The 136,434-nt window shown below is 35.1% G+C and overlaps 5 protein-coding genes across 10 annotated transcripts; 3 read left to right on the top strand and 2 right to left on the bottom strand.

Annotated features, from left to right (window-relative positions):
* The first annotated feature begins 16,704 nt into the window (after positions 1-16,704).
* On the top strand, positions 16,705-21,881 carry LOC123549795 (uncharacterized). The gene is made up of 5 exons (XM_045338195.2): positions 16,705-16,803; positions 17,496-17,610; positions 18,226-18,581; positions 19,188-20,038; positions 20,593-21,881. The coding sequence occupies exons 1-5, from the start codon at positions 16,720-16,722 to the stop codon at positions 21,491-21,493; spliced, it is 2,307 nt and encodes a 768-aa protein (XP_045194130.2). The 5' UTR covers positions 16,705-16,719; the 3' UTR covers positions 21,494-21,881.
* A 3,942-nt stretch (positions 21,882-25,823) lies between these two features.
* Positions 25,824-32,860, top strand: LOC123549793 (CCN family member 5-like). The gene is made up of 5 exons (XM_045338194.2): positions 25,824-25,983; positions 26,321-26,431; positions 30,564-30,620; positions 31,288-31,399; positions 32,674-32,860. The coding sequence occupies exons 1-5, from the start codon at positions 25,884-25,886 to the stop codon at positions 32,798-32,800; spliced, it is 507 nt and encodes a 168-aa protein (XP_045194129.2). The 5' UTR covers positions 25,824-25,883; the 3' UTR covers positions 32,801-32,860.
* Positions 32,861-34,058: 1,198 nt separating this feature from the next.
* LOC123549792 (phospholipase A2 group XV-like) lies at positions 34,059-43,783 on the bottom strand. Its single transcript, XM_045338193.2, has 7 exons — positions 43,633-43,783; positions 40,691-40,847; positions 39,138-39,256; positions 37,081-37,179; positions 36,177-36,404; positions 35,199-35,390; positions 34,059-34,835 (listed from the first exon to the last, which is right to left on the bottom strand). Exons 1-7 carry the CDS (start codon positions 43,724-43,726, stop codon positions 34,435-34,437), a joined length of 1,290 nt encoding a protein of 429 aa, XP_045194128.2. The 5' UTR covers positions 43,727-43,783; the 3' UTR covers positions 34,059-34,434.
* Positions 43,784-49,912: 6,129 nt separating this feature from the next.
* On the top strand, positions 49,913-76,495 carry LOC123549791 (phospholipase A2 group XV-like). Its single transcript, XM_045338192.2, has 7 exons — positions 49,913-50,073; positions 59,609-59,765; positions 61,579-61,697; positions 67,292-67,390; positions 69,025-69,252; positions 70,434-70,625; positions 72,419-76,495. Exons 1-7 carry the CDS (start codon positions 49,974-49,976, stop codon positions 72,745-72,747), a joined length of 1,224 nt encoding a protein of 407 aa, XP_045194127.2. The 5' UTR covers positions 49,913-49,973; the 3' UTR covers positions 72,748-76,495.
* A 1,091-nt stretch (positions 76,496-77,586) lies between these two features.
* LOC123549789 (AKT-interacting protein-like) lies at positions 77,587-120,639 on the bottom strand. Of its 6 annotated transcripts, none has more exons than XM_045338189.2 (11): positions 120,503-120,639; positions 94,604-94,737; positions 85,795-85,950; positions 85,133-85,269; positions 84,612-84,676; positions 83,674-83,774; positions 83,134-83,222; positions 82,444-82,542; positions 81,820-81,927; positions 81,131-81,191; positions 77,587-80,544 (listed from the first exon to the last, which is right to left on the bottom strand). In XM_045338189.2, exons 2-11 carry the CDS (start codon positions 94,631-94,633, stop codon positions 80,434-80,436), a joined length of 957 nt encoding a protein of 318 aa, XP_045194124.2. In that variant the 5' UTR covers positions 94,634-94,737; positions 120,503-120,639; the 3' UTR covers positions 77,587-80,433. The 6 variants fall into 6 exon arrangements, with proteins under 6 accessions (XP_045194124.2, XP_045194123.2, XP_045194125.2 ...); XM_045338188.2 differs by lacking the exon at positions 120,503-120,639 and adding an exon at positions 106,052-106,201; XM_045338190.2 differs by lacking the exon at positions 120,503-120,639 and adding an exon at positions 98,626-98,734.
* Positions 120,640-136,434: the final 15,795 nt, after the last annotated feature.

The raw sequence follows: 136,434 nt of genomic DNA, 5'->3' as shown, positions 1-136,434 counted from the left end.
AAACAAACAAATATCCTCTATATATCGGGTACATGATGTCATTTGTGGAGTAAGTTTCTTGTTTTTCGTCCAGTTAAAAAATCTGTTAACGACGAAATATTCATTTTTACTCAGGTTTTTTTAAAAGAGCAAACTGGTATCATTTATTCATTTATATCATATATTTAAAACTAGGGTTTTTTTCCGGAAAATTTTAATTCTGACAATATGTTATTTTGTGGTGGTATGTTTAGGACATGCATTCATTTCTTTATGATTAAATTATCTCGTGCGCACGACATCTTACCTCGAGCGCACTTCATCTTATCTCGTGCGATGGACTTCTTATCGCACGACATCTTATTTCGAGCGCGCGAAATGTTATCTAGATTACAAGAACACTCAAATACATGCACAACCATTAAAATGTAAAAGGAATATTATACATCTCGTAAACTAATTAACGAAAACATTGTGACGTCATTGCATATCGCGCGACGTTACGCATGACGTGTGTCACTGCTGAGATAAATTTATTTTAACTTTACAAGACAAAAAATAATACAAAATATTAAGCTCTGAATGAGCTTTTGAAACCAATAATATGAAGACTTTGTTCAAAACAATTTGAACGACAATAATTGAAAAAGAACATGTAATACCGAATTGTCTTTCACTCAGGTATAACAGATATATGTTCACTCGGTGAAAGACATTTCGATCTTATACTGAAACGAACAAATGTCGTCAACATCTTTTTACAGTAGATTATTTTGAAGAAAAACGGGCAAAAAATAAGTTGATACAAACTAGAACAGAAATGACTGAAAGAGTCCCTCATTATTTAGAAATGACAATCAAAATTTCATTATCAGTATAACTGTTGTTAGATATTTTCTGTTCTGTAAAAGAGTGTGTGTTTTTTTTTTCACAACATTTGTTTCATTTGAAATTAACTTTTTCCCCTCTTATCTGTCAATCATGTCTATCTTACAGATTTATTAATATATATACATTAATATATAATTATTAATAATATACATTTTTACTTTGTATTATAGTAATGAATACTTTTCTTAATGACAGCCGGAACTTTAGATATATTCCTAAGCTTACCATTTCTTCTTAAGAAGTTTGGCGGATGAATTCCGTGAATATTTTTTTTTTATATTTAGAGATTTAGCTTTTTAATTTACTTTTTAAAACGTAATTTGTGACATTTTTTAATTACTGCTCCTTGAAAAGTGAATAAAATGCCATATAGTTACGTTAATTAGCTTTTAAAATGCCATACAATTGAATTCATTGTAGATGCTTTGGAAAGTTGCTTTCCTATTCTTCCTTGTCGCGATTTGCAAAATAAAGGAGAGATTACACTTATCACATAGAGGTTCTATTTAATTCCCATGTAGCCGCCTACCTATCAAGCAATTGATATTTAAATATTTATTCCCCAGTTATAACTGGAATATTGCGGGAAGAACTTATTTCAATGCAAAAAAAGATGTCAGATACATGCAAATTTTATGACAAAAGAAAATATTTCAAGTCTAATAAAATTAATTCAGATCCGCTATTTAAGCTGAAATTTAGAATTAAAGTAATTTGTACAATATCACACAATATATATAAAAACAAGAAAAAATTCTTCAGAATTTACCATGAAAATTGACAGTTATCACTTAGTTTTCAATCATACTGTGGAACGCCGGAACTGTCTTATGTTAAATGGACACGAGGTATCTTCTTATTCAGAGTAGTATCTTCTCAAGATCTTGTTAATTACTGTTTTATCATGTTGACTTGCAATGCTTTCATGTCTAACGTATGTACTATTTTGTCTGAGTGACTTATTATTTTGTTAAACGACCATTCTATTTTCTCAAAGGAACATAATAATAATAATAATAATAATATAACAATAATAATAATTATAATAACTTTATTTAAAGAAGGTAACACATAAAGATATATAACAGTGTTAGAACATATTAAACATCTTAAATTTCAATGTGGCCTTCTGTAATATTAATAAAAACAGTTCAACACACAAAAATAGATTAAATCTGATTATCTAATTATAATATGAGACAGAATTAGAATGATAAACATTTAAATACAGCATTCACTCTTGACAAACACTCCATTTAATTAGAAGAAAAATATGTATACAATCATAAAAAGTAAAATCACTCAGATATGCATTCACCCATTAAAAGAAAATAAATAAATAGCAATTGCAGAAAAAAAGTTGTAGCTTATTCAGATCCTAATAAGTATCTTTTGTATTTGCTTTTGAAAGAAGTAAGTGAATCCACACAACGAATATTTTGTGGAATGATATTCCATACTTTAGCACTATTATAGCCAAATGATCTTTTCATATAATTCGTGCGACATTTAGGTATTAAAATATCATTATGTACAATTGATCTAAGGCCATAAATTTCATTGCTGGAAAATGTTACAATATCAGATATGTAAGATGGTACCAGATTTTTTTATAGTTTTAAATATCATTACTCCAGTATGGTATTTGCACCGATCAGAAAATTTCATCCATCCGAGTTCTTTTAACATTTCGATCAGATTTATTTGTCTGCAGTTCTTTATTTAAAACAATCCCAGCAACTCTTCATTGAAGTGCAAAAATCTTATTTAATGAGACTTTACTGCATGTAGACCAAATTGTACAGCAGTAATCTAAAACAGACAAAATATATACATTGTAGAATAATTTTTTCATATCCTCTGTTAAAAAATATACAATCCTCTTCAATAGTGCATTTTTTGAGTTAACTTTCAAACATATTTTATCTATTTGTATATTCCACGAAAGTGTATTGTCGATATAGATTCCTAAAACTTTTTGAACTGTTACATTTTCTAAGATAGATCCACCAATAGTTAAATTCAAATTGCTGCAACTGCGCTTCTTGTGTTTTGTACATATTAGCATACATTTTGTTTTTGATGGGTGTAACAGCATGTTGTTTGAAAAACACCATTTTTCGATTTTATCTAAATTTTCTTGGAGTTTACTTTCAACAATTTTCATATCATAATCAGATTCATATATTGTCGAGTCATCAGCGTATAGATCAATATTACCTTCGTTTGTTGATAATGCTATGTCATTGATATAAAGTAAAAATAACAGGGGACCGAGAATTGACCCTTGTGGAACGCCGGAACTAACTGTCATTTGTTCGGATCTGAAGTTACCAACTTTAATCAACTGTTTCCTGTCGGATAAATACGACTGGAATAATTTAATTGTACTATCTGTAAATTTATATAATCTTAGTTTATGTAGTAAAATAGAGTGATCAACAAGATCAAATGCTTTCTTTAAGTCAAGAAATACAGCACCTACATATTTTCCAGAATCTACGTCTTTTAACCAGGCATCTATTAATCGCGTAAGAGCTGTATGGCATGAATGATTGGGTCTAAATCCTGACTGAGTTTCGTGAATGATGTTAAATGTTTTGAAAAAAGATTGCATTTGAATCGCTATATGTCTTTCAAATATTTTAGATATTGTCGGTAAAATTGAGATAGGGCGATAGTTGTTTGGATCTTCTTTGTTTCCTTGTTTAAATACTGGAACAACAAATGCATCTTTTAAAGAATCTGGGAACGTACATGTGTCGATACTTTTGTTTATCAAAAATGCAGTTGCAGACGTGATACAGTCACCACAATATTTAAGTATATTAGGACCAATGCCGTCTAATCCCGTTGATTTATTAGTATCTAATTTATCTATATTTTTTTAAACATCAAATGCCGATATTGGTTCAATATTAAATATGTTAAACTTCAATTTGTTGTCTAGACACTTTTCCAAAATTGAGAAATTATTTGTTACAAATTATGTCTTCTTAACGATATTTGATATATTAATGAAATGATTGTTCAGTGCATTCAATATATTTGAAGGCTCATCGATAATGTTTTCATTGATAACCAGTTTTGATGGCAATGATATGAACCACGCTATTATGTCTAGTGTGTATAGTCAGTAACCTCCCCTATATTTTAAACTATCCCTGTCCAGTTTAAAAACAATTATTATAAAGGAGTAAAATTCTGAGACGCTTTTGAAATAAAAAACCAAATCAGTATTCTATGTTGATTCTTAAAAATATTGGCTGCTCCTGATTTTTTATTTGTCAAAGTCAAATGTGCATTTTGTGTTCATAAAAATATTTTTTCAATGAAGTAACCCGACAAAAAAAAGATACATAGTTTCATGACCGATAAGAAACGAAGCTAGAAATATTCGATTTTAACAAAAACTAATTGATACAATTAATTAAGCAAATGTTACACATTTAGGCCGCTTAAACATGATCAAATAGAGTTATCCTTGATGGCGATTAATACTCTGAAGTGCCGCTTTAATAAAGTAAAATGTTGTATGACTTTTGACCTTCAAATGTGACCTTGCCGTTGGAGCTAGTGATCTGGGTTGTGCTCGCACGACTCTTTGAAAATATTAGCCAATATGACACTTTTATATCTATAAGTAAGCTCGAGAGATGTAAAAAGGGATTTTTTATGGGATGGATGGTCGCGGGGAGTGGGTTTAGGTGGAGGGAAGTGAGGTAATCGTACGTTAGTGTGAGAAATGTTAGAAAAAGATATTCTGGAAGTGGCTAGAGGTAGCAGTGTGTGTGGGAGGTGAGCGGTAACGGTTATGGAGATACTTGATTCCACATGAGATACAAACTAAGGGAAAGATGTATAAATTATAAAAGAAAGTTGGGGCGGGGCTGTAGAAGAGGGGATGGGGTAATTGAAATGCGGCGTGTGAGATGTGTAAAAAAATGAATTAAAAAAAATATGAAGTTGGTGGGGGTGGGGGCAGAAGTGAGTGAATAAGGGATACTTAAACATCGCCTAAACATATGCAATACAAGATATAAAATGTAATTAAGTGTAAGGAAAATGTAAAATAAATCTTTTCTACTGGGAGTGAAGTGGTGAAATGGGGTGGGGAGGTATGTGAAGCCATGGGGTAGGGGAGATGAGGGAATCTAAGAATAAAATGAGATATAAGGTTGTGTAAGGAATGCATTTTAGGTAAGTGTGGGCTTGGGGGTACAGGAAGTGTGGGTATGTCTTAAAAATGTGGGGTATGAGGGATAGCAGTGCCAAGAAACATTATGAGTTATAAGTTACATTGAGAAGTGTGCAATATAACTTAAACCAACACACTAACAAAAATCTGACCCAAGTGACCTCTCGGCTAACTGACCCTAAACCAAAAGATTTCTGCCCCTTTGCAAGATCAATTCTTATGTAAGGTTTCAGGATTACAGAGCAGTAGTTAAGAAGATACAACGAAATTGAGAAGCTTGTCATAAAACTTTAACTTGCACTATTACAATATTTGAGCCCAGTGACCTTGACCTTTAGGACGCCTGGCCCTAAATATAAGGATGTCTGCCCCTTTTCAAGATTAACTTGTATCTTAAGTTTGATGTTAATAGTGGCAGTAGTTAAGAAGATACAGTGACACTTATATGAAATTTTAACTTTAATGCAACGGTGTCAGTGACGCCGACGTCAGGGCGAGTACAATTACCCTGCTTATTCTTCGAATAGTCGGTCTAAATATCTTCAAAGCCGTTTAGACAATATGGAGCAGACATGAAGTTAAGCTATTTTACCTTCGATCTCCAACAGTAATCTTGACTTTGGACCTAGTGACCTGGGTTGTGAACTGTGCTTATCGTCTTGAGATTAATAATAATTGATGCCAGTTTTATGAAAATCTTCCCAGCAGACACGATGGGTGGATAGCCGGACGGACGAACGGACCGGCGAACATGCGTGACTCCAATATAGCCCAATATACTTTGTACATGGGGGTATAATTATATACATGTCAGCTTATGTCTAGTTTGTTTTAACTATGCTGTGCTAGGGCGACTGTGGTGGTGTCATGCTTATAGGCTTGTGTCAGGTCTGTCGTGGATTCGTCATATTTGGTTCTTCCTTCTGCAGATATGTCTCACTTGTGTGTTTGAAATCAGTCTGAAAATGAGGATAAATAATTAAGACACGAAATACTCCAAGATGTAAGGCCAAATCAGATTAAAGTAAATCTGTCAGAGTTTTTTTTTCTTTCCCTTTCCTCTGCAGACGAAAAAATAATAAATGGGAATGGAAATATTTGACAAAAAGGCAGCATAATAACAACTGGAATGTGTCTGTAGGACACAGGGTGTGCCCCCAATGGTACATTTGTCACAAATAAGGGGCAATAATTCAAATGTTTGCAGTCTTAAGCGGGTATAGCCTCAACAAACATTTTATAAAAGGATTCATTTTTCTAGGCCATATACTTTTTGAGCTATGAGCAAACAAAAAATCCACTATTTTGGCTATTTCAAGGGCCATAACTCTGTAATAAGCGCTAAGATTCTCAAGAAGAATGCCAAGTGTACAATGTCACATCATGATAAAGACTCATGCAAGGTTTCATGAATTTACATCAAATACTTTTTGAGCTAGGCACGTCATTAGGTGAAAATGTGCATTTTTTACTATTTCAGGGGCCATAACAGTAATTCAAGGGTCATAATTCTGAAGTGCCTGGGCCGATTTAGCTAGTTATCGAACTTGGCCGATGACTTATTGGCAAACACATTTTGTTCAAGTTTGGTGAATATCGAATTAGAAATGTTCGACTTACAGTGCGGACAAGATTTGTGACAGACAGACAGACAGACAGGCAGACACACAGACAGGAGTAAATCAATATGTCTCCCACCACAGTGGTGTGGGATACATAATAAACAAGAAATACCAATCTTCTAAGTTAAACAGGGCCATAATTCTGACAAAATGCTAGAAAAAATATGATTCTTAACCTACTTACTAGTCTAATAATGATACAAACAAGAGTGTAAAGTTTCAAAGCTGTAGCTGTTATAGCTGACCTAAACAATTTATGTAAAATAAAATGGAAAGTTTACTTTTTATCTTACATAAATTAACTCATAGACTTCATAGAAGGTATACATGCATAACTACAGCACGCATAAATGGTATTTTGACAAGTGCTCGTTCTTTAAGGTAGTACGGTATTTATATGGTCATGAAGTGTGTGAAGTTTCTTTTCGTTGCTATTTGTAGTTACTCAGAAAACTAACTCGCCGACAATCGCAATTAGAATTTTCTTGAAAAATAAATGTCTAAGCATAATTGCTTACAGAAAGAGTCAATATCAAAAACAAATTGAAAGGTATTACCTGGAATGCATCGGACTGTCAACTGTCGGAAACAACAAACACAGAATGGCACGATATTTGTTTCCTGCAATCGATTCTTTTTCTGTGTCTTTCAATAATATCAAACACTGTCTTCTTGCCTTTTTAACCTGAAATAAATCATAATTTATAGACCTAATGCTACAATAGCCAGCGAAATCCATGGAATTCAATGAAAATGCGCTAAGTATTGCTTAATAATTGGCCATCGATTGTCAGACATGTTTTTAAAGTAATTCTTCAGACAACTTTTGACTAGAATTTATGTTGTTAAGGTCGTTGACTTCAAATCATTTACACATTCCTGCTGTGTGTGTGTTTGAGCCTCGCTCGAAGTAGCGGAATTCTTTCGTTCAAGGTTTTTGTTGAAGGTTTGTGGTCAATTAGTCTGTGTTCAGACCCTGTGTTTTGTTCGCAGGAGATAACTCCTGAGGCTATTCAAATTTTGTATAATTATGTCCCTGTTCTTCTCAAAACACTAGATAATCAGAGCCAAGACTGATGAAGTCAGAATATATAAACAGAATTATTTTTTCAAAAAAAATAATAAAAGATTAAATAGTCGGTAGCCAGACTAGTGGTCAATATCTAAACTTAATGAATTGAGCAATAATCAGGGAATTTAACTGATACAAAATGAAATGCTTACTTTTGAATGGCTTACTTGTATTCACATGTTGGGAATTCTAACTGACCAATCAGAGAACTGCATCTTCAAGCACTGCCATTTTCCACGTGAGGCGTTTTTAAAAATCCCAGTAATTTAGAAATCAAATTCAATTTTAAACTCACATGTCCCAGAGGATGCAAAAACTAAAACACTTCAAAGGTTCATTTGAATACTATATTGGTTTTAAACAGGGAGTCCGTGATAAAGTCCGAGTAAAGTTTCGGTCATATCAAAAGTATGACTTGCTAGTATTGGCGCCAAACCATGCCTTCTGCAAACAAGAGCTGTCACAGGAGACAGCGCGCTCGACTATCTCGATGCTGGATAGTGAAACTGGGCACATATGAGGAAGCTGGAGCTGTCACTGGAATGTTTAATGACTCCAATGGTGGATGAAGATATTGGACAATAGCTTGAGTCTGTGTCAAAATATTAAGTCGTAAGAGAGATAAAGTGTATCAAAACACTAAATAAGTATAATTCTAAGCAAAAAGGGGGCATAATTCATAAAATATTGGTGCAAGAGTTATGCACCTTTTGTCATATGATATGGGTGATGATGTGGAACAACTACTTCAAGTTTGAATCAAATCCGTTTAGTAATAACTGAGACGTAGTGAAAATGCATCAAAATTAACCTTAAATTTTAAGTAAAATAGGGCAATATTCATGAAAATTGGTGCCAGAGTTATGCACCTTGTGTCATATCATGTGGGTGATAAGGTGGAACAACTATTTTAATTAAGTTTGAATAAAATCCATTTAGTAATAACTGAGATAGAGTGAAAGTGCATCAAAACTTTAACCTGAAATTCTAAGTAAAAAGGGGGGATAATTCATGAAATATCGGTGCAACAATCATCAATGTCTTTAAAACCAGGTAAACATACCAAACAATGGAACTGTTTATGTATGTGAAGGTCATATTACAGTTGTAATCGATAGAAAGAACAAGAATGATGCCAAAGCTGTAAGAAAATTTATATCCTACATATATAACTTTTTATTGTAATATTAGAAACTAGAGCTGTCATAGGAGTGACGAATTATACCCCCACAATACGGCCTTGTCACGTGACCTTGACCTCAAAATCGATAAGGGTCATCCGCTGGTCATGATCAACCTTCATATCAACTTTCATGATCCTAGGTCCAAGCCTTCTCAAGTTATCGTCCGGAAACCGTTTAACTGTTCCAGGTCACTGTGACCTACTGACCTCAAAGTCATACTTGACCTGTATTTTATGATGTTACACCTGTGTACCAAAATTTATGATCCTAGGCCCAAGCATTCTCAAGTCATCATCCGGAGACCGTTTAACTGTTCCGAGTCATTTTGACCTTGACCTTTGACCTACTGACCTTAAAGAAACATGACCTGTATTTTATGATTATGTATGTGAAGGTGATATTACAGTTGTTATCGATAGAAAGAACAAGAATGATGCCAAAGCTGTAAGAAAATTTATATCCTACATATATAACATTTAATGGTAATATTAGAAACTAGAGCTGTCACAGGAGTGACGAATTAAACCCCACAATACGGCCTTGTCACGTGACCTTGACCTCAAAATCAATAGGGGTCATCCGCTGGTCATGATCAACCTTCATATCAACTTTCATGATCCTAGGTCCATGCCTTCTCAAGTTATCGTCCGGAAACCGTTTAACTGTTCCAGGTCACTGTGACCTACTGACCTCAAAGTCGGACTTGACCTGTATTTTATGATGTTACACCTGTGTACCAAAATTTATTATCCTAGGCCCAAGCGTTCTCAAGTTATCGCCCGGAAGCCGTTTAACTGTTCCGGGTCATTGTGACCTTGACATTTGACTTACTAACCTCAAAGTCGAACTTGACCTGTATTTTATGATGTTACACCTGTGTACCAAAAATTATCTAAATCTGTCAAGACTTTCATGAGTTATTGTCCGGAAAGCATGAAAACAAACGGACCGACCGATCGACAGACAGACAAACAGACAGACAAGCTCACTCCTAAATACCCACCCTTCCAAACTTCGTTTTGTGGATGTATAATGACAGTACACATGTATATGACATTAAATTATTTTTAAGTCAGTTAATCTTGTGAAGCAGTCGATCCATGTGTTGCTAAGTTGTGCACTCTAAAGCTACAGTCACACATACGGATATGTCCGTGCGTTGATTTACGGTGCGGATAGGATTAGTCTGTGGGTGTATAACTACGGAGCAGTACGTCTTAGTACGGGAAAAATGATGAGATACGGGAACAAACAAAACAATACAGGACGCAAATAAGTACGGATAAGTACGAGGTAATACGTTGAATTACGTTTTACTGCGCCTTGCAGCTTGCCCAGCGCACGGACGGGTCTGCGGTAAACTACGCTGAACTATGCTTAAGTACGAGCAGCCTCGGTACCTCCGGCGAGGTACGTAACAGCACGGATAACTACGTTTAAGTACGTTTAGCTACGGATGAATAAGTTTCAGCCAAGTTGGCCTAAAGTCACGCTCAAATGGTACGGTTCGCTCAAACTTTTGTGCATGTTCAAAAGTTGGAGAAACTTGCAAGTTTGGAATAAGTTTTGAATACGTTTTGACCACGTTTTGGTACGGATTAATACGAATGACTACTCTGAGGTACGGTTCAGGTACGGATCGATACGGATTACTACGTTTCTGTCCGTAGCTAGACGTAGCTATCCGCGCCGTATGTGTGACTGGGGTATAAGATTGAGCACACACTTCATTTTATGGTTGATATAATTGTTTTTATTTCCGAAACAAACGCCTAGTAAGTTCGCATCGCATTTTGGGTCAGCATGTGTCAGTATACATAATGATGAAAATTGAATTAAAATGTTTTATCAAAGTTTTATATTGGAAGGTAACTCCTGGCATAACTTCCGCCACTGGTGTCATCTGGTAGAAGCAACTGGTGCCGTCTGCTAGATATAATTTGCAACTAACTGTCAAGTTATAAATCATCTCATATCATACGGAGATTATCCTTAAGTTTACTTACCGAAATTATTATTTTGTAAACCAGTAAATATAACATAACTTGACAAATCTAAGTATGTTAAGGAAAAATTAAAAAAACAAAACTTATGTCAATAAGTCAATAATCTCAAGATAGTTGGAATTCAGTTCCTTAACCAGTAGAATACACTGCTATGTCAGAAACCGTATGTGTAATACAATTCAGGCTCGAACTCGCGCCGCGTAAATGACGATTCTTAAAGTGGAATTATGCGCATTTTTCAAGTAAAAACCCAGCTGAAATAGATGTGTGTAAACAAGGTGGAGTAAATTATAGATTTTAACCCAGTATATCAAACTCTTCCTGTTACCAGTACGAAATAATAAGTTTCCAAATATAACTTTTCTTATATTGACTAGGGCAGTCTTTTTAAGAAAAGTCAAACTGCACGCAGGATTTGCTTCCCTTCAAACCTATAGTTAAGGGAGATCACTTCGTAGAAGATTGAAGAAATTATTTTATTTTACAAAAGGTGAATGAATTGTGTAAGATTGTGTCAAACATGTTTTGTACGAGTTCAATACAGTTATAATAATAATAATAATAATAATAATAATAATAATAATAATAATAAAGCCTTTATTTAACGAGGAAAACTCATTTGACGAACAACATCAATCTTCCATGAGGCCCTCAAAACAATACATAACATATACATCTAAAATATTTACATGATACATTGTAACATATAGAAGACAGACAAGTGCATTTAATACCAGTATTTTGTTTATACTATAACTATACGAAGTGCAATATTAGAAATATTAAGTATTATGATTGTGTGTTGTGCCAAGCTATGTATAGTGATTTGAATTGCCCTACTGATGATGCTCTTTTTATATGACTTGGTAAGGAATTCCAGATAGTAGCACCAGAATAGGTAAAACTTTTTTTAAATAGTTCAGTTTTCGGTCGAGGAAGGTAAAGCTGCAAATTAGAATCTGACGTCAAAGTTCGAGCATGTATGTCATGTATATCACAGCTAAATGTAAATGAATTTCTGAGGTAAATAGGTGCTTGATCGTTTAGACTTTTGTACATTAAAACTGCTTTTTGAAATATTACCCGCTCCGGAAAAGTCATCCAGTTTAATTCTCGAAATAATTCAGCAGAAGGGGTATCGAAGTCTTTATCAAGAATTAGGCGAGCTGCTCTTTTTTGAAACTTAACAATTGTGTCTTCTAATGAATTAGAACAGCTTCCCCATATTACACAACAGTAATCGAAGTGAGGCAGTATGTAAGAGTTATATAGCATTTTCCTCATATGTACAGAAAGATATACTTTGATGCGAGACAACAGGTATAAAAGTGAATTGCATTTTTTCAAAATATTATCAACATGTGTATTCCAAGACAAATCATTTTCAATAGTAACGCCGAGTAACTTTTCTTTCGTACTGCAGTCTAGAGTTTCATCTCTGAAATGAATAACTGGGGGCTCGTCATATACTTGCTTGACCTTATGTTTTGATGCAACATACATTACTTTGGTTTTTGCAGAGTTTATCTCCATTGCATTAGTCTTACACCATGCATCAACATTTTTACTTATATTGGATAATGTTTCAGTCACATTTTCAAGATTTGAGTTCGATGTTGATATGGTTGTATCGTCTGCAAAAATATCTGTGACTGCCGATGAAACCGATAATGGAAGGTCATTTATGTATATTAAAAATAGCAAGGACCCTAGCACCGATCCTTGATGAACACCTGATGTTACTATGTTGGGATCTGAATATACACCAGAAATGAAGGTTTGCTGAGTCCTGTCATGAAGAAAAGATGAAAACCAAGAAACAGTGGAATCATGCAAACCATATGAATTTAATTTATGTACCAAGATGTCATGATTTAGTAAGTCAAATGCCTTAGACAAGTCAAGAAATATAGTCCCAACTATTTCATTGTTATCAATTGCTGTGATCCAGTCATCTAAGAGTTTCGCAAGGGCTGTTTGACAGGAGTGATTTACTCCGAATCCAGACTGACGACTATACAGCAAAACATTCGACTCAAGGTACTGTCTTAAATGCAGGGTAACATGACGTTCAAGTATCAAAGATATTGTTGGAAGAATGGAAATTGGCCTATAATTAAGTTTGTCATTTTTAGGACCTTTTTTTATGAATAGGGATAACCTTGGTTTTTTTGAATGCCTGTGGGAATGAGTTGGTAGCAATACTATTGTTATATATTTTAGTGAGCACTGGAGCAATGACAGAAGCAGCTGCTTTAAAAAATTGTGGGCTTATGTTATCACAACCTGTGGACTTCTTTATGTCTAGATTCTTTAGTTGGCTTTCGACAAATGACACATCTACAGATGGAAGTTTGAACAGTGTGTCAGGCGTATTAACCCTAATTTTGGAAGAAGTAAGGTTATTGCCTGCAGTGGAAGTTGGGGAGGGTTTACAAATAGAACTGAAATAAGCATTGACCGGGTCATTGCACCACACCGTTGTTCTGTATAGCAATTCATACATTCCTTAAAGATCAAGTTGATTTTTTTCATGTTACATCGTTTGTGGAGAAAGTTATTAAACTCCTTGACTGACAGACTTCGACCAGTAGTTGCACATCGGACTCAGTTGCTGTATCTCATATGGCGATACCTTTTACCTGTGCCGGCGGTGACTTGTCTCAGGTAGCGACACGCAGCCGAAGGTCACATGTACTATATCTGGATGGTATAGTAACTGGTAAACTTCTCCATTCTTCAGTCTTTTCTGTCACACCCCTGTAAGTTTGGGATTGGACCGCTTAGACGTTGTAGGCTTATAAGACCAACCTCGCTTCGTTCCACCTCGTTTCGCCTCACCTCGTGCGCCAAATTCTTTCCAGACAAGAATTTCTCCAGAAAGACACCCCGCCTTCCATGCCTGGTAGTGACAACTTCGGGACTGGCTAGAGCTTAGATCACCAGAACATACAATGAAAAATTCTGAAAACCGCTTCCGAACATCTTTATGACTCTCTCAAGAGTACACATGATCTTTTCCGCGGTATATGCTGGCCGATTTGTGTAATTTCATTCCGTTGCAGCGACACAACGACAAACGTCGTAATGGCCCCTACCGAACGTCGCCCTGACAAACGTCGCCTCGCTGAATGTCGCCCCGCCAAAAAGGCCGCCCCGCCGAACGTCATCCTGACAAACGTCGTTCCACCGAATGAGGCCCCGCCGAACATTGTTGAGTACTAGGAAAGGTATTATAAGATTGCTGCATTCTTGGAGCATGGTTATACTGTGGGATCTTTGACCTTGTTTTTTCCTACGTAACTTTTGCAATTTGACATTGTGGTAAAAAAGCTGTGTGAATGTTGTTATGGTGTAGGGAGAACGCATTTTTTTTTCATGCTATAACACCTGCAGAATCCCGAGGGATTGGTTGGTGCACGAGCCCGATAGGGCAAGGGTACCAATGTTCCCGAGGGATTCTGAAAATGTCAATACACGAAATGAACATGCGCTAACGTTATTCTAGTATAAAACGCGTAAAAAGTAATAAATTATTCTAACATGGCTCGATTTGATTTCCAGCTAAACAAAGAAGGAAACCAAGCTCTGTATATTCTGCGATAAACAACGGTTAACGCGCGGACCGGTAAGAGATCATTATGACGCCAATTATGACGTCAAATTTCTGCATGACGTCCGATACATTACTCCTCGGGTAAATGAAGTCCAACATAATATTATTAAAATATGTCAATGAGCATGTCAGAATGAAAACAATTAAGGCCTTCTTTTATTTATCGTCTAATTTACCACGGTTCATCGTTCAGATGTTTCAGTATTTAACCACTCGGGCGTTATCCAATTCCTACGCATCTGAACTCTGAACCGTGGTAAATTAGTAATAGTTATAGTATGTGTGAGAGTGTGTTACCAGGATATATCAGAGCTAGGGGTACATCGAGGGTATTTTTCTCTGCACATATTGTCGAGGCCGGTAGGCCGAGACAGATATGTGAAGAGAAAAATAACGAGATGTACCCCTAGCTCCGATATATCCTGGTAACACACGAGCACTACATATTATAACTGTTTTATCGCATAGTTTATCATTAAAATTTATATATCATTTTCATTTAAATTTGTTTATTATTATTTTTACTATTTTGATTCCCTTTCTGCGCCTCGCTGACTGAAACACTAAAACTTCTGTTTTAGAAAATGTGTTCCCCAGATAAAAGTACCCAACAAATTTCTGCATTGGTTTTAAATCTTTGCATTTCATTGGCCAGACATATTGTAAAACTTGTTGTTTTGTTTGTAAAAAAAAATCAAAGAAAAAGAAACATTTGAGAAATCTCAGAATTTCATATACTTCATGTATTTCTGAATTTGGCAATAACTATCAAGTTTTTGAAATATTCTAGTTTATTTATTCTTTTACTTTATAAATGTAGGTGTTTGTGACAATTCTTTCTCTGTGAACTGTAAATTGGAGCTAAAATCATCTTTTCTTTGAAAGGAAAAACTTATATTCCCTTTATAGGACCTCAATAGAGAAAAAGTGTTCCGATATATATCGGAACAGTTTTACTGTGCTGATATATATCGGAACACTTTTTTTCTTATGAAACTCCATAGAGATTTCCGTGTTGATATATATCGCAACAGTTTTGTAAGATATCAGCACAGTTTTGTAGTAATAATGTGTGTTACTATGTATAACATGCTGCAAAGATCAAAGGGAAATTGCCGCACTATGCGATAAGACGATAAACCACTCGAAGGCCTTGATTATTTGTTAAATATAATGTCCCACCACAACGTCATTAAATTTCCATGAAATGCGCGGGAGCGTCTGAGTTGTTTTTTCACGTTGACGTCATTTCCTTTTGAATTAATCGTTTTGGGGCCATAAAACGTTTACGCTTTACCACGGAACGCGCATATATAAAAAGGTGTTTTAAAAGCACGTAAGCGCGAGAGTCTCTCTGTTAACACACGTTTTCTCTCCTGTTAAAACACCCCCGAAAAGTGACAAGAACAGCAGTTTTATGCTAGAATATTGTTAATCAAACAAAATCTATATCTAAATCTAACGACATATTATCTCGTGCGCACGGCATCTTGTCTCGTGTGCACGACATCTTATCTCGTGCGCACGACATCTTATCTCGAGCGCTCGACATTATGTCCCGTGTGATACCAATTCAAATGCAAATTCAACTCGCACCATTTTTGTTTTTGTTTTGTTTATACGTATGTATCACCGTATGCAAGAAACAAATACCCAACCCAACCAGTTAAGGAATAAGAAAAAAGCACTAGGTCAGGTATGTTAAAGGCCGTGTAAAAATAGATCGAGTCCGAACTCTACGAGTGGGAGCATACTTAATGAGCATTGCTGTTCCCGCATATGGCTATATCCATTTCAAGTGGACTCAAAACCTATTGAGTTGATTTGGGCAAATATGAAAGAAAACATCTGACACGTGTCATAAATGAGAAAAAAAAAACCCATAAAGTATGCGCCTCAAAATCTCATGAATACCAGAAAATGTACCAACACTGCCACTCACCTTTTACTTCAAATCTAGATAATTTGAGTTGATGAATCTGCGAGTCACATTGGCATTTTTCTTGTTTTGATCCAGTTTTAATTATGGTTGTACTCTATATATACCGCGCAGCCTAATTACAGACATTATCCGATTGTTTTGGATGTGACTGAAAATGTGTGCATATCCGCACTATAACGAAATCATTTTTAAGATCTATAAATAGTTACATGGGAAAACCAATATTTCATGTAAACATTGTTTGCTTGATACCTGTGAAATATGCACCCAGTTATAACAGTTGTTACATAAGGGTAAGTATAAATTTCTTGTTTTAGAAGAAGCGGATCAAAGAACTCGGTAAACCTATAAATATAATTGATTTTTTTTGTATGTCTAACATCACAGGAGCCTGAAATTCTATCCAATACTACATGCACCAGTGTTTTTGTGTGTATGTGTGTAGTTTCTGTCAAAACATTTGGCAGTTAATTACACTTAAACAATTCCGGTTATACTGGCACTTTCCAGCCTATATAGTCGGTGTAGGAAGTAGGAAGACCCCAAGACCCCACCCTCACACTCCCACGTGGTGCTCAGAGCATTACTTTAGTACTTTATGCTCTTCAAGAATGGAGGAAATAAAAGAATCTTTCTATCTATCATGGTTTGTGTAACAGATTTCTTCTTAAGGTGATCCGATTTCAGCGACTCAATCGGTCACTAATCCATCCCGACCTCACCCACCCTTTCTAATTTATCAAAACGTTTTTACGATATAAATTATTTGTTTTGTCAATGTTTAAGTCTAAAATAGATCAACAAAACTATATTCACTCAATTCAACATCATGAACAACGCAAGTACAAAAATTAGGTCCACTTTGGAGACTGCCAAAAAGGACAATTTCCCAATATTCTAGTTTTAGCGGATTCTTGATATTCAAAACACACGTGCTATTAAAGGTATTGATGAGGCGCTATCATTTAATTTTTTATTATTTTAGATGAGTATTATACCTAAATACATACACATCATACCGTCATTGGAGGTATATCCTAGGGTGTGTTTTTTCAACAGACGCTACGGTGACCTTGTTGACAAGTTCAGGAAATTGACTGGTAAATATGAATGTTGTTTTTCGTGTGTGTATTTCAATTAATTACTGTTACATGTATTTGGAAAATTAATGATGTTCTGCTTCATGTACTAGTAATCCCAATAAATAGATATGTACTTTGTTTACAGAATTATAACAAATTTACATTTGCGTGAAGTATGAAGAAAACTTCATTTTGACTATACAATTGTAGGAGGTCATATATGGTGGCTTTCCAGCTTCTGATAGTGGAGGAAGCCGCAAGGTGCCCCTCCGTACATTATTTCATCACGGGAGGGCACCTGGGTAGAATCACCGTCCTTCCATAAACCGGCTGGATGGCTTCCTCACATGAAAAATCCTACGACCAAAGCGAAGCACGAACCCACATTGGCGAGGGGCAAGTGATTCCGACATAGTCAGTGACCTTAACCACTCGGCTATGGAGGTCCTTTATAATAGTTTGTACTTGGTCAGGAACTTACACTGTAACCGATATTTCAAAATTTTATACATTTATTTTCGGAAACTAGTAGCAAACTATCTGTTGAACCGTTGCTTTTTTGCCAAAGTTGCATATTTGTTTAGATAATCCTTACTTATATAATTATACTTAGTTAAATTCTATTCAATATAGGTAAATACGCAAAGATCTTTGCAAATGAAGAATTTGATGCCTTGAACAATATTTTCGAAAATGGCATTGAGGTGATAGTATTTGGCGAAAACGACCTTACCCCAGAAGACTATATACCTGTTGCGTCCCGTCTGTATAGGGTCCAGACGTCAAAACGGGAGGGAAAGGAAAACGAATGTCCTGTTGACTATATTGTTGCCGTCGATCCTTTCCAAAACAAAGCCAGGGTTTCTGGTGTGTTAGAAAAAGAAGCGGACAACGAAAATAGCGATGAGATTATTTCTGATGACTGCTCTTCTGTTACTGTTGTCGTCTGCTCTGTAAATGTTCAGCGTCTTGATATTCATGGTCTAGAGGTGAGGAAACAGTAAGAATTTCAGGAAAAAAATCAGTCAGATATTTATATTGTACATTCAAATGCTTGTTATACACTGTTGATAGAATTATACACTGGCGTAATACATGTACTTCTTTACAGCGTTCCTGCAGAATTTCAGTTTAATTAAATAAGGAAAGTTATCCTTCTGGAATTATTTCTTTCACTTTGAGTTTTCGTTGCTGTTTTAGCTTTTCATTGGTCTTATGAATTAAAAAAATAAACAACTAAAAGTTTTTGTCCGAATATTTTTTCACATATCCCTTTTAAAAATACAGTAATATCTTTCATATCCCTTTTAAAAATACAGTAATATCTTTCTGAAAGCTACAGTCTTAATTAACCATGTAATGTAAGACATGCTGATACAGCGCATGTGCTGTAAAATGCATATAGGTTTTAAAGTTATAACTTTGCATGTTCTTAAAATAATAGTTATAAAATTGCGTGTTCTTAAAGAAATAAGTAATAGTACGGTAAATACAACGTACGTAAATAAAAAGAACACTCGTGTTAAGCATGTTAATGAAGAAAACAGCATCTGCAAACATTAAAACATATTATTGACAAACAATTTCTTTTACAGAAAGTGACACATCTGTTGGAGGGAGTGTTTAATACAGCAGGTACTGAACTAAATCACTGTTTCCTACTATGTCGATCAGGTAACGAGTACACACAAGCGGAAGAAGATATATTTCGACGACGTATTTCGAACAGATTTGGAAATAGAATTCAAGATCACCAAATTATTATTGGAACGGAGAATGTTGGTATCAAAACTGAGATTTCTTTGTTCCTTGAAAGTAAATGTGTTCAGGGCTTTGTAAATATGAAATCTGTTCTCCAAGATTACACAAAAAGTCCGGGAAAACTGTATCCAACGAAACCAGTATTAGAAACAGAAACATTATCTCGCCAAATACAAGACTTTCTTCATAACGCCTGCGGACCAGCACATGAAGAATCCGACTTGGAACAGGAACTGGAACAAAGACTATCTGTTGTTCTGAAGTGCATTGGTGTTAATGCTTTATCAAAGAAATATAACTTGCCAGTCTGGCTTTGCAATGGCATTGTTGATGCTAACGAATTTCAACAGAAAGTAAACGACTCTTTTTCAAAGAATACGTTATATCGATTGAAAACACTCAAAACTATAGCTGAGGATCCTAAAAAGGACTACAAAGATCTCCCTTTCGAAACAATTCTGGCAATATTTTCCAACCGTATTGTGAACAATCTTCAGAGAGAAGTCAAAAATGTATTTGCTGATGTTGAAAAGCCGCTTAGTCAATTCTCGTCAGCGGTTCGGAAGATGCTTCTGGAAATTAGCAGCTGTCTGAAGAAATCTGCTGTAGATCCATCCCAAACTGGGGAACAAAAGGAACACGCCTCACGAACACTGGATGACCGGCTTCGAAAGAATATACTGAGGTAGATATTTCTTGCATTTTACTCTGCCTTTCAATTTTACCGTTTCTTCTCAGCTGCTGTGCACTATACTCGACTAGTATCACAAAAGGACTGGTATTGGTAAGGTAAGGACAACGTTAAGTTTAGGGTCAGACACTCGAAAGGTCAATGACACTGAGATAAGAAGAGTGAAATGTTATGTCTTTTATTATCACTTAACCTCACAGTGCGGGCTGGTCTTGGTGAAAGTAGGACAGCTTTTGGTTTAAGGACACCAAAGGTCAATGTCACTGAGGATAACTTCCTCTTTCAATTTCTTGTTTGTTTCTTACTACCCATCCCGTTACACCCTGAGTTGAAAATAAGTATTTTATAATGCATCTACTTTTTCTGCCAATTTTTGCTAACAGTTTCAAATAGTCGTGATTGTTATTTATTCAGACGCTGTTTTTGTTTTAACTTTGTGATGGGAAATAGTCGGTGTCTTCCCTTCTCAGAAGTATAGTGTACTGTGTGACGATCAATATATCTATGTACATTGTACTGTATGTAAATAAATTTTAAATATTATTCAGAATCAGTGGTGTGTATGGAGTTGGAACAATTTACGGTCAGTTAGAGGTTCATGTAAATCCCGGGGTCAACGTAACAGTAATAGAATCAGAGCTTCGGACGTTGCTGCGGAAGAACAATAGAACATGTCATTTTACATTGCGACCTATAGAAAGAAAACCAGAAATATTTGTGGATAGCCAGTATGAAAATGGTGAACCTATTGAGAGTTTGTGTCCGCTTCGCAGAGGTACACTTGGAGGATTTGTGGATGGAAGCGACAACCATTTATATGGATTAACATGTGCCCATGTCGTAAGGGGGCCTGATGGACAAGAACACAACGTTTTTATCAAAGACGGAAAGAACAAGCAATGTTTGTTTGCTAAAAGTATCCCAAACCTGACTGTTTCGACAGGAGAAAATACAAAGCCTCTTATTGACATTGCAGCGGTGAGGATCGTTGACAATATGCAAAATAAGTGCATCAAATTCTTGAAAGATGACAACAGTAAAATAAAACCAGCAGTATTAGCAGCCGACAGACCTTTAGACATGACCGGAACTTATGTATACAAACATGGAGCTGTGTCAAGTTTAACAAAAGGTTTGGTATGCTCTGATGACTATAGTGTACTGTGTGATGATGAAGGTGAGTTAGAGTACGTTATGCTCATTGACAACTATGGCGACGACGATGATGAATTATTTGCAATGCCAGGAGACAGTGGATCAACGATTTGTGCGCCAGACGAAAACGAAGTCAATATTATCAAAACTGTTGGAATTTTAAGTGCAGGACGGTATAAGCCAGCTGGACATGTCACACCATTATACTTTTCATTTCGTCTTTACGACGGTCTTAGAAAATTAACGACAAAAGCAGGAGGAATTGAGTTTAATTTTCCGCAAAACTGTATCTAAACTTTATTCGTCCATGTACATAGAACAGCATATTTTTAGTGCAATCTATATTGGTAGATTTTATCATAGTCTGTACACATAAGGAATAGACTTTTTTGGGGTTTTTTTTTTCCATTTACATCGTAGACTTGCTACAATGCCATAAGTTATGGCATAACTTGATGAATTCCCATCGAATGGCATATGGCATATCTTTATTGCTCTGAGACTGTATGAAATTCATTGTATGAATCTTTAAAAAAAATGAAATTTTTATGAAGGTGTACAGGAGAATTTTCATAGATTTTCTGAATGAATGGATTATAAGCATATCTAGCAGAATTAAATATGCATATATTCTAGACATGCGTTATCAGCTGAATTAAAGCTTGATTTCATAGACTGTGGACATGATTTCATTACTTGACTGCCTGCGATTCATATGGCTTTGGACGTCAGTATGTCATACTCGTATATGAATATCAAACTTCATAAGGTGATTGAATTTGGTCTGGATGTCACTCTTGTGTTGGGGTCAGCGCGTCAAAGGTTAAGGCCACAGTGATCTGGAGACTCAAAATGGTTTCCGATCAATGTTTGTTTGTATATAAGTTTATTTATAGTCGCCACCGGTAACCCATATGGGCGACCCCTCCAGAAGACTGTTAGTAATGTTAGTAGGAGGATAGTGCAAGATACAGAAGACGCTCCAATTCCAGAAGCTTCCCCGGCTCTTTAGCATGCCAGGTGTATAGCACCCATACACGGGACTCTTATCCCAATGTTAGTAACTTTTAGTTGGAGGAGCAGGGGCTTGAACACACGACCCCTGGTTTCGTAGTCAGACAGTGTTACCACTTGACCACTGCGTCCGCCCTTTACCGATCAATAACTGGAGTATGTCAAAACATACAGCTGTCAAATTTAACGGATTATTGCTTCTGACAATACATGAACACTATAGCCATTGGAGATAGTAAATCAAATGACATAGTAACGTACGGATTGAAAACTAACCCGTATCTATTATCATTATTTTGAATGGAGATAATTATGTACTTAGTAAATTCACAGGCACCAGTATCGGACCTGGGACAAAAATATGTTTGTTTTCATGCTAAATGAGTTCAAAATGAAAAATATGTAGTAAAATATGAGCCCCCTTCAAAATATACATCTGTCTACTGAAGGCCAGAATCTCGAGAATCGAGCCTGCGAGCAATGGGTTCACTTCCCGGGCCGTTGTGAAATAAATTCTCTAGACAATTAAACAAACTACCTATCACCATTTCACGTGTACATTTAGCTACAAAATGAGACCGACCCCAAGTCTCTAGCCCTTCCCTTTCATGAAATATCTATCAGAAAACGAGTGCCTTTCTGCTGCAAGTTCCAGGTAGATAGAAATGTGGCACAACGAAACGGTACGAAATCACGGACTAAAAGATGTTTGTCAGCCTAGCAAGGGTCAAATTCATTTGATATTAATAACAAGTATTACTTAATATGCAAATTATGGCCACTCACCACCGTCAGTAGCATCTGCTACACGCGATATTTACTTTTTTATTTTTCCGTCGGTCTTTCAATTGTATTATCCGCCATTGAAACCGATACGATAATATCAGAGTAATTTTGTGCGAAACGATGCGGTTCTGTCGGAGGTGTGTCGCTATTGGCCAATCAGAAATTGTGTTTAAAAATACCTTATGAATTCTGTTCAATGGCGTAGCATTCAATTGAAAGACCGTGGAAAAATTTGAAAACGCCAATATCGCGTGTTTGAGATGCTACTGACGATTGTGAGTGGCCCTAGTTTATGTATTTATTTATACTATTTAGTATTTTTTATTGAATTTGACCCTTGCTAGGCTGACAAGCATATTTTAGTCCGTGATTTCGTACTGTTTCGTTGTGCCACATTTCTGTCTACCTTGAACTTGCAACAGAAAGGCACTCATTTTCTGATCGATATTTCATGAATGGGAAGGGCTAGAGACTTCGGGTCGGTCTCATTTTGTAGCTAAATGTACACGTGAAATGGTGATAGGTAGTTTGTTTAATTGTCTAGAGAATTTATTTCACAACGGCCCGGGAAGTGAACCCATTGCTCGCAGGCTCGATTCTCGAGATTCTGGCCTTCAGTAGACATATGTATATTTTGAAGGGGGCTCGTATTTTACTACATATTTTTCATTTTGAACTTATTTAGAATAAAAACAAACATATTTTTGTCCCAGGTCCGATACTGGTGCCTGTGAGTAAATTGAGGGATACACATAGCTAAAGGAAAGAAATGTTTATGCCAGGCTGACATAAAGTCCAGAAGATTCATTCTCCTATGTGTCAGCTATCAGATATATATTTCAACAAAAACTGTCAACTTACCTTGTTTTTAGAAGAAGACAAAATTCCAGCAACTTTCGCTTCCCCGCAAAACTGTACCGGTGCACACATAAAAAATCTCAACTGTGATTTTCAAAATAATACAGTCAGACCACAATTATTTCCCTTTAAAATAAAATGCTCTAGGTAAATGCCTGTTTAATGCCATTTTCTGTGGTCAGTAATCGAACGCTATTGATGTGGTAAAGGCCAAGGTCCCAACGTCAGAAATGGTTTCCGATCAATAATTGGAGAAGGCTTGACCCTGGTCACTGGGCGTTTTATAAACAAGTATCAGTTGTCGACGTGCAGAGCGCTGAACATGGCCACAAGGTTTAAGGTCAATGTCACACTTTGAGGACAAAGGTCAAATAACTTTATTTCATGTCTGCTCAATGCCTTTACGGAGTTAACAAACTATCAAAACATCAGTCTTTAAGTGCCATGTCGTCCCCATATTTGGACACTGTTGATATGTTTTTGGTTATTCGGGACCAGTCTTTGTGTTTAATAGAGTTCCGCTTTTATCGGTTGCTCGGTGAGGCGTGAGAGGTGTTGCACATTTCATTACCTCAAATGAACAGACTCAGTCAGATCGAGTTTGTTATTACTTATAAATGATTTTCATAATTATATTGTCTACGGCATACAGAGGGTGCTTACCTTCCCTTTATTCAAACGTTGCCTGTGGTATATCAATCACCTTCAGGGACAGTTCAAGTTAATGGTTAATGTTAAGTACTTGAACTGAAAATTGTGTGCCCGCTTATCTCAGGCAGACTATCATGGGAGCCTTTATATGTTGTAAAAAGTGACATTAAGTTAAGGATGTACGAGCTTTTTTTTTCGCGATATCCACAATTTTGAAAAATATTTCTTCAAATACATGTATTTCTTTCTAACAAGATCTATGCCAAAATTAATGCTAAATAACCAAAATATGGCTTATAATGTACCATTTGACCAAACATACTCCACTTGTTGCGGACATTTTTTCCACCATTATTTTTGGCTGGCAATTTGCCTTAATTAATTTTTTGTAAGATGTACAATAGGGTATGGGTCGGTAATTTCAAATGATCTACTAAAGCAGGTAAGTTTTGGTTCTGATATTTTTCTGACTGATATATATAATGATAGATACAAATGAAATAAAAGTTTTCAACATAGCACTTTATATTATCTAGGAAGTATGAAGTAAAACAAAAAGAACTAAAAATTTCGAAATTCACCAGACTGAGTTTTTAAACGTTTTTTTTCTAAACAAATCTCTTAGATGCACGGTGATCCCAACTTGTTTTCATTCCATGTTGAAGCATTTTTACCTGTCATTAAAACAACAAAATATTTTTAAAATCTTAACGGCAGAATTTTTTTTTAGATTTAAATACGTTTTTTCCATTGAAAATAAAGTGGGTGGGGTAAATTATGTCAGCATGTAAAAATGGAAGAGATTTGTTAGTGACAGTTATGCTTCTATAATACTGATATCACCTTGTATTCATAGTAACCTGTAAGACCTGAAATTTGTATAACATTAAGTAGGACATTATTTGTTTTATAAAGTACCCAATTCGGTTTTCAATTTTACATAATTTCAGAAATGCTTAAACAGTCGGTGGTAAATAAAATGCCCTATAAAATTAGACCTGTGCTTTTTTCTGCTCTTGTTTGCCGTAGAAACTAATGTTCTTCAAGCTCACAGAGTATGAAAAAATTCTAACGGTAGAAAAAAAAACGCTCCTACATCCTTAAATGTTTGATATAGCTAGTCTATTTGCATGATAACTGATTCTTAAATTGTTGTAAATGCAAGATTATGCATGATTTTGATCGCATACATAGGTCAGTTTTGATGACATTTAAATGCACCGAGGACACTTTCTGGTTGTATTTGTGCTGCGCTTTAACTGACGCATACAACAGCTGTTGAGAGCAAATGTGTTAATATCAATGTCTTAGAGGTTATCGCGCATTCGTTGGCAATCCTGTAACTTTCGGTCAGATTCAACCGGACTTCGCCAAGATGAAAACGTTGTTTATGATTTTGTTTAATATTGTGTTTGTTGCCACCGCGGCAAAACGTATTGATGGAGAAACAAAGAGAATGCTTTTAGCATCAACAGGTGGGGATACTTTTACATTAATTCACCTATACGTATGTGTATCTAGATATTTTAAGATTTGGGTAACAACGACACTTCCATCGAATTCATTTTTCTAAAATATGATAGGTCCGAGTTTGTATTTTTAAATTAAGTAGAAAGCCTTGGGATCTATGACAGTACAGAGGGAGTGTTAAAGATATTCCAAAAGACATACATCACGAAATTATCCACATATAGCATTTACTAAGCACATACGCTCTTGACAACAAAAGGAAAAAAATCCCTTTTTATTTAGTTGATTACCCAGCAACGTACTGTTCTAACGGGCACTATCACAAAGATATTTTCATTTCAGCATGCAGCGATGTATTATCAGACTGCAGCTCCTATGATCCGTCTGTCTGTACGGATGATAAATATAAGCAATGGGCCACTCAAAACTGCGCAAAAACATGCCATAAATGCTGTATGTATTTTTTGTGTAAATTGTGACATTTTCATAATCAACATCTTCACACTGGTTATTCGGATACCTACTCGTATGAGCGATACCGCCCTCGTGTGATTAATGTACATGTAGGTTGTTTAGGGTATATAAAAACAATGCCAACGTATGTCACATATTTAAGAATGTTGAACATTTTAAAGACAGATTCGTCCGAGGCAATGCATTAATTCGCACTGTTGAAAATATCAGTCCTCAATAATATTGAACTGACTATAAAATTTGAAGAAATGTAGCGAAAATTACGTATTTTTACGTTTTGAGACGTATTTTTCTTTGTTCAAAGTTGAGATAACTGAATTTGCCACTCACCTTGGTAGAACTATACATACTCAACTACAAAACGTTTGGATCATGTACCTGCAAGTTCTTTTTGTTGATAAAATTTCAATTATATGCATCCTGATGCTGTTTTTGATGGTACCTCTGACGATGTATGAAAATAAACAAAGATACCTACCCGTTTGCGCATGGGTACCGTCCTCGTTATGTCAGTGAACATTTATAAAACTCCCCGCGGCGATTGCTTCCGCATACGGTACACTAAATAAACGCAATTGAAGGTAATTGCTTTGATGATCTAGAAATAAGAACTGGAAATGTGAAACCCGACCTTTAGTCGATCTATTTGATAAGCATTTTAACTTTAAAGATGCAAAGAATGGGAGTGGATCGTGTTAGCAGTATTTCACAAAGATTAAATCTTCCCCCACACCCACCCTCTATTCTACGCATTCTATCATCTTGCCTTCTTAAAGTTCTTCTTTTTCTCCTTCAGTCTAATAATGAAAACGACCAAATTTGTCGCACACCGAGCAAAAGTGCTTATGTATAGACCATTTTTTTCTCCTTGAAAGGGAAAGTGGACCCTCTCTCTGGGTATGTATTCGTTTATGGAGATGCTCCGGCTTCATAAATCTGCCTTTTATCGTATCTTGTAATATTCACCTCTGTTCATAGGCGCACCCTCCATTAAGGTAGTGCTAATTAGGTGACCATTAAGGTAGTGCTAATTAGGTGACTTGTTTACAAATGCATACAATATACACTACTGTATGAGTGTCTTACAGATGACTAACTGAAGAAACAGAAGCAGATATGGAAGTCTGGGTATCAGATGCTATCTATTTTTATTGTTTGTTCAAACACTCCTCACAGCGGTTGTAAACGTTGAATGTACGTCTAGGGAGGAAATCTGTGAGATTCAAGATTTCAAGACTTTATTTATAACTAGGCCTATACCGCATCAGCATTATAATAACAACATTTAACAAAACAAACACTAATACATAAAATAAAACAGTAGTTTTACGGCCATAATAAATCTAATACAAATATTTTGTAAGCTAAAAAATAGAAGATAGTGTACATTTAGAATTAACCAGGTTGAAAACATTGTTTTAACTGGCCAGAAATAACTGCCAGTGACAAAAACCTATCCCTACCTAAAAATTTGAAGTATTTTCTGTACAAACAATGCTAACTTAAAAAGAGTACTATCATTACTTTGAAATAAACTTTGAAATGACATTACATTTAACAGTTGAAAGTCATTTGGTATATATTTTACTCTGTCCAAATCAATGTAGGGACATTCTAAAATAAGAATATTGCGGAAATACACTGGTGAAAGTACTGACTGATTCAACCAGAATTCAGCAGATCCAAGTTGTTATAAAGATTCTTTTACATATGAAATCCAAGAACAATAATTTACCTTTTGCTGATGGAGTCTATACATGAACCTGTAAAGTAAACAGTTTATCTTTTCTTGTTTACCATTTAATAAATTGTACACCAGTAATTCAATATTCTATTTCTGATTATAATATATACTGGTAATACCCCAAGCTCACTAAAAACCATGACATAAGGTGTTGACTTTTTAACCTTCAGTAATGTTTTTAAAAATTTAAGCTGAAAACTTTTAACAATGCTAACATCACCACATCCCCATACCTCTGATCCATACAATAATACTGGTTGAACCACAGACTCAAATAAATGTAACTGTGAATCAATACTGAGCTGCAACTTCCTACATTTTTTTAAACAGAGCATACATAGCCTTTCTAGCTTGGTCAACCAACTATATTTTAGTTTTATTGAAGTTACCACTGTAGTTCAACAGGACTTTCCCATCAATGCTATTCTGTAGTAATTTATTCCATAAACACATACGTATTCCATAAACACATACGATCGACAGAATCAAACGCTTTCTTGTAATCTACAATGGCACAATATAAGAGTAGATTGGTTTTTTATACTTTAACTTACTGCCTTTAGATTCATAATTACCATTTGCAATACAGAATTAGCAACAGACTATAAGACAGGTAAGATTATATTTTGTTAAAGTTTAAGTATCAGACGAGCTGTAATAACTTTGAAATAATGTACAAATGGTTACCAAGAACAAGCAAAATTTCCCGTCGCTTTCTTTTCTTTCTTTTCATTTCCCACCATTTTAGCTCTGCTTTCAACAGTTGGATGATAAGCAAATTGCTCGGCTTGAATTGCTCGACAAACCTGCAAACCTACTAAACTTCATGCCCTCTTTACCTACCTTAATAGAACATCACTTTTTCCAACACCTATTTTTCATGAAAGTTCTATCACAAGTCAAAGTAACGATAAAATAAAGAGGGAGCTGAATAGTTCCTAGTAAAATGTCGGTCAGTTGTGGTCTGCTACCCTAAAATGGCGCTTATATGCTCCTGTCCGCACAATAAACCCCCTACTTTCGGTTTCGATCTTCAAAACTTGTATGTGAAGTGTATAAACATATCTCATCTCATTTCATGCATTATGTATTCCATCAATAAAAAGGTGTGATTAATGCACTTGTTCTACACGAATTTTCGCACAAAAAATGGCGAAACAATGATCTGTTTACTACTGACTTCTTTCGACTTCTCAAACGAAGCACATTTTCGACTGAATAACTTGCTTTATTCCTCAAAACGAAGTTAAACGTGGGTCGATCGCAATACAATATTTGACAAAAATCATATAATTTCTGAACAAATTTAATTTTGTTTTTGTTGCAAACATTTTGTACCCCATAACAATTTAAATAACAAGACGAAACGTACGGTCGCAATATTCAATTGAAAATACACCTAAGAATGTGTCTATATGTAGATGGATCTTGAAAGCGAACTTGAAGAACTTATGTGAGTTTTTCTTCGGATAGGCTGCTTCCAGTAGCTGGTGGGTATAAAAGACCAAAGTTTTATCTTCATCCTAGCTGGTCATTGCATATTATCGCTAAATTTTAGAAAAGGGGTCTGCGTCAATGTAATGTTCATTTCAATAACGAGGACGGTATCCGCTGGATTGACAGAAACAACGAGGATGGTACCATGGTACATCGTCAGAGGTATCTTATTTTCTAGACACTGTCTTCGAAAAAATCGATCTAATTTTACTGTGCTTCAAGTTTTTGTGAAATAAAAGCAATGGCTTATACACTGAATGACTGCTTTTCATTTTCCTAACAAAAATTCCCAGTATAATCCGAAATAATACCATTAATCGTGAAAATATATACCATCGCCTTAAAATATCTTCATTTCCGCGACAAAAAAAAAACGTATTTTTTTTACAGTTATTCAGATCATATGAGACAGATATTTGACATGGATATAGTTAAGGTATGCTCTTACACATTTAATACTAAAACTTTTCAAATCTTCAGTAAAATACGGAATAATTACCTGTTATAGGTGTGAATTTCCTGTTCAACAACATGTACATTAATCACACGAGGGCGGTATCGCTCACACGAGTAGGTACCCGAATAACCAGTGTGATCTTAACAGGCACACGAAATCTCTGACAAATACAGTCTAAACACGACAGTCTAGTGAAGCATGGGTTGAAAAAGTTTGATTTGGGAAGCTAGTTTATTTTATAGCTATATGGCTGTTTATCTTAGTCCAGCTTTAACGTTGCAATATCGTTCAATTTAATTTATTGTTATTGAATATTTAAAACATCTACATTGGTATTTCTTTTGTGTTGTGTTAGAATATGTTGTTTTTAGCATTAGTAGATATATGTAACATTGTTTTATCTTTTACTATAGCAAGCACAAGTGGAGGTGGGACTGGAAATGGCGGAACAATAAGTGGTAGTTCGGCAGGTAAAGATGTTGAGCATATAATGAGTAAATAGACAAACGTTTAAATAAATAAAGATGTTATGTGTCTTGCTGTTCGGCATAAACAATTTCACGTGCCTGTTTTGGCGCTGTCAAACCAGCTAAGTCGTATGCAATGATTTGAAACAAATGTTCTTATGTGATCTGATGGAAAATCCTGCTGAACGTACATTTGAAAATATACATTTCTTGATGTATAGAGGTTCCCTGCAAGGAGACAATATCAGCCGAGCGCTGTCAGAATGAGAATTGTAAGATGTCGATAGATAACGAAGTAGACATGTAGAGTCTAGTATTTAATAAATGTTCAATAAAATTTCTTCTTTAGAACGAATAACAATACTTATAAATATAAGTTGCGCAGCGATCGTAGTCCTCTTTTCTATATTCTAGTAACTTATGATTTAAGAAATGCATGGCCACAAGGACTTTTGGTTCCTATTTGTTACTTACGTACGTGGGTTCTATTTCTAGTACAGCCACACTGTAATAGAATTTTATTGACATGCAGTCATACAAATATCTTTTTGTCTCTCCTTTGTCCATAAAATGTTGACACTGTAGATATGGTTGTCGCATCACAGCACTCAAAGAAGGTTCTGGGAAGTTTGTCAAAAAAGCGCGACAACCTCATGCTTTTCTTTAACAGGATGTGTATATAAGTCGCAGATATACCAGCAAGGACAGACCTGGAGGGATGGTTGTAAATTATCCTGCCACTGCCTTGATGGGTTTTCTGGTCAATACACGTGTAACGAACTGTAAGTCCTTGTTCGTTGACTTTTATTCGCCATTCAGTGCAAGGTATGTCTTTCTTAAAAGTGGCACAAATATGACGTTATTCAATTGTTCAAAATAGGGGAGAAAAATAAGTTAACAGTGGTGTACATGCCGTTTAGCTGAGGGGAGACATTAAATCATAACTTTACAAAATGTGAAAGGTAATAAAGCTATACCTTCAGGACATCGGATTATACACTTAATTGGTAAAATGATGTACTTCGTTGAAAGCTTATACATTTCAGTAAAAGGGTTCATTTTATCACAGTTTATTAGCTAGACTATACGAAGTATATGGAAAGCTATCCTACTCACCCTGGCGTCGGCGTCTTTCCGCGTCCCCACCTTGGTTAAAGTTTTTACACTTTCTTTTTTTCTTCTTATCTCTGTAATTACTTGATAGATTTGCTTTAAACTCAAAATAGTTATTCCTCATCATTACCTACAACATCTGACATAAGGGTCATAACTCTTACACCAGTATTTCGTGAATTACACCCCCTTTTTCTTTTTACTTAGAATTTCAGGTTAAAGTTTTAATGCAGTTCCGCTCTATCTCAATTATTACTACATGGATTAAATTCAAATTGAAAGAGTTGTTTCACATCATCTCCCGAATCATATGACCCAATGTCCATAACTCTGACACCAAATATTTAATGAATTATCCCCCACTTTTACTTAGAATTTCAGGTTAAATGTTTTCATGCACTTTCGCTCTATCTCAGTTGTTACTGAATGGATATGATTCAAACTTGAAATAGTTGTTCCATCTTATCATCCACATCATATGACACAAGGTGGATAACTCTGGTACAAATTTTTCATGAATGATGCCCCCTTTTACTAAGAAGTTAAGGTTAATGTTGATGCATTTTCACTTTATCTTAGTTATTACTAAATGGATCTGACTCAAACTTGAAGTAGTTGTTCCACTACATCATCAACATCATATGACACAAGGTACATAACTCTTGCACCAATATTTTATGAATTGTGCCCCCTTTTTGCTTACAATTATACTTATTCAGTAGTGTTTTGATACACTTTATCTTAATCTCTCTTATTACGTAATATTTTTGACACAGACTTAAGCTATTGTGAAATATCTTAATCCACCATTGGAGTCATTAAACACTCGGGCTAGTGACAGCTCAAGCTTCCTAAGTTGTGCCGAGTTTCACTATATCCAGCACCGAAATAGTCGAGCGTGCTGTGACAGCTCTTGTGTTATAGACGCGTCGTCTGTTTTCAGGTGTTTAATATGGGATCTACCACTCCAGTGCCATATGCAGCCCCCGGTCGCGGGAAAATGTTGCGGTAAACCATATTGCCCGGAAGGTTTCACTGTCAACTACCCGCCTGGATATGTTGACCAATAATGCCCTTGAATTGACAATTTCTGGATGTAAAACAGCCGATGAATACACGTTCAAATAACACTTTCTGCTTCTAGAACTGATTCTTTCCACTTTACGATAATCTAAATGAGATGACAATATTTTTTTTCGCAAACATTAATTCCCACCTATTGGATGTACGCACGCACTGAATGTATAATATACAGACTAAAGTTTAGGTTATGTTTAACATAGGTTTAATGGTGTACCATTCAATGTGTGTGTACGTTCAATGACGCATAATTAATGCCGATGCCAAACTCACTGTAAAAGTCCATCTATCTACTCATTTGCCAGATATAATACATGCGGTTCGTCTTACTCGGTTTGTAAAGCATGATAGCAAATTTAAACTATAAAATTAATGATGACGGTAATGAGTATGATTAGCAGATGTTGGTGAAACAAATGGAAATATCACTAAAATATAATGTCAGTTTTTTTTGTTATTCACAAGCCAAATAAATATAAGCCACTGTCTGCATTATTGTACTCCAAACCGCATTTATTTTCATACTGTCATACATGTAACAAAAGGGGTCAAGACGGCTCTAGATCGTTCGACTGACTCGCAGTTCAAACAGGTATTAAAACAGGAATGGAATTAGCCATTAACAAGAGTCAGCGAAAGGACTGACAGCAAAGCTTGGCTTTCCAAAACCCTTGTCACTAAATACTGTTAAGTAAATGAAAACAAAATGTCGAAACAGGGGCATAACTTAATAAAATGCAAAACAGTGTATTGTAACTTGTCCGGTGCAAACGCATGTCAGAATATCGCAGCGAACAACTGTGTGAAGTTTTAATCCATAACCAGTAGTAGTAACTGAGATACTAGCTTACATGTAAACACAATCAAAATCTGACACGTCGAAAAAAAGGCCATAACTTTGTAAAAACAGAAAACTGACATTCCATAAAAAAGTAACCAAGTCAGGGTGCCGACGCCGACGAGCGGTATAGTGCAACTTTACCAACTCCTTGAACATTCGAGATGAAAATATGTACACTCATAATTGGCAAAAAAAAACATGGAAGAATCTATGTAGCCATGGTATTTTGACAAGTTGGTCATCCTGTCCAACTTTTCCTTTGTTATTTCTGCGAGATTATGTACAGTACTTTGAAAATTTGAAGACTGTGACGCACACACTTGTACACATACCATGTTAAGTTACGGTCGTTATTTTCTTGACAGGATTGATCTTCGTTTGTCATGATGACAATACAAAAAAAGATATACAGTTAAACATATACCTCAATTTTTCATCAGTATCAAGGAATAGTTGCCCAAACTATCGAGAATAAAGCCCTATAAGCAATACATTTGTGTATACGGATTATGCCCTGTATAATAATACTTTAAAACCGTTAACAAAGCCTCACAGGTACCTCGACGATATGAAATCTATGGAAAGTCGTTGTTCATAGAAATCTGTTTTGAAAACGCTTTTAAGGAAGATGTCCATCCAACAGGTTTCATGATTCATACAAAAAATCTTAGTAGCCTATATATAGTTCGTTTAAAGATGATTCATTTTGATTATGTCAGTAAATGGGTCTGGATCTCTGAATACTGATTCAGATAAATTGCAAACGCACAGACACTGCCACCATTAAGTATTTGTATCAATTTCACAAACCTTCCGCACATTTTCAAAGTAAAACCTAATCAATTTCTCAACCGCTTTCTTCTGGCCAATAAGTACATTCTTTAAATATTCTATGACATCTGTTCGTTTAAGAATCTCCATATGTTCTGCGGCATGAAACGTGTGATGATGAACAGGCTGCTTCTGTTGATTACGAAACTTCAAGCACCCTAGCAGGCTACGTATGTTCACAGTACCATCACCGTTGTCGGGAAGGGCCGCCGGCCATTTGTCATGCCATGTTTTATTGTCATACACGAAAACTGCAGGTGTGGTGACATTAACTCCATGTAAACAATGCATTTCTACACCTGGGGCTCTCAGTGGGTGTATCAGTCTGTGGGTGTCCTCCAGCATCATGTAACCTGAATTCATAAAGACTCAAAATAGGTAACAATTAGATATATTGTTTGACCACGATCGTACATTTTGCTCAAATGCAGAAAGGACGTAACAAAAAATTATTACATGAATATCCAGACCTTCTAAACTCGGCAGTTGATTAATAGAAGAAAGGTTATTCTTGACTAAGTTTTCGCACAGTCTTTGAAGAACGATAATTAGGTATATATCTAGAATTTCTGATTAGTTTGTGAATCGCACCATTGCGATCACAATGCATAACCGGACAGCATCCGCATAAATGCATACAAAAAGGAATAGTCCACAATATCGAAAAGACGGAACATCATTACTCTGAAATGAATCAAAAATGCACTTTGCGTTACCTGTTTCATAGTCTATGTCCCTGAAGAGTTGTTTGTAATCTCTAACTGTATAGTTTCTGGTAGGGGCCACAACAAGGACCTCATCAGGACCCCAGAACTCATCTGACGGCATTAACCATGCAGTACTTGGCGTACTTCTCTGCTCGCGACGAACATTGATTGGATGTACAAGCGGCACGTGCAAATTATCGCCTAAAATATTCCAACATTGAATATTACGCGGTCAGTATGCTTTTGTCTGAGATTTGGAAATGGTTTTAAATGAAGTATACTGGGTCTGGTAACTTTAAAAACAGTCAAATATTCACTCACAATGGGTTTACATTTAAAATAAAACGAGTTTTAAACATACGTCTAGTTCTTTTCTGTGTAAATAAACAGGCTGAAATTCGCTCCAACTTTGGCACGACTTTCTATAAAGTTTTATAAAGAACCACTTAGTTTCAAAAATGGTATGAATATTTAGACAATGACAAAATTCGACCGTGACGACGTCCCTATTAATGTAATACGCGTTTCTATATTGCTTCATAAATGTCACATTTATTTTTAATTTTCTCTGAAACAGCCAAGTTTTCGTTCCCTTTAAATGAACTCGATGGTGTATCCCGATTTCGCCCGGTACACCGATTTCACCCAATTTATACTCGTTTCAGTCGGGCTAGTTGCGCGAGCATCAGTTCGGTGCACCTGCCCCGGTGCATTTCTGTGTGATCTGGATAGCCCGGTGTTGTATGAATCGAGCCCATCGAACATTTGTGTATACGTACGCAAATAACAACTTTTTAGGATCCACTGTCTTTTACAACTTCAAATTAGAACTAATGTGTAGACATGCGGACAAAGCAACGGACGTAATAAGGCTCCCTGGAATGAGCCAAAGCTGAGTTATTGAAATTCAGATTGAAGTTTGGACTAAACTTAACATTTTAACCAGGTTTTAAATGTTTAACAACAGTAAGAAAACAACGACCTTACCTGATACCATCAGTCTTATTGGTTTGGCTGCACCACCCCAGACTCCAGCCAGGGATATAAAACTCTTAATGAATTTATCTTTCCATGCGCTGGTCATGTGATTCAATAAATAAAGTGTAACTGGATTGCCCATACTGTGGCCAAGAAGAACTACTTTATTGTTGTTGTTCTTGTAGTATGTCTCTTCTATCAGTGATTTTACATTGTCCAAGAAGTCGTGTAGTTCATCTGTAATACAGAGCATCCCCATGCGAAGCAATCTAATCATACCAAAATGTATGTTTAAAGCGATCTTTTGTTACATTGTCTGGTCCTTTGTGATAATGAAGTCTATTGGTATTTATATGATACAATGATACAATTCGGCTTATATCGCCGCTAACGGTCATGGGGGTTTTCATGAACAGACACAGTGAAACTAAGGCTGCTATTACTTTGCTTGGTTGAATTCCATGCAGTTTCTTCAATATACATGTACACTGATTGCACGACAATGACTGGTATAGATATAATGACACCATCAAACCTTATTTAGTTTTGCTTGTATTTCTATCTTACGGAAGGTCGGTGGTTCTACTCGGGTGCCCGAAATGTGATGAAATAATGCACGGAGGGGCAGCTGGTGTCTTCCTCCACCATCAAAGCTGGACAATCGCCATATGACCAATAATTGTGTCGGTGCGATGTTAATCCCAACAAAAACACAAATCTATTAATAAAGTGTCATTTTGTACAAGAAAACCATGGCGTGATATGTCCCTTCGCAAGTTACTAGAAATACAAGTGAGCTTTCGTGTTAATACTTGAGACCAATTAAAATGTGTCGGCGTATAACGTCTCCAAGTAATTGCATTTATACTACTGTACCTACCGGTTTCAAAACAAATATATGAACTGCTCTTACTTGGTGCTTTTCTGAAGTCGTACGGAGCCCCTCTCAACGTCACATTTCTCTCATATCCCCAGCTGACCATTGCCTTGGCAATGTCGTGAAAATATTTTGCTGGAAAATATAATGTACATGTATTATTATCCACATTCTAAACAATAAAGAGATACAAAATATTACTCATTATCTGTAGTTTTATATTGGATGTTATAGTTTTTCATATCGTAAATAAGAAATATTATTTTAAAAATATAGGAAATGTTTTGTATTTACGAATTTACAAGTAAAGAAAATAGGCCTATTATACAAGTAGGCCTACTGCCTTTTAGTGAGTTCGATACGGCCTCGGTCGATAAATCCTCATATTGACTGAACCTTAAAGCAAATAATTGTTTTATTATCAATTCTAACACGACCCGATTTGTATTCCTATGAAACAATGAAGACTGAAAACTGTGTGTTATTATTCAACAATTAATAATTTGATTATCTTTTTATGTGAGAAATGCATATATGGATAGTGAAAGGGTTGATGGTATTGGGTGGAACCATTAAACATTTGTGACCTTGACCTGAAGCTGGCAAGGGTGAAGTTTGAATTCTGCACATTGTCTTGATAAGGGGAATATTACAGCCAAGTCATATTAAAATCCTTTATGGGGTTAAGGAGATACAGCGCAGACACAAAATGGAAGGCTCAAACCTTTGACCTTGAGTTGTGACCTTGACTTTGAGCTAACATGGCTGACTCATAAGCTCTGCACATCGTCTTGATGAGGTGATCAATTGACCCAAGTTTCATGAAAATCCTTCACGGGGTTAAGGAGATACAGAGCGGACACGAAATAGAAGGATCAAACCTTTGACCTCGAGTTGTGACTTTGGTCTTCATGAGGGGATAACTTGATCCAAGTTTCTTGAAATTCCTTCAAGGGTTTAGGAGATACAGAGCAGACACAAAATGGAAGGCTCAAATATTTGACCCTGAGTTGTGACCTTGACCTTGAGCCAACATTGCTGACTTATGCGTTCTGCATATCGCCTTAATGAGGTGATCATTTGATCCAAGTTTCATGAAAATCCTTCAAGGGGTTTAGGAGATATCGAGCGCACACAAAATAGAAGGCTCAAACCTTTGACCTCGAGTTGTGATCTTAGCCTTGAGCCGACATGGCTGACTCATAAGTTCTGCATATTGTCTTGATGAGGTGATCATTTGACCCAAATTTCATGAAAATCCTTCAAGGGGTTTATGAGATACAGAGCGGACACGAAATGGAAGGCTCAAACCTTTCATGAAAATCCTTCAAGGAGTTTATGAGATACAGAGCGGACACGAGATGTTACGCACGGTCAGACGGACGGATGGACGGAGACCATTCCTATTATCCCCACCACTCGTGGCGGGGATTAAAAACAAACAGACATCACATAATATCCATATCAGTACATCTAAATGCTCTCCCAAATTGACGTTTTTCCATTATCTACTTTTTTTCCTGAGAAAAATCATGACCCTCTTCTCCTACGCCTATGCTAATAACGTTATATTTATATTCTTATATTATAAATCTACTTGTACAGTCAGTCATTTATGAAACTTGTATTACTTCCCGGTCCACTTACTACTTTCACATGACAACAGAAACATGGTTCATTCAGAATAAAGTCATCTATGTTGTTAGAACAGGAAAATGGTTATGAACTATTTTTCGTTCACTGGCATTTAAACTAAGTCATGTTGCGTCTTACACACATAGCAGCCCCATGTGGTTCTGGGACGATCTGTGTATGAAAAGAATTGGAACCACTGTCTTACCCTTGCATGATCGTAAGAGGCGACTAATAGGGTCTTAACACTTGGTTTTGCTGCAACTGTGTGATTCCAGCAGGTATACAAATTTTGATTCCATACCTCATGTTTTTATTTCGATGTAAATGAGATGTGAAATCAAAATTTGTAGTCCTGTTTGGCGCCATACAACCTATACTGTGTTGGTGCGCCGTAAAACCCAAATCAAATCAAATACACACATAGCAGCATAACGTGTATATTCGAACGTTATACTCACTGAAGAAATAGTCCGAATCGTCCAGCCATTCTACTGTCTCTGTTTCACCAAAACCAGGAATAAGTATCTCTACGCCAGGCGAATTATGGGTTGTTCTTGTTTCATTATCATACACAAGCCTATAACAAAATAAAGACGCCGCATTTATTGACTTACAAATGAATGACAAATTCGTGTATTTTATTTTATATTTTATTGTGATTTGTTAAAAGGTATTGTTTCAATAACACGCTATTTATTTCCTTATATATTTATAATACAATGTCATGGAAACAGTATTTATAAGCAATCAAGAATAATTCATTAGGGGGGCAGTCACGTTTGCAGTAATCTATAATGCAATGCTGAACATTTTAGTGTCCTGTAAAAGGCTGACTTTGTCCGCCAACAAATACTTATAGCAGAACGATATCAGTCAACTCAAAGAGCGAACTGTAAATGATCTCATCAAGACGACTAAATAAAATAACTTTCGCTAAATATATCATCATGTATCTTTTACAGCTAAGGATTTGTGGATCTATCTGATGACCTAATATTTTTAACGAAACGATTATATATATAATGGCTTATAATCTTACCTGTTTACCTCATATTACGTAAGAAACGATTAATGGCTTATGATGTTATCTGTTTATCTCATACTAGTATTACCTAAGAAACGATTAATGGCTTAATTATGTTGTTACCTGTTTACCTCATATTAACTAAGAAACGATTAACGGCTTATAATGTTATCCGATTACCTCATATTACCTAAGAAACGATGAATGGCTTATAATGTTTTCTGATTACCTCATATTACCTAAGAAACGATGAATGGCTTATAATGTTTTCTGATTACCTCATATTACCTAAGAAGCGATGAATGGCTTACACTGTTATCTGATTACCTCATATTACCTAAGAAACGATGAATGGTTTATAATGTTATTTGATTACCTCATATTACCTAAGAAACGATTAATGACTAATGATTGTACAAGATTATCCCATATTCTCCAAAGGTCGATTTATGGCTAATGATGCTACCTGATTACCTCATATTACGAAAGAAACAGCTACCTAAGAAACGATTAATGACTAATGATGCTGCCTGACTACCTTATATTACCAAAAAAAAAAAAAAAAAAGATTAATGGCTAATGGTATTGTCTGATTTCCTTATTTTACCCAAGAAACGATTAATGGGCAATGATGCTATCTGACCGCGTCGGGAATCGAACCTGGACCGTCGCGGCTATAAAGAATTTTTCCGCTGTCGTTACCAATAACGCTATGAAGGATTTAGTTATAATCGAGGCAGTTTATTACAAACGCTTTTCGATTTTTATCGTAAAATGTAGTAAAAACAATTAATTCTCATGTGTTTCCGTAACATATAGTCTGTCAGTAATTAAGTTTCAAAGCATTATTAAGAAATATAGCATTAATTTCCAGATATCTAAAAAACACTTTTTGTTGTTGTCGAACGATCTGGAGGCCAATGCCATTAATGGCTTATGAGGCTGTCTCATTTCGTAGTATCCAAAAAATTATTAATATCTGATGACCTCATATTATCCACGAAACAGGTTACGGCTAATGGTTCTATCTGTTTCAGGCTGAGCCACAGGTCATAGTAATCGTCTGTCTTCCTGTCGCAGTACCATTTAACTACACTAGGTTTGTTCAACTTTGCCTTGAACTGACTTCCTCCGTCTCCGGGCACTGTAAATAAACACGATCGAGTGTTCAAAAATACCCAAAATTGATAGACATGAACATATTGAATGTAAATAATTTCAGATGTCACAACATGAACATTACCTATAAGTCTATTTGTCGTTTCTAAGGCAACGTCACTGCCACTAAAGCGGCCCAATGTTATTGAGGCTGTCATATCAAATCAAATGAATCAATACGACTTGTGATAACCATAAATTGGTTCAATGTTTCTGGACATTAAATGCATTTTCTGGACATCCCTACGAATAAATAACAAGAAATATCTTTAAAAATGATGGTCGGCGAATCGTAATAATGAAAGAAGTTTATAAATTTTTCATCTAACTTTCGTCTTTCAGCTAACATTTTTTCAAATTGCAAAACTAAACACCGCACTTTAACAATTTAAATGGTTCTCTTTTAATTTTTCGCAAAGGTTTCGTAGGGTTGCAATTTTGTTCCGTTTATCCTTAGACGAATAATTACAGCAGTAGTTTGATGAAGATTCATGAAGCGGTTCATGAGAAGAGGTCATTAAACGTGTTTATATTTTTAGCTAAATTGGTCCCTATCCCCATTTGTAACAAAATAGCAGGAGACCTTACGATATTGTTACACATCGAGTTTGATAAAAATCCATTACATTTTAGTGGTTAATGCGAAGAAAGGCATATCTACTTTTAGCTATAGTGGTCCCTAATAGGGCCCAAGTTCCTATATAAATAAATTTGGAAGAGAACCTTATAATGATGCTCCAGACCAAGTATGACAAAGATCCATCAAGCTGTTCATGGGACGCTGTATAAAGGCATTTCTAGTTTTAGCTCTAGCAGCCCCTAAAAGGGGTCAAATGTCCCAGCTGAACAAAGTTGGCTGCGGGCCTAATAAAGATGCTACAAATCAAGTTTGATTAGAATACATGAGAAAAAATCAATTAAGGGATTTTTTTATTTATTATTTTTATTTATTTCTAAAATAGGCCAACTGATCCCGCTATAACAAATAGCATATTCGCTATTCATGAATCTTTGGACAATGACGTCACACCTATAAAAAAGTGAAGGTCAAGCAAAACATACATTTGTAATTATTTCAATATTTCTGTTTCATAAGCAAAGTTTGACAATAGTCATATCACATAGATAAACGGTATGCAGCGTACCTTCATTTCAGTGTATCGAGATTCAGTCATTATATAGCATATATATAATAAAACAGATTTCAACTGAGTTCAATATTTGCATACCATACTATTAAAGAAAAATATTCATATATAATAAATCAGTTAAATAATTTATAACAAATATATCAAAGCAAACAAGTAGTCATTTTAATATGCAACCTGAATAAGTCACAAAAGCAAGAAACCTTTTCATATACAGACGGCAATTGTAACAAGGAAAATCTTTTAAAAAGCACTTCTCTACATAAAAGACTCTTATCACACCCTTATTCATGTGATACGCAGACCGTATTCAGCTCTTTCTTTAATTTGATATATGTTGGTATTGAACAGGTTTTTATCATAATTATTAAACTTACTTATCATTTTGAGATATATCAATATTCTTGCTAAATATACTGAGCCAAAGTTAGCTTTAAAACTGTGAACAGCGTCGTTTAGGATAAACGCTTTGTCTACATTTCACTCAGCGTAGCACAATCAACAGAGTGAAAGAAATTGACACTCTCGTCCAATCAGGCAGAGTGTTGCATAAATCTTCCATTTTGATAAATTATCTATAATGCGTTATCAAGTAGTTTGATTTGCAAACTGAAGTCACGTGGCATAGGTAACGAAAACGAATTTAGACGGCGTCGCCGAGAAACTGTTCATTCCTGTGGTATTAATGAAATGGGACACTGAACTGTAATGCACCGATCCATATCAATGAGCTCTTTAATTTTCAAAACGTTACTGAATGTGATTGTCTTCTGACAGCGATATGCCTACTCTCCTGACAGCTTTTAAATCTCCAATACCACTGATGAATGTTCATTTCTTCAGATACCTCCGTTCAACACTGATTTATAGGCGATGACCAACACAATTCCTGTCAAACATTTTAATAAAGTCACATTTAAAACTTGACATTATTGGTGTAACGCTTACATTTTCACGTTAATATGCACCCGATTTAAGAAAACGTAGCTTTAGAAATAAGCAAGTGACAAGTAATGTTTTAGCGAATTCAGAGTTGAAAAAGAGACAAAATTGGGCCGGATGACATCACATGACATTGCCATGGGGACTAGTCTAAATAATGAGACCTCGGGAAGACCGATTTTACATTCTTATTCCACGTTGTCTACCTAGAGGGGGATATCGACCAGTTAAAAAAATATAACGATATTCAACTCTTGAGTACAATTATTTGGACTACCATGGGGACTAGCATTTGCTTTAATATTATTTGTCCAAAGAAAATAACGTTTTTCATATATCAACTAAAATTTGATGATATCTGAAGAAATTCGAACACTTTTCCAGCTATCTATTGAACACCACTAGTATATGCAGTAAGGCAGTCTGTACGGGAACAGCCCAAGTGTTCTCTGGTTCGAGTCCTTACGATTTAACTCAGCTAATACGCGAACGCGATCCAAGTTTTAAACATTTTCACAGGAAAATTGCCTACATGTATATATACTTTCTAGCACACTTTAGACACACCACAATATATAAACTGAAATGCTGTGTAAACGGCATATACATTTTTGTACTTAAAATATATATAGGCAGTAGAACATTTAGCAGACGGTAATAAATAAAATATATCATACTTACTTAGAATGACCGGATTTAGATTAAGTTTAGCACTAACAATAATGATAGTAGCAGAAAATGATATCAGAAACAATTTTCTTTCTTTCTCTCCCATTTTTTGCTCTTATAATCATACCGGATGTTGAGTGTATTTTCACTTTGCCTCAGTGGATTTTCCGAATAAATTGTCACATGACAATATATGTATGACAAAGTGTCATACGACATAGTGTTTTTTAATTCATATTTGCTATGATCTTTTGAAAGTGAAGTTTTATGTACATACGTCACATAAACAATTATGAGAAGCATTAAAAAGATGTGTTAATAAACTTATTTATATTCAGTCTTCTGGTTATAGTGTTATGTATAATCTTGTGACAATGAGATACTGTATTATGAGAAGTTAAAAGCTTAAATGTTAGTATTCTTTACGTCTGTGAAGATGCACAGCTTTAAAAAGCACTTAAATTTGGTACACGTCTGTAACTTACAGCACGAAGCAAGATATGAAAATGAAATCTTACCTTGCAACAATGTTACTAATGATAACTGTAACGTTGAAATTAAAAATCGAATGCAATAAGAAAAATAGTCTTCAAAAACCAAACTCAACGAATTTCTCTGTTAAACAAAGGAGAACATAAAATCGCTCACAAATTAAAACACTTTTAATGTAGATGAAAATGATGTCTGAACAGTCAACAAGAGTGCCAAACTGTCACAAAATACGCCCGTCATCGTCATGGCCTAATTCAAGGGGCATAATCCAAAAGTGCCTGAGGGTACGTCATCGAACTTGGCCTAATTCAAGGGGCATAATCCAAAAGTGCCTGAGGGGATTTGGGTGGTTATCGTACTTGGCCGAGACATTATGTCCACAAACATTGTCAGCAAGTTTGATGAAGATAGGATGAAAACTGTTCGACTTAGAGTGCGGACAAGGCTTAATTCGCAGTTTTTTAGTAATTCAAGGGCCATAATCCAAGAGTGCCTAGAGCGATTTGGCTGGTTATCGAACTTGGCCGAAATATTATGCCCACAAACATTGTCAGCAAGTTTGGCGAAAATCGGATGAAAACTGTTTGACTTAGAGAGCGGACAATACTAAATTCGCTGTTTTTCGAGTAATTCAAGGGCCATAATCCAAGAGTGTCTGGGGCGATTTGGCTGGTTATCGAACTTGGCCGAAATATTATGCCCACAAACAGCGTCAGCAAGTTTGGTGAAGATCGAATGAAAACTGTTCGACTTAGAGAGCGGACATGCTTTGGACGCCGACTGCCCGTCCGCCGCCGCCACGAGTGTTCACATAATACGCCCCGTTCTTTCAGAGACGGGCGTATAAAAATTAAATGAATTGTCAAAAACGAAACTTGTAACATCTGCAAGTTTCATTCTCCATATAAATCCAATGACAAACTAGAAAACCGAACTTCTAACCTTTCCCTTGCTGTGAGGAAGCGGCTAACAACCCCTTCAAAATCTTCCGACTCGTTAAACCTCCTCTATCAACCTCTCTTGAACTTGATCTAGTGCTGTTAAATTATCCTATTTCCTTTCTGTAAAACCAGTTTCATTCTCTCAAATACTCTTTTCTATTTCAATAGTTTTGATTCAGTCCCTTTTCTGAGTTTTTAGTTTTCCTGAGTATTTGTACCTTTTCTTCATGAACTGCATCGCGATAACATTATATTACTTTTTTCAAAGCGTTCATAGCATTTTCAATATAATTATGTACACATATAGCCGTAAACAACAGATGTTGCAACAATCTATACTGGGTATTTTCGTAAGTACATGTAACTTGCTAGTACTGGAAGTCAAATTAAATTAACAAAAATTCGACTGTTACTGACTTTGCTAAAATTGTTTTAAAAAACAACAACAAAAACAATTTGCTGATCAGGTAAACAAAGTACATGTAAAAAACATTTTTGTGCAATTAATGAAAGTTCCACTTTGAAAAAGAACAACAATAAAAAAAAATAAGGTCAACTAAATAAATTTCTGTTGAGAACTAAATCGCAGTATCTGACTACCTATATATATATGCAATCATGTACATAGTATACAAACTTATTTAGGCCAAAATTTAATGGATAATACATTCCGCCGTTACGAAATTTGCTGGTAGTATATATCAACAATGACCGAAACATGTAAACAAAATGATTTTTATTTCGTAGAAGGATTTAAATTTTCCACCATAAACAATATCAGATGAAATAAACACAAAGATGATTCGCCTGACCTGCGTTGACATGTAGATTATCTAAGCAGAACCACCGAGTGTTTATCCTTTTCCAGCAACCATAATTTTGTATAAAATATGGACACCTACAATAGAATTTCTTTTAAGAAATTTGTCATAGAGTGCTGAACAAGGAACCTAGGAAAAACAAGCACCGTGTACCATCAAAAAAGCTTGAAAATTAGGTTTACCTCGAATGTTTCGTTGTGTATATCTGAAGGACATTAAAGGTTGTCGTATTGATTAGAAAGAGATCAATTTAATAGATTTTGCATTCTAACTTCAGCTCATAAAATCATATAAACCGTAAAGACCGTGTTTCAATTTAACGGTTCTGTTCAGACATTATTTTGGCCATAACTGGTCCGTGGCATCTATCCCGGATGAACATGAAACTAGTTATTCTTTATTAAATATACTAAATCGTAACTGAAGATATTTCTTCTTCTGTTTCTGTCGCTTTTTTTTTTTCAAAGATAATAGGTAGGGGTAGATTTCTTGGAAGAACAGAGCACCACAAACACAGCCTCAGAGCCACGCATTTGCAAAGTAGGCCCAAAACAAAAAGAAACTGTAACGGAAAAATATTATAGACGGGTTGCTTGAAAAATCCAACAAGTACATTTTTATTTTATGTAAAATATAGAAAAGGGGGAGGAAGGTGAAGGGGTAGAAAGGGGGGGGGGGGGGGGGGGGGGGGGGGAAGTGGAACAAGGATGAATATTCAAAAGGGAATACTAGTATTATGTTCCTTAATCACAGTTACCCTACCACAGCAGCGCAGACACTCTTTGTACAACACACACACACGCGCACGCACGCATGCACACATAAATAAATTGCATAGATAAACAGACAAGTAAGATATAACAATACTGTAGGCTACCGCCCAAGAAACATAGACGCACAAGCACACAAACGCACACACATAAGCAAGAAAAAACAACAAGCGGGCACCGCCTTAGGATTCCGGCAGCAAAAATTAAGGTGGGCACAATAATTTACTCATAGTAAAGAGGGGACCAAAGCAAGGGAGCGCAAAGGCAAGAAGAAAGGAGGGGGTCTAAGGAGGAGTGAGGAGAAAGAGGAAAGAAACGCTAACAATAAACAAGACAACATACGCAACACAAAATACAAGACAGACAGAAAACAAATTGAAAATAGGGGCACCGCCTTGGAACGGTCAGCTATATCAAGGAAACTGTGGGTTTAAACGCGTTTAGGGCATGCCAACTGATTACTGACTGATGTCCCAAAAAGGGTTCGTTTTCAAGGTTAGTTCATTCTTCACGTGTTTTATACAATGGTTTCACACTTTTGGGGGGCGGGGCCCGCAATGTATTTCTGACAATCATATAATCTTTATTTTGTTCCTAGTCACATCAAAAAGATGTTCTTGCGCTGCAATAAACAGTTCCATTCATGAACATCGCGAATGAATTATCAATGATCAAGCAATCATAATTTAACCTGTCTCAATTCACACACTGACCATTTAGATTGTATAAGATCTATCAATGACAAGCTATTTCAGCCCATGGTTACATCACTTATTAACAGTTGGCCATTTTGATAGCTTCATGTTAGGCAGAATTCATCTTAGATTTGATAGACATTTGTATTTGTTTCTCATACACGTATTTTAGTAGTTTGACATTTTTCTTTTTTGGTACAGGAAGATAATGCTTCTTCTTTATTGGGGTACATTTTATTCATAGCCTGACATAACAAGGATAATAAATTACATCATCCCAAATGGTAGCTAAAATACTGCAATCGTACTTTATATGAATAAAGGTACCTCAAGCACAGTCTTTACTGAAGCTAAAGCCACAATTGTACCGAATTTTGTTGCAAATAACCTGTAACAATTCAATGTTTTAACAAGCAAAAATTACATATTTGGGGCTAATAAGGTAAAATATGCATTACTGTATCAATGAATACAGACGAAACACAAAATCAGCATTCAAAAACGGTTCCCAGGTCGTAATTCTCACGAATGATGTTGAAAACAAATGTTTTTCCATAGCACCTACTTAATGCCGCTGAATTTTTCATGTTAGGAAGCCATCTGGCTAACGGAAGGCCGGTGTAATGAAGTATTTCGACCCCCATAGAATAATGACCCCCCGGTCATTATTCTATAGAAAAAGTGACCCCCGGTCATAGTATTATGACCTCCAGATCATAGTACTATGACTCCCCCACGTGAAGTAAACTGAACCTCACGAAGAATATTGACTCCCATAAAAAAAACACCCCCGGTCATTTGGTCGAATTTAGTGATAACTCATGTAGCTAAGGCCTTTTTGCTGCATTTTATGCCCCCACTCGGGGGAGGGGGGCATATAGATTTGCCCTTGTCCGTCCGTCCGTCCGTCCTTCCGTTTGACCATTAGCCCCAGATACCATCACTTGACACAGAAATCAGAGCATTCCGCAACGGGAAAAGGGATTCTATTTCTAGACGCGGTATCTTGGTGTATACATTTTTTTTCAGGAAAATAACAATTTACAATAAGTTCACAAAACACACCAGTGTCAATAATCCCTGCAAACTTCGGTATGAAGTAATTCTTCAGAAGAAAACTGCACAAGAAACTGCTAGCATAGAATTTAGTATTAATAGAAGTTGCAATACTTAGCAGTAGCAGTAAAGTACGGTAGCGGCAACAATAGAAATTAGTAGTAGTAGTAGTAGTAGTAGTAGTAGTGGCAGTGGTAGTGGCAGTGGCAGTGGCAGTGGCAGTGGCAGTGGCAGTAGCAGCAGCAGCAGCAGCAGCAGCAGCAGCAGCAAAGGAATAAGTGACAGCAACAACAGCAGCAGGAGAAGAAGAGGTAGATGTACAAGACGTATTAGTGGAAGCAGGTATAGTAGTAGCAGTAGTAGCAGTTGTAGTAGTAGTAGTAGTAGTAGAAGTAGTAGAAGTAGTAGTAAAGAAGAAGAAGAAGTACATGTAGTTATAGCAATAGAAGTAGTGGCACCAGTAGTAGATCAATCAAAATGTTAACTATTGGCAATGGAGGGTATTAGAGTTGTAGATCTAGGAAATTTGTCCGCTAGCTTTTGTGGGGATCACTTTTTAATAGATATTATCGTCGAAAGTCTTTTTAGGAGCGGGTGTTTTACACGGAAAGAGTAACTTTTTTAAATAAAATAATGTCCGGGAATCGATACTGTATGAGAGTTCGAATGTAGTAATTTCGGCAGTGAGTATTTTACATGGAAGGAGTCACTTTTTCTATAGAATAATAACCGGAGTCGTTATTCTATGAGATTCGAAGGGAGTCATCTTTAGGGAGTCAGTATTTTACTTGGAGGGTCAGTTTTTCTATAGAATAATGACCGGGGGCCGTTATTCTATAGAGTTTTCAAAGGGAATCAGTTTTTTATAAGGGGAGTCAATATTTTACAGGAAAGGAGTCACATTTTCTATAGAATAATGACCGGGGGATCGTTATTCTATGGGGGTCGAAATACTTCATTACACCGGCGGTTCGTCCGTGATGAAATGATCCACGGAGGGGCACCTGGGTCTATAATTTTTTTTTATCATGTCACCAGAAACAAGATTTTTTAGGCCTTATTGCTAAAATGACTGCTCCTGACAACAGTTTTAATATGGTCGTATTTTGTCTTTTCATGTTGTGTATAAATGTTAAAGCACCAAATCCAAAACTTAGGCCCAAATACCGATTTTGTATGAGTTTTGACAAATATGCCATCTGGACTAATTGCAACTATTTTTCAAATTTTGGAGAAATAAGAATATTTTCAAATTGGTTGTAACAAAGAAGTTAACAATACATTTTTATAGCTTTTTGTTTGTAAGAAATTTATTTGTATAATAATCATAGGGAGCAGGTTCATTTGATATAATAATAATCTACAGGAATAAATGTGCGATTATCTTTGACTTACTTTGTGGTAGTTAAATATCCTCTTTGTATTTTAATCATATAATGTTCTATTTTTATTGGTTACCATTTGTCACACCTCCAAATCATCTGACCAATGAATATTTTATTCCCAGCTTGCACAGTTATTTCATATACAGCGTTGAGTACCAGCCTTACTTTACCATTCGGATACTTCGTAATTAAAATGGGACGAGAAGGACGGTTGTTTCTTTTAGCATTTTTTGCTGTTTTCTTCATTGCCAGTGCTAAACCAAAGCTAAAAAACCTTAATCCAGTTGTTCTAAGTACGTATGTTTTTTACTGTTCCATGGTTACTAATTAATTTTGTATCTATGTAAACTTATTTCACAAGATGAATAACAAACTTGTGTTGTCTAGCCGATCAGTAAATAAAATTTGGTGGTTTTACTTTGGGCGCTTTTGTTTGCAAAAATCCGGTTTGGGTTTTAGGTTTTGGTTTGGATAAAAAATAATGATAAACTTAAACTGGTTTCGGTTAAAATGAGTTCTTGAACAAACAGGCGGTTTGTATGAACAAAATGACGAATCTAGAAAAATAGTGATTAAATTTATTCTAAATGGAGATAAATGACAGATTTTGTATCGAAGAGCCAAACATATTAAATAACATGTACTACTATTACTACTCCTCACGTGCCGCCACAATTTAACATAGCAAGGCTAATTATGGCATAGACAGTTGAGTCACTTCCTTTTGCACTCGAGAACATTAGACCAATTGAGTGAATACAAATGATAGTTTTTGTTAAGTTTAATGTCAGACTGACAGAATTATAGGTCATACATCAACTTTCAATGCATTATTTAAGGTATGGGCGGGCAGCTAGGTTAAGCCACTGTCCGTTAAGTCAGCTGGATTACTTAAAATCCACACATGAAAGAATTCTACACCCTGAGCAAGGTTCCGAACACACTGCAGTGAAGGACAAATAATTTAATATCAACTACCTAACCATCCGGCCACAAAGACTAGACTGAGATGTAATCATATAACTGTATCCACTATCCAGCAGACTTTTTTTTATTTCAATTTGATGAAAATTAGAGATTAAGTGTTTTGTAACAGGGATAACTCCTAAATTGAAATCATTGCCAGCAAAGTTTGACAGTTGTGATGTAGTTAATGTGCAAAAATAGATGACGTTATACTACTCAAGGTTCAAGCAAAGCACATATACTCTGAAACTGGTGCTGGACTGATTTAAGTAAGCAGTTGTATTTTAGGCCAGCGAGTGTATCTTACCTCACAAAAACATGTTTAAATAAATATTAATTAAGATTCTTCAAAATGGTTGACATATTTAATCTCTGACTTTTTTTTTCTGATGACGCATTGTACATTCAAAATCCGGCAAACAATGAGTTGGATGGCATCCAATGACACCCCTGACTTGATCATATAATACTTAATACTTTGAACTTTTATGTCACTGTATTAGGTGGGGGGAGAAACCATGGATATACATTATTAAACATAATTGATACTTATGTATATAGTTATATGTATTTCGGTGAATTGAAATTTCTCTACACTAAACGCAGCCACAGGAAAACACTACTGTAACAGCAATTACAAGGCAGAGACTGACGCACTCTTGAAGGCCGTCTCAATGATTGAGAACTCGGCAGAAGAAAGTTCCTCAGTCGTCTTTCTTACAGATGCACTGTCTGTCATGGAAGCTCTTATCAACAATAAAGCTCCGCAGCTAGCCAGGAGTTATAACCTGCAAAGTAGCACTTCAGTGGATTCCATCCATTGTGGACTTGCAGGCAATGAAGAGGCAGACAAACTGGCTAAGTTAGGAGCTCAGTCAGAACAACTAACAGAACCTGCGAGTCACAAGGGGAAAGTCACCATCACTAATGAGACAATGCATTATCAATTGAAACAAACTTGTGCAAACTTGTTTTCGAAGTTAGCATTGTAATAAATTGTACAACATTTGACAACAAGGATCAGCTCTTTTTACAGACTTAATAGTCATTTTATTTTTGTTGTTGATAACTGCTTTGTCTATATTGAAATGGCTATTTCATGAGGACACGATTTTATAGAATTCAGCTTTTGAAGATAAAAACGATGGTATTTATGACTTGTTAGAAATTAATTACACAACTATGAAATCCATGAAAATTAGTCAACCACAAGTATGTATGACTTTGAAGTGTTTTACGGCCATTTTTCTGCTTATGTTAACAGGTCCTAGAGCTGTCGGTCAAGTTATTTTCAATTAACATCTTGTCAGGGATAAAAAACAAGAGGGCCAAATGGCCCTGGTCGCTCACCTGACAAGCCAATGAGGCACTATGGTTGTAGGAGAACAAGTTAATGACTGAAAATGTTATTTGAACAATTTTGGTAGAGGACCACCCAAGTATCATCCTGTAAAGTTTCCTTAAATTTGGCTCAACAGTTTCACAGGAGATAATGGTGCAATATAGGCTCGGCCAACCCGGTTGGGCCCACCCCTTAACATCTCGACCAAAGCATTCCTTGATGAAAATCATAATATTTTTTTTTTCTCCAGGTTCAAATATCATGTCTTCTATTTTTTATGAATTTTTAAAATCAAGATTTTTCCAATATAAGTCTATGTAAAAAACAAGTATCCCCTGGGGCGGGGACAATCTTGACCCCAGGGCCATGATTTGAAGAATCTTGGTAGAGGTCAACTAGATTATGATATACACCAAATATCTAAACTCTAGCCATTGTAGTTTCAGACGAAAAGAATTTTCAAGATTTCCCTCTATAATTCTATGTAAAACAAGTAGCCCCTGGGGCGGGGCCAATTTTGACTCCAGGGCCATGATTTGAATAATCTTTGTAGAGGTCCACTAGACAATGCTACATACCAAATATCTAAGCTCTAGACATTGTGGTTTCAGACAAAAAGAATTTTAAAGATTTTCCTATATAAGTCTATGTAAAAACAAGTAGTCCCCAGGGTGGGGCCAATTTTGACTGCAGGGCTACGATTTGTATATTCTTGGTAGAGGTCCACTAGACAATACTACACACTAAATAACTAAACTCTAGCCGTTGTAGTTTCAGACAATTTTTTTTTTAATTTTCCTATACAAGTCTATGTAAAAAACAAGTAATCCCTGGGATTTAATTTGAACAAATTTTCTAGAAATTCGGTGAGGTGAGTTAAACAAGTTTGGTGAACATGCAAAAATAAATAAAAGCGCTATCGTGAACACAAGGCTAAAATCTGCAATTTTAGCCATTTTAGGGGGCATAACTCCAAGACCCATATTGCAATATGGCTGGTTTTCGAAATTAACCGAGATCTAATAGAGATACAAGTTATGTGCAAGTTTGGTTCAAATCAAAAAAAGAAATGAAAGCGCTATCGTGAACACAAGCTCAATTGTGCAGATTTTAGCCATTTCAGGGGGCATAACTCTAAGACCCATCTTGAAATATGGCTGATTTTCGAAAGTAACCGAGATCTAATAGAGATACAAGTTATTTGCAAGTTTGGTTCAAATCAAATAAGAAATGAACACGCTATCGTGAACACAAGCTCAATTGTGGACGGACGGACGACGGACAAAAGACCATACTAAAAGTTTCACCTGACTTTCAGTCAGGTGAGCTAAAAATGAAAATTTAATTGGAAATTGAAATTTTATTGATATGAATAGTTGTATGCATGAAAAAAAAAATTTCTCATTTTGCTCTTAAAATTTAGTCAGACTAGGGAACTGCTTTGCATAATTATGTACTTGTTATACTAATGATGTTTATGTGCATATAAAGTTATGTCAATGTGCATAGGGCTTCTTGCTAGGACTTGAACCTAGAATTCTTACAAAAGTAAGTGTGTTTCTTTACACTACAAGAAGTGATCCCTTGCTTAGCAACAGAGACATTTATTTAAATACAAAATATTGCATTTGTATGTTATCCTTCAGAAACAGACACATTTACTATAAATTAAAACTTTATACTATAACAGTATTGGATTTTGGACTGTCGGAGGTCGAATAATCTTGGAACGAAATGAATGGAATATTTCGACCATGGTAAGAGAAAACTGATTATAACGATGTATACATGCCAATCAAAGAGAATGTTTTCAGAAGTAATTATTGACAAATGAATTCGGCTGAGCATAAAGATTACCACGGGTTTTCTCTAGAAATGAACAAATTCTTATTTTTTTTCCTTACTCGTTTCCATTTTGGTCCACACGGTCCGCCATTTTTTCTCGAACTGCAATAAATTTCGGATACAACAAACCGAACAAACCGCCTCCAGAGGCAGTTTGGTCGGTTTGACAAACCGGTTAGCGGTTTTTTAAAACAAATGACACAAACCTTTTCCAGATCAAAACCAGTTTTACAAAACAAATCGAAAGTTTGGCAAACCGGTTTGAAACCGAACTGAGTTTGTTACAAACAAAAGCGCCCTTTGTCGGGTTCTTTAAATGTCTTAGCACCAGAATGTTGATCTTTATTTCGTACCACGTACTTGAAAGGAAGTGCCTAGAGGCACGGATCCTTACTTTTAGAATGAAATTCCAGTGTTTCAGAAATCTGCAAATTTATTGCTACGGCTCATAGAGGGCAAAGAGGTGATGTCCCCTGGTTCGATTCCTAGCTACTCCCAATGCGGTGTGTCATTGGGCAAGGCACTTTAACACGATTGCCTCAGATGATCTAGTCTAACTCGTGAGATAATTATCACTTTCATTTCATTTCAGTCTGACGTCCAACTCAGTCATGTCCGAACACAAGCATAATCATTAGTGATTAAAATATGAACATATTCTGTATTTGTGTTTATCTAAATTATGTCTCACCCATAGGTGGGGGAGACATATTGTTTTTGACTTTGCTGCCTGTCTGTCCGTCCATCTGCATTAAGCTTGTGGGGCTTTCACAGGTGAAACTGCTGGCCAGATAATGACAAAACGTTACAGGACTGATCATTACCAAGCCTACATGTAGTCGTGCATATCACCGACATGTTCTGCCAAGCTGCACAAAATGGCCGCCAGAGCTAAAGATAGAAAAATCTTGTTCGGCTTTCACAGGTCAAACTGCTGGCTGGATTTTGACAAAACTTCACAGGAATGATCAGTACCAAGCCTAGTTGTGCATATCGCCGGCATGTTCCGCTTCGCTGCACAAAATGTCTGCCAGAGATAAAAATATAAATGTCTTGTCCGGCTTTCACAGGTCAAACTGCTGGCCGTATTTCGACGAAACTTAACAGGAGTGATCAGTACCAAGCCTAGTTGTGCATGTCAACGACAAGTTTCGCTTCGTTGCACAAAATGGCCACCAGAGCTAAAGGTATACATAGGGGGGAGACATGTGTTTGTGACAAAAACACCTTCTAGTTACCATACAGTTTCAGCTGGAAAAACTGGGCTGTTACACCAGAAACTTCCAAAAACAGACTTTTCTTCTGATCCCAAGGGTGTGCAAAGTTACACTGTATAACATTTTTAATTCTGGCTCATATATAGTATTTGTAATTCCTGCTCATATATAATACTTTTAGCTTGTCTGATTTTTGGAGAGAAAAAAATGATCAAGGTATTGTCATCACTTGATTGTTGGAGACATTGCAGTGTAAAATTTTTTGTTTAGGTCCACCTTTTCTCAGAAACTGTAAGAGCTACAGGTTTGAAACTTTCCATATTTGTGTATCATCATTAACTTGATTAAGGGTCTATGTAGGCCAAAATCCATAACTGTGATATGCACTTTTTCAGAATCATGTCCATTTTTGTACTTGGAAAATTTGAGTTTCTTGGTTAAATTTTTTGTTTAGGTCCACCTTTTCTCAAAAACTATAAGAACTACATTTTTGAAACTTTGCACACTTTTATTTTTTTGTTCATCATTAGGAGACTATGTGTAGGCCAGGAACCATAACTCTAGCCTGCATTTTGTCAGAATTATGTCCCTTTTTGTACTTAAGAAATTTGAATTTCCTGGTTAAAATTTTTGTTTAGGTCATCTTATCTCAAAAACAATTCCAATTTCTTGGTTAAAATTTTTGTTTAGGTCACCTTTTCTCGAAAATTTTAAGAGCTACAGCTTTGAAACTTTACACACTCGTTTATCATAATCAGGGGGCTATGTAGGCCAAGAACCATAACTCTTCACCTGCATTTTGTCAGAAGTATGGCCCCTTTTGTACTTAGAAAATCTGAACTATAACTCTTTTCTTACATATTGTCCAGCACTTGCAGATGAGCAATGGCACCTGCAGTCAGTGCTCTTGTTAATTCCTGCTCATATATAATATTTTTGGGGGCAATGCCCCCAGATTTAACAAACCGTCTTTCAATTTTCTTGTAGAGCTTATGACCAACCTGACAACACACAGAAAACAAGTTCCAAAGTATTTACCAAACATAACTTTTAATATTGCATTTTGCAATTATATTTTTGATCAAGATATGATTAAATAGATCTACACATTTTATATTTACAACAGTATCTGAAGAAAACTAAACTGCATTATAAATATAAATTATAATAGATCTACTTAAGCGTAAGAATAAAAAAGACGCTTGATTTGATCACGTGATCGATTCTGAAACCGACACTTGTTTTGATCATGGGACCTATTCTGAAATCCAATAACTAGTTTCAATACGCTCAAAAAAATGTGTTCTTGATTCTGCGTGAAAATAGCAACTACTAAGGAATCGCAACGCCACTGATAAGCCGATAGATTATTGATTTTTTTCATCGCCGTGCCTCGACACCGTTGTGGGTGTGTATTATGGAGAAACTTTATCAGTTTGCGGCGATCACTACCGTTTATCAGTAGGGGAATATATAAATATGCGGCAACATCCTATAGATCCCGATTCCGATCTGTAAAATATCTTTTCCGTGCAGGTGTTATTTCTAAAATATTATTTCAGAAAATACCGTGCTGAAATGAAATACTTTTCACATGTCTAAGAAAATATTTTCAAGAGATATGTTATTTATAAAAATTAATACTATATAAAAAAAATAATAAAAAAATATATAAAAAAGCAGTGTTTTACTTGAAATAGAATAGGTAGAAAAAAAATCATTACTTATTCGTCAGTTTGAATTTATGACTTATTTGGTTAGGGGAAATTAATTTGACAGTTTGATCTTTTATAATTATCATATTATCTAATCTAAAAATTGGCAGTAGATTTTTTCTCTCATTGTTTGAATTCGTAAAATCAACTATGAACAGATTACTTCTGTTTTACACCAACTATTAAGAACATTTTAAAGCTTAAAGGCATATTTATGTACTTGGTCGGACCGTCCTTATTCGTGATTGTATATTATGTATAATTATATATTTTGATCTCGAAATCAGCTGTAAATCGTTAATCAAAATGTCTTGTCCACACAAGTTGCATAAAAATGAATTGAATTTCAAATAGTTACTAAAATTTAATACACAATTGCACGGTGCATATCCATATCGGCGGACTCTTTGCGAAATATGCTTCGTTGGCGGTTTCTTGCGTCGGCACCGGCGATTCTTTGCTATAAACAGGTTGGCAGTTATAAAAAGACAGATATACACACCAAATTAATTAAGCTATAATGTTTCCAGATAGTTATTAGCATAGAGCCTCTCTGTGCGTAATGCAGAGAGCCTGCCTGTGCATCAACAAAAAAAAAAAAAAATAACCTGGTAAGCAGAGAGACCGCCGGTGCCACGACAAAACCGAAAGTAAAGGGTTTTGAAAAATTCCATTTACATTTCGGCATATTCATCTTTATTATTTGGAAGAATATTGATAAATGAATACAGATAGTGCGCTTGATATGTATGATATCAAAGCAAAAACTGGTTAAAGACTGTGGAAAAAGTCGGGCTAGTGTTCCATGTCAGTACACCATCAACAAATTTCATCGAGTTGCGAGCAAAATCGCTTATAATTAAAAAGTAAACACTACAAAACATAGAAAAGACAGTCAAATGTTCCGTGCTCTACTTATTTTTGAGCAGCATACCTATGATCATGGATGGCAGCTCGATTTTTCGCCTCCCATACCAACCTTGGCACTGTTTATAGCAAAAATAGCCGGTGCCGACGCAAAGAAACCACCGATATAGCAGATTTCGCAAAGAGTCCGTCGATATGGATATGCACTATGAATTAGAGAGAGCATCCAGAATATACATGTCATCTAGGGAAGGTTTTAATCCATAGAGATGTTGTCAAAAGTTATGGCATCAGAATCTTGCGGGCATGCAGCAATTTCAATAGCAACCACCACGCCACCGCAAATCAGGGGAGATATTTTTTTACTTTTTCCAGAAATCCGACCTCACTATAGGGCCAATAGAAACGCGCTTATTCGTGAAAAGTACAGCATTTCCCAAACTGAACATGTGCCCGATTCTTTAGTCTAAAGATCAGAACATTATGTTTATGACGTGTTTAATGTTCGGGAAATCCTTGAAAAAAGGACCGAAGAAAAAATTCATTCCCAGATTTTTATATCAATAAACGCCATATACGCTGATCAAACTGGTATTTATCTGCAGGAAAATTATCGTTTAACGTAAAGAGTGCGCTAAATACTGTTAAAATTGCGCGTACATATACGTATTTTATCATTTTTCAGACCAAGTAATTTTTGCTATGGGAGGTAATCCGCCATTCCGCGATAACTTGCCGCAGGTGCCCGTTATCTTTTGGCCTCATTTTCTTGGTAATTATCCCTGCAGATGTACATTTATGTTACCAGTTTAATGTATTTCATCTATCTGAGGGTGCACATGGTTTCTGATGGTGATATTCGAAGGCAGAACCACCAGAAATCTTGTTCTTTTTCCACGGGCGTTTCGTATCCTAATTTCCTCGAACCTAACTGTATACGCCAGTTCGGTAGGTTCATTGATATGACGAATCACGTTTTTCATAATGTTTAATGTATTTCTTATATTATGATCTTGATAGTTTGAAATACAGGTGTATATCAAATAACCTAAAATTAAAACAGACAATGTTATTTTGTTCAACAAACATAACAAACAATATGAATAATAATAGCATCATATATCATGTATGTTTTTAAGAAAGCAGTTACTGAATAGTAGCGATTGTTGGAATGGAAAAAGGTAGATCTATAAAAATATTTTTACAGGTGTTTGTGTGTTAACTTATGACGACTTCTTATTAAAATGATGCCTATTTGTAACAAAAACATTCCTGACTTTTTTTAATTGATAAGTATTGTACACATTAGAAAACATAGCCTAGTTTTTTCAGTGTCAGTTCAAGGAAATCCTGTTCCTTTAATCTTTCACATATTGGAATATTTTGACTTTCTTTCCAAACTTTCATAAAGTGTTACAAAGTTTGCCTATTTCTGTTAGACTGTCAAGAACACATGATGTCAGGACATAGAATGCAAACAGAAGTATTGAAGAAATTGAAATACATTGTATAGCTTTATCTTTTACATTTTATCAAACCTGGCAATGAAAGGTTTTTGTTTGTTGATGAACAACTGCTATTGAACAAGACTAGATTTTTTATCTTTACCGTTTGAACAAAATATAGAAGTGTATTGAACACAAAATTAATAAATTTTATTGTTGTGCACTGCTAAAGTTGTGACCACTCCATTTCTTGCCACACACAAGTGCATTACATAATGCCTGCATGTACTTCCCTGACATGAATGGGTTACATCAAGTCTTGTAACTGCAAAGCATTGCCCCCATCAGTCCTCTCAGTACTTTGATTATTTCCTGCTCATATGTAATATTTTTAAATTCTGCTCATATACTGGTATGATATTTCTTTGCAGTTCCTGGAGATGGAGGGAGCCAGTTTAAAGCAAAGTTGAACAAACCTAACACAGTGGCCAGTTACTGTATCAAGAAAACAACTTACTACTATGACTTGTGGCTCAATCTGGAACAACTTGCACCATTCCTTATTAACTGCTTTGTAGATAATATGAGGTAATACGCAAAATATAGAGTACTGAAAAATGTACCTTGACTCTGAATTGACTTCATATTTGCCACCATTTACATCTGTTAAAATTATGAACTTCAAGAATTAGGCTAGTTACAAGATTACCATATCAAAAAATGACTTGCTAATTTACAGATCCTGTTTTTCCTGTCACCATATGATTTCTGTGACATTATCTGTTTAGGCAATCGCGGGTTGCACTTGTACAAGTATTTTTTTTAAAATCACTTCAGAAAGTTCTGTTGATAAAAAGTTATTTCGTCTCCCTTCATTAGCGTCCTTAGAAATTGAGTTGGTTAGAATGGACAGTTTTTGAAAATGATTATGTTTCTTCATTTTTGTTATCCTTAGCAGACTTTAACTTGTGTCTAGGTGTCAATAATGACTTGGTTTGACACAATGGATTATTTGGGCTAAAACCACGTGTTTTAGAAGGATGACAATAAAACAATAATGATAATAAAAATAACGACTATTTATAGTGGATAATATATTTGGCAAAGCCAATTTACAATGTGGTCCACAAAACATGAGTATGGCACCAGAATGTTGACAATATAACATGTATACGGCACTATGTATTATACGGCACTATGTATTATAGAAGGTTGACAATATAACGTGTATGGCACCATGTATTATAGAAGGTTGACAATATAATGTGTACAGCACCATTTATTATAAAATGTTGACAATATAACATGGATACGGCACCATGTATTATAGAAGGTTGGCAATATAACATGTATATGGCACCATGTATTATAGAAGGTTGAAAATATAACATGTGTACGGCACCATGTATTATAGAAGGTTGACAATATAACATGTGTACGGCACCATGTATTATAGAAGGTTGACAATATAACATGTGTACGGCACCATGTATTATAGAATGTTGACACTATAACATGTGTATGGCTTTATGTGTTATAGAATGTTGACAGTATAACATGGGTATGGCACCATGTATTATAGAAGGTTGACAATATAACATGTGTACACCACCATGTATTGTAGAATGTTGACAATATAACATGGATATGGCACCATGTATTATAGAAGGTTGACAATATAACATGTGTATGGCACCATTTATTATAGAATGTTGACGATATAACATGGGTACAGCACCATGTATTATAGAAGGTTGACAGTATAACATGTGTACGGCACCATGTATTATAGAAGGTTGACAATATAACATGTGTACGGCACCATGTATTATAGAATGTTGACACTATAACATGTGTATGGCTTTATGTGTTATAGAATGTTGACAGTATAACATGGGTATGGCACCATGTATTATAGAAAGTTGACAATATAACATGTGTACACCACCATGTATTGTAGAATGTTGACAATATAACATGGATACGGCACCATGTATTATAGAAGGTTGACAATATAACGTGTACGGCACCATTTATTATAGAATGTTGACGATATAACATGCGTACATCACCATGTATTATAGAAGGTTGACAATATAACATGTGTACGGCACCATTTATTATAGAATGTTTGCGATATAACATGTGTACGGCATCATTTATTATAGAATGTTGACAATAAAACGTGTACGGCACCAAGTATTAAAGAAATGATGACCATATTGATGTATACAGCACCATGTATTATATAGAAGTTTGTCCATATATCATGCACACGGCAAAAAAGGTGAAGGAAATTGGCCTCAAAGCAATTAAATTTTTTAACAGTTTTGCAGTGATTATTTACATAAATTTGTGTAATTCTAAATCTAAAGTTAGGCTTATATCCTCTCTTTTGCAGACTTGAGTATGATAACAAGACAAGAACTACCCATAATTCACCTGGTGTTGACATACTAATTCCTGGTTTCGGCGAGACAGAGACTGTGGAATGGCTGGATCACTCGGAGATCTCCCTAAGTAAGTATACTTAAATATGTCATCTCAGTCATTAAACTTAACAGTATTATCATACCATATTTATATAGCATTCTTTTCATGATTAACAAGTTAGAAGGCACTTAACATACAAAGGCAGCCACTCAGGGCACCAAATTCATACTGTACTGGTACAGATAGCGATCTGACTAGAGGAAGAGGGCCAGAGAAAGCCTCCAGAACAGACATTATATACTGGCCTGTTCTGCTAACTTAGTCTAGCTCTTTGAGAATAGACAGTCTTTAACATAGTTGGTGTAAAGCATTGATACACATGAAGCCGTCTTTCCTAGAAATAAGTTCTGGCCTCGGATGGAAGACTTGAGAGCATGTCAGAAAATTCCTGGCTGTGCCTGCACTGGGTTTCTAACCCCCTAAACTCTTGATTGACTGTCAAGACTTAGTGTGTTACCACTATGCTCAGGCTGTTTGAACTGCTCATGAACTAAATAAAAAAGTTGTTTTTGCAAGATTGAAGGTTCTGGTAGAGACGGTACAAGGTAACTGACAAACTAAACCGAAACAAATGGGTCAAGATAAAACCTCGAAAACTTGAAGCATTTAATTCGAGTGTCAAGTATTTGTCTGAAATTATTGCAAATTTCAGTCTATAAATGTGTATTTAGAAATGGTGGGTCATAAAGTTTTACGACCAGGTAGTTTGGAGAAAGGATTTAATTTATAAATGAATATTTCTTCCTGGTAGTTAATTTCCTTGTTTCATTTAGTGTTGTAAGAATTTATAGATTTTACACGTTTCTGAAATACGAGAATGGGGAAATTTTTGACCATCTTCTACTGTTTTGTATTGGTGATTTGTCGATCTATACTCCAGTCTGAATTAAAGTTATAATTATTGTAGAATTATTGTATAAATATTGTGACGCACTCATATTTTATTTTACTGTGAAATCATAAATATCTGTGGGGGACTAATTTTCGTGGATTTCGTTGTTGAGTCAATCTACGGAATTTAATCCCAACGAACAATTTAATTCCCATTCATTTTATGTTAAAAAGTTGAATTCATATCCCCACTAAATTGCCGTTTTGACCAAAACTACGAAATTTCATGCCCACGAAATTAACTGATTTCACAGTATTTAATGATTTGCATACTAAATCTAGAATCACTAGGTGTGAAATTGTTTGAGAGGAGATATTTATACCTTATATTCTGCTTACCGGTATATATCTTATAAGATGTCAGTGTGGAACTGCGTAGCCTCTAGATTTTCATGATAACTCTGATTTGTCCAGTCCTTGTCATTCATACACAGTCAAACCTGGTCTCAATTGTTCACAAAACATTTTTCGGACTCAGCTGAGTTTGTGTTTGATATTTTAAAATAAATTTTACTATCACATCAGAAATTAAATTCCAACTGAGACTGGCCATCAATACTGAATACTAGTAGTCACTTTAAAATAGTTAATAACATAAAATTTAATCTTAAACATGCAATTTAGATACAGTGCTCCAGCTAGGATTAAAAAAGGGCAGGGTGCTGGCAATGAACAGGGCACTTCGGGGGTCGGGGGTCCGGAGGCATGCTCCCCCCCCACTAGTCAAAAAATTGTAACGGGTGCATGCATTAGGTGCATTTTAACATATACTTTAGGCAAGGAATTTTGCATACCTTTGGCATTATATTAGGCACACTTTAGGCAGGGTATAAGGCATGCTTTGTGCTTTGAAAGTGTAGGTGTGTCATCTCTAATATACTAAGAATGCTGCTGCTCATATTTTACTTGACAGTTCCAGAAATTTTGAGGTATTGCAGGGGTATGAAATAGTAGCCTCTTGTGCCTTTCTGGGTCTAAATTTTGAGTAAAAAAAAATATTCTTTTTTCAAAATAGTAGGGTGCATCTTTGATGAGTATAGGTCACTTCTCAGCCAGTTGGGGGGGGGGGGGGGGGGGGGGGGGGCACAGGGCCTGTTCTTTGTAATTGTTTATTTAATAACAATATCTGTGTGTTAAAGAAATAAAAGCTTGAAATCATTTCTGTAGCTATAACATTTTAATAACTTTTGTTTAGGCCCATTTTACTTGTTAAAATTTCAGAACACATCTTCTCCATGTACTTGATATTTATGAATTTATATGTTTAACATACAGAATGTAAAGTTTAAACTTTCACTTTAATAAACAAAATAAGGCAAAGTTTCTAACTTACAACAGACTAAGTGCAAGTTTAGCACTTCTAATTGAACGTATTCCGGGTATCCAAAATTTTATATCCAGGTATGGTTACACTTTTCTAAAATTCATTTTTAAACAATATTTTTGAAAAATTATTATGATGCCAAGACAATTTAACAGCATTTTACAGTATCTGACATTAAAGTTTTCAGTGTCCTTACATCTTATTAAACAAATTTCAAAGAAATGTTCATGAAAAATCGGCAATTTTATACAGCAGACGACAGTCTACTTTTGATTTCAAAAGCTTTTAAAATGATCAAGGTAAAAAAAATCCTATTTAAATTTGACTGTGGTCGATTTTTATCAATTAGATTTAAATGTCTGTTGTCTGGACTTAAGTTTTAATTGTGTATAAACGGACATTTACGTCCGTAACCGAAAACGAAAGTACAGTTTGACAGGCGTCGCGAAAATGAAGATAATTTTCAGACTGGTTAGATATTGTTTTAACACTATGCTTCAGTGATTTTAATGCTGGTGTAGCAGACTAAATCGGGCTGATTACAGCAGGTAATTGTTTGCTAATGTCAATGCCCTCCGGCGTGAATCACTCGATAGAAAGCTGCAATAAAGCAGTTTATTATAACCACTGAGGCAAAAAAGGGAAGGTTGGCTAAAAAGAAAATGAATGGTTGTAAAACGGGCAGGGTGCCTGGCGGGGCAACAGGGCGGAACAAATTTCGGAACGGGCAATGCGCCCTGCTAAAAATCGCTAGCTGGAGCACTGAGATATAAATGACAAATAAACATTCATTATCAAACTCACTTCAAAAATTAAATTCCAAATGAGACTGACAATCAATACTGAATAGTCACTTTAAAATAGTTAATAACATAAAATTTAATCTTAAACATGCAATTTAGATATAAATGACAAATAAACGTTCATTATCAAACTCACTTCAAAAATTAAATTCCAACTGAGACTGGCCATCAATACTGAATAGTCACTTTAAAATAGTTAATAACATAAAATTTAATTTTAAACATGCAATTTAGATATCAGTGACAAATAAACGTTCATTATCAAACTCAGTCGATGCTGAAAATGTTTTGTGAACATGGGGCCTGTATTACGCAGTCAGCCAAGGGTAGCTACAAAACCTGGCTGCTGACAGGATGAGATTAAAACACAAAAGTCAGTTTGGGAAGGAAGTAAGCTGATGAACTGCTTAAAGCAAGTGGCTGCCTAATACAGGTGGCTACAAAGGCAGGTTCAGCTGTGTTATAAACATAATGCCAGTACATTAAATGATCAACAAAATGTCGGCCATTTATTTATAGATATCATCAATCTTAAGATGGTTAATGAAAATCAGTTTCTTGAATGTGGTAGGATATGATGTCAAAGCTGTTGAATTATAACTCAATTAATGATAAGTTATCAATTAAACAAATCAGTGTAAACATGCTTATTTCTTTACATTTGATAATGGTAAACATGGTTATCATTCTGACAATGATCTGTAAATATATAAATGTAAACATCAAATAATAAACGTGTTAAATCAATGTACAATAATGCTTTATTCTATGTGAATAGTACTGTTGAAGTGTTTATTATTGACCTGTAAATAAAATTAAATGATGGTAAGTAAACTTGAATCAGGATGTTTTTTGAAGATACAAAATCCTCCTTAATAGGTACTTGAAAATGTCAAGTAAAATGCTGATATGTTCACGAATTGTTTACACAGAAATTAGGCTAATTTTAGATTTTCTTAATGGAGAAAATACTACTTATTCTGACTAAATGACATTCAGAACATGTCAAATTTTGAAAATAAACAAGAGTAACCTCACTAATGGGTTATAGTACTAAAAGTTTTATTGCGTATCTTTAATAAATGCACATGCAGTAAAAATCCAATTACTGTGTGGTACAAAGAAAGCCCAATTTTTGAAAGAACTCTGTAATGGCAAACTTCCTACAAACTTTAATGAAAAACATAACATTGCATGAAAACTAGCAAATTTTCACAGAATGTCTTACATGACATTGTATAAATTTGATCTTGTACAGTAATTACACACATATCATGAACATAGTAACTCTTCTAGTAACTAGGGACATTTCGTATTGTCCATTATATCTCAGTAAAATAATACGGCTGTTTACCTGAAACAAACTTTCGTTGCAGCTTTATAACCATGTAAACACTTGAAGTTCTGGCAGTTAAATATTTTTGTTAACGATGAAGTTTGTTTTGGATAATTTTAATTTACCGTTTATTGTAGGGGCAGTTAAGTAAATAATAGTCAGTACTTTCTATACATTACTAGTTTGGCATCATAATCATTTAGTTTGAATAGTTTTTGAAGTCTTTTTTTGTGCCAAGATTACTTAAGGACATAATACGTAATTGCTTGATTATCATCCCAACCTACCTCTGATTTTTAATGCTGCTCCAACCCTTTTTGTTTAAAAACCAAGGTTGTGCCTTGATTGTGATGAAAGCTTATAAAAGTGGATAATAACTCAGGAACGCTTTGGCCTAGGATCATGAAAGTTGATAGGGAGATTGGTCATTTACCAGCAGATGACCCCTATAGATTTTGAGGTCAGTAAGTCAAAGATCAAGATCACAGTGACCCAGAACATTTAAACCATTTCCGGACAATAACTTGAGAACACTTTGGCCAAGGATCACGAAACTTGATAGGGAGGTTGACCATGACCAGCAGATGACCCCTATTGATTTTGAGGTCAGTAGGTCAAAGGTCAAGGTCACATTGACCCAGAACAGTAGAACTTTTTTTGCCAAATAATTAGAGCATGCTTTGGTCTAAGATCACATTTGATATGAAGGTCACTTATGACCCATAATTATTTATTTGAGGTCAGTACATTGGGGGTGGGGGGGGGGAGCATTAGGGGTGCATATCGGTCAAAATGATCGATATGATATTTCTATTGATAAAAAATGATCAATATTCGATATATTATATGATATTTTCTAACAGAATAATAACAGAGTACAAGACCATATATAATCACTTTTAAGGTCGGTCTATTCTGAGACAAAATCACATGACTTGGATGCATTTTTTCTTTAGGAAATTCATACATTCTTATGCATTTGCACCCAACACCGACCTTGTTTGTAAAAAAAACTTGTGTAATGAATCACCTGCAACAGATTACTTTGATCGATACAGGAACGTTCTATCCGATGTATCGATCGAACCCTGAATACCGGTATTCGATACATATCGAGAACCGGTACGCACCCCTAGGGAGCATTTCATGTTCTATGAGTTGTGTGTGGAAGGGTTTCAGATGGTTTGACAGCTCTTGTTTCCTCCAAGATTCCCTCAAAGTTATGATTATTCTAGAATAAACCATATACATATTATATAAATTTCAGCAACGTATTTCCACAACATTGCTAAAGCAATGATCAGCTGGGGCTATGAGAGGAATGTGACCCTGAGAGGTGCACCTTATGACTTCAGGAAAGCACCAAGTAAGTATATATCATAATTTTGCATGGCTGCATTCTATGGTTCCAAAGGGTCTTCTTTTGAATTTTATTAATTTCAAATACAGAGGAACAATACAACATGAAAATGTTTACAGAGTTGGGGCAGTCTTAAAAAGTGCTTAATTTTGATGTCCAGTCTTAAAATACTATAGGGATCTGCGTGGCCAAGTGGTGAAGGCTGCTGACTTTGAATCAATTGCCCCTCCCCGCTGTGGGTTTGAAACTTTGTTTGGGTCACCCGGTGTAGAATTCTTACATGTGAGGAAGCCATCCAGCTGGCTAACAGAAGGTTGGTGGTTCTGCCCAGGTGTCGGCTTCTGTCTGAAATAATTCCAAGATGGGCACACTTGGTCTTCATCCATCAAAAGCTAGAAAGTCACTGTATCACTGAAAAACTTAGTCTATGGGAAATTAAACCCCAACAAAAGTAAATAAATTTCCTGAAAAAAGAAAACATTTCTTGAAAGTATTTGGATTTAGAGATAAAACATCTCTGTACATTAAAATAAATGTAAATTAAGGTATTTACTTCCTGTTTTTAGCTCACCTGAGCCAAAGGCTCTGGGTGAGCTATGTGATCACTCACCGTCCGGCGTCCGTAAACTTTTACTTTAAACGACATCTTCTCATAAACCGCTAGGCCAATTTCATCCAAACTTCACAGGAATGTTCCTTGGATGAAGCTCTACAAAAATTATTCAAAGAATTGAATTCCGTGCTGAACTCCGGTTGCCATGGCAACCGAAAGGAAAAACTCTAAAAATCTTCTTCTCAAAAACCAGAAGCCCTAGAGCTTAGATATTTGGTGTGAAGCATTGCCTAGTGTACCTGTACCAATTTTGTTCAAATCATGACCCTGGGGTCAAGATTGACCCCGCCCGAGGGGTCATATGATTTTACATAGGAAAATCTTAAAAAATCTTCTTCTCAAAAACCAGAAGCCCTAGAGCTTAGATATTTGACATGTAGCATTGCCTAGTGGACCTCTACTTAAGTTGTTCAAATCATGACCCGGGGTCAAAATTGACCCCGCCCCAGGGGTCACTTGATTTCTAAAGGAAAATCTTCAAAATTTTCTAAAAATAAACCAAAAGGCCTAGAGCTTAGATATTTGACATGTAGCATTGCCTAGTGGACCTCTACAAAATTTGTTCAAATCTTGACCCCCCTAGGGTCAAATTGACCCAACCCCAGGGGTTACTTGATTGTACATAGGGAAATCTTCATAAATTTGCTAAAAATAAACCAGAAGGCCTAGATCTTAGATATTTGATATGTAACATCGCCTAGTAGACTTCTACAAACTTTGTTCAATTCATGACCCCCGGGGTAAAATTGGCCCTGCCCCAGGGGTTACTTGATTGTACATCGAAAAATCTTCCAAAAAATTTCTAAAAATCATCAGTTCGACATTTGAAACATGTAGCTCATATTACTCAGGTGAGTGATCCAGGGTCATCATGACCCTCTTGTATAGTATTTCTTCTCTTTCCATCATGACATTGTTACTTGATCTAGAGATAAAAGTTTCTGAGTGAATAAAAAATGAAAGTAATGGGTTGTAGATTAAATGTTTAGATAAAGATCAACATTATTGAATTTTCAATGTATTATAGATGAACTGCATGGCTTTTTGGACAGTGTGAAGTCACTGATAGAAGAGACGTATTATAAGAACAATCGCAATCAAGTCGTTCTTCTTGGCCACAGTATGGGCAATCCAGTTACTCTGTATTTATTGAATCACATGACCAGTGCATGGAAAAATAAATTTGTTAAGAGTTTTATATCTCTGGCTGGAGTGTGGGGCGGAGCTGCTAAACCTATAAGACTTATGATATCTGGTAAGTAAAAAAATCCTCTTAGTTAAACACCTTTGTGATGGCTGCTTCCTATAGCAGTGTACGAATTTAAACTGGCATACTTGCAAAATATAAGAACTGCTTAAAAAAATGCAAGTGACTTTGTCCAAGCTGAAATGAAAATAGTAAGGATTTTCCATCTTCAGCTTTCAGTTTCTATCTGCTGTAGATATGCATTCAGTTATAATGTTTTTACAGAATACATATCAAATGATGACAATTTTTACACAGTGTGCCTATTCTTATCCCCCGCCGAAGGTGGAGGGATATAGTTTTGGCATTGTCTTTCCGTCCATCGTCCAGAGCCATATCTCGGAAGTGGTTTGGAATGTTTAAATAAAACTTCATTATAATATTATGTTCATCATTATAGGGAAATGCAGCACGTCAAGTTTCAGTCAGATTGCTAAAGTAACACCAGAGTTATGGCCCTTAGTAGTTTCTAGTGTTAACTATATAGGGTACTATGAATATGGCAATTTCTGCTTCATAACTTGTGACCTATTTGACTTTGAACTATGAAACTTAAACTGAATTTAGATCACCATAATGTGGTAGTGAACACACAGTTTTCTCTGGATCTTTTTAGTAACTTCAGAGTTATTTCCCTTTAATTGTTAAAAAATCCACATATTTGTACATAACAAACTAACAAATTGGTAGAATTTTAGTAAACTTCTTTCATTTTTTTCCATGAAAATTTACTATCAACATGTGAAGTTGAAGTTGTGTACCCACACCCTGTCTCCCCCACTACCCTGGTCACACCCCCTCCCCACTTCCCAAACAATTTTTTTTTCATTGTTTATTTTTCATTGGTATTTATTATTATCAACATGTGAAGATTTGTACCATCACCTGTCAACCTTCCATGAATATTTATCAACATGTGAAGTTGTAACACCCCCCCCCCCCCCCCCCCCCCCCCAACACACAGACCCATTGCCACCTAGGTTCCAGATGTCTTAATTGATTGTGCTCTCTTAAGATTGCCGGATATATTTCTTTGCCATTCCTCGAATTTGCTTGTGTATATTGATTTGCAGATTTTTATCATGTGGTGATATTTTATCTATAATTTTTGATACACAGAGCAATTTCTTGTGACTCCATAAAGTATGAGAGGTTTATGTTCAGTCAAATACCTGATCTTTTCATTTTAGGTGACAATTTGAATGTGCCAATAGTCAAGTCAATAAATGTTCGACGCGAGCAGAGAAGTATGCCAAGTACTGCATGGTTAATGCCGTCAGATGAGTTCTGGGATCCTGATGAGGTCCTTGTTGTGGCCCCAACCAGAAACTACACAGTTAGAGATTATAAACAGCTCTTCAAGGACATTAACTATGAGACAGGTAAGGCTCAGTTTAGACGTTTCTACAGCTGTACTTCAATTTGGTCAAAATAATTAAGATTGTTATATAATCTGACAGGGTTGTGTTCTCCATGATCTTTTACCCTGAGGTATGAAATTCAGTGTTACTTGTCCTTGACCTATTTCGTTATGTAAACTGTTTGGGAAAACAATTCAGTGTTTGACTAATTGCTGACATTGAAGATATTAAAAATGGCTTTAACAAAGTTACAAACTAACAAAGCTTTTACCTTTTCCACAGATCTACAGTAAAATATACGGAATATGATTTTGAAGAATAAACATATCGATCATATTAAAATCATACATAGGGGAGATAACTGACAGGACTTGAGTATCATATTAAAATCATACATAGGGGAGATAACTGACAGGACTTGAGTATCATATTAAAATCATACATAGGGGAGATAACTGACAGGACTTGAGTATCATATTAAAATCATACATAGGGGAGATAACTGACAGGACTTGAGTATCATATTAAAATCATACATAGGGGAGATAACTGACAGGACTTGAGTATCATATTAAAACTCATACATAGGGGAGATAACTGACAGGACTTGAGTATCATATTAAAACTCATACATAGGGGAGATAACTGACAGGACTTGAGTATCATATTAAAACTCATACAGAGGGGAGATAACTGACAGGACTTGAGTATCATATTAAAACTCATACATAGGGGAGATAACTGACAGGACTCGAGTATCATATTAAAACTCATACATAAGGGAGATAACTGACAGGACTTGAGTATCATTTTAAAACTCATACATAGGGGAGACAACTGACAGGACTTTAGTATCATATTAAAAATTATACACACTGGACTTATGAATGCCATGCTGCATATTTTTGTTTGAATAAGTACATTTTCTTTACCAAAGACTCGAGTCATTGAAACATTATATATGTCTCTCAATGGCTATGGTACTTCAGGTGCTTGTTTTGGCCTGTTGTTTAAATTAAAGATATCCAATAGCCATCTTTCACTTATATATTTTATACTTCGTTATTTACCTCAAAAGTAGAAAATCCTCATCAAATATATTCAACTTTATTAAATATGTAATCTGTGTATTTAGAGCTATATTCATAATTAAATGTCATGCAGTAACAGTCGATTGTTCAAAAAACTTCCAGTTTTTTACGTGGTAGTACACTTTTATACTGTGTTCAGCTATATATGTATACAGCATGTACTTTTTTCACCTAACGCATAGTACTGTTAACACACATAAGATTGTTATTATTATGTTTACATAAATTATATGTAGTATTTGTTTTATCTTTTCAAATATGGAATTTGGGTCTACTATACCTTTAACATAAAGATAAACTATGATACAGCTTGTGGCAGATCTATACATTTGTTCCTAGGTCTGTATCTGTATTATTTTGCCTTGTTTATCTTTAGCTATTATTTACCCTTCTCAAATGCACTCATTTGATTGGTCGAAATGAGTGCACGCGCGGGTCCGCAAAAAGCGATATTGACCTGCAAAAGTGATAATGATTCTTATGATATCACTTTTTCTTAAATATATGAAATATGGGCCAGTCAAATGAATGCATTTAAGAAGGGCATATAATATAACAATTATAGACTTATGTTTCGGTCAATATTTGTTTTTACAGACTTGTTAAAATGATATTGACCTTGGACTGCGTCCTCCGTCAATAACAATTTTACAGGTCCGTAAAAATATATATTGACCTCAACATAAGTCAATAACTGTATAATATTTATCTTTATTTTTGCAGGTTACATGATGTGGGAAGACACCCATTCTTTGATAAACCCTCTGAAAGCCCCTGGAGTAGAAATGCATTGTTTACATGGATATAATGTAACAACACCCGGAATGTTTGTGTACACCAATAAAACATGGAATAAGAGTTACCCAAAGACCATACCGGACAATGGTGATGGCACAGTCAACATGCGTAGCCTGATCGGATGTTTGCGGTTTAGAGAACAGCAGAAACAGCAGGTTTATCACCAGGAATTCCTGGGAGCTGAACACATGCAGATTTTAAATCGTGAAGATGTGATAGCGTATTTAAAGAAAGTACTGGTCTCTCAAAGATAGCAGCATTAAATTCTGTCGGGCTGAAAATAAATACTATAATAAATATGGGTGATATGAATTATTTTCCAGCAGTTTTTCTCCACAGCTAATACAGTTTGCTTTCAAATATAGACATAAATGATAAGGTGAATGGAAAAGAAATGGTTTGAAATGATGATTTTTAAAGAATAGGACATATTGAAACAAAACTGGTTTGATTTGCAAGTTCATTGGTAATCTTTGATAGCCAGTAGATGGGGCTTACTGGGAATATTAATTCACAATTCTAATATCTGTTAAGTGCTGAATATTTCAACAATTTTGCTATTGTTTTTTTAATCACTGTTTGTAAGCTTCCTGGAGGCTTATACACATTACCCGGTAGTTGCTATTGTTATGGAATAGGATGTTTTAGGATATAGAATACACTGAAGTAATGCAAGACTGTCTGTACTCAGATTAAGATGTATATTTTGTTACTTACTTTAGAAAAAAAAAAAGAAAAAAAGAAAGAAAAAAAAACATTCCAGCATTAATCATAATAAGAATTGCCATCGCTAACTTGATTCAGTCAGGACTTGTCTTTTAATTCTGTTAGTGTTCTAAGGCACGCTTCAGAAAAATACTTGGAAAGCAGTTTTATTTTAGAAGCATGTTATTTATGTGTTTACCATTTTGTGTTATAGTATCCCATGTACTTGCTTTCAGCTATTTGGTCATAGTGTTCTGTGTCTTTAGTCAATGTCTCTGTGTCAAGGTATGCCATGCACTGCAATAAACAATTATTCATTCAGTTTTACATATTTTAAGTATCTACTAGGACTGCTATTTTCCATTAGGAATAACAATGAAAATATTTTCTCACAAACCCAGTGAATAGACTTTATGCATACATTTTTCTACACACCAGATGAATTGTCTTTTTTTCACTAGATAGTTTTTAGAAATAGGCTGACTTCTAAGTGCCATACATTATCATAGGCTATAACCATCAGAATTTTCACAAACTTGAAACCTTTTCAGCAGGAATAAAAAACAGGTTTAATTTTAGATTCAGGGAAAGTTTTATTGAGAATAACAATATGACAATTTGGAGATAATAACATAGGAAAATAAGATTATAACGTAGGAAAATACATGTTGTATTGATGAGACAATGTGTGACATAAAAGGATGTTGATTTGCAAGTTAGATTAATACAAAAGTTGAGCAATCAAGGTTTGGGTGAAAATCTTGATTATCTCCCTGTACACTCTGTTTGATATCAGATTTATAGCTGACACGGAGAAAAAGAAAAGAAAACAAAAGAAGTGAAAAGTTGTATTAAATATTTTTTTTATAATCATTATAGAATGTTTTTACGTTCATGATTTCAAAAGTGCCTTAACGGCCTTGACTCCTTCAACTGCTTTATTTTCATATTTCACAGAGGTACTTTAATTTTCACCGTGCTAAATTTCTAGATGACTGAATAGTGAACAGTGCAGACCTAGATCAGATTTTGAAACAATCTCACAGAAATAGTCTTTGGCTGATCCTCGACTTTAAAATTGTAGAAAGCCATTTTAATTTGTCAATAAAAACACACACAAAAAACTACAAAAAAAAGAAACAAAAAACATGGCTTCAGGGAGTAGGGACTAGTTACATTAATGTCTGGTTGCAAATGATGCATTTGAAATCCATTAAAAAAAATTTCATATTGTATAAATTATGCATTGTTGTCTTTTTACTTTCTGCTTAATGTATTCGTGGCTTCAAGTTTTGAGTGAAAAGTATGTGTTTTCAGTACTTTAATCTTTTTATATGAAAGCATTTACAAGATTTACAAATATCTCACAGTTTGAACTTTGCTTTTGTATATTTGGAAATTTGTAGTCAAATATTATTTACTGTTTGTTATTTAGATCAAATACAATGTACATGAATTCACACTCATTTTTGTGTAATAGTACATTATTTATTTCATTGTTATAACATTATTCATTTTGAAGCAATTTGTGCCTAACAGTAATCTCATATTTAATAGTTTCTGTAGATACAGTAAAACTTCGTTCACTCAAACTCGGCAGAACCAGCAAAATTTGTTCGCGTTATCAGTTGTTTGAGCCAATAAACATAATGCATTATACAGGGATTATGCCAGGACCTGATGATGAGTTAGAGCGAAAGTAGGTGTACAAATTTTCCGAGTTTGAGCGAACAGAGTTTTACTGTATTTCAGACTTGAAATGGATACACACCCAGTTTACCAAAACTATCTCAGCTTATTCTACCTCGGATGTAGAAGCTTCTTTTATTTTGTTTTTGACTTATGTTAAAATGATCTGTTTAATATTTGAGTTTACTGTACTGATGGCTATTAAAATAATGCACCTTCACATTTATACATGTAGGTGTCATTATGAAGACTATCATAGTGGTAAGATATGTGGATTAAAATCATTATCATTTCAGTAAATTATTTTTTCTGCTCTTTCAATAAGCCTTGAATGAACAAAGATATTTTTTCTGAAAAAAAATTAAATATGTGCGCCAAAAATGGACATTAAAATGTTTTTTGGAAGTGATAATGGCTACATGACTATATGTAAGGGTTTTTGTAATTTTCTTTATTATTGTTTGATGTATTTGATCATGTTATATGTTATGAGAAAGGAAAGAATGCTCAAAATATTTTATTTGAAAACAATCAAGAGTTTTTCAAAGGATAATCATTTTGTAGGTTTTATTTACGTTTGTGTACGGTAATAGTGGAAGCATATATTAGACTTCAGATTTCCCTCACATGCTATAAAAGTGCTAAAACAGTAAACTAGTCAAATTGTGAACATTTTGTAATTTCAATGAAAACTAGAGTGTAACACCACTTGCTGGAACATCTCTGACTCGGGCACCTGAGGGTTCTCTTGTGCAGTGCATATGGTTCTTGGCTATTTTCCATATACTGGTACTTTGTTTGTTTTGTTGGAAGCCACAGACATCTAAAACATTTTGTTTATACACTTGTGCCTCAGGTGAACGGTGTTTACTGTGTATAGAAATAGTGTAACTTTCAAAAGATAGCTCATACCTTGGTCCTCAATACACGTAACTGTGAACGTAAGTTATTTTGATTGTATTTATTGGGCCACTATGGCAAAGTGGTTATAGTTACTGACTTTGAATCACTTGCCCCTCACTGATGTGGGTGTAAAACCTTACTTGGAGTGTACAATTCTTTCATGTAAGGAAGCCATCCTGCTGGCATATGGAGGTAGGGCTGTCCAGTGCCTGAAATAATGCAAGGCGGGGGCACCTAGGGTCTTCATTCACCATCAAAAGCTGGAAAGTTACTGTTTGACCTAAAAGTGTGTATGTGTTACCTAAAATACCAACAAATTAATTTGATTAAGTTGAAATAGAACCAGAATTGAGCTTCTTCCACCTTATGTATTTTGTTTCGAGAAATATTTAAAAGTATCTTTTTATCAAGACATCAAAAACAGGACAGAATGCATTTAAGGCATTGCATGTGAAAAGTTTGTAAGAGGATTTGTACAATTATAAGAGTTATTTTTGAAGCATATATATGCCAAAACAGATGAGTAAGTGTAAGCATTTAAAACTGATAGATTTGTTAAAACCAAGTATATGTCTGCATAATAAAATTAGGTTAGTATGAATGTTTACATAATCAATACTTGTTTAAGGCTTTGTTTTGATATTTTGTGGGAAAACTTAATGGATAACATGTTAATGTTTTCGATCAATAAAAGTAATACATGGACATGTGTTATATTTCTTGAACGTTTTTTCTTTTCTTTTTTTTGAGGGGGGGTCTGAGAGTGGTTGGGTTAAACCCTTTGTCAAAAATTTGTCAGTTATGAAACGATGGGCAGTTAACCTAAGTACAAACCTGTTCTCCCCAAGTAACTGCCAACTTCCCACATGGATCAAAGGTGGAGTACAAATGATTTCAGACATGATGTCTTTTATCTAATTGTCACAGAGAACATAGTCTCACCTGCGGATTGAAACGTGATATGCGCTTTCCCTATTGAGCTAAGCAGGTGGGCTTATTTCTTGAGTTGTATAATCTGTTGTAACAGTGAACAGGCTATACCATTGCTGTAAAATCAGATAATTTTGTGGACCTGAAATTCCAGTTTTGGTATTGCCAGATTCTTTGCAGGGATTTATAATTGTGGATGTAAAATGAAGTGGTAGTTTATTTGTTCTTTGGGATCTAATTTCATGTTTTGGATTTAATTTCATGTATTGACGCAACTGCAAATTCCAAAAAAATTTAACCTCATGAATATCAGTGATTTTACAGTATATTGTTTGCATTTTCCAGGTTTGGTGATTTTTAGCCAAGTTAAGGGCCTTGATTCATCAAATTTCATGATGTTTTGGCCACTTCTATTTTTGCTGGATATCGGAGTGATCAGTACCAAGCCTCATCATATTGTCAGCATTTTCTGGTTCAGAGATTTTCAGTGGAGTTATGGCCCTTGATTTGTCATATTTTATCTTGTCCGGGCAACAGGAGGAATTGTACCAAACTTCACATGAGTGATTAGCGGCAAGTCTCATTGTGCATGTTGTCGGCATTTTCCGGTTTGATGATTTTCAGCAGAGTTACAGCCCTTGATTTGATGTTTTTGCCACTCCTTGAGTTAAGGATGTGGACCTGCAATCACTTCCTTTTGGGTTTGAAACCTTACTATGAATTAATTTGTGAGGGTGTGTCCAGCAAGCTTTTGAAGTGGTTTTACCCAGATGCCTGATTGTGGGATAGACATGACCCTTGATCCCACAAAAGTGAGGTCTTATTTTTGAGTCTGTTTGCTGATGAAGAAATAAGGAAACAAGATAAAATGTTTCATATTGTATTCATTGCATAATTGTCAAATATTGGTGTGATTCAGTTGAGCCATATAGAACATTAAACACCCTCTAACAAGGACAAATATAGTTGTCTATTTAAATGTCACCACAGCAAAAACAACTAAACTTTTTGCTATTCTTACCTCTTTTTGAGACCACTTAGGCTAACCAATTTCTGTTCAGATTGTAGATTTTTGGTTTTAAATTAAATTACTGACAAAAATTAAGTAAATTTCCATTTTCCTGATATCAAAGCATCAAGCAAAATGTATGGAGGCAAAAAAAAAACACCCAACAAAATAATAATTGTCAGTATGTTAAAATACTGAATTTAAACTTGAATATGTTTTTAAGAAATTTTCTTACTTAATTTCACCTGAAAGTGAACAACACCTTGTAATAAATCATCTTTTTTTTTTTTGATGAGTAAAGGAAATATTGTAAAGTCACTAATTTTTGTCTCACTCCGCCAGAACAAGTTTGATTATCAATTCAGGTTGTATGTAAGAAATTTTCAGTAAACAAAATTAAAAGAATACTGAAATACTGGAATTGCTCTGAAGGTGAATTTGACATTCCTTACCATGGCTCTATAACACACAGGTAAGTATAAAAAAACATCTATTTAAATACAAAATTCATAAATCTATATATAGACAAACAATAACTTTTCATATATACCCATGTCAATTTCATTAGTTATATTGCACAAAATTAACTTCTATATCATACAGCAAGACATTTTCAAGCCACCAAATTAACAACAACTGTACCGTGAATTTTACCTTACAAGTTACATAAGCAGATTCTTTAAGTCTTTACTGACTAAGTTTCTTATTAAACCGTACTATGATATTTCCCGTACAAGTTATGTATGCAGATTCTTTAAGTCTTTACTTACAATATGTAGATTCTTTAAGTCTTTACTGACAAAGTTTCTTATTCAGCCTTTGTCTATTATTCCAAACTCACTGAACATATTAAAATCAGGATGTTAATCAAATTTCAACATTCTATTTCACAAAGCATTATCCTCCAATAAAGTCATTGTTAATGTGACAGTACATAAATAAATACAAGACTTGGGCTTAGTAATGGGACTCAATACTTAATGGTACCCTTGTGGTAAAATTACAAAACATCCTCTGCAAAGTAAATAAGCAATATAATTTTTCAGTTTCAATGTTAATGTACAGCTTGATCAGAAATATGTGGTAATTATATCACTAGAATAATCATGCAATGGTAATTTAAATCCGAAAACCTCTAAAAACAATTGTTCCATTTTAATAAATATAATGAGCCGTGCCATTAGAAAACCAACATAGTGGCTTTGCGACCAGCATGGATCCAGACCAGCCTGCGCATCCACAGTCTGGTCAGGATCCATGCTGTTAGCTAACAGTTTCTCTAATTCCAATAGCCTTTGAAAGCGAACAGTATGGATCCTGACCAGACTGCGCGAATGGTCTGGATCTATGCTGGTCGCAAAGCCACTATGTTGGTTTTCTCATGGCGCGGCTCATATAATGTAATCTTTGATAACAACAAGCTAATATAATTAACAATCTATTTGGATCAATATAGAGATGAACCATACCACCAAAAACAATTCAAATAAAAAAAATCCTGGCTAAAAATTCATGCTTGAAGTCCATAATGAAAAAATACTTCTGTTATTAGGAATCTGACAACAAGTATATAAATACAGAAGACCCATGTGACTTATACAACCATACAGAAAAAAAGCTTCCTCCAGTACAATATATCTCAGGTTTAACAGTTATGAATGAAATTCGTTGTCAACCTTCACAAAACAGACATGATAAAATCTCTCAAAACTGAAGTTTTCCTTTGCTTAACAGAGTGAAGTAAAATACACAAAGATTTCTTCTCAAAGTATCAATATTATATCAAAACTTGAAAGTTCATTCTTATCATTATCACAATTTGTCTTAATATTACACACAAACACCAATAATTGATTTGAATACTTTGAAAATAAATTCTTATCAAATGCTAATGTAATAATAGACATATGTTCAGGTCCATATATTATGTAGTTTTTATGACCTGCCTCAAAGTAATATTGATCAAGGTAACAAAAAAACCTACGAAACCATTTTACTTTTACGCAAGTCAAAAAAACTTCATGTTCACCACAAATGAAGTTTACAACTGTAATGTTGTGTATCCATGATCTTATATGAAAAAGTATGAAAAGTATGAAAATATTTCATATCAGTGGTGTCTTATATCAGTTTTAGAGGACCTGATCATGCTGTGTTCATGACCAATCAAATGAGTCAGTGTGTTTCAGCCGGGTAATGTATATAGTATTGTCTGGTATTGTATTGCAAAATGCCACCATCTTGTACAATATCCAACTTATAGTCAAGTATATATAGTTTCTATTAATAGCACAAATTCCATCAAATGCCACAAAACTCTCTTGGCAAAAACTTCCTACTGAAAACATTGTTTCAATCTTTCATAAAAAAAAAGCTCCAACACAAGTGTGATTTTTTACATAAAACCTACATCATACATGCAGAAGTTATAAATATCTTGCACAGATTTTACTGAAATATATAAATCAAGTTAATCTCATTTCAGTGATATGTTGCAAATAATTTCACATGATATGAAATGACTGACCAAACGCCAGGGTATTGCATATACGATATAGCTTGTTGAAGTCTTTCACTGGTAGAGCTCTCAATCTTAAACAGAATTTCTTACACGTGTAAGCTGTTTTCACAGAACATATCAGCACATCTTTCAGTTCCAGGGAATAACTAAATGCCTGCACAAATAGCACGTTTATTAAATATTTCACCGTACAGAATTAACTTCATCCTGTGCGAAAGTTTGTGTAGTTCCAGGTTTTATCCAAGATAAACCGTTCTTTTTATGAGGTTCTGTTTCAAGGTCACTTTGGTTTTTCTGAAATTATAAAGGAAAAAATCATAAAATACCTAAATTTGCACCTAAATTTGCAAAATATATAGAGGAAATTTGCTGTTTTACCAATTAGCATAAATCTGCTTAATTTGTTACCATGGTGATGCTTATATGGAAGAATAAAGCAGCCATTTTCTAGCAATGTAAGAATTTACAGTGTCATGCTTATTCAGTTATGTTCTACAAAACCGAAGAAACATCAAGAATGAAAATTAACTTTCATTGCATTTGCGTGTTTTTTTTCTTGTAAGAAAGGGAATAAATAATTCCACAATAAAATTACAAGTATGTAATGCTAATATTAAACTTTGACAATCACAACTGCCACAAGGAATGGGACTTTACATTGTGCTGTTTACAGAGGAAGGGTCTAGTATAGAAGTGTGCTCAGAAAGAGTAATAAAATATATCTTACTTTTATGTCAACTTAAAGAAAGCTAAGAAGCTATATCAACAGAAGCTTTAGGTAGCCATAGGATGTGCATTAAGATCATGTTGTGCCAAGTAACCATGGGTTAAAACCAAAAACAACCAAGTTACCTGACTTAGAGTTAGATGACGACTTTACCTTGCGAGTGAGCATGTCTGACTTAGCTTCTTCATGTGTACTGCTGTCCCAGGGTGAAAATCTGAAATTGTTTAATAGTACAAAAATTAGTGTTTTAGGATTAACGAAGTGTTCAAGATAGTTCTGTAATGACGTTCTGCACTCAAGTTGACAAATAATATAGACATAGGAGATATTTGTTTGTTTTAGGTGCATATGGAATATATCTCATGAAAAGTGAGACAACTTTTATATTTTTACATGACATGGACAAGTGAACATTTTCTCACTTCTAGGTTAGGTATATTCCATATTCACAAAAACAAATCTTCTTTTCTTTTTATCCTTATTTATATTGAAATATGACTTTTGCAATACTCATCTCAGTGCTGGAAGCAGTTACTTAAAAATTTAAATGACTTAATAAGACATCTTGAAATGTTACAAAAGCACAGCTTAAATGTTTATCCCATTTTATGTGAAACACTAGACATAAATACAAGTAAATCTGCAAAGTTACACCACTTACAGTGTAACTGATATAGATTCTACGTCACAGATAATTCTCAATATTTCACTGAGACACATAAATTTTCATATTGCACCAATGAAAATATTCAATTTTTTTTTACCAAAGCTATGAACCGGTAGAAAAACAATGAAATTCTGAAAACAAAAACTTTGTCCCATTAAATGTAGTTGTCTCTTACCTTATCATATGAGCATCATTAGATTCTATTGGGTTATAAAGCACTTCTTTACTTGAGCAAACAGTTCCCTCAATCTTCTTTCTGAACTGTTCCATGTCATGTTCATATCTGAAATACAGTCAATCACATACTGAAATCCTACATTTACATTATATATCTATTGCAAATGGATTGAAAAGTATTTACCTTCCTTTACAATGCCAAGTATCTTATTTTCATTTTTTTTGACACAATAAAAGGCATTGTACACATGGGCTTGCTGGTTTCTATACCGGCAAGGAGAGACCATTTCATTAACTGTTACTTCATATTCCATATGGCAATTATAATTAACCTACAGCCTTCATGTAAAGTAGGTTTTTTATTACAGGAAGGGAGTATGCAGATGTTCAGTGCATCATGTCCAGAGTGAACACCACAGAGAAGGCAGAAGTATGACGTACTGAACATGTTGCTTTGCAAAAGTTTATTTGCTAGGAAATTAAGAAAATATCTGTCTTTCCAGGTAACACTTGAAGCCTGGAGATATCATTAACATGGGTTATACCGTCCAAGTATTTTAAATTTCACTACTTTATACACATGTCTAATATAGTATGATTCAAACACATAGTAAGAACTTACAGTTCGGCTGCCTCTGTGTTTGAAGGACACTTGGGATCTATTTTGAAGAAAATTCTTCTAATGTACAAAAGCACCTGCCACAGGTAATTGGCATTTCGTCTGAAAAAAAAAACCCAAAACACATAAATTACAATACCGGCAATCTGAACTGTTTTCTAACTTACACCCTTATCACTATTATGCTTAGATCTGATACTGAAATATTCTGGCATATTGAGTATATGGTTAGTTCTTGAAGCTTTTACAAAAACGGTCTGTTTAACCTGTCTAAAAATTTACTATTTATTAATCTTTCTTTCTGGTAAGAGAACACTTCACACTGACATACATGTGTGAGACAATCAAGGTATTTCAATATACAGTTGAAACTCGGTATCTCAAATTCCTAGGGATCAAGCACTTTATTTAGAGATAACTGAAATTCAACTTAAAATGATATTTTGTTCATGTTTTTGGGACGGGACTTGAAAATGTCTTCGAGATAGCCCGAGTTTTGAGATAAGCTAGTTTAGAGATATGGAATTTAAACTGTATATTGTGACTGTACAATCTTATGGGACAATTTAATGTACACAAATTAAGGTACACAAAATCTCTTTTATAAATCACTTGCAGACAAAAATCAATCAAGAATCACAATTTTTACACTTCGTCATTCTCCAGAAATAAACACTACAAAGTAAGACTTACCTCCACTTCTTGAATTCTCTTTTCACATCCAGTTCAAACGTTTTAGGATCAACCAGTGGATGGAAGACAGGGTACTCAAAAAATACTCTCTGAAATGTAGCAAAACAATTTTCTATGTTACAATCTTAAAAGTAGAACAGACAAATAAAGAATGAAAACAACAGGCATTACTGTCTTTAAAATATATACAGATACTTGCAGTGTTCTCAAATTTAAGACTGGAAACATTGTGTAAGCATATATCTGTTACTTGCCAAACTATATACAATTTTTGAAAGTTTTGCTCTTCATCTGTGTTTCAAAATTTTGAAGAAAAAAAACAAGCATCATTTTTTTTCTAAGTGAACCACTACTGTCCAACATAATACAGAGGTGAAAATTTTAAGACTCGATGTCTACCTACAATCAAAGTGTAATAGAGATCATTTACTCTACAGGATCAAAATCAGATCCTAGATACTGCTGGTAAAAAATTCTCACTTTTGAAAAGTAATAGTGAAAAACATTTAAATGTGTCATGAAAAATGTAATCGTACTTACAGGACAATCACCATTTGGATAGTTCTCAGGAATGTTGAGGTTAAATCTGAACACAGCATCTTGGTAGAGACCCTGACGGATAAATATCACACCATTCCATACTGAAATAATGACAGAAAAAATAATCATATGAGCCGTGCCATGAGAAAACCAACATAGTGGGTTTGCGACCAGCATGGATCCAGACCAGCCTGCGCATCCGCGCAGTCTGGTCAGGCTCCATGCTGTTCGCTAACAGTTTCTCCAATTCCAATAGGCTTTAAAAGCGAACAGCATGGATCCTGACCAGACTGCGCGGATGCGCAGGCTGGTCTGGATCCATGCTGGTCGCACACCCACTATGTTGGTTTTCCCATGGCACGGCTCAAATTATTATGATGATGTATACAGCCGTGTTAGTATAATAATGTTACAGCATACGATCCCGATTTAATTAATCAAAAGTTACTGTTTTGTTGTTTAATCATACATTTTTATGTCTCTCTGGCTGATGGAAATACTATGAATGAGAGTGTAGAATAAAATTGCTCCTGCTCAATTTGACAAAGGCCGACAAAATCCCCATTTTGATTTTGTTAAATAAAAACTTTAAAATTTAAGAAATTCACAGAAATTAAAAAACAACAGTTTTTAAAATCATAAGTATCCATTTTTAAATGGAAGGAAGTGAATACTGCCTGAGTCAAACTGAGCAGTGGTTGCGGGGAGGTGGGCAGTATGGGTTGACTTTGTCCATATTTTGCATTATAAAGTAGCTTTAACATATTAGGGTATCAACCAACAGTTATTTTCAAACTTACTGTTGATCTCTCTGTTAAGTATCTATTTTAAGTAATATAGCAAGCTTCAGTATTGAGATATCCTGATGAAATATTAAAGAACCTAGTACAGAAAAATAGATTTATAACCTGATAAAGAGAGATAATTTAGCTACTTACTGAAGGGAGACAATGCTGATGGTATCACATATATTCCTGGCAGTTTCTGTTTGTGTAACATGTTACTGCAAGAAAGAAAAACATTGTCAGTTTACCAAATAGACTTTCCACAAACCAACATTTTCACTAGTAGTATTTAAAGCAGGCAGCTCACTGAGCAGGAAATATTTTTCCTGAAAGCCACTGGTTTCACGCTTTTTCAGATACGAATGGTGTCATCTCAAACTCTTTTATAAACAGCATTTTATTTACATATAACTTGTTGCTAAATATCTACAGCAATGAGCTGAAAGGTGTAAATCACAGACACTTAAATTATCACCAGTATCTAATTTTAATAGGACTGTTGCAAATGTTTGATACAATTTTTACAATTCTTCGGCTATTTCTAGAAGTCGGATACAGATTTTGTATCATAGTCATTTGCAGATAAGCAGATATTCAAATTTTTCACTCAAAACAAGTTACAGGCCTTAAAAAACACAGCCTTATAACTGAGTACAAGATTTGATTTTACTTACTATTCATTCATGAGAATATACTCCAGTTTGAATTGTCCATTACCACCGCCACCGCCACCTGTCATTATGCTGTTTTTATTAATTACACTCGCTGACATCTCAGCCTCAGTTTCACTATCTGGGATAGGGGGCAGCACCTGAAAAATATTTTTACATTATAAATGAAAATTCCCTGAAGAAGGCATGTAGCCGAAACGTTGGAATATTAGTAAATTGTAATTTGACTATGTGTTCGGTTTTTATCCACTACATTGCATTATCAATGCAAACTTTTGACAAGTCATGTACACTTGATATGCAAACAGTATATATTAATTTTGTAGGTGCTGCATCAATTTACTCCAACTGAAAACCATTTTCCTAAATGTGCACTTGAATTATAGTAAGAATTTCAATTATTACAGTGAACACTTTCAACTGCCTAGTTAAATGCCTTCTCAGAGTTCTGCCACCTTTTGCCTTATTTTTGCAGTTAGCGCTCAAAGTTCATGTATCATCAACTATTCTACCTCTTTTATCTTGCATGATAACAACAGAAATCTGTGCTAGCAGTACAAAAACAAAATAAAATCTGGTCCAAAAGAAGATGTTTAAAACCTTTATAATCATAACCAATACAAATACATTTGGAAAGAAAAACAAAATTTGGGTAACTAACTCACCTTACGCCCTTCCCTCCTTTCTGCGACTTTCCCCTTGGTGACTTCTGGTGTATCAGATGCCTCTATATCACTAGTGGGTGGGGTATGCGAACTAGGAGTTGTGGCTTTTGTGTGATTGTTTTCTTCAGGTAAACTCTGTGGTGATAATCCAGCAGTCTGCAAAGACATTATCATTGTTCCATTAAAGTTTATATTTAAATGTTTCAAAAAGTCCTTTTTAGCATGCTAATTTTTATTTTGTAACATCCAGGCACGATTTATATAAAACACTGACATAAGTCAATAAAAACCACGTTAGATGTCTTACATTTACTGTTAACTTCTAAATTTGTTGATTCTGATCAAATTCTATTTAGTCAAACAAGTTAATATTAACTGTCAAAAAATGTTGACTCTCGGATGACATCCATTCTTTGACATAAAAGAATTAAACCTTTACACAACAGTTAATAATAGACCAGCTCATCAGATTTTCCGTACAGCTTTCAAAGTAGCTGTACAAAATCCTTGATTTATTCAATGGCTAAATTAGTTTGTTCAGAAATAAGGCAATTTATATTCATAGTCAAATAAAGATAGCTAATTTTGCTTCCAAGATTGTGAAATTTATCTTTGATATCTGCTGTTGATTAGAAAATTACAGAATATTTGGATACTTTATGCAGTACAGTGATAATGAACAGTTTCCAGCCCCATTTTCTCAATATTTTGACATTTAGTTCATTACTTTTGAAGCAAAAAAATATCCTTAGCTTTCTTTGACACAAATTGTTGACATTTTAAACTTCCTACAACAACAACAACTTACACTAGAAGCAGACGACAATGTGAAATTTTTCTGAGGGAAATCGGGATTAGATCCATGTGTATTAGACCACATTATGTTCATCACAACTTTATCGTGCATTCCGTGCACACGCCACGTGAACTGATGATTGTCATTTAACATGCCACTGAGAACATCTATCATAGTTTTGGGCATATTTTCCATATCCTTTTTCTCATTTCCGACCAAAATTACCTTCATTATGAACTAATCTCATCATAAACTCCTTGTTTTTACTTCTTTCATTCAAACAATGAATTACGTATTTCACAACAAAAATTGCCGCAATGAATGTCATAAATACAGCATCCAGGCACAATGTCATGAAGAAATTTTTTTATTCAGCATTGTTAATTCCAAAAGATTTTATTACAAGTTTTCTCATTTCCTGTTATCATAATATTTTCACATAGGAAACAATGTTTGCCATTTCTTCATGATACTAAAATAAAGTTAAAATTTCATGTTTGCCTTGCGAGTCCCTTCCATGTAAATTTAAGTAAAAAGTGAACATGTTGTTTTCGAATAAATCTGAGGAAAATTTCAAAATAATAAACAGGTATGAACTCAGTCATAATATCAAATTACAAGCTTCTAAATTTTGAAAAACAATGCATGATAAAATTGTTTTATTGTCTTCAAATAATAAACAAGTTATGCCTCATCAGCCATCAAAGAAGGGTCATACTCTTTATGCACTGAAGTTCAGAAAAAGAATGAAAAATAAGGCTATAATCATTGTTTGTCTGCAGACGTAATTATATTATGATTATGATTATAGCATAGGAACAGTTACAAACTACTTTCCAAAGGGAATTTTATATTATATTGGTATTTATTTGAGACCAAGTTCTACCATATCTGTTCTTTAATTTTTTTATATTTTTTTTTTTTTTTTGCTTTTTTAGCAAACTTGAATTTTGCCTTTCATCATAGCGTATCAACTTTAACTGGATTTCTTAATCTTATCACAGCGATATTATTAAACAGAAAACTAATTTTTAAAACATATTCAATGCTTTGCATTGTGATGATATCTTTGACTCATCAAAAGTATTTTGCAGCTTATTTCATCAAATCTGACCAAAACATAACAAAGCTTTGCAATTTACCGATACTAAAATTCTCTAAAGACTTATATATAAAGTAGACAAACTCATCTCCTTAATCACTATATCAAATGTGGATCAACTTTAAAGATAGGAGATACATTCAACATTTTGTCATAAAAATTAACAAGGAGTGTTGTCTCCCTTGATTTCCATAATGGTAAAAATGTCAGGCCCGCACAGACTTGTTACAGACATGACCTGTTTCAATTTCATTCATTTCAAACCACTCCCTAGTTAAATAATAAAGGCAATTTTGGACAGACTCATCATGATGAAGGTTTTCCATTTTCTTCAGTGTAATTTCTTTCTATGTTCAACTTGATGTAATAAAAAATGGATTTTAGGAAATATTTACACAACTGAAAGGAATAATTGTGACAAAAAAAAGCAAAATGGTTCGCATAAATCCTTTACTTTTTCTGTGATATTAAACAGCAGCTCCCCCTATCTCCAGACCAATTTATCAAAGTTTCTGGGGTTTTTTTTTTTAATTTGGCCAAAGACATTTTTCTACTCAATTTATGTACATATAGCAGCCTAATAGTATGTGAAAAAAGTGTCTCAACATTCATGTTTTCTATCAAACTCTTTTTTATCAATGCTCTGACAGCTACACTCTTGGGGAAAAAATAGGATGGGTAATCTGGGATCCGGACATTTGCCCCCCAGGACATTTGCCCCCCCAATGAAAAAGTGGACAGCCGGACATTTGCCCCCCAGATGAAATGGAAGATAGGACATTTGCCCCCCATTGCTTAGTTTTGGAATGGACATTTGCCCCCCAATAGTTTTGTCCCCCAGTGATTTTTTGGGAACTTGATACAAGACATTCGTCATATTTTAGGGGACAATGGCTTTGTTTTATACAATTTTGTAGTAGATAATTGCCAAATTAACAAGTTTGAGTGTTAAAAACAATGCACTAATTAAGAAATTTTAACACTATTATGAGCACTATTATTACTCAATAATAGGCTATTATTTACCTTAACACTTGAAAGCAATTAACATATTTATCAAATTATTATCAATAAAACACTTTATTTTTACTGAAAATTGCCTTTTAGAGTAATTTTGATAATAAAACAACCAAAAATACAGTTATATATACTGGCATATAGGACAAAAATATTGGGGGGCAAATGTCCATTCCAAAACTAAGCAATGGGGGGCAAATGTCCTATCTGCCATTTCAACTGGGGGGCAAATGTCCAGCAGTTCATTTTTTCATTGGGGGGCAAATGTCCTGGGGGGTAATCTTGTCCATCAGGATCATCTCCATGGATGCCAGATAAGTTACAATAAATACCATCCATGTTGTTGTGTACACTATCAAACTCAATACATGCTCATGGACCTATTTAGCTACTATATTAAAAGGAACAAGGCAGCCTGAAAGACAGCTAAATCCCCCGCCACTGCTATGGATAGTGAATGGGTAAACCTTTGACCTTTAGCTGTGACACTGACCTTGAACTGACATGGCTGACTCATGAATTCTGCACAACGTCTTGATGAGGTGATCATTTGACCCAAGTTTCATGAAAATCCTTCAAGGGGTTTAGGAGATACAGAGTTCAAACCTTTGACATTGAGTCGTGACCTTGACCTTGAGCTGACATGGCTGACTCATCAGTTCTTGATGAGGTGATCATTTGACCAAAGTTTGATGAAAATCCTACGAGGGGTTAAGGAGATACAGAGTGGACACAAAATGGAAGGCTCAAACCTTTGACCCTAAGTTGTAACCTTGACCTTGAGCCGGCATGGCGGACTCATAAGTTCTGCACATCGTTTTGATAAGGTGATCATTTGACCAAAGTTTTATAAAATTCCTTCAAGGGGGGTTTAGGAGATATGGAGCGGACACAAAAGTGTTACGGACAGACGGATGGAGACCATTCCTATAACCCCCCACCACTTGTGGCGAGGGATTAATTACGGATGTGAGGTATTCACCAGTACACTAGGTTTAATGGTGTTGGTTAATTGCGGTAAGTAATGCTATGCACACCATGTCTTTGAGACTTCCAGATACAGTCAAACTTCCATTGCAAACTATGCTGGGGCCAGCAAAATTTGTTAAAATTATTGCAATTGGAGCCATCGAAAATCATACATTATATAGGGATTTTATAAGGACCTGTAGATGAGATTAACGAAAGATGGCATTCGAATTATCCAACTTCGAGTAAACGAAGTTCGACTGTATTCTGAATATTACACTAAGTATACAGCAATGACACAAAATATATATCTGTACACTATGATCTGAAAAGTATAGCAGTATGTACCTTGCTATATACAGGTCAAAATATCATGATATACTGTGGTACAATCATCAGTGGTGATACCCAACTCTAAAAGGAACACAATGTATTCTGACCACAATTACTATGGTCATGTACCAGGAATAATACCTGTACTTTACTAAGCGTTTTGCATTGTTTGTATAACAGGAATTGGACTTTTAGACAGTAATTAACAGCACTGAATTATATTAATTTTGTTGATAAAAAAGCATGGAAAGAAAAGGAAACACAGGCTGAATTTAGAAAGAAATACATATTTGATTCATTAACAGTACCAACGCATAGGTTACTACAAATGGTAATTAAAATCTGCTGATGATTAAAAAATTTAAATGAAAGGGACAAGGCAAGTGAAATCACATTGATATTACCTTCCTGGATGACTGGTGACTTCTTGTTACCATGGTTACTGCAGATATTCCAAGCAGAACAGAAACACAAGTAATGTCAAGAGCAAGTCCAGAAACAAACTTAACACCAGAGGTTGCAAAACCTGTCACATTAGTCACCTTACTTAACATACCCAACACTGATAAGCCCCCTGGGCTTTTCACAGCAACAGGTGAAGCAGTCACTACGGATTCACATTTTGAACACATAGTTATTGTCTTTTCTCTGCACATAGTCCTTTTTAAAGTCTGAATACTTTTACATGAAACATTTGAAAGCCAACTAAAGTCACAACAACCTCCTAAATAATTCAGCAGAAATACAAGACAAAGATCCAAATAAGGCCAACTAGCACATTCAAAGATTTAGCACATAATGACAATGAAAGTATCTTCCTAAAATCAGGTGTCTCTGCAATCATCAGTCTATTTGTCACACAGTGTATTAACACAATGTCAAAGTGCAATTAACACTGACAGCCTTCTTTCTTCCCTCAGACATCTGCTAATTAGGTGATGTAACAATCCAGCATATAATTAAGGTGATGTTAAAGGGTCAACCAATTATGTAAAAGTGTGAATGCCAAACACTGACAAACTGTGAAAATTCGTTTTAACATGAACTATCAATGTCTTTCAATCACACACTTCTTTTGTTAGGGTCTTTAAGGGTATTTGACAAACCCTTTCAGTATCAATAATAGGGTTAATCCACTTTGTAAATAAGCCTATCAATGTGCAATTGTCATTTAACAAAAAGTGCAAACAACAAACAAATTCTCTTTGAAGTAACACAGACAAAGAAACATTGATGTAGACAACTCTGTCAATGCTCAACAACAATATCTTTATGTTGCATTTGACCTTAAACTTGTTCTTTTTCAAACCTGTATGACTTGATATAGATCCACTTAGTTTTATACTTGCACTAAAAAAATAATAAAATTCCTTTTTGAAATTGTGATACAGGTCCACTTTGTTTTGTACTGAAAAATGACAAAATCCTTTTTTCGCAAATTGTTACACTTGATACAGGTCCACTTTGTTTTATACTTAATATACTTATAATGGAAATAATTTGAATCCTTTTTCAAAATTGTTACACTTGTTACAGTTCCACTTTGTTTTATGCTTGTAATGGAAAATGATTTGAATCCTTTTTCAAAATTGTTACACTTGATACAGTTCCACTTTGTTTTATGCTTGTAATGGAAAATGATTTAATCCTTTTCTTGTTTTTGAATTGTTACATTTTTCGCTCAGTCTGTCTCTTTGGTCAAAACATTATCTCAGTAACTACTGTTTTCCATCTCCATTTTTGTTTAATATATAATGTTCAAACTCCTATAACCACCATTTACTGTTAAAATATCTCTGAGCTCCCTAATAATCTTTCAGTGCTTTTAATACCCTATCAATCTCTGTATCATAAATTGTGAAATTGGTCACATTTAAGCAGTAGGAATTTTTTTCAAATTTTAACACTATGCACTGCTTTCTAAAATTCTACAAAGATTCTATCATTTTTCATTCATGAACTTATATCCTGTAATTTGCACAAAGTTGGGTAAATTCTGCACCATTCCTTTGTTAGCATTTATCAAAACATAAAATCTTGTGTAATTTTCACACTACAGATGTCAAAATTAACAAAATTTGATAAAAATCTGCCAAATGCCCTAGCAGGTGGCCAGAGAAGTGTGGAAGTTGTCAAAACTGTAAACTTCCTCTCAAGTCTTTTGTTAAAATATGCCTTCCAGACAGGTTACAACAACAACAAAGGAAATATGGATAATACACAGCTGAAACATATGTACATTAATAAATGATGTAATATTAATGTATGCTATTATATCAAATAACAGCACTATGCATTAAGATTAACTGACTAATACATCTGGTGTGAATGTATATAATATATTTCCTTAAAGTATGTTGTTATCAGGCAATAATAGTGATATTAACCACAGAAAAGATATATAATGTGCCAACAATATTATACAGAACAAAAAAACAGCAGGATGGTAGATTAAGAGGATTATGGATTACAGTTTCAGATCTGACTGCAGATATATAAGTAAAAGAATAAACAGCAGGATTAGCAAATGTGGTAAGAAGATCGGCAGATTGTTGTGATATGAATGGTGGAGAACACCATTACTGAAACTGCCATGACTGGAATAGATTTCTTATTTAACATTGGCCAAAGACCCTACCTGGAATGTATAGAACAACTTATTTTTCCAGGCAAGCCCACAGCAGATGTTGTGTTTGCTTCTATGATAACCACTCTATGTAACTGGGAATAAAACCTGAGTGGGTAGCACTGTAGTCCGGGATCCGGACACTTGCCCCCGAGAACATTTTGCTCTCCTATGAAAAATTGGAGTGCTGGACATTAACTTGGTAGCCAGTAAAATCTACCAGCCCTTAGTGAAGTCACTCGCCCTAATAAAATTACAACTATCTTAATGACTTCTTTTTAATACTGTCACTTTTATAATAAAAGTATTATGAACAAGAAACAAATTGCAAATATAATACAGTAGACAATATTCTCTTGTTTCTTTTTTGTTTAATCGTATTAGTTTTGCTAATATTCTCTTTTCTCGGGAAGACGTTTTTCTTTCTACCATTTTTTGTCATCTCCACCACCTGGTTGCTTTCAAAATACACTACGGGTGTTGGTTTGTTTGGACGTTGCATGAAGCCATGCTTTGACAAAGTACGGGAAAATAAACAGTGATGATAATAACATTAACTCGGATAAAATATCTTTTATTCTGACTGGCTTACAGAACATGTTTTTATTGTAATAACTGCATCGATAATAATCACAGTCTAGCGTGCACCTGTTAATCATTATCGTTGTGCGATTGAATTTTAAAGCATCTACTGACATAAATATTGTTATCGTTGTTTCGCACTCACCCGGTCGAGTATACAGCGAAGTCTATTCGTCCTATCCTGACTTTAACCCCAAAAGCGAGTCGGCGAGTGGAATTTTACACCCCTGTTATGCAAAATTTTCATTTTGAATAAAAGGCTATAACATTGGGGGACAAATGTCCATTCCAAAAATAAGCAGCAGGGGGCAAATGTCCTATCTACCATTTCAACTGGGGTGCAAATGTCCAGCAGTCCATTTTTTCATTGGGGGGCAAATGTCCTACAACTGAGGGTCACATAAGAACCATTTGTTTGAAATTATTTTGAAGTCCGGCCAGCAGTTTCATACAAGAAGACACTATATACATATCAGGAAAAGTGACCATGGCAGCCATGTGTTTTTGACAAATTGGAATAATTGAATAATCTTGGTAGAGAGTTACATAAGGACCATTTGTGTGAATCAGACTATCGGTTTAGGAGATGTCGTTTGAAGATTTTTCTATTTTTAGCTCTGGCAGCCCCAATGTGCAACCAAGCGGAACAGTTTGAACAATTTTGGAAGAAGACAACCCAAGGAATATCCAGGTCAAGTTTCATCAATTTCCACCACAAGATTTCAGAGAAAATATGACAACGGACGAATGCCAGACAGACTGACAGTGAGTGATCGCAGTAGCTCACCTCCTGCACTTTGTGCTCAGGTGAGCTTAAAAAAAATTGAAAAAACAATGTCACTGTTATTTAATGTGTGTAAGCAATGTCCGGCCTTGCATTTGCCAAATTTTTCCCTAAATTTCACATCTTTTCCCTATTTCTCTTAGAGGAAGGTCACTTCTCCCTAACTTTCCAGGCTAAGGTAGTCCCTGATATAATGAGCTTGGAAAGAGAGTTGCAAGATTGAGCCAGACCAAACATGCTTTTTTGTTCTGTTAGGCATAAAAAAAATTAGTTTGTTTCCGGTATCCCAACCTACCCTAAATTTTTGGCCTGACCCTAAATGTTTTTATGGCCTTGGAAAATTTTTTTTTCAAATTTTTAACAAAAAGTTGCAAAACTGCACTTTTTATGCTTTAAATGTGGTCAGTGATGTTAGAAATCAACTTACTGATGCTCTAAAGGCATAACCCCCTTATTTGTATTCATTTTTTGGCATTAAAATAATTTCCGAAAAGTCTCACTAAAATAAAAATAAATAATAAAAAATAAAAATTTCCGACCTACCTACTCTAATTTTTTTGAGCATGTTACCGGAAACAAAGAATATTTTTTAGGCCTTACCTGATTTCCATTCACTATATGATCTGTCATTCCACATCTGGTTGGGTTTACATCTCAAACTGCCTTGTTGTCACATTTTGTCGCCTCTTGCTGTTCATGCAACTTCGGTTCTACACTAAAAGTCCTACCTCAGTCTGAAAAAATAAAAGAAATGCTTGTATAAACAATGATTATGAAAACAATAACAGAGTTAATGAATTCAAATGCCTTTTCCTCTCTCTGGGGCAGACCAAAAGGGAAATAGCAAGGAAACAACAGACCATTTGTGTATATGAAACATACAATATGTCAAGGCCTAAAACTATAGAGTGCCGTTTTACTACTTATTTTAATATTTACTACTTTGAGACAGCCTAAATACGTTTTATGGATATCACATATTTAATTTGTGACGTCATATATCTTAGCTTTGATTTTATGATATCATTAAATGAATTACTGATATCCAAAACTAAAGACTATTTTAAATATCTTAAAATCCATTCTATGACATTACATTTTAATAAACATTGTACTTCTTGTATCTGACCTTTGACCGTAAGTGTGACCCTGACCTTAAACCTAGGGACCTGGTTCTTGACACTCTGTTTCATGATGGTGAACAATTGTGCCAAGTTACAAATGCTCCATACAAAGTTCGTGGACGCCACCCACCCGTCCATAATACCATAATACATCCCGTCTTTCAGGTGGGTGTATAAAAAAAAAACCCTCAAATTTAGAGACATCCAATATCATATTTTGTGTTTCCTTATGTTATCTTTAAATCATTTTTGGACTTCACAAAACACATTTAATGATATCTTAAATTATTATTAGCAGTATCATTAAATACACTATATTTTAAGATATACATTGAATTAAGAATATCGCAGAATGAGTTTAGGGAATCATAAAATAGTGAATAAATAGTAAAACCTCATAGAACAAATATCTTCAGTCTTAAAGTTATATCTTCTTCTTTAACTTACCTTTAGCTAGCCAAGAAATCTTCTACGAACAATATTTGGATAACTGATCCCCATATAATATTGAATACTGAACAAGACAAGAGAAAGAGCAAATCTACTCAGACACATTTAAGTAATCCAAAATCTTAGCAGAAAAGATCATTTCTAGGTTAACAAAACATAATAACCACTAGTATATCTGTATTGTCCATCCAAAACATATCTGACATATCAAACTATTCTAGAAATTTATTAGATTTGACAAATGTTAGCCTCAGGTTAGATACATTACTCAAAAATGTACATCCATTCACCTAATTTCATAATAAATTAACAGCAGTCACGACTATTAAATAAAGGTATTTTTTTATCAGATTAATAACTATGATACCTTTAAAGGTGGTCAGTCTCATGTAAGCAACACTTTTTTTTACTTTTTATTAATTAAAGTACATACAGCTCCACTACACAGAGTTGGATCCTGATTAGAATGGTATGTTTTACAGTCTTTAAATTATTTTTTAATTACTCCCCTTTAAGATGAAAGTATCTCAAAGGCTATATATGAGCCGTGCCATGAGAAAACCAACATAGTGGGTTTGCGACCAGCATGGATCCAGACCAGCCTGCGCATCCGCGCAGTCTGGTCAGGATCCATGCTGTTCGCTAACAGTTTCTCCAATTCCAATAGGCTTTAAAAGCGAACAGCATGGAGCCTGACCAGACTGCGCGGATGCGCAGGCTGGTCTGGATCCATGCTGGTCGCAAACCCACTATGTTGGTTTTCTCATGGCACGGCTCATATATCTTTTGATTCCAATAGAATTTCCAGTTTTACATTTCTATTTGATAGATTTTAGGACATTTCAACATTGTGAACCAAAGCCATCTTTTAAAATTGCTTGAAACTTTAGAAAATATTAATCTTGGTTATGTAACCAAGATTGACAAAAGGGAGGTAATAATAATTTTACAAACTTGCATTTCTAATGAATTGCTGTTAAAACACATAATTCTCTATTCAAGTTCATGACATAAACTTAATGTTATAAAATTGTTCCAATATTCCTATGATTTCTTATGCAGAGTATGTTACACTAGTAAAACTCTTAAATATCCAATTGTAAAAATACATCATGTGGAACAGTACATATTAACAATCAATTACTATGATTCCATAATCAGTAGTAAAAGTTTTGATTAAATGCATGCTTATTATTGATCACAGAAATAATGGATTTGGTCTTGTTTTGAGGAGAGGGTTGGTTATGATCCTTCTACCTTATTCATTTCCCCACATACATGTACAACAAGTCATCTAATACAGATACAAAATGTTTAATGTATGAAAAACATTACAAAATTATTTACCTCCTTGTGCATTTACCTGCACTTGCAGTAGTTTTAGATTGACGTTTTAACACATTCTCACTATGGACATCCTCATGGTATTGTGTAGATACAAATGATATTGCATAGACATAAGTCAGTACCTATACATGGTTTTGTTCAGCAAGTACACAATGATACTGTATAGACATAAGTCAGCAAATATATATGGTAATGTATAGACATAAGTCACCAACTATACACTGTTTTGTGTAGACATAAGTCAGCAACTACACACTGTATTGTGTAGATATAAGTCAGCAACTATACGCTGTATTGTATAGACATAAGTCAGCAACTATACACATATTGTATAGACATAAGCCAGCAACTATGCATGGTATTGTATCGACATAAGTCAGCAACTATACATGGTATTGTATAGACATAAGTCAGTAACTATACATGGTATTGTATAGACATAAGTCAGCAACTATACATGGTAATGTATAGACAAATCAGCAAATACACAAGCTATTGTGTAGACATAACAAATATGAACTTTACATGGTACTGTATAGACCTTAGTCAGCAAATACACACATAATCATTGTACTAAATAAGCAAATATGCATGGTATTGTACAGACATAAGTCATATATCAGTAACTACAAATGGCATTGTACAGACACAAGTCATATATAACTACAAATGGCATTGTACAGACACAAGCCAGCAACTGCACAAGATAAGGTAGCAGGGTACGCTTAGATTCGAAAATTTTGGGCACAGACAGTCTTACATGTAGCGAATCGCAATATTGTTCTTCCGTTATGAGCAGAAGCAGGGTGGCCATTTTATAAATTGCGTGCATGTTTTGTGCTTTTAATTAATGGCAAGATCAGGATTCTCATACAAGAATAAAGAAAAGTATCAAAACGAAACTTTTACACCATCCATTAAAAATAGCATGCCAAAATCATCAATTTTGCACTTTTTGAACAGCCTGCAATGATCCCGCTGCAAGAACAATGCCCAACTTTGTTGCATTTCTCAATTTAATAGTCCTTCCTGAACTTCAAGATATGAATGGAATGGAGGCCCATCCAGCTTGTTTTTTCACAAAATAGCAAAAATGAGTATCAATCAACAAGCATAGAACCCTTTCGTGATTTGAATTTTTCCGCGAAAAGGTGTCTCATTGATTCACACAAAGCTAGCAGCAGTTAGTTTTACAACTGACATCAGAATTTTACATGTCTCAGCTGTATAAATTTCCTAAAGAATTAACAATCATTATGTCTCACTTGAATTTACAGACATCCAAAATCACGAAGTTCTAATTATTAAAAACATTGACGGGGGCCAAAATTCGAAGTGTACCCTGCTACCTAATAATACTATTGTATTGACATAAGTCAGCAACTACACATGGTATTGTACAGACATTTTATATAAGTAATAAGTCAGCAATTTTGCTGGCATATAATGTATTCTCAAAATTTATATCCTTGCTAGGCATTTTACTATGAACTGTAAATCAGACTACAGGCTCAGCTAAAGTATTAAAGAGAAAATAACTGCACAAAATGGAGCCACATGTAAACTGGCCATTCATTACTTCAACAACACTATTTCATCGAGGTACCTCTGCTATTCCGTATGTATCCAACAATGCCTTAATTTAGTATAATGGTTTCAGAAAAGTCCCAAACCAAGCATTTTTACAATAAAATCTCTTACCTGCCTACAAGCTAATCAATTACAGTGTAAATTCCAAAGAAATGCAAAGTATTTCTCATGAATACAAGTATCTGTTCTTATATAGCTCAATGTCTAAATAAGTAGAATATCTAATCAACTAGTAGTATCAAATAACCTCACTGAATTGAGACCAATATAACAAGTAATCAGGTAATCATGCAATCTCTGCCATGCATGAAAAGGAAATAATTTACTTACTCATTGTAACCAATTTAGGTAACTATTTAAACTATTTATTAAATTAGGACACACACAATTTTTAAAAAAAATAGAAGACAGAACTGTCTCAATGCAAAACCTTCGAAAGCCTTTCTAAAATATTAAATATTTATAGACTGGTAAATGATATGGTTGGAAATCTTTCCTACAATCTGCTTTTTCAAGAAGAAAAGTATTTTATTAATGAAAGTTATAAACATCAATGCCCTGTCATGTTAACAGACAGTGCAAAAACATGCGTTATTTGGATTCACTGTAATACCTTTAAATGAATTAGCAATATTTCGATAACTCGATAACTAGCCAGTTGTTCTTAAAGAACTGAGTGGAAACATATTTACAAACAATTATTATTGAATAAAAATCAATATAATTCCATTATATTTCTCTTGTTTAAAGAAATATTTGCTCAAAAGATTCTTTTCATACCTTATAGATTTTATAATTACAGTTAGACTGACTCTGTACTATGAAAATTGACCACCCGCCATCCACAACTGGAAAAAATACACCAACAGAGGGATAAATTAATACCGCAACAGAACATAACCGTAAACACCCATGTATAATGCACACCCACTGAATTCAAACATTTTTTTTTTGCTAGTTCATAAGACAACAAACTGAAAACCATGTAAAACAAGAGCACCGCCTTGCGGGTGCTGACGCTCATCTAATTTTTTTTGTATAATAGAAATATTGTCCTACCCATGATTTTCTAAGTCTAAAAAGGGCCGTCATTCTTGCAAAAAGCAGGATAGAGTTATGTTTCTTGATGTACAGTGTCCACTTATGATGGTGAAAAACTGTTGCAAGTTTTAAAGCAATAGCTTTGATAGTTTATGAGAAAAGTATACTTAAACATAATTCTCAACCAAGAAAATGATTTTCTAAGTCCAAAAGGGGCAATAATTATTGCAAAAAGCAGGATGGAGTTATGTTGCTTGCTGTACAGGGTCAGCTTATGATGGTGAACAAGTGTTGCAAGTTTCAAAGCAATAGCTTTGATAGTTTAAGAGAAAAAGTTCACCTAAACATAAAACTTAACCAAGAAATCTGATATTTTCTAAGTCCAAAAGGGGCCATAAATCTTGCAAAAAGCAGGATGGAGTTATGTTTCTTGCTGTACAGGGTCAGCTTATGATGGTGAACAAGTGTTGCAAGTTTTAAAGCAATAGCTTTGATAGTTAGGATAAAAGCTGACCTAAACATAAAACTTAACCAAGAAAACTGATTTTCTAAGTCCAAAAGGGGCAATAATCCTTGCAAAAAGCAAGATGGAGTTATGTTTCTTGATGTACAGGGTCTGCTTATGATGGTAAACAAGTATGCCAAGTTTCAAAGCAATAGCTTTGATAGTTTAGGAGAAACGTTGACCTAAACATAAAACTTAACCAAGAAATCTGATATTATCTAAGTACAAAAGGGGCCATAAATCTTGCAAAAAGCAAGATGGAGTTATGTTTCTTGCTATACAGGGTCAGCTTATGATGGTGAACAAGTATTCCAAGTTTCAAAGCAATAACTTTGATAGTTTAGGAGAAAAGCTGACCTAAACATAAAACTTAACCAGGCAACGCCGACGCCGACGCCAACGCCGACGCCGACAACCGCTCAAGTGATGACAATAGCTCATCATTTTTTTTCAAAAAATCAGATGAGCTAAAAATGTACCGGTATAATCCAGTGATCAAATTATCCTCTGCAGCCGAGAGTCTTTAGAAGTGTTTACAAAGCTTTATAAATGCATCATAGTAGCAATGAATGGAAACCGTTAAAGGAAGGGGTCTATAGTTCTTATCTGTTAAAGATTAAACCACTGGTAATAAATGACAAAAAAAGCATCCTTGTCTATTAAAGATCTTAGTTTTTAGCCCAATAGTTTAGTAAGAGTTGTTTCCCTTTATCGAAATGGCAAAGAAATGAATACAAACTTGTTCTAAAGTTGGAAAATGTTCTAAACCAGTGTATAAATAGGCATCCCCATCCCAGATACTACAGCGGTCCAGGGGGTCAAAAATATGCACATTTAATAAAAGTTTCTACGGTATCTTGTTTGTTTACTTTTGTACAAGTTCAAACCTTCTACTTGAATAATTCAAGGAAGGCATTGGATTGTTTGTCCAGTTTTTATATGTACCGTACATTCCCGACTATAAGATGCATTTTTTAGGAGTCATATATCCAGTTCAAAAAGCTGCAGCGTCTTATAAGCGCGTACTACAAGGAAATTAAAAGAGATTTTCAAAAAATCTCAAATTTACAGCTCAGTACAGCCATTTCTTTCCCTACTGACCGCTACTTTCATTTTGTCGGCAGCCATTAGCAAAGCAGTGATAAAATCTGTACAGACACGTACCGCATTTCTGTCGGCTATAAAGATCGATTTAACGAATGAAATGTATATTTCTTTTATAAATATATGTTTCTTTCTAAAACTCTAGGATATATCGGCTTTTATTCATTTTTATTTTGTTACGATGCGATGTGTAGTTAAAGCCGGTTCCGGCCAAACTAATATACATGCGATAAGAAATCTGTTTGGCAAAAGCGTTTTACTCTATGTTTTAAATTGCTGCTTTTTTTTAATTATGAAAGATTTTTCTATTCTGTTTTTCTTTTGTATTTTCTGGTCAAAAGTCTGAATTTTATGTCCGTGGGATTTCACATGCATTTACGATTAAAACGAAATAAATATTTATGATCGCACTGCATGAAATTTCTCAAGTAATTTTATGAAAAATCGGTCGTTTTTATATAATTTTGCTAACCATGCGGTAGATATTGTATTATCATTGTTATAGAATTCAAGCTATACTATTTCTCAAGCAGTACTGAAAATTTGAAGCGATAGTATTATATAATGAATGAAATACGCCTTTTTGGATATATCGGCGTCAGATTAGTTTGTAAATTATGGACATTAACCGAGCTTAAAAAGTATTTCACAGCCTGCAAACCGAAAATAATTCATAGTTAATTGGCGCCGACTGCAGATAACTGTTTCAGGGTGTTAATTGTTAACATGCATTAGTAAACAATCGTTTGATGCTTCAAATTGCAAATTAGCAAATTGCTTAAATGTCATCATTGCTATTTAACTGACGGTGCTAATCAGTATATAAACAACTTCACCGAGTTAGACGCATGGTCGCCACTAATTAGACTAAACATCGGCGACTTCAAAAATTCTGAAAGTAGGTGACAACTTGTATGCTAATTGTTGTTATAATAAACAGAAGATACCCTAGATACCCTTGCTTAATTAGTATTTCGAGTAGTATTTCTGCTGACTGACAGTCCAGTTTAACGTGAAATCTGAAATGCCATTGGTTAATACAGAGAAGGCGGAGGCATCTAAATTTGATCGACACGGTGCTGTAGGCCGTGACAGATAACAGTGGTAGAAGTTTTTGGTGATAATTATGACTGAAGTAATTGACGTACCGGTATTTAAAAAGACAAAATAACTGAAAATCAATATTAGATGTTTAAAGTCTTTGTTAGATTTTTTGACGCGTGATTGCAGTTATTCACAGTTAATTGGTGTTGATTTTTGTCAAATTAATCGGCGTCTGACGTTTGATTTGTGTTTGAATTAATGTTGATGACGGTTTATTGTATAATCGTATTATTACCCTAGCGATTGTTTCATTTCTGTTTGAATTTATGTTTGTTGATGATGATTTTATTGCATTAATCGTATTATTACTGTAACGATTTACCGGTATGGCTGATCTTTAAATCTTAATAATTTGGGTAAATGAAGATAATTGTTTTGTCACAAAAAATAAACAAGAGCACCGCCTTACGGGTGCTGATGCTCATCTGATTTTTTTTGTGTAATAGAAATATTGTCCTACCCATGATTTTCTAAGTCTAAAAAGGGCCATCAATCTTGCAAAAAGCAGGATAGAGTTATGTTTTTTGATGTACAGTGTCCACTTATGATGGTGAAAAACTGTTGCAAGTTTTAAAGCAATAGCTTTGATAGTTTATGAGAAAAGTTGACTTAAACATAATACTCAACCAAGAAAATGATTTTCTAAGTCCAAAAGGGGCAATAATTATTGCAAAAAGCAGGATGGAGTTATGTTGCTTGCTGTACAGGGTCAGCTTATGATGGTGAACAAGTGTTGCAAGTTTCAAAGCAATAGCTTTGATAGTTTAAGAGAAAAAGTTCACCTAAACATAAAACTTAACCAAGAAATCTGATATTTTCTAAGTCCAAAAGGGGCCATAAATCTTGCAAAAAGCAGGACGGAGTTATGTTTCTTGCTGTACAGGGTCAGCTTATGATGTGAACAAGTGTTGCAAGTTTTAAAGCAATAGCTTTGATAGTTTAGGATAAAAGCTGACCTAAACATAAAACTTAACCAAGAAAACTGATTTTCTAAGTCCAAAAGGGGCAATAAATCTTGCAAAAAGCAAGATGGAGTTACGTTTCTTGATGTACAGGGTCTGCTTATGATGGTGAACAAGTATTCCAAGTTTCAAAGCAATAGCTTTGATAGTTTAGGAGAAAAGTTGACCTAAACATAAAACTTAACCAAGAAATCTGATATTTTCTAAGTATAAAAGGGGCCATAAATCTTGCAAAAAGCAAGATGGAGTTATGTTTCTTGCTATACAGGGTCAGCTTATGATGGTGAACAAGTATTCCAAGTTTCAAAGCAATAGCTTTGATAGTTCAGGAGAAAAGCTGACCTAAACATAAAACTTAACCAGGCAACGCAGACGCCGACGCCAACGCCAACGCCAACACCGACACCGACAACCGCTCAAGTGATGACAATAACTCATCATTTTTTTTCAAAAAATCAGATGAGCTAAAAATATATATTACAATTATGCTTTTTTTTTTTTTTTTTCGAACTTACATGAAATACTTTTGACAAATCAACGAGACTGTTATTAACTCTTATTGATTTTTCAATGTATCTAGCGTATGTTTGGAAGACTTTTCACCAAATTTTCCCTGCAATTATATATTTAGTAAGTACATTTTGAAATTTTCTGACCAATCCCTGAGAAAAATTTGCCCGCGTCTTATACGAGGGTCAATGCAAAATCCTCCCATGAGACACTGCCATGTAGGGCGTGCGACTTATAAGCGACAGCCTCTTATAGTCGGGAATGTACAGTAAGATGGTATTTCAGTTATTACGCATTAAGTTGGAATAAGAATATTAAGTAGTACTTCTTTAGTGTCTGACTTAACATAAATATCTCTGCTGGCACTGACATAGGTTTCCAGTTCAATGCAAGCAAAATTAAATTTTGCACTGATTTATGGTGACATCTCATAAAACTTCTGTAACATAATCTTATACTGTCTGCAAGCTCTGCATGACAAAATATTTATTAAATAAGGTTCCCATGGAAACTTGCAACAATGACATATGTGATCTTTATCAACTACAGTCCATAAAATAAACAAACGTGTTTGTAAACACGGGCGGATCTAAACGGAAGGGGAAGAAGCATTATAAAGAAAAATTTCCATGGCAAAATACAATACATATCCGTAGCCCTGACCAACCTATAAACCGGGCCAGTCTGTTTTATAAGTACAACAACACGGTTGACCCATTTAAACGAGTTGTAAAGTAATATTAATATTGAAGTATACCAATAAATAATGTTTATCTAAAGTCCTTTAATAATTAATGAAACTAGAACTATCACTAAATGTGATTAATACCCCCAACAGAGGAACAATGACAATATATCCCACAAAAAAAAAAAAAAATGCACACATATCTGAAAGAGGATGGGCGACCCCTTCTTTGTCCTTCCAGAAAAAAAAAATATGTCAACCCTAAATGTCATTTGCATTTCATGGTGACCAATGTGCACAAAGTCTCACTTACACAACTTCTTTTGAAGAATGACAATGGGGGTTATCCAACTTTGTCCATCCCAGAAAATGCAAAGAAGCTCAATGAATCTGTTTCTCCCGCCAAATACTGTTTGGTTGTTTTGTGAATGAGGGGACTATACTTTGAAAGATATTCAATTTCCACATATGTACAATAGCACTGCGACATGGTTTGTTGGTTCACCGACTGATCTGAGTATAGTATGATTTTTTTTTCTTATATAAACTTGCTTTTTTCCCTATAATTATAAACATACTTAAGGTAATAGAAAAAAACAACATCAACTTTAAAGGTAATTAGATCATCCTGACAAAAACTGCAAGTGCACAACTGCCCTACGTGATTTATATTTTTATCTAAAATTTCATGATGATCCATCAATGGGTTACTTTGTTTTGTGAGAATTTATGACTTATGAAACAATTACAGGGCAGTAACTCTGCAGTTCAAAGACAGCCTGGTGGAAATCGTACCTGCACCACTGCTCTATAGCAATCTAATATATTTGTCTAAAATTTCATGAAGATCCATCAATGGATTACTTTGTTATGTTTGAATTTATAAAGGGTAAAACAATTAGGCGTGAAAAAAAATATTGTTTGTTTCCGGTATCCCAAACTACCCTAAATTTTTGGCCCGACCCTAAATGTTTTTATGGCCTTGGAGAATACTTTTTTCAACTTTTTAACAAAAAGTTGTTAAACTGCACTTTTTATGCTTCAAACATGGTCAGTGATGTTAGAAATCAACTTACTGATGCTCTAAAGGTATAACCCAATTATTTGTATTCATTTTTTAACACAAAAATAATTTCCGAAAAGTCTCAATAAAAAAAAAATCCAAAAAAAAAAAAAAATTCCGACCTACCTACCCTAATTTTTTTGAGCAGGTTACCGGAAACAAAGAATTTTTTTTAGGCCTTAAAGGTTGGTAACAGTGATTCTGATGAAAGCTGCACAGGCACTACTGTCCTACAGTGATCTACATTTTGTGTTCAATTTCACGAAGGAAACTGTCCGATATGTCTTTAACTAAAATACTGCTAAAATCCATGCAGGCTGATCATGGTCTGCACTGTTCGCTTTTCGGACAGTAAACTTTCATTGAACACCTCTCTGACTGCCAAAACTGAATGACGGACCAGTCCATTTCCGAAATTTAGCAAGGTAAAGGTTAAAAACTTTCAAAGACAGCCATTCTTCAGTTTGCTTACTTTGTTCACAACCTTACCAGTACTAATAATCCACTGTTTAGCATTAAAGTATGTGAAATACAATTAAACATCAATAAATCCTGCCACAAACCTAGCAATTCCAACTGCACATTGGAAAATATTCCTTCAAATCTGCATGCATGTCACAACTTTACTCTGGTTAACTTGCCTATGATCTTGCTTTTGTTCAATTTATCCATGTAAAATGATATGAATCCTTCAATTAATCAGACAATCTAAAATCATGTCAAGATACCAACTTATTTTCATACAGGCTTTGAACAGTAAGAATGGGTCACCAGCATGATAAATTATGCAACAATAACTCTGAAATTCAAAGTCAATACATATCTCTTTATTCAAACAATACAAAAGTCCTTTTCAAGTATGGAAAACTAATATTAATTTACCACATATCTAATATACCATGCACTTTATAACAATTTGAGGGTTCAACGTAATAAGGGCATATTTACATATGATTATTATATGTAGATACGCCCTTATTGCGTTGAACCCTTGAATTTGAATTTACTACAAATGAAAATATTTTATCATGTGGACAGTATGAAGAAATTGTTCCCCGATTTCTAGTTTATTTATCTACTTAAAGTTAGCTACACGAATAATGCTTATTCATTAAGGTGACAAATATCTCAAAGTCTATTATTTCTTGGTGATTTAAGATGTATTATAATGAATGCAATAAACCACAAATATTAGGTTCAAATGTTTTGAACAGTAGATAAAATACTGACATGCCCCACAACCTATCAAACATTATCTATGGACAAGATGATATTGAATTTCTGTTAAAACTCCTGATCAACTTAAAAGATGTTTCAAAACTAAACAGTTGTAATCTATATACATGTTTCAAAAATTATCTCCTAGATATGAAAGTAAAGTTTATCCTCAGACATCTGCTATAAATTCTGAAAGGGCCGATTTATTTCTGGTAAAAGGAGGCAATTATGATTTTTTTAACAGTTACTGTTGGTCAAATACCGTAATAATTCTATTTATAGCCCGGGCGTTTATTAGAAACATGGTCAGCTCAAAAGTTAGGGATGGGCGAATATTAGAGACAAATCACCTGAAATCATTCAAAATCTTGATGTAATATTTATTTTTTCGAACATACTTGTGACTACATGTATAAGAAAAGTAATGATGTGATAGTCGTACAAAAATCGATAATGGCCATACTAGATCGGTACTATAAAGCGGCCAACCTAAATTCACAAAATACATGATTAAATTTAGTTTATTCTGTCATGAATATAGTATTAAGTATTTTTGTTCGTGATTCTGTCAATATTGTTTAAATTTCCCTTGCGGGGCCCCTGTCTCGAAATGCCGGACTATAGTGACGTAATTATGAAAAGCCTTGGCATGAGCACATGTTTACCTGGGTCAATACACATTACATATGGCGGCATGTGTGTTAGTTTCAGTTAAAGCAGCCATAAAAGGTTATCATGTTTATAAAAATAATTATCCTGTCGACACTATACTAACATGCATATTAGAACCTGAAAACAAACACTGTGATAGTTCTAATGTTGTGAAGTACTGCGAATCCACTGTTGGACATGTACCAGAGGGACTGTGTCAGCCTCTGACAAAACTTTTTCGGGACGGGGTCTTATTACAGAAATAACAGCTGAAGTGCTTGGGGAACTTCGGTCTTCATCCAGAGGAACAACGATCTTACATCAAAAGGGAAATAAGAAAAGTCTCTGTTTAAAAGGTAGGATTATTTTCACTGGATTCATGGGACGGGCGCTTATAAGATAACATCATATTTTTTATTTTTGTCTAAAAAAAGGCCGTTTTTTTACTGAAAAGTCGGGACTGGGCGTTTATTAGAGCATGGGCTATAAAAAGAATTATTACGGTATTCAAATGTCATCCCTCCTTCCTATTCTTATATATATCATATGTTAAGATTTATTTTGTCTCGATTAAGACAGTTTTCAGAGAAATCCATCATTGGTGACATTCCGAAACTAGATGACCATGATGACCATAGATTGTTCACCTGAGATTCAGAGCTTAAACCGGCAAGAGTGTGTACAACTTTGGAATCACTCACTGATCATATATTAAATATGCTCAATTGTGTTGAAAGTTCAGAGGCAGTAGAAGTTGATTATATAAATTAGTGTGACATACAAACACTATGTGCTTCTAAGGTCTTTAAAATAAGGTGGAAATAATATACCGGTACATATGATAATCACAACTGGAGCAGGCCGAGGGTGTTTTGAAAGGTCTCTTTATGACGGTTACCTACATCGAGCCACACGTTCATGAGATGAAGTTGCTACTTGCCCACAATTTGGGTTAAGTTTTTCTACATGTTCGTTTCCACCAAGTTTGGCATAGAATGCATAAATATATGACACTGAAAAATAATAAGGCCAGAGTTCTTTGATTTTTCGTTACTCAGACCCGCCGACCCTATTTTCCGTCATTTTCGAAAAAAATAAAAATTGAAATTTCAAAAATTTCAAAATTATTTTCGGGCGACGATCGATGTTTTGCTGCATTCTGACGACGACGACAACGTCGATATTCGTCAGCGCATTATCCGTCAGTGTCATATAGGCGCAATTTCCGCTCAAATGGAAGCGTCTCCCGTACGTAAACAAAAACTTGAGCGTGAGATTTAAGATTGTCTTTGAACGATTTATGCGCGATGGAAAAGCGGAATATTTGGTTTGTGATCTAGTATATAGACAATAAAACAACGAAAAACAAGTTCTGTAAAAGTAACGGTCAATAACGGTGTCTCAAAATGTTAGAAAAACATAGATTTACCCGACGTAAATAACAACGGCAACACTGAATGTGAATTTGACATGCCTTTGGCAGTTATATATTTACATGAGGATGACGTATAGGAGCAACAAAGTGCTGCCAAAGGAGTCATCCGTTTCAGATTTTAGGGGTGGGGGTGGGGGGTTAACCGGGAGGGAAAGGGGCCCAGGCCTGTGATTGTGAGCAAAATCAGCTTGGTGTTTGGGCAAAGGGGAATAAAAAACCTTATGTAAAGTCAGTTTTTGGGGAAAATGTATAATTTAAAAGATATTTTCTGAAGGAAGGAACCTATTATGAAGGGGATAAAACCCTGTGATATGCTTATGAAGACATATATATATATTACAAGTTGCCTGATTGGAGGTATTTATCTATATATTCCATTGCATACAAATTCTTTTCAGGGACCTATCTAGCTACTTATGCTTTCAGTCATTTTCTGGCCATCGAATATAAAATAAAGAGTGGCCCGCCTTTGAATCACTTGCCCCTGACCACTGTGGGATCGAGCCCCACTCAGGTCATCATGTGAAAAAGATATCCAGCTGGCTGACAGAAGGTAGGCCATTCTACCCAGATGCCAATTCTTGCCTGAGATGATGCCCAGAGGAGTACCTGGGGTCTTCCAGCACCATTTAAGTCTGGAAAGTCACCATATGACCTATAAAATTGTGTCAGTGTGACTTTAACACAACAAATAAATATTAAAATGTATTAAATAAAGATCTTGGTCAGAAAAAAGTATGCACATGCTAAAAATGAAACCAGCCGATCAGACCATTGAAAATTGCTATTCAATCATCAATTTAATACTCGCCAGAGATGTTATGACCAAGGGCAAATAGTACCCATGCCCAAAGAGTGATTTTGTTAAAGTTTTTGAAATCATCAATTTTATGTTCAAGATAATAAAAAAGTTAAACACAGAATGGTAATTTTCTTTGTATTACATGTTAAATGCGTATTAAAGTAGTGTTAAAATCCTTTCAGGCAACACATTTGAAGTGATCACTTATCGTCTGTTGTTTTAGTAATTTTACTGCCTTTTAATTTTTATTTTTTTCCCTCCTCCTGTCAACATTTTTCTGCCCAAAATCCGAGTAACAAAAAATAAAAAAACTCTGGCCTAATGTGGGTGAAAATAAAACTTAGATATTGGTAAAAATGCAAGAAGAAAGGAAATTTTCTGCATTATTTCAAAAGGGTTGCAACAGTTTACTTCCTTCTGCACAATTATGTTTGGTTATTTATAAGAATACTTGGCAAAAATCTTATGTCAATCAGTTTGTACCACTAGTCATTTTCAGAGTCGTCACTTGTAATGGATTTTTGAGAGACTTAAGTGTTGGTTGGTCCCTTAAAAGGCATTTCTATATTTAGCTCTAGTTGCCCCTAAGAGGGAGCTTGAACAAGTTACAATGATGCTACAGACCAAATTAAGTGAAGATCCCTCTAGCTTCACACAAGAAGAAGTCATTTAAAGATATTTCTATTTGTAGCTCCAGCGGTCACAAAAATAGGCCAACCCACCCCTCCAACCCCACATTTCATGCTCAAGGTGAGCTAAAAAATGAAATACAGGCCTGGCTTGACACGAGGATTCCGATTAATAACTAATATGAAATATTTATTTTCATAAAAACATTGCAAATTGACATGTAGAAGATATATGGCACCATACAAGTCCATACCAATAAAACAAAAGGAACATTCCTGTTCAGTTTGGTTAAAACTGGCTCGGTAGTTTAAGATGAGATGTTCCTTTTAAATTTTAGAATTCAAATTTTTAAACAGACAACAGACATCCAACAATCCTTCATTCTCAGGTGAGCTAAAAAGCCATCAAAATACAAAAATAGTCTGGCAGTCTCTATACTGACCTTTAATCTCCCTTTGTTAAATATTAAGTTCTGCTTAGGCGTAATAAAAAAAATTCTTTGTTTCCGGTATCCCGACCTACCCTAAATTTTTGGCCCGACCCTAAAGGCCTTGGAGAATATTTTTTTCAACTTTTTAACAAAAAGATGCAAAACTGCACTTTTTATGCTTTAAACATGGCCAGTGATGTTAGAAGTCAACTTACTGATGGTCTAAAGGCATAACCCCCTTATTTGTAATCATTTTTTGACAAAAAAATAATTTCCGAAAAGTCTCCCTTAATAAAAAAAATTCCAAAAAAAAAAATATTTTCCGACCTACCTACCCTAATTTTTTTGAGCATGTTACCGGAAACAAAGAATTTTTTTTTTTAGGTCTTATAGATAAAATCTTCCTGTCCAGAACAAACCACAGTGATATCAACACCATTAAATGATAAGTTCTCAGGCTCTGAGTGTCCAATTAGCAAAAAACGTTTACCATGTGCACTTTGATACTGTACACAATATGTGTCATCATTAAATGTAAAGTTTAACTTTTCAACTGAATTTCTACTGTTTCAGGATATAACTTAATTCTTCACTTGGCTTAGGGTATGTAAAATCTTCTTACAAATGCATGTTTTAGCATTTAATTTACTGTAGCTGCACCATAGCATATCAGACATGTACAAAAACCCTGAACTATACTAATCATATGGAAATGAACCTTAGGCTGTTCAGAAAAATTTGATGTCATGAAGTGAATCTGCAGGAGTTGGAGATAGGGAAATTCTAACCAAGGTTGAAATTCTGTTCTAGAGAGTTTTTGGAGATATGTTAAACCACATATGGGAGTTGTGTTTATTACCACAACTTAACTGGCGTGGTTAATTTATTTTCTCACTACATGTATTTTTCAATTAGTTTCTCACCATTGTATCTAATCAATTAACACTATATATCAGACTGATACAGTGATGTCATGTAACAATGGTAGCATCAAATGTTAAATTGTGGATTTTTCTTTACTGTCTGAAACTGCCAAGGTGTAATATAGATTTAGTGAACTCCAGTATAATTTTTAAGGCAAAAATAATGCAGTCATACATATAAATAAGTCAGCAACCAGCTAAGATAAATTTGAGACCTTAAGATTCCTTCAATAACTGTAGGTGCAGATGGGAATATCGTATTTACGAGTAAATGTGTAGGTTGGAATGAGACTACGAAGTTTTTCCTGAGAGCCCGATATTCCCAACTGCACCTGCAGCCAGTAATAGAATCTTCAGGGATCAGCCTATGTCCAGAATTTAGGGAGAAGTGACTACTTCCCAGCAATTTAGGGAGAAGTTTGGGGATGAGAGGGAGAAGTGACAAACATATATGAAACAATACTGGTACCGTTTTCGCCAAACTTCTCAAATGCAATCATTTTCAAAACTTGTATACTAATACCGTATAACCCCGTATTAATGCCCCCCTCTAATTAACGCCTGCCCCCACCCCCCCCCCCCTCCACGTTTTTTGGGAAAAATAAAAAAATCTTACCTTCAAAAATTGGTCCTAGATCCAACACAATAATATCCAGATAATAACAAGAGGACCATGATGGTCCTGAATCGCTCACCTCTTCCCACATGACCCAGTTTTGAGTATGACATCGTTTTTTCTATTATTTGACATAGTGACCTAGTTTTTGAGCTCATGTGACCCAGTTTTGAACTTGACCTAGATATTATCAAGATAAAAATTCTGACCAATTTTCATGAAGATCCATTGAAAAATATGGTCTCTAGAGAAGTCACAAGGTTTTTCTATTATTTGACCTATTGACCTAGTTTTCAAAGGTACGTGACCCTGTTTTGAATTGTAACTAGATATCATCAAGGTGAACATTCTCACTAATTTTCATGAAGATCTCATGAAAAATATGGCCTCTAGAGAGGTCACAAGGTTTTTCTATTTTTATACCTACTGGCCTAGTTTTTGACCGCACGTGACCCAGTTTCGAAACTGACCTAGATATCATCAAGGTGAACATTCAGATCAATTTTCATGAAGATCCATTTAAAAATATGGCCTCTAGAGAGGTCAAAAGATTTTAATAATTTTAAACCTACTGACCTAGTTTTTGACCGCACGTGACCCAGTTTCAAACTTGACCTAGATATCATCAAGGTGAACATTCTGACCAATTTTTATGGAGATCCATTCACAAGTATGGCCTCTAGAGAGGTCACAAGGTTTTTCTATTATTTGACCTACTGACCTAGTTTTTGACCGCACATGACCCTGTTTCAAACTTGACCTAGATATCATCAAGTTGAACATTCAGACCAATTTTCATACAGATCCCATGAAAAATATGGCCTCTAGAGAGGTCACAAGGTTTTTCTATTATTTGATCTACTGACCTAGTTTTTGATGGCACGTGACCCACTTTCGAACTTGATCTAGATATCATCAAGATGAACATTCAGACCAATTTTCATACAGATCCCATGAAAAATATGGCCTCTAGAGAGGTCACAAGGTTTTTCTATTATTTGACCTACTGACCTAGTTTTTGATGGCACGTGACCCACTTTCGAACTTGACCTAGATATCATCAAGGTAAACATTCTGACCAATTTTCATGAAGATCTCATGAAATATATGGCCTCTAGAGAGGTCACAAGGTTTTTCTATTTATAGACCTACTGACCTAGTTTTTGACCGCACGTGACCCAGTTTCGAACTTGACCTAGATATCATCAAGATGAACATTCAGACTAACTTTCATACAGATCCCATGAAAAATATGGCCTTTAGAGAGGTCACAAGGTTTTTCTATTATTTAACCTACTGACCTAGTTTTTGATGGCACGTGACCCACTTTCGAACTTGACCTAGATATCATCAAGGTGAACGTTCTGACCAATTTTCATGAAGATCTTGTGAAATATATGGCCTCTGGAGAGGTCACAAGGTTTTTCTATTTTTAGACCTACTGACCTAGTTTTTGACCACACGTGACCCAGTTTCGAACTTGACCTAGATATCATCAAGATGAACATTCAGACCAACTTTCAGGTCAGAGACCACCAATTCAAAAAAGTACAGGGAACTTACTGGGAATGAGGTAAAGGTATACCTGGGAATAAGGTAACGTCTGTGCGTTCTGATTGGTCAGTCATGTAAACAAACCCAGGAAGTGATTATTTTTTCAAAATTGATATTTTTTCACTGCATTTACAGTATTTTATTATACATTTTGACAAAATTTGCTACATTTTATGTGTATTGAAAAAAAGTTTTATCAAACGAATTTCTCCCGCCATGTCAATGATGTAAACAGGGGATCATCTCATTCACACGAAAATTACTTAAATAAAGTATCACTATTCATATGTTTTTCGTCCGATATTTTGGTAGAACTAGGATAGTTCTTGAAAAACTTGTAATTAGATATACATGTTTCGATGTATGGAAGGCCGTACACGCCATAATGTTACAATGTAAGTCTATGGGAAAACAATTGGTGGTCTCTAACCTTCATACAGATCCCATGAAAAATATGGCCTTTAAAGAGGTCACAAGGTTTTTCTATTATTTGACCTACTGACCTAGTTTTTGACCGCACATGACCCACTTTCGAACTTGACCTAGATATCATCAAGGTGAACGTTCTGACCAATTTTCATGAAGATCTTGTGAAATATATGGCCTCTAGAGAGGTCACAAGGTTTTTCTATTTTTAGACCTACTGACCTAGTTTTTGATGGCATGTGACCCAGTTTCAAACCTGACCTAGATATCATCAAGGTGAACATTCTGACCAATTTTCATGAAGATCTCATGAAATATATGGCCTCTAGAGAGGTCACAAGGTTTTTCTATTTTTAGACCTACTGACCTAGTTTTTGATGGCACGTGACCCGGTTTCGAACTTGACCTAGATATCATCAAGATGAACATTCTGACCAACTTTCATAAAGATCCCATGAAAAATGTGACCTCTAGAGTGGTCACAAGCAAAAGTTTACGGACGCACGGACGCACGCACGGACGGACGGACGGACGACGGACGCCGCGCGATCACAAAAGCTCACCTTGTCACTTTGTGACAGGTGAGCTAACAATTCCGTAACAATACAAATGAATTTAAAAAACAAGAGGACCATGATGGTCCTGAATCGCTCACCTCTTCCCACATGACCCAGTTTTGAGTATGATGTTGTTTTCTCTATTATTTGACATAGTGACCTAGTTTCTGAGCACATGTGACCCAGTTTTGAACTTGACCTAGATATTATCAAGATAAAAATTCTGACCAATTTTCATGAAGATCCATGGAAAAATATGGTCTCTAGAGAGGTCACAAGGTTTTTCTATTATTTGATCTATTGACCTAGTTTTCAAAGGTACGTGACCCTGTTTTGAACTTGACCTAGACATCATCAAGGTCAACATTCTCACTAATTTTCATGAAGATCTCATGAAAAATATGGCCTCTAGAGAGGTCACAAGGTTTTTCCAATTTTTATACCTACTGGCCTAGTTTTTGACCGCACATGACCCAGTTTCGAAACTGACCTAGATATCATCAAGGTGAACATTCAGATCAATTTTCATGAAGATCCATTGAAAAATATGGCCTCTAGAGAGGTCACAAGGTTTTTTAATTATTTGACCTACTGACCTAGTTTTTGATGGAACGTGACCCAGTTTCAAATTTGACCTAGATATCATCAAGGTGAACATTCTGACCAATTTTCATGAAGATCCATTCAAGGGTATGGCCTCTAGAGAGGTCACAAGGTTTTTCTATTTCAAGACCTACTGACCTAGTTTTTGATCGCAGTTGACCCAGTTTCAAACTTGACCTACCGGTATATATCATCAAGATAAACATTCAGACCAACTTTCATACAGATCCCATGAAAAATATGGCCTCTAGAGAGGTCACAACGTTTTTTCATTATTTGACCTACTGACCTACTTTTTGAGGGCCATGACCCACTTTCGAACTTGACCTAGATATCATCAAGATGAACATTCTGACCAATTTTTATGGAGATCCATTCACAAGTATGGCCTCTAGAGAGGTCACAAGGTTTTTTATTATTTGACCTACTGACCTAGTTTTTGATGGCACGTGACCCACTTTCGAACTTGACCTAAATATCATCAAGATGAACATTCAGACCAACTTTCATACAGATCCCATGAAAAATATGGCCTCTAGAGAGGTCACAAGGTTTTTCTATTATTTGACCTACTGACCTAGTTTTTGACAGCACGTGACCCACTTTCGAACTTCACCTAGATATCATCAAGGTGAACATTCTCACCAATTTTCATGAAGATCCATTGAAAAATATGGCCTTTAGAGAGGTCACAAGGTTTTTTTATTATTTGACCTACTGACCTAGTTTTTGACTGCACGTGACCCAGTTTCGAACTTGACCTAGATATCATCAAGATGAACATTCAGACCAACTTTCATACAGATCCCATGAAAAATAGGGCCTTTAGAGAGGTCACCAAGGTTTTTCTATTATTTGACCTACTGACCTAGTTTTTGAAGGCACTTGACCCAGTTTCGAACATGACCTAGATATCATCAAGGTGAACGTTCTGACCAATTTTCATGAAGATCTTGTGAAATATATGGCCTCTACAGAGGTCACAAGGTTTTTCTATTTTTAGACCCATTGACCTAGTTTTTGAAGGCACGTGACCCAGTTTCGAACTTGACCTAGATATCATCAAGGTGAACATTCTGACCAATTTTCATGAAGATCTTGTGAAATATATTGCCTCTAGAGAGGTCACAAGGTTTTTCTATTTTTAGACCTACTGACCTAGTTTTTATTGGCACGTGACCCAGTTTCGAACTTGATCTAGATATCATCAAGGTGAACATTCTGACCAACTTTCATAAAGATCCCATGAAAAATGTTACCTCTAGAGTGGTCACAAGCAAAAGTTTACGGACTGACGCACGCACGCACGACGGACACCGCGCGATCACAAAAGCTCACCTTTGTGACAGGTGAGCTAAAAAACACACTTTATTAACACAAACTTTTAAACACGTCAACAGGCATGGCACAAATAAATACTGAATATGCCACGTCACTCTGCGCGCGACTTTACACAGATTCCCAGTACGATGATGTATCGGGTTATGTCAGTGCATGAACTGGGATGAATAGGGGGGGGGCGTTTATACGAGTTACTGACATTGTTTGGATCAAATTTTTCGTAAAATGCATCGCCCCCGGGGGCGTTTAAACGGGGTTATAATTGCTATTTGATAATAAAGACTTATCCTGCACGTACTGGTCAGTCAAACAAGTTCTGATTTAATTCATTGGTAAATGATTTTTTAGCGGGTGACACTTCGGCATTTTCATCAAGTTTTCGCTTTGTGCCAGGTTTGGGCTATTGACCCAGTAACCTAGTCCAAATAAATGCACCTAAGAGATGAATATCATTTTTTTTTTGACTGGTTGATATCCCCCTTCGTGACGCCGGGGCGAGTGCAACAGCTCTTTTTTTTCTCCGAAAAGTTGAGCTAAACATGTCACCAAGGTTGGCAACTTAATCATATGAAGATGAAATAATGGAGGGCCTTTATATGCTTAAGCTAACTGAAACCAAGATTATGTTACAGCATAATAAAAAGGTCTGTTTCAGGTCACATTGTAATTTTATATTTATCAAAATTCATGTTATATTAATTAGGTCTTATATTTCATTATCAGAAAAGTGCTATAATAGCCTGTAAAAAGATATCCAAAATGTAATAAGCGGAAACTGTTATAATCAATAAGTTATGCTGAAAACTGTGAAAAAATTATTTGTCGCTTACTTCCTGGTTATGGCGGCTGTTCGTCTCGCAGAGTATGACGTCATTATAATAATGTAATCGGCGCGCAGAGTATTGTTTATGTTGCACTGTGCTCATTTGGTGTTGGTCATGCACTGTGGATGGTCGCACTAAAGACTAAACCTTAAGTTTAAAGTTTACTAAAAAGACTAAAATCCGGAAGATGCCAACAGAAGAAGTAGTGATATTATTCCAAAGTCTAAAATTAAATTTGTTCTAAACTTAGTGAAATAAATATTTATATTAGTCCTTTTTCCAAGTGTATAAAAATTTAATGAAACCAATATTAGCCCATCTCCAGTGAAACCGAAGGTCCAATCATTTCACGAAGTGCCGTATTAAGTTACTAGTGTTATTTTATACAGTGTTGGCTGATTATATTTTATACTAAGTTCATCTTAGTACCATTAATCCAAAAGGGATGTTATAAAGCGTAGTCTAGTGATTTTGTCCAAGTTAAGTAATCTATTTGGTTTTACTAAGCAGTTCCAGATTAAACAGTGACTAAATTCAACTATTAAAGTGAATTTTAGTGTAAAATTGACAAAGCGATATTAAGTGTTAAACTGGATTACGCGATATTTAGTGTTAAGGCCACACCAAATTGATGTCTTGTTCTTCGGATTTTTTTCAAAAATATTTGGGGCGAGCGAGCGAAAAAAAAATTAAAATTTTTTTTTTTCAAATCATCATTTATTGATGCGAGCGAAGAGCGATGAAATAAAAAAAAAAAGTAATTATCGCTTATGTCGTGTTTAACACCAAATAAAGTGTATTTCCATCTATATTGTATGACAAGCCGAAACAATCTTAATTTTGGTTCAGCAAAAATGTGTAGATCTACAAAATAACCTTATCGGCTGATGCTCAAACAACAGTTTCGGAGAAAAGACTCTTCACTGAAATGGGACTTGGGCGTAGTAAGTTAGGAGTCCGAAAATACATTTATTACTGGATATTTTATTGTGTTCCTCAGCGTAAAAGGCACATGCGGCAATTAGTGGCTGAATGTTTGTCCCATACATACTTTCAATGGGTCTTCTTTATTAGTATACTTAAGTGGACATGAGAATATTGTCAGGAGTTTCATGTTTGATAATTATCTTTTGAGTTAGGGTACCTGGTTAGAACTTTATTCAAACTAATTTGACTTGATCCTCGGAATATTGAGATAAGCTTTTCATATGCGCAATATCTCCACTCGGTCAGGTTGCCCGACAGAAATATAAAACAATCATTAATGTGACCGTCAAATTATTTGGACTAGTTTGAATTTTTTATCATGTGGTTGCAGTGAAAATGCAGTTTGTTTTAAACATAATTACTAACAATTTTGATATTACTTATTTTTTTCTTCTCTGACCCCTAATACTTCAAAGGAAAAGACTCTCAATACTTCAAAGAAAAAAAATGTTTTTACAAGCTGATACTCACGTTTGCTCTTCCATTTCGCCATTTCTTTGTGTCTTTCCTTTTTATTAATTGTGGTATTTTTCTGGCAGTCCCACATGAATTTGATCGCTGTCCAATTATAATATACAGACAACAAATCTCGTACATGTGATACGCCAGATTTTTCAACATCTGGACAGCGTTGTTAGTGAACGTCATTTTTCGTAGTTTTACGTGATTATTCCCAATGTTGAGCTTTAGCTGCTGTAATTTCTACTCAGCTCCAATTCATTTACAATTCTTGTTATCACTACCAACTTATTCCAAAGATTATTGTCTGTTAACTAGTATATTTTTTCTAATCTAATTTTACACGATTTCATTCATGTAGGCTGCCATTTTTCATGCATCTGCTCACTTTGATGAAACAAAACCACTACCATACAGTTAAACTTGTATTGACAGTAGCAAATATGGACAGTCGGCGGGTAAAATGAAAATAAAAGTACTGAAAATGACTTTTATTTTTATTTCGTTTTGTCAAAAAATAGGGTTGTGGCTCCCGTAAACTAGAAAATTAAAAAATGCTGGCCTAAATTACAAGCTAGGTGCGTTTAAACATCGGGAATTCCACCTTTTTTACGTTCCTACTGATTTCGACCCAGCGCAAAAAATACGCCAGGTGTGGGCGGTCAAAAAAAAAAAATAAAATATTTTTTTTTTCATTTCCCGTCAAATTAGCGCGGGAAATCTGACGAACAGGTAATCAATTTGGTGTGGCCTAAATTCAACTAAGTGATTTTAATGTTAAAATAGGCTAAGTGCTTCTTAGTGTTTAAAGTGACAAACTGGTGTATTTAGTGTCGCAAGAAGGTGCGTTGTTCCACAGGTAATGATATAGTAAAATAGGTAATATACTATCGATTATGAACATTGTTTTTCCTAATTATCTATGTGCACTGTAATATAGCCGTGCGTTGCGGAAGTGTGAACGTTGCATGTTTGATATTTGTCTTACCAATATTGATGTCTATAGAAACGTTTATGCTGCATGTCTGACTACGTATGTTCATCTCGTTAATACTAGTTATATGTTGATAAAATTTAACTGTTTTATAATAGCCTCCATAATAAATTTCCTAAGCCTAACCTACCAAAAGCCGGGTCCAGGCGAACTGGTGGCAAGGGAAGACCGCTGTATTATTCTCAATTATGTTTTCTACCCTTTTCAAAAATTTACGAGTTCGGCATTTTGCTGCTCCTCGAAATATTGGGGCGGCAGGTGCCACCCCTTCCGCACCAGCACCTATGCCCTTGCAATGACATACAAACAAAATAGGAAAAGATGCGAATATTTGGATAATCATTGCATTCTGTCAAATAATTATAATACACAGCTGCAGTTTGAATATTTCTGCTAGATACATTCTGTTCCCAAATTATCCCATGAGCAGATGAGTGGGTGGGGTTCCACGAAAGGTGGGATAACATCAGTGTTACATGGCCGGTATCATTATATCCATTTCTGAAATTCGTGTTCTAGTGAAATGCATGAATTCAAAATATTCCTTATTTGAAATAAAGTTACCTAAAAGAAACAACGGTGTTTCTCCTGTACTGAAGTATTTCCTCCGAATTTTTCTCTTTTTTTTTTTTTTTTGACAGGTCAAGGGAGGTCACTCTATGTCATATGTACTCAAAGAAATTTAATAACATGAATGAAAATTATGATTGAAATTTGAAGAAAACTGTATATAGAATACCTCGATACATTGATCTTCGGGCCGTAATATTAGCTGCGCTATCCTGGCCCCTCTTGTGAAGTATCTTTTCAAAACTAGTTATTGCTAAAGTAATGAACTTAACGGTCTTTTTAAAGTTAATAATAACAACTTGGCACACATTTCTTTGTATTCCAATTTTCATTGTTCAGAAACAAAACACTTTTAAAAATATTGCTTGCATTGTTTTGTAAAGAAATAATTACAACCTGCAAATAATTTTGATAATGTTCTATCATTAGTTTTCTTCTTTACTGTAGATAGTTACTGGTACTGATGATAAACCCGAACAGAAAACTGACTCAGTGAGATTTTCTACTTGTAACTTTTTATTTCTGCAAAATTTTAATCAATGGTCGGTATCAAACTAAAGCTTAATATTTGCTGAAAACTTTACATAATTCAAAGATATATTTAGAAAGAAAACTCGCACGAAGTGAGGCCCTAAAAGGGGTTTGTAAATTGGGGACTGTATGAACGTTGACTGATGATAAATTCAACCACTTTGTCATTTACAAAATTTCCTTCGTAGTATTATATTGAAACTTTGCCAGGCATTTTGTTTCCATTGCGTGTGTTAGAGATTTACCTGGCGGGGATTGCTTTTATTTACACCGTCCCGTGACTTTGGAACATGATGGGGGGTAAGAGTGAGGTTGGGTGCGCACCATAAATCGGTTTAAGCTCCCACAAGTGCTCGTTTCACGTATCAACACACATTTATACTCCTTTTTCCAGGGTACCATCAGACTATGGAACGTCTGCCTAGACAGTGCAGTCATGGTCCCCATACTGACAGTGTTTATGGTTGTGATGGCACTAAAATGATCTTCCTAACAACTGTTTTTAACGTTTTAATTGTACAGCATCTAGATGTTAGAAGCAAATCTGTCCTAATCACCCATCATGGTGCATATTCACAAAGTTCTATAATACTCAGTTTTGAGGGATAAAGTAATTTGGAAGAAGACAACCAGTTTCCCGACAAATTGTTACAGAAACATTTTATAATTTGAATTCAAATGGATATAATACAAGGCTTTGCTGAGTATTTCATCATTTCTATTCAACGAAGTTAATAAAACCAGTGCGGAAATATACATATACGTATATGCTTTACCGAATGTTAGCTTTCACAGACAAAGTCAATATGACAAAAGTCTTCCCTCTATCTCCAACTTCTAACGTCCCTCAATAACGTTTTCATTACCTTTCATGTTTCTGATAGTATATTTCTGAAATTTCTCACATATTTAAAAAATATATCACAAAATACATATGAAAATTTCAACAAAATCGAGTGACGCTATGATATCATTTTATTTATGATTACAGCCTCAACCAAATCATGAAAATACACTTTACTATCCAACGAATTTCATAATAATGAAAGACAAGTGTGACAAAAACAAAACAGCTTCTTTATCCCGTCATATCTCGGTAATAATTCTAAATCTAGCCGATATTTTACCATATCAATCTACATTGTCCTTTTGAATGATGGTTGTTCTACTTATAAAAAATTGCATTTATGTGCATTTTGTACGCTTCTAAAATGAGTAGAGGTTGTAAAATAAATTACATGATGCCTTTGCCAAATTTGATTTTGATGAAATTTTAATATAATAATATTTAAATGTGTTAGAAATTGAAAAATGTACTATCAGAATTATGAATAGAATCATAAAAAAATCGAGGGGCGTTAGAAATTTCAGTTAGTATATTATGATTAAATACTTAATCTTATTTAAGAAATGAACTATTTTTTTCGTTGTTCATGCGAAATGAACGACAGAATAGGACCGGCAAATCAATGAACCGCTCTAGCGATTCATGTTTAATTCTGTCGTTCACTTCGCTGACACCGAAAAAAGTTGCGTTTCTTATATATACATTATATTTCATTCTTTTCATCTGTAAACAAGGTTATATTATAGATTGCACATATTTTGTTGCATTTAATATTAAAATGAGCTTTTCGGCTATTTTGTTCACCAGACGGAACAACTGCAACGTCATCTAAGGAACGTTCTCCCTGATTATACGCGGACGTCGTCAAAACAACGGTCAGTTATCACTAAGTAGTGTTGACGTAACTTTCGCGCCTTTCCTATTGCTGTTCATGAAATGAATGTAATAATTTTCAATGTAAAAGAATAGGGCGAATGTAAATATTATACAGTGAGGTGATTTTAATTTGAGCATTGTTAATTTTTTTCCATATCTAGACGGATCTAATGCACAACACATTATGGTCTAGAATATGAAGTTATATTGAAGATTTCATTGAACGTTACCAATATATTTGCAAGAAACTCCTTTAAAGGAGTAACCACAATCACGAAATATAAATATTTTACCAACGTTTGCTAGCGTATTTTAGTTTTGCTTTTAAAATTTTAGTCGTGTTGGGCGACCATTAGAGTTCCCATTTTTTTTTTCAGTCTTACTGTCAAAGCAGCGTTGTTTGTGTCGTGTGGTGGTCGTCAAAAGTATATCCGTACGTTCGATCACAAGTGTTGTATTTTGATCTTGTCAGATTGTTCAGCACGACATATTAAGAGGTATGTTTAGTTTTTCAGCTTGCATATTTCTGCTTGTGTGGTTCCAATGCCCCCGCTTTCACAGCTTTGGGTTTTGCTCAATCATCCGTTGGATATAGTGCTTGCTTTTTAATTTAGATTCTGTGATAATTATGCAGGCTCCTTAACATCAGTCTCCCTCTCTAAATTCCACTTGGTTTAGTTTTGTCCATTGTTTTCTCGTTAAAGGCAAGTCCATTATTTTAACTGGGTGTAATATGCATTCAGGGAATCGCACTCTGTGTTATCAATGAAGGTTCCGTGTGCCACGCCGTATGAACACATCTGCGAATGTCTATCATTTGATTTTGATACTTGAAACATGTGCACATGGGCAGATAATGAGTTTTGCTCCATCCGGGGTAGGAGGGCGTGGACGGTAGCATGCATTTCCACACCGTCTATAAACAGGGTCAATCAAACAGAGCCTGCAACATTTTCATTTTTGTCATGTCGACCTGTAGAGTTTTCCCTTTTTCTATTTTCTATTACAGCAGCACTGTTTGTGCCGTGTAGAAGCCTTTAAGTATCCTCGTACACTCAATCACAGCTGTTATATTTCAATCTTGTCGAATCGTTCAGCACAACATTCATGTTGTGTTAGCGGTACTATTTAGTTTTTCAGCTTAAACAGTCCGGCTTGGGTGTGTCTTTCATGGCTTTTGGCTTTGTTAAATCACCTGTTTGATATGGTGCCAGCTTTTTAATTTCTTCTTTTGGAAGTTTCTGTTATATGCAGGCTCCATAACCTCAGATCCCCTCCGCCAAGATTATTGGTTATATGACCCACGGAAGTGAATCTCGAACAATAATGAAATGACTCGAATCGCTGAATTAGACTACCTGACAAACTATTAAATGTCCTTGTTAAAACGCAGGAAAATCACTCTTTATATATTACACTATTAACGCAAAAGTGATTAATTAATAATGTTCAGCTTAATCTCCCGTAGAATAGAAGTAATACTTAACTGGCCTTTTGTTAAGTCCCTGTTAGACGTTAACTGTCTTTGGATCGACAACATGTGATTCCTGTCATATGGATATCCAGCCTCAGTTTTCTTAATAATAGCTGTAACTTCTATAGTTGCCCTGATTCCTTAATGCTCAGCTCATATATGCTACAGTATCACATATAGCATTCATTATGCCCACGATGCATTGCCTGCATTTCGCGAGCCTTTATATAAGCTGGATCTATACCCAATTTCTCGATGCTCAGCTTAATTAATAGTTATATTCGCATTCGTCTATACCATAAAGGTATACTGTTTCCTCTGCTACGTCTCGGTCTCCACTTAATGATGGATCTATCCCTCTAAAGTTTTGGATAGCTGCAATAATAAGCTACAGGACTCTATTGTGTCGTGACCAAAACAAACAATGTTTGAGATGAACACTCCACAGACAGGGTTCAGAATATTTCCAGGTATAAAGTTTCTGTCTTCGTGACCCTTAAACCTGACACAATGCTTGATAAAAAAAGTATCGCCTATGATAGCGGATCAAGAGCCCAGAAAAATATTCTTTTCAAATTCCTGAGCTTATTTTCCTTCCAAAAACTGACGAGTTTTAAATAAACAAATAAATTCACCTTCCTTCCGTCGTTTGATACTGAAAGCCTAATCGTCTATTGCTCACCTGTACTATTAGTAGACGTGCGTTCTGATTGGTGCCATTTACAGAAGTCTGTTCTGATTGGTCGAAATCCGTAAATATGATTTTACAACAATTTTTTTCGCAAACAATTCATTGGTTCCCTTTAACTATTGTTTATAGTACAATGGACAAGCTTATCAAGTATGCGGCCCGTTGTCGATATAATTTCGTGAGAAAGTTCAAATGTAATTTTATGATATTAAAATTTGCTTGATTTTACCAGAAATATTTGTCGACGCTCATTGATTACAACATGTCAGACGGTTGCTCCCCTTTACATGTATAGATATATTATGTATAATCAGCACGAAAATAGTATATTGGATCCTATATCTGATAGAAAATAACTATTTTTACACTAATTAATTTAAGGTGAATCCTGAAACAAATTCTACCAATTTAGACATCAGTCTCCACATCTCATTCATGCGAGATTACGAGTTTGAGAGAAGAGCTTGTTCTATCTGTATAATGCTGAGCATATTAAGGGAGCAACTGGTACCATTTTTCACATACTTGGTATGCAACCGAGGATCGAATCTGCGACTCCGAAAAGGAGGCAGACGTTCTACCATTACATAAAATTACGCCACTGAAAGCGGAATCGTGTGCCGTGGTAGCTCAGTGGTAGAGCGTTCGCCTCCGGATCGAGAGCTCCGGAGTTTGAGCCCCACCGGAGAGAAAAACAGAGACAGAGAGGTCACAGTTAGGCAGAGTAGATGGTCCAGCGAAGAGACTTTATTCCTGAAAGATAAATCTTCAGATGACGATAAAGTATTGCAGCTGGTCCGACGCAGAAAATTTGTTCTTGAGAGAGTGTCTTCACTAAAGCCGCTGGTCCGTTGCATAGAATTTATTCCTTGACCGTACGAACACATCTGCGAATGTCTCTAAATTGTGTTTGGTACTTGCAACATGCGCAAAATTAATGTTGGGTTCTGCTCAACCCGCGGCTAGAGTGGACGGTAGCATACATTTCCACTACCGTCAATGAATAGGCTAAATCAAACAGAGCCTGCAACATTTTCATTTTTGATGTGTTGGATGACCTGTAGAGATTCCACTTCTTCTATTCGCAAGTTTGTGGGTCATGGGTCATAGAAATTGTCCATGTGTTTTCGGAACGATGGTTTAATTTGTTTTTATTAAAAACGAGACTGTGACCAAACATTCGGATGCTACACATTTCTTTTTTTATCTTATGAACAACTCCGTTATAGGCATTTATTAAAGCCAGCTGTGACTGAACTTCTTTAATACTTGTCTTCTGGTCTGTTTCTTTGGACCCTTAGTGGTGTTTCTCTTGTTGCTGTACTTTCTATGAAGGCATTGAGAAGATGCGTATTTAGGTTCTCTTTTATATACTTAAACACGAGTATTTGTGTGCCCTTGGTTACCAGTATGTGTATAAGGGATTGGCAGTGACCTAACTGACAGGGATAAAGTTTATTTACACTGTCCTGTAACACTGGAACATGTGTGTGGATAAAGAGGATAAGAAGTAAGGGATTTATGCGCAATTAAGCTCCCAAAAGTATCTGACCATTTATTGTTCGAAGGCTGTGCAACCATTATGTTCCTAAATAGTACTTGTTCCCTTGCCTCTTAGTTTTACTTTGCATGTGTTTTTATGTGCATTTGTCTATCACATAGGCTGCTGTGGGGTTTTGTTTTGGAGGCTGTGTTTTTGAACATAATCATTGCTATTAGATCTTTATCCTTGTTTTCTACACTTGAAACGACGTGAAAGTGGTAATAAATATTCAATATTTATTCAAGTACTGTTGTAGCTTAGCACTGCTTCGATTTGATAAACATGTTTAAAAACTTCTAATTATTTCTATTATTTGCTGTTTTCATATTAAAGACAAATCTGTCATAATCAAGTTTATGCAAGCGTTAGGTAAGTGTACATGCTTTATTGGAGCTGATAATGACAGCATGATTGCTGATAATGTAAAAATTACACCAGATTCCCTGAAAAAGAATTACGTAAGGCCCCTGATCAGAATGCTCAGCTTTTCCGAGCTATTTTCATAGACTGGGCCCAAAGTAAGTATAAGTAATCATTGACAAATATCCATATTTGTTCAGTTTTACAAATTTTGTCATGTGCAGTTCGGTATATTCGTAACTGCATATATATCATTTACTGGTGTAATTCAATTGCTTGTGCAATAGTGATCGCTATTTGATAAAACAAGAACCACTCTTAAACTTTTATCATTTTTTTAGCTCACTATGAGCACGAATTGTGTGCGTGCATGCGTCAACAATTTCTTTAAACGACATCTTCTTCAAAAAACGCTAACTGGATTTTGATGAAACTTGGCCCGGATGTGTAGTTTTCTTCCAAATATATTCAAACGGCCCCACTTGGCAGCACATAGGGGTGGCCAGATCTAGAAATAGAAAAATCTTCAAACGACATTTCTTGTATGAAACTACTGGCCAAAGTTCTAGCTCACCTGGGCACGAATCACTCATTGTCAGCTATTGTAATCACGCTGTGTCCGTCTTTCGTCGTGCATGCTTGCGTCCGTCCGTCGTCAACAATTTCGTTAAACGACGACAACTCCTTTAAAACCACTGAATGGATTTTGATGAATAAAAACTTTACACAAATGATCTCTTGGTGGCTCTCTTTCAAAGTTGTTCAAATGGTTCCTGTTCATTGGGCATATGGGCCACTACGGTTAAAAATATGTTTTTAGCTATCAAACTTTAAAAAATTTCTTCTCTGATTCTCTTTGCTAGAGCCTTGATATCAGTGTTTGGCTCTCTCCCGTAATTGTTCAAATGATTGCCATAGGGTCAGAAATGGCGGCGCCCTTGAGTGTGAGATGTATATACTATATTTGCTCATATATAATAAAATCTATAAGAAGATCCTCTGGAAGCACAGAATGCAACCAAGCAAAATAATAGCAGACTCGGTTTGATTGAGTCTGTTCATGAGAAGTAATGGAAAGTGCAACACCCATCACGCCCCCTAGCACTCTTCTTCTCTGAATCCATGGCAGCTAGAGCCTTGATATTTGGCCTCTGATATCAGAGTTTGCCTCTCTACCATACTTATTCAAATTATTGCCTTAGGTTAAAAAAATAGCAACATTCCTGTGTATGACATATACTTACTTTAGACTTATAAATAAGAAATTTTGATATCTGGCGTGTGATATCAGGGTACGACTGTCTATTGCAGTTGTTCAAATTATTATCCTAAGTTCAAAGAATGGCCAGGCTCATATGTGTGTGACATGTATATGATATAGGCTAGTATAAAGAAATCTTGAATATCTTCTTCTCTGAATCCATAATAGCCAGAGCCTTGATATTTGTCATGTGATATCAAGGTTTGACTCTCTATTACACTTGTTCAAATTATTGCCCAAGGGTGAAAATTGACTAAGCTCCCGGGTATGACTCTAATTAGTCCCAATACGTGACTTAAGTTACCTCCCCTGACGGTCCGTCCACAGAGTCACAATCAGCGACTATTTAAGATCGGCATAATCGAGGCACTTCTGCCTCTCAGAGATTATTGCAAGCATAAGGCGAAAAGAAAAATATTTCTGAATAGCAAATTCCTGTGCTTGTTTTGTGTAATACGCGATATGTCATTTCCTGAGCACTTCGCAGTTCCTGGCGAAAGTCACCCACTGACCTACATCATCGATTTGTTCATCGCCATTGGTGACGTCACAGCTTTATTACGTCACTATTGGCGCATTTCATTCACCGTCAGGTACCAGTACTGGATAGCAGATAATGGGGAGCAAAACGTCTCAGGCTAATTCTAAGTGTATTAACGCAAGTTAAATTACAACATTTGAAAACAGAACAGGTTTTGGGAGAGATCTATTCATATCTATTCTCATGTGCTTGTTCCTTCATGAACACCCGGAATAAAGTTGGATGAACAAATTGAGCACGACTTCACATTGTGCTAAATGCCGTATGTTTATACGTATTATTTGATAGCTGTTTTTCTATAGTTTTTTATGCAGAACATATTAAATAACGTTTCTGTTCACGGGATAAATGTATAACCTATTGCAAATCAAAATATTTCTTTCGTTTTTCATACTGTGAAACTAATAATTTATGTTCGTACATTGATCACTAATGATTACGCGTGTTTTAAGACGTGACTGAGTTGGACGTAAAATCAGACTGAAATAAAATGAATTGATAATTATGTCACGGGTTGGACTAGACTCGTATATACTATACTGGGACTTTTGTACAAGATATTTTGTAAATCTTCTCTGAAGCCATGATACCTAGAGCCTTGATATTTGGCATTTTATATCAAAGATTGACTCTCTTGTTCAAATTATTGCCCTACGTTTAAAAATGGCCACGCCCTGATCAAGTGTTACATGTAAATCTGTAGTTGTACCATTCTTTTATGCTAACACAGTTGAAGCCTTTTACACAGTTAAGTGCTTTAGGGTCAATGATTGACCCCCTTGTTTATGCTTTTAAAAGTTTAAACAAAAAAAAACGCGATGCAAGACACTAATATGTCAAAAGCTCTACATACATCGGAAAAATTGTACATGTATCTGATTTTAAATATCAGTTAGTTGAACAAATTTTATAAAATAAACGTAATAAAATAGAAAAAGTGATTTCAAGATTTATTTAATACTGTCATGGTTCATAAGAACACGTAACATATAAATACAATATAAGATGAGAACATGTAACAACCGGAACGCAGAAAATTATATAAAGTAACTGGAGAATGAGTAACAATTACATGGGAAAATCCACAGGTCTTGTTGGTATTTAATTTTCTTTGTGTTATTTCCATCGCCTCATTGCGCATGTCTGGTGGGAAATTGGGGGCGCCAAAAACGAAATTGTAAACAAATACAGGATACCTTTACAAACATACCAAAGAATCATTATTATTAACATTTGTTTCAATTTTAATGGCTCTGTACTGAGCTATGTAGTCATCTTAACTGTGATAAGGTAATTTTGTTTGCTCAAATTATTTATTTCGTAATTCCTTCGATCATCTGTTTTGACGCCCTTATTTATTTTGCTGTCAGATCCAGTGCTTTAGGGTATAGCGGATAGCTAACTAATTTTTCCTGCATTCCAATTCAAAGAAATGACAATAATTGTTTTTTTTTTTAGTATATCAGACAGAAACCTACAAAACCCTTGTTAGACCACCACTAGAGTACTGCAGCTCAGTGTGGAGTCCACATACACAGCTCAACATACATAAAATCGAGATGGTCCAACGCAGGGCCGCTCGATGGGTCACCAGTGACTATTCAAATTACAGCAGTGTCACACACATGTTAAAGCAATTGGGGTGGCGTTCCCTTGCAAACAGAAGAAATGATGCCAGGCTACTGATGTTTTACAAGATTGTCCATGGACTGGTTGCAGTGCCAATGCCATCTTATATTTTACCTCCTACCCGGCTCACTAGACACATGCATTCCCAATCTTTCCGGCAAATTCAAACACCCTGTCATTATTACAAGTTCTCTTTCTACCCGGCTACCATCATTCTCTGGAATTCTTTGCCGGCTGACATTGCTCAAGCACCTACCCTGGACCAGTTTAGGCAAGGGGTAACCAAACTGGGCCAGGACTTCTGAGTGACCAGGCTGTTTTTAATCCTTTTACTGTACATTTCGCCTTTTTATTAGCACTATCAGCTTTTTCTCAAATTCTCACAAATACTTTATGTATTACTTTAATTCTCCTGTACATTCCTGCTTTTAAACTCTTATGCACTGACGCGCACCTGCATAAAATACTCGCAAGGGTGTCATGCAGTATTTATAGATAGATAGATAAAACATCTGTTCTTCTTAAAACAGTCAGCTTTTCATAGAAATTCATGTGTTTTTTCTCTCCACGCCATTGTTTACATATGAGCTGATTTAGGGTGTACAGGATAGCTTTGGTCATTTTTTACATTATTTAAAATCCACATCTTAACAAATTTTCCAAGACTTCTTTACTATAAATCAGAATAATAATGTATTCTCATTTCAAAAACATTCAGCTTTTTAAATGTCAAATACTTTTCATTCACTGACGTTTTTTACATATGCACTGATTTCAGAGCTACAGAACCTCAGAAAAAACAGTGGATTTATTTATTAGTTGTATCAAAAAGTTGGACTAATTATAAGTTCCCAACACTTGGCGCAGGCGCGGTGAGAAAATGTCGATGAGATGTATCACCGTAAAATATCAAGATATCAAGATTTAGTCTATAGGGGATAGCTTTATTTTACATTTGATGACATATGAAAAATAACACAATGAGCAAATATTTAAAATGTATGTCAGAATGTCAATTTGCATGCCAGTAAAAGAATGATATGAAAATTTATACAATAATTCAAGTCTAAATATAAAATTTATCAACCTATCCTCTATACCCTAAAATCCGCTATACCCTAAAGCACTGTAGTTATAAGTGACCTTTTATGATGCCAAATTACACCAGTTTGCAAAGCAGGCAATATTTTACTTTGCTCAAATAAAACATTAATGCATTCAACAGATTTACAGTAAGATTATAATATGAATTAAGGCATTGCCTAGCATAGGGATTTATCTTTTATATTCTATTACAAAGAAATATTCAACACTCGAAAGAAAGTGAAACTTCGCTCTAACTAGTTTACATTTAGTGTCATCATACCTCTTACAGCGAATATCATACTTTGCAAAATTTACGGGAAGCCGTGACGGTGACGTCATTCACCGCGTTCTCGCACTGGCTTTTGATTTTTTTTTTGTTCGCACTCCACGCAGAAACTTGATGGTCTTTACACTTCCTTACTGTTTTAAAAGTGTTTTTCAGTTGCATGTACAGTTTTCATTACCAAAAGGAAGTAAACGAATCATGTTGGCGCGGTTTACGAATTTCTGTGACTGATTCGGGGTGCTCGGATGTTCATGCAGACAATCAGTCTGCGTTGTGTACATAAACCGGAACCGGAAAACATCGAAAAAAATGCCTCAGTATATGCAGACAACAAAGACGAATAACTATATACGGACATTACCGTCTCGGGGATTTTCATCCCCTATTAATTTTTCTTACTTTGGTGTATTTTTATGTCTTTAATTATGCAAAAATCTCCAACAGTCCAAACCTTTACAAACTTAATTCTTACAGGAGCGGTGTATATAAATACCGAAAAACAGAAAGACACCGAAAGATACCGAACAACACCAAAAACCACTATAAAAACATACAAAAAGTCTTAAATAAGATGTATTAGACATATGTTTACAGATATGGCGCAGAGGTGCACTTTTTGAGCCATATATGAAAATGTACCTAAGAATCTAAATGTTTAATACAGACAAACGTCTCACTGATCTACATATTCTACTTTCGATTTGAAATGTACTTTCTACACCGGAAAAAACGGTTGTGCATACAACTTACTTCCTACATAGCTTGCTTCACTGTGTCTTTCGGTGATACCAAAGAAGTATAAAATACACAGAATGGCAACTGGCTGTAATCTCGCGTGATCTCGTGTCAGAACATGAATCGGCGTTATCTCAGTAAAAACAAACATCGGTGAGCATGGAGTTACAATTTGTACCTTTAAAACTACATTTAAAATACATGTTGGCCTCTAAAACAACATTAGTTAATGTGAAATAGTCTTAAGACACAAAGTACATGTTTCTTGCCATCAAAAGAAGCGTGGTCATACGGTGACAATTAATTTACGGTTGAATAATCGCTTTCGCATACAAAATGGCGCGTGGGGAAAGCGTCACTTCGGGTAAACGAGATCTCATTCAGTTATCACGGGATGTTAGCGAGATTTGCTCTATATGCCTTTCAAGTTGCCGATCTATTTATTTTTATAGCTCTTTGGTGATACATAAGCTACATAACGCATTACCGAAAGACACATTTATGATCAATAAAATCTTATTTGCACAATTTCATCATCAAATAAAATTTTAATATTTTATAACTCCATAATCTGTGTATAAAACATCTAATTTCAATCAATTTTGTCCTCAAATGTAATTTAAATATAATATAACACCATAAACATGCATAATATATGGCCCAAAAAGTGCACCTCTGCGCAAAGGTATACATTTGTAACCACCTATTAGTGTTTCCTGCAGACTCTAAAAGGGGCATGGTGCTTCCCTTGAAAAAGGGCACTTTTAATGCGCGGTTTGGCACTGAAAGGGCATTCGTCCAAGTACGCTTGCTGGCATCATTTTACAGACACCATTTTACATACTATTTTCACATTGCATTTGAGAATTTTTCATATCTCAGATATGGGGTAGATATTTTGTATTATCCCTCAGATAATGTTTACCATACTTTCAAACATTTTTATTTTGTTACCAACATGAAGTGCTGGCTTGCATTTTCAGAGACAGATATCTGGTGATAATTTAATAAGCAACAAGTTTTATTGAACAACTATCAATGCCCAACTTTATTTTGTCAATCATCACATACCATTTCACCATTGAATTACGTTAAGAGCATAGGCAGTTCGTCAAATCTACATGTAATCAATGACTGTGTACCTATATCGCTGATTAAACCCATTGTTCTTCGTTGTCAGTAAGATTTAGAAGACAAATCTACATGGAAAGTTACATTTTTCTTTTGTCTTGGGCATACGAAAACGAAAGTAGAATGCTACGTAAAAAGTACATGCTGTGAAATTTGCTAGATTAGATCGTCTGCCACTATTTTTATCAAGTTTCTGCAATACATACACTAGTTTGAATCAATGATTGACAAAGAATCTGTTTTTTTTTCTATCTAATCATACAGTATTAAGTAAAAAAAACATACATGTGAATACCTATGGTTCATTGCGAATAATAATTCAAAATTTCGGCTTGCTTGAATGCGGCCGTGCACTTTCAACTTAAATTTCAGCCTTATAAAATTATTTTGACAAATTATTTACTAAAACAAAACTAGGGCCTTGCATTTTTAGTTTATTCATTTAAATCTCGATCAGGTTTTATAACTTAATCGCTAGGTTATCAACTTATCGGTTATTTTCATACCGATGTACGTTTTCAAATTTTCAAGATGGTGGCGACTTCTGCGTCGGCGCGTCATGAATGTGCTTTTGAAAGTACTACTTCGTAATTATTAAACAAGACATTTGTCGATTTTAATGAATTTGGTATCATTTTGAAGCTTAAATGTTTATCTTGTATTATTTTTATAAATGATACCCGTGAAGGAATAAAATATATCTTGTAGATAAAATCGATGTAAAACATTTTGAGTCTGGTCATTTTTCATGGGTTGGTCGGCGATCGGCAAAGGGCAAACATTCAACATTTTATTTTTAAAGGCCAAATGAGCGCATCAAAAATGTGCGACAATCAATCTACATTTTAATTGATTACAACCTTTTAAAATAATTATCCTTTAATCATGTGTTAACTGACCGTTTTCAATCATCTCTTCCGTAAAAAGGCTAAATGTAGCTTCTCCGCCGACGTGCTAAAAACAACAAATTTTCATCTACTGTTTCCAATTAAAGAATCATAAAACAGTAATTGATTGCATAATCCTGTCAGTTCTTAATCAGGGTCATTCACGGTTGATGCACCCACGTGTCGACCTGTTGATCAAAGCCGCTAATTGACGGTACAATACACGGAACATGCCCCGCAGACATTGGCTATCCAGGCTGGTTTTGAAAGGGCACTTTTCAATATAAATACAAAAGCCTGATAAAATAAAAGTTCACATGGCGCAAACGGGCAGCTTGAAGGGCACCTTGGCGGCACTTCAAACGGGGCATGGCGCTGCGCCATGTTAAAAAGGCCTGCAGGAAACACTACCTATATCCCTCTGTAACCAAAGGGATTGAAGGAGTTACAAATGAATGCCTTTGCGCAGAAGTGCACATTCCTGGCCATATATGTACATTTAATAAAAACTCAAAACAGTTTTACTGACAAAATCTGTTATAAAATTAGCATTATTTATTTTCTTTGTTTTTAGAAAACTAAACAGAGCTCCAGATAAGCTGCGTATTTGCGCAATTAAAATTGCAGAAAACACAATTGATTTCATATAGTGTGCGTATTCAGGGTTGTCAATAAGAACTGGCCGAAATGGACGGTTCAAATGGCATTTGGGCCGGTTCAAATTCAAAAAAAAAAAAAAATCGGGCCTAAAAACCTTAACCCGCCGACCATAGTATTTTTAAAGTTTTTTTCACGATTCTGTCACGATCATAGACTTTGTATAAAGAACTCTCCACCCAGACTAAAAATCGATATTACCCGCGGTAGTTTCCGTTCATAATTAATACACAGCGTGTCATCACGGGCGATGTTAATTGAATCTTAATTGCCGAGGTGTATTTCATACACTGCCACGTGCCTGTCAACCTTTGACTTGAGTTAAAACACGCGATAAACCAATGACAGCTTTGGATGTAGAACGCGTGACGTATTTATCGGCAAAACTATTTAAGCTCCGCCTTTACAAATGATGATATACGTACGTCATAACTGACGAAATTCAAGCTAACGTGAAAGCGATGAAAATCATGTTTCACAGACTGAATTAATATTAGAGATATACATGAAAAAATATTCATCAGTTATCGTAGTGTCAAAGTTATATTTTGTAGCAAAAACTTCAGAAGAAAGAGTGATGGGACATCCGCGATAATTTCCAAGAATTTTGAAATCATGAGTGACGGTCCCGATTTAAAAGAAAAGACAACAAAAAACAAGACAAAGAAATTATCCACAAGCACCTTTATATTTAATAATCCAACATCGCTTATAACTAATCTGTAAACAACAATTTTCGTATGTTTTCACACCTATTTACCCCTGTGGAGCGCTTTTTATAACAAAGCCAGGTGTTGATTTTAATGTGTGACAACTGAGACAGGTATTTTTAAAAATTTCTATAAAAAATCATTAATCACAATCAAATTAAGATCAGAAAATATATTCGCTTTTACCTTTTTCTGTAAGTTTTTGAAATCGAAAGTACAGTAGTTGTCGCGGTATCAGCCGGCCGATTTTTTAGCTCACCTGTCACAAAGTGACAAGGTGAGCTTTTGTGATCGCGCGGTGTCCGTCGTCCGTGCGTGTGTGCGTCCGTAAACTTTTGCTTGTGACCACTCTAGAGGTCACAGTTTTCATGGGATCTTTATGAAAGTTGGTCAGAATGTTCATCTTGATGATATCTAGGTCAAGTTCGAAACTGGGTCACGTGCCCTCAAAAACTAGGTCAGTAGGTCTAAAAATAGAAAAACATTGTGACCTCTCTAGAGGCCATATGTTTCATATGATCTTCATGAAAATTGGTCAGAATGTTCACCTTGATGATATCTAGGTCAAGTTCGAAACTTGGTCACGTGCCGTCAAAAACTAGGTCAGTAGGTCTAAAAATAGAAAAACCTTGTGACCTCTCTAGAGGCCATATATTTCACAAGATCTTCATGAAAATGGTC

This window comes from Mercenaria mercenaria, chromosome 6 (genome assembly GCF_021730395.1).
Source record: "Mercenaria mercenaria strain notata chromosome 6, MADL_Memer_1, whole genome shotgun sequence".
NCBI classification, from domain to species: Eukaryota; Metazoa; Mollusca; class Bivalvia; order Venerida; family Veneridae; genus Mercenaria; species Mercenaria mercenaria.
This window is presented reverse-complemented; position numbering and strand designations above follow the sequence as displayed.

Coding starts and splice junctions, on each gene's coding strand:
- LOC123549795 (XM_045338195.2), top strand. CDS start 16,720: ATGGGAAAACCAATATTTCATGTAAACATTGTTTGCTTGATACCTGTG. Junction 16,804..17,495: donor ATAACAGTTGTTACATAAGG/GTAAGTATAAAT, acceptor TTATTATTTTAG/ATGAGTATTATACCTAAATA. Junction 20,039..20,592: donor CTTCGAAAGAATATACTGAG/GTAGATATTTCT, acceptor AATATTATTCAG/AATCAGTGGTGTGTATGGAG.
- LOC123549793 (XM_045338194.2), top strand. CDS start 25,884: ATGAAAACGTTGTTTATGATTTTGTTTAATATTGTGTTTGTTGCCACC. Junction 30,621..31,287: donor AATAAGTGGTAGTTCGGCAG/GTAAAGATGTTG, acceptor TTTCTTTAACAG/GATGTGTATATAAGTCGCAG. Junction 31,400..32,673: donor CAATACACGTGTAACGAACT/GTAAGTCCTTGT, acceptor GTCTGTTTTCAG/GTGTTTAATATGGGATCTAC.
- LOC123549792 (XM_045338193.2), bottom strand. CDS start 43,726: ATGGGAGAGAAAGAAAGAAAATTGTTTCTGATATCATTTTCTGCTACT. Junction 39,257..40,690: donor TGTTTCGTGGATAATATGAG/GTCATCAGATAT, acceptor ATTTTGTTATAG/GCTTGTGTATGATAATGAAA. Junction 37,180..39,137: donor CGATTCGGACTATTTCTTCA/GTGAGTATAACG, acceptor TATATTTTCCAG/CAAAATATTTTCACGACATT.
- LOC123549791 (XM_045338192.2), top strand. CDS start 49,974: ATGGGACGAGAAGGACGGTTGTTTCTTTTAGCATTTTTTGCTGTTTTC. Junction 50,074..59,608: donor CCTTAATCCAGTTGTTCTAA/GTACGTATGTTT, acceptor ATTTCTTTGCAG/TTCCTGGAGATGGAGGGAGC. Junction 70,626..72,418: donor GGACATTAACTATGAGACAG/GTAAGGCTCAGT, acceptor TTATTTTTGCAG/GTTACATGATGTGGGAAGAC.
- LOC123549789 (XM_045338185.2), bottom strand. CDS start 86,821: ATGAAGGTAATTTTGGTCGGAAATGAGAAAAAGGATATGGAAAATATG. Junction 85,270..85,794: donor AAAGGAGGGAAGGGCGTAAG/GTGAGTTAGTTA, acceptor AATATTTTTCAG/GTGCTGCCCCCTATCCCAGA. Junction 81,928..82,443: donor AACACAGAGGCAGCCGAACT/GTAAGTTCTTAC, acceptor ACTGTATTTCAG/ATATGAACATGACATGGAAC.